The sequence below is a fragment of the Melanostigma gelatinosum genome (assembly GCF_949748355.1).
Source record: "Melanostigma gelatinosum genome assembly, chromosome: 18".
NCBI classification, from domain to species: domain Eukaryota; kingdom Metazoa; phylum Chordata; class Actinopteri; order Perciformes; family Zoarcidae; genus Melanostigma; species Melanostigma gelatinosum.
In genome coordinates this window covers 11,782,512-11,901,228 of record NC_136651.1, presented here as the reverse complement: position 1 = coordinate 11,901,228, position 118,717 = coordinate 11,782,512, and the positions used below count along the sequence as shown (strand labels likewise).

The 118,717-nt window shown below is 42.1% G+C and overlaps 11 protein-coding genes across 12 annotated transcripts; 3 read left to right on the top strand and 8 right to left on the bottom strand.

Annotated features, from left to right (window-relative positions):
* Positions 1-10,399: 10,399 nt before the first annotated feature.
* Positions 10,400-30,898, bottom strand: pnpla7a (patatin-like phospholipase domain containing 7a). The gene is made up of 36 exons (XM_079289070.1): positions 30,811-30,898; positions 30,136-30,193; positions 29,967-30,041; positions 29,222-29,309; positions 28,966-29,048; positions 28,457-28,557; positions 27,555-27,695; positions 27,298-27,457; positions 26,553-26,633; positions 25,989-26,117; positions 25,753-25,833; positions 25,176-25,305; positions 25,004-25,075; positions 24,788-24,864; positions 24,498-24,653; positions 24,281-24,358; positions 23,784-23,989; positions 23,159-23,290; positions 22,872-22,995; positions 21,261-21,374; positions 21,081-21,147; positions 20,852-20,989; positions 20,681-20,744; positions 20,294-20,462; positions 18,504-18,686; positions 18,170-18,288; positions 17,880-18,036; positions 16,719-16,835; positions 16,513-16,582; positions 16,175-16,291; positions 15,864-16,012; positions 15,576-15,728; positions 15,366-15,485; positions 14,380-14,464; positions 13,544-13,659; positions 10,400-12,590 (listed from the first exon to the last, which is right to left on the bottom strand). The coding sequence occupies exons 1-36, from the start codon at positions 30,819-30,821 to the stop codon at positions 12,462-12,464; spliced, it is 4,050 nt and encodes a 1,349-aa protein (XP_079145196.1). The 5' UTR covers positions 30,822-30,898; the 3' UTR covers positions 10,400-12,461.
* A 735-nt stretch (positions 30,899-31,633) lies between these two features.
* Positions 31,634-35,478, bottom strand: clic3 (chloride intracellular channel 3). Its single transcript, XM_079289207.1, has 7 exons — positions 35,379-35,478; positions 35,053-35,163; positions 34,238-34,347; positions 33,189-33,314; positions 32,980-33,086; positions 32,715-32,890; positions 31,634-32,548 (listed from the first exon to the last, which is right to left on the bottom strand). Exons 2-7 carry the CDS (start codon positions 35,113-35,115, stop codon positions 32,387-32,389), a joined length of 744 nt encoding a protein of 247 aa, XP_079145333.1. The 5' UTR covers positions 35,116-35,163; positions 35,379-35,478; the 3' UTR covers positions 31,634-32,386.
* A 4,388-nt stretch (positions 35,479-39,866) lies between these two features.
* Positions 39,867-43,434, top strand: fut7 (fucosyltransferase 7 (alpha (1,3) fucosyltransferase)). Its single transcript, XM_079289282.1, has 3 exons — positions 39,867-39,991; positions 41,209-41,291; positions 41,902-43,434. The coding sequence occupies exons 2-3, from the start codon at positions 41,238-41,240 to the stop codon at positions 42,988-42,990; spliced, it is 1,143 nt and encodes a 380-aa protein (XP_079145408.1). The 5' UTR covers positions 39,867-39,991; positions 41,209-41,237; the 3' UTR covers positions 42,991-43,434.
* Positions 43,435-45,348: 1,914 nt separating this feature from the next.
* On the bottom strand, positions 45,349-47,712 carry pou5f3 (POU domain, class 5, transcription factor 3; the record flags this gene model as incomplete). Its single annotated transcript, XM_079289932.1, has 5 exons — positions 45,349-45,609; positions 45,709-45,873; positions 46,187-46,317; positions 46,707-46,818; positions 46,960-47,712. 5 exons carry the CDS (start codon positions 47,710-47,712, stop codon positions 45,349-45,351), a joined length of 1,422 nt encoding a protein of 473 aa, XP_079146058.1.
* Positions 47,713-52,618: 4,906 nt separating this feature from the next.
* npdc1a (neural proliferation, differentiation and control, 1a) lies at positions 52,619-71,315 on the bottom strand. Its single transcript, XM_079289802.1, has 9 exons — positions 71,006-71,315; positions 62,178-62,327; positions 56,068-56,172; positions 55,638-55,841; positions 55,125-55,191; positions 54,288-54,378; positions 54,041-54,120; positions 53,774-53,873; positions 52,619-53,679 (listed from the first exon to the last, which is right to left on the bottom strand). Exons 1-9 carry the CDS (start codon positions 71,118-71,120, stop codon positions 53,608-53,610), a joined length of 984 nt encoding a protein of 327 aa, XP_079145928.1. The 5' UTR covers positions 71,121-71,315; the 3' UTR covers positions 52,619-53,607.
* A 2,161-nt stretch (positions 71,316-73,476) lies between these two features.
* Positions 73,477-82,620, bottom strand: LOC306791977 (ER degradation-enhancing alpha-mannosidase-like protein 3). Its single transcript, XM_079288918.1, has 20 exons — positions 81,760-82,620; positions 81,571-81,616; positions 80,747-80,847; positions 80,283-80,322; positions 80,021-80,133; positions 79,647-79,800; positions 79,311-79,445; positions 78,992-79,097; positions 78,772-78,869; positions 78,559-78,684; positions 78,366-78,449; positions 77,714-77,797; positions 77,425-77,549; positions 77,171-77,336; positions 76,920-77,077; positions 76,297-76,414; positions 75,856-76,029; positions 75,468-75,633; positions 75,155-75,346; positions 73,477-75,023 (listed from the first exon to the last, which is right to left on the bottom strand). Exons 1-20 carry the CDS (start codon positions 81,891-81,893, stop codon positions 74,764-74,766), a joined length of 2,580 nt encoding a protein of 859 aa, XP_079145044.1. The 5' UTR covers positions 81,894-82,620; the 3' UTR covers positions 73,477-74,763.
* A 1,314-nt stretch (positions 82,621-83,934) lies between these two features.
* LOC306792635 (annexin A3-like) lies at positions 83,935-88,261 on the top strand. The gene is made up of 14 exons (XM_079289888.1): positions 83,935-84,088; positions 84,498-84,530; positions 84,751-84,798; positions 85,043-85,130; positions 85,301-85,395; positions 85,492-85,605; positions 85,894-85,984; positions 86,111-86,190; positions 86,505-86,561; positions 86,671-86,764; positions 86,948-87,043; positions 87,131-87,189; positions 87,561-87,683; positions 87,864-88,261. The coding sequence occupies exons 2-14, from the start codon at positions 84,519-84,521 to the stop codon at positions 87,918-87,920; spliced, it is 1,014 nt and encodes a 337-aa protein (XP_079146014.1). The 5' UTR covers positions 83,935-84,088; positions 84,498-84,518; the 3' UTR covers positions 87,921-88,261.
* On the bottom strand, positions 88,255-97,173 carry rcl1 (RNA terminal phosphate cyclase-like 1). Its single transcript, XM_079289887.1, has 9 exons — positions 96,991-97,173; positions 96,442-96,513; positions 95,991-96,166; positions 95,515-95,589; positions 95,278-95,402; positions 94,740-94,865; positions 94,365-94,521; positions 89,599-89,702; positions 88,255-88,484 (listed from the first exon to the last, which is right to left on the bottom strand). Exons 1-9 carry the CDS (start codon positions 97,118-97,120, stop codon positions 88,331-88,333), a joined length of 1,119 nt encoding a protein of 372 aa, XP_079146013.1. The 5' UTR covers positions 97,121-97,173; the 3' UTR covers positions 88,255-88,330.
* Positions 97,174-97,600: 427 nt separating this feature from the next.
* ak3 (adenylate kinase 3) lies at positions 97,601-104,274 on the top strand. The gene is made up of 5 exons (XM_079290030.1): positions 97,601-97,810; positions 99,436-99,555; positions 99,719-99,891; positions 102,185-102,303; positions 103,059-104,274. The coding sequence occupies exons 1-5, from the start codon at positions 97,663-97,665 to the stop codon at positions 103,168-103,170; spliced, it is 672 nt and encodes a 223-aa protein (XP_079146156.1). The 5' UTR covers positions 97,601-97,662; the 3' UTR covers positions 103,171-104,274.
* A 1,263-nt stretch (positions 104,275-105,537) lies between these two features.
* Positions 105,538-113,509, bottom strand: cdc37l1 (cell division cycle 37-like 1). Of its 2 annotated transcripts, XM_079288851.1 has the most exons (8): positions 113,170-113,509; positions 111,671-111,973; positions 111,355-111,448; positions 111,073-111,188; positions 110,690-110,812; positions 110,390-110,563; positions 105,809-105,835; positions 105,538-105,664 (listed from the first exon to the last, which is right to left on the bottom strand). In XM_079288851.1, exons 1-8 carry the CDS (start codon positions 113,272-113,274, stop codon positions 105,557-105,559), a joined length of 1,050 nt encoding a protein of 349 aa, XP_079144977.1. In that variant the 5' UTR covers positions 113,275-113,509; the 3' UTR covers positions 105,538-105,556. The 2 variants fall into 2 exon arrangements, with proteins under 2 accessions (XP_079144977.1, XP_079144978.1); XM_079288852.1 differs by having other exon boundaries at positions 105,538-109,108.
* Positions 113,510-114,252: 743 nt separating this feature from the next.
* chchd10 (coiled-coil-helix-coiled-coil-helix domain containing 10) lies at positions 114,253-116,257 on the bottom strand. Its single transcript, XM_079289753.1, has 4 exons — positions 116,057-116,257; positions 115,199-115,415; positions 114,789-114,930; positions 114,253-114,478 (listed from the first exon to the last, which is right to left on the bottom strand). Exons 1-4 carry the CDS (start codon positions 116,095-116,097, stop codon positions 114,459-114,461), a joined length of 420 nt encoding a protein of 139 aa, XP_079145879.1. The 5' UTR covers positions 116,098-116,257; the 3' UTR covers positions 114,253-114,458.
* Positions 116,258-118,717: the final 2,460 nt, after the last annotated feature.

Sequence of the window (118,717 nt, the reverse complement as noted above, 5' to 3'; positions counted from 1 at the left end):
TTTTAAAAAAACAAACATGTGCTACATTTGGGTGGATGCCTGGTGAAAGTGAGCATGTTGGCATGTAACAATAGCATTTAGCTCAAACCCCCCTCTGTGCCAAAGTCTCACAGAGCAGCTAGAAATAGTCTTTTTTGTTTTGGTGGCTCACAGGAACTTTCCATAGTGATCAAATCCTGCTCGACTCTATTTCAGCATCATCAAACTTGTACACTCCCAAACACATTTTGCTGTCGCATCTGCTCACCCGACAGAGCAGAGAGGGGCGAGAGGAGATGGATGGCAGCAGTAAAGTGACAGAAAGCGAGGTACAGACATGTGTGCTGGTGAGGAGAGATGTTCATGGGCAGATGATGGATAGTGTAATCCGTGGGCTGGGAGAGAGAAAGTGGGTTGAGTGTTTGTATGCGTGTGTCAGGTTTAACCTGAGGGTAACCACAATAGGGAGATTGACAGGACTCAGGTCTCAGTTCAGATTAACTTCCAGAACTTATCACAAAATCACATTACATCCCATTACTGCAGCTTCAAAAAAACAATTAGAGCGTTCCTAGAAAGGAAGAAAAGTTCATTTAAATCAGTTGAAGTTGTATTTTCACCTTGCAGTTTGCCAAAGCCAAACAATGTTTTTGTCAGGACTTGTCCTTGTAAACACCTACTAAAATACAGTGATGGTTATTCTTCATCTAACCCTCATATTTTGCTCCTCCATACAATATGCATTGAAAATCCAAACAACATATTCTTTTAGGTGCAGTGATTCTCTTCTCACTGTTTCTCCAGAGCCAACTGAGCTTGTGGCAAATATACCAAAGAACACCACATCAATCTCACCCTAACAAGCCTGTGTGAATACAATCACAATGGCACTCACTTTCACTGTAGCTGATAAACGAACCATGTGCACTTCCACAGGCAGGCTGTGCATGGAATAAGCTGCCATACAAGCAGATCCCTATCGAGGGCTGTGACTGTACCGTGCAGCAGAATTTGTACTTTGTGTCAGCGCCACGCTGAACAGCGTAGACGAGCTGCCAGCAGCAGCTGAAATGAGCTGTTTGGTCTGTCGAAATAAGTTATTGGTGGTTATGTTGATGTGGCTTTTGAGAAATTGTTCAATTTTAAATGACATTGTTATTTTAACATAATTTCATAGTCACCAGGCAGAAGAGGTGTGCGGTTGATTTCGAGAGGAATTGCTTGATTTTTGGGCTAAAAGTCACTAAACTGATCTCAAATCGGCGAGCAAAAGACTTGCAATAAGAAACCTGTAGTTTGTTTCATTGTTTTTTTCAGATGGCTCATTTATTGGCTCGTTTAATGATTGATGATTTGCATTTTATTTGGATAGATTCACTGGCAATTGGGGTATCAAATCATTTGGCCTCTTTGGAGCTCCATCACTGATGTTGTTTGATGTTTCTTTGAAGACGTCATACTGTATGAAAGCGGTGATTGACAGTCTTCTTTTATGGCTTACAAAATCTGTAGTTTACATTATGTTTTTCACGCGTCGTAGATCCCCACTTCACCTGCACAGCCCTGTGCAACATCTAATCTATTCTCTAAAGAGGAAAAGCCAAAGAGAGCCACAAGTAGAGAAGACAATTGCAAACTCTGAGTTAAAAATACAGTTGGAGGATTACATTTAATCTCCAAATGGAGTGCAGGTGTGATGCTGGTATCCTCGTGTGGCAACTCCAGACTTACTAGAAGATTTTCTAGCAATGCTGTGATACCAGATCTCAGCAATCTGAGTCAGTAAGTAACTGAAATGTTCTCAGAACTCGAAAAATGATCACCAAAATTACAACAATAAGATTGTACAAAATCCTGTGAAGGTTAAAGTCTGCATAGCTCTCCATGGTGCTGAAACCAGACACTCCAGAAGTGGAAGCCACCCTAACCACTTACGCAAATGACTCCTGTGAATACTAATGTTGACAAAGACCTAGAAAGAGCATTTGGCAGAATCTCCGCAAAAGATGGCTGACCCCAAGGAGAAACGCACAGAATAGATACTTCAAATTAGAGGACAGTAAGTGGGCAGATGGGAAACACAAATTGAATAGACGGAGGTAGAGAGAGCCGGAGGGAAATGAAGCTGACTAAAGAAATAAAATGTTAGACAAAGAGAGACATAGAGTGTAACTGTCCCCGGCAAAGGGGGGGGGGTCTGTGTCTGGTTTGCACATGTGTATACCACCTGTGTTTAAAAAGTGAACTTGCGTCACACAGCGTGCTTACCTTCACGTCCTCGTCACCTCCCCAGAGACATAGGGCAGCCCTCACTATTCATCACCAGTGGACATGAGCTTCATTAGAGGGCGGTTCCTCTGGTGACTCATCTGCCATCGCTCCATGTCGGTTCTCTTCCCTGCTGGACAAAGGTGTCTGGATGGTAATCGTCAACGGGAATCCCCGCGGTCACGTAATCCAATTACTTTAGAATCCGGAATAATGTGCAAGTTGGACCAATACACATATCATGCGAGGCTTCTAAAACTGATTAATTTATTGTTCCGAAAAAAGAGCCATATCATAGAAACTACCATGTATAATATGTACGTACGTATACATCTTGTAGTTACTGTTATTATTATACTACTATCTTAATTTGGGTCTGCTGAACATTAACGTGAAGCTATGGAGTGCAAATATTCAGCGTCCCACTTTACACATTTCCGAACGAGAGGATTTAACACAATTTATTCCATAAATGGTTCAGAAATGTAAATTGACAGAATAATCTCTGCTCTTATTGGTGCTCCCTGCTGGCTTAGCTGCAGCGCAGCATGCCCCTAAATCACGCTATAGAGCCGATTTAAGCAGACACGTTCAGTGTCACTGAGATGTAAGTTGCACAATGTCCTTGAGCAAGACACTTAACCCCTACAAGTGTCTCCTGTAGCTGTGCTTACGGTGTGTGAATGTTGTATGAATGTTAGAGTCCTGATGAGCAGGTGGCACCTTGCATGGTGGCCCCTGCCATCAGTGTATGAATGGGTGTGAATGGGGTGAAGGATGCCATGTAGTGTTAAAGTGCTTTGAGTGGTCGGAAGACTAGAAAAGCGCCGTACAAGTACCGTCCATTTACCATTCCCTCTAATGTACTCAGCCTCGATGTAACTAGAGAAAGAAATGTACAAAAGAAACTATCAAATAAAGTATTTAATCAAAACTGTATATCAGTCAACAGATCTCTTTTAAAATGTTTGGTGTTTCCAAATCTTTGTTCTTGTCCAAACAGAAAAAAAAAAAGTCAACATGTAATTTGTCCACTGCAATGTAAACAGGTGAATTTACGATGTTGTTCAGGGCAATATAACTCTAACAGGTCAGTCCTCCAATCTCATTGCTGGTCCAGTAGAATGCCGTGTGTGTGTGTGTGTGTGGGGGTGTGTGTGTGTGTGTGTGTGTGTGTGTGTGTGTGTGTGTGTGTGTGTGTGTGTGTGTGTGTGTGTGTGTGTGTGTGTGTGTGTGTGTGTGTGTGTGTGTGTGGAAGAAAGGGAAGGCCTTTTCCGTACGTGACACCCATGTCTATCCCCACCTTGTCTCACCTTGGTACTGCAGCACACCTCCCCTCTTCCATTGCTCCTCTTCTCCAGCCTTCCCTCCATACTAAATCGCTCGTAACATCGGCTCCCAGGTGACATATCCCAGGTGACTGTGCTGCTTAATGGATTCCTGCGCTCTCTGGTTGGCTGAGAAGCAGTGGTTTGATACTCTGAGAGGTGAATGAGAGACTGGTTAGAGAGCTGATGGAAGGGGAGAATGTGTAGAATGAGGAGAGATTGATAAGGGAAAGTGGAATAGATGAGAAGAAATGGGAATGAAAGAAAAGTAGAAATAGCTTATGTGTAATGGAGGAAATGGGCACAGGTTGATGTGGCATCTACAGGAGCAGTTAATAAGAGTCAAGGTAGTTTTAAAGAGGGATTGAACTGTGTATAAAGATGCATATGAAGATGGTTATAAGCATTTTTTTTAACTATAAACCATCCATTTTTCATGGTATCAAACCCCATATTTAATATTTGCATGATCAATATTGTGAATCAGTCCTCAAATTGAAAGTTCTGTTTGACATCTGACATTTGAGAGTGAGTCGCCGAAAATCACTGCCTTAATGAGCGAACGAGTTTTTGGGATATCAAACTCCAAAACAAACATGGAGGCTGTGAAAAGGATCATGTGAATTAGTTTCTTTCAGTAAAGAAGTTACTGTTTGGCAGCTAAATCTAAAATCCTTGTCCTTGAGTGCACTGAAAAAAATGGTCACTGTTCAGTGGCAATACCTCAAAACAATAACGGAGCACTTGAAGGGTACTTACAACTTCAGTCGGCTGTAAAAAAAAGGCTATAGGCACACCTCTGCCGAGCTGTGATTATGATGTTCTGGCTGTGTGTTTGCATCATATAAAACTGCAAAACAATCTAAGACACATGAATGTGTTATTTGCAGATCCAGTGGGACTGTTGTAACTCCTGCAGCATTAGCAGGTATTAGAAAGTAAACAAAGTTTAAGGTGATTGCTAAGGAAGTGTCCACTGTGTAAATGTAAGCTTTGCCCAGAGTGAGTACAGCGGTGTTACACTGCAGATGTGTGAGAGGCTGAGGCCAGGGCTGGCTGTCCTCCCAGAGGCTGAATGATGAATTACAGAGGCCTGTTTGACTCTGTTTACTCAGACAAATGCACCCTTGCTTCATTCACTCTTCTCGTGTGTCTGCGAAAGAGAAAAAGACGGACAAACATTAAGGATGTCAAATCGAAGCTCAATGATGTCACCAGACAGTAGCTGATCACAGATGTCCTTCCCACACTCTCAAACACACTGCTCTTTTCATTCTGAGAACTCTGTTTGCACATAACAAGAACCATCAGGATCGTAGGGAGGCTAGCGGTTTACTATGGCTCCAGGGGCATCAATGATGAAGCTGAATGTGAAGCCAAAGTGTTTTTCTGTCCTGTGCGGCAGCTCTCCTCCCTGAACGACGTCAAACAGAGGGAGATATACAGACATGTGTAGTGACAAAGAACAGCTGACAAACCACAAGCAGGATGGAAACGGGCACAAATAAAGACTGATGTATGGATGGAAAAACGGATAAAACACACATAAAAACGCATGTAACATGAATCTATACCCCCTTGGGTATGAATCACTTCTTGTTGACTTCAACTGGATACATTTGTAGTGGATAACTTATTAAGTCAGCTTTCACGGTCAATCCGAGAAGAGCATTTGAGCTCCAACAAGGGAAAGTGTTTATTTAAAAAACGAAAATAGCTGCTAGATGCTAAAAGAAGGTCTCTGACTACCAGTGTACCTCAAATAATGAATGTTGCATCACACTTTCACCAATAATAAAACCAAAACGATGCCACGCTAGCGGAATGGCTCAAGGGGAAGGTAGTTAGTCAGTCAGTTGGTCAATTTTGGTCCAGATTGTACAAAATTTGGAGGGAATCATTTAATAGTTGCACCTAAGTACAGCCTCACATTCAAGGATTCAAGGATCATTTCTTGTCATTTTGCAACACAGGGACCAAAATTCAGTTGTAGCCCATTTGTAATGCAACAGACACATGACAAACAAAACAGAAACAGTCGTACATTCCTGCAGTGCATTATGTTTTATTTGCAGCACAAGGAATGTAAAGAGCAGCAACAAAAACAAAGCTCTGGGCAGAGAATATGGCCGACATCTTCACATTAAAATTGAACATGAGGAAAACATTGTGCATCAACCTCCTCTCGTCCCACCGGAGTCCTGCGCTCTGTCCTGCTGTCCGCCCGTCAAGTGCAGCTTGATCCGGGATGAACGATGGAGCCAGGTCTCTGTGTCGACTCATTAGTCGCCGACCTCCCGCTGCTTTCATCCATCTTATTTTTCTGGGACCGGGCATCAGACAGCCAGCCGTAGGCTGGGCTCTGGAGTAGCCTCAGGTCCTAACTGGGTTAGCTTAGCTTCCGTCACGGTTCTCCTCCCTCTCCTCCCTGGGGCAGTTTGGTGGCCTTTGGTCCGGCAGGTCTGGCTGGTTGGTCGGCTCAAAGTCTGCTGCACGTAATTCACTCCCCGCGCTTCCTTTTCAGATGTTGATGAGTGTATTGTGTCATAGGCCATTAGTGATGAACATGCAGATGCAGCTGGCTTAACATCTTTGTAGTTATTTTGGACAATAAAGATTTTTGAAATACCAAAAGTATTGTTCAGGTGGTGTAGAAATAGTGCTGTTCCACAAGAGATGCCCGATGTGTTGACATAAAACTGAGACAGAATGACACACAGAAAATAAATACTGAGGAACAATCAGGCAACAAATGGTCGGATAGATAAACAGACTGACGGGGCAGACGGTGAGATGAACAAAGGTCACATTGATCTGATTAGAACCTTTTTGCTTCCCAGCTCTCTGCTCTGTCTCGCTGCTGGTCTGGAAAAAGGTAATTTCCTTCTGACTTGGTTTATCACTCACTGTGGCCTAATGCCTCTGAGGGCAGCCCTGCCACAACGCCTCATATCTCTGTGTGTTGGCAAATGTACTGTAGAAAGCGGGCTTTTCCTGCAATGTAAACAGAAATCAGAGAAAGTGATGGCCAGTGAGTGAAATGGAAAGGGGGGGGGGATGCAGGATGACTAAGCTGTGAATGAGATGTGGCTGAATGTGGGGTTTTTGGAGATAGCAGAGAGGGGACACAAAAGGGGAGGAGAGTGAATACATACAGAAATGAAACATGGATGAAGCGGGCTGGTGCTGACAGCCCATCGAGCACAGGATCAAATGGACAGACGGGCAAAGCGCGAGAGACGAAAGTGATAAACGAGCGGTCACCAGAAAGCTGGGTGTGTGCGATATGGGAGACCAAAGTGCTGACAGACTACACACACACACACACACACACACACACACACACACACACACACACACACACACACACTCCTACACTCACACATCACTGTAGTTGAACATCTGCAGGTATGTTAAACTGGCCTGCAGAGCGACATACAGCAGGTAGACTTAATTATGAGCCACAGAGCTCCATTAAAACACAGCAGTGAGCCTCACTGTAACATATAAATATGAATTAAATATGATGAATAATCTTTCTTAAAATCTTAAATGGAGGTCAAATTAATAAAACAATATTTCTGAATTTCTAGAATCATGTAAATCATCATCACCTTAAAACCAAATTAAAAATTTAAAAACAGGAGCTTTGTAGAATCTGAACTTCCATTTGAGCTCCTAAAACATGTCAGAATGATTCTAACATGTGAACATGAAGGTGACAGACGGTGAGATGAGTCACTGTTGCAGCTCAACACAGTTCACTCACTGACACTATTTGATCCAAACTTGAGTTTCATTTATTTTAAGAACGTTAAAATAATAATAATCTGAATAATCTGAAGTCAGCGCTGCTGTTCATGTCCTGCTCACTAAAATGATGACACGGCATGTAGCCACCCAACCAACTTGGCAATAAGGTGTGTGCTTCTGGAAACCTCTGCTTTTCCACCTCTTCAGCTGTCTGCTGACAGTTTTAAATGTCTTTCATTTGTTTAAAACCAACCTCAAATATACGTCTGACCAAACCTAAAGAAGCCTGGTGTAAAACCACTAATGCCATTGCAGTCTGTTATGCTTTGTAGCGGCTCTATCAAGTATGTGGGAGTATTTCTGTTGTGCATATTCAAACACCCATGACCCTGTTTTCTATCTGGGGAGAAGTCTTTCTTTCATAGCAGCTGCAAACCTCTGTGATGTACTTGGGCAGCGAGGTGCTCTCACCTCGTGTTCCCAGTCTTCAGCGTTAGCAGGATATTATTAGCCTGGCAGAGAGCTGAGAGAAGCAGCAGCAGCAGCAGCTCTGCCCAAATCGTATGCCGGATCAACCAGCAGCAGCTGTGACTCCATCTTTGTTGTCATCCTGACCTCCGATGCTGTGTGTCTGTGAGTGTATTACACAGTACGCAGCGCACTCCCACACACAAATCTGTCGCCATATTCTGACTGGGTTTCCTCAGACTCACATACAGACCCACGTAAGCTGCCAGTTGAGGACATGCTTTTATTTTAGCTGGCAACATACTCATATGTGCTTTTTTGTTTTGTTTTCTGTTGTACATCTCCACGGAAATGTTCTTATTTTTGTTCTTATTCTTATTCTTATTTTAAGATATTTAAAAATTCTTATTTTGCACACTGTACTTCTTTGAGGAAGAACTTCTGCTTAAAGCCTAAAATGTAGTGGGATGTTTATTGGAACTAGGTTTGCAAATGATGTTTTTTTTCATGATTGATCTGTAAAAAACAAAAACTGTGAAAAATGCCCAGAGTCCATGGTGCATGCCGTCTTCAAATTGCTTTTTGTCTGACCAACACTTGAAAAAGAAAACTGTAGTTTTTAGTCTGAAATGATATGAACCAGAGGAAATATGCAAATTCTCACATTTCAGAACCAGCAAACTTGCTAATACAAATATCCCAAATGATGAGATAGACACAACAGTCATAGAAGCAGCTCTTTGGCAGGTTACACTACATTTGACATGGAAATTACATTTATTTAAGTGCATGTACAATATTGTTACACTTGAATAAACGACAATCAAATGCAGAGACAGTTCTTTAACAACATGTTAGGGAGTAGTTACATTTACACAGTCTTACAGTTACAACCGGCCCTTTGAGGGAAACCATAATGCTGATGTGGCCCAGAGTGAAAATGAGATTGACACCCCTGCACTAAGACATAGATTAATGGCACATGTTTTCAGCCCGTGAGATCTACTTTATAGACATACAGTATTACGTATGTACCATTGTTGTTTGCAGTTGTAGCCATCAGAAGAATCTGGATCTGTCTCCTTGGATTTGCTCTCTTTGCACTTCGGTAAGAAAAACAGTAAGGTATGTTAAAGTTATTATGCAACCCACTGTAACATACTTTCTGCACCTTTTTATCCACCCCCAGCAGGAATTATTTCCAAAATAGTCTTTAACGTGCAAAGGAAATCTTGTGCTTAAGTTCTTCAATATCTAGTTCTCTTTTAATTTACCTTAAATGACACCTGGTGCTACAATTTTGGAAATCACATCTATGGAGAGCCTTTTCTCTAAGAGGGGAGCATAGGCTGCTGCTGCTGCTGCTGCTTCTGTCCTGGAACAAAGTGTCACATGTTATATGGATGGCAGAGACACACTGAGAGGGAAAGGTTTACACAAGTGGTGTCTGCAGAGCTCTGAACTCAAGGGGTGGAGAAGAGAAGTGACTCCTGATGGTTGCCTTCATCTGTCTCAGCGTGGCGATAACTGACCAGCTGCAGCGGGACACGTTGCAAATCAAATGTATTGCAATTAGTTGATGGAGATCAATAATGTATGCATCATATTTTTGTGTATAAAGTGGTTGGTGGACGTGTGCAAGTAATTGTTTTTATTACTGATTCATCAATTTTTTTTTTGAGTAATTGGTAAATTTATAAACACCTTCATGTAATGAGATTAGCTTCTGTAAGTGGTGCTTATACTTTTTCGCAAGGAGACCTTTCTGTGTGTTGACACTCTATTTTTGTATTCACCCGTCACAGAGGTACTTTCACTACAGCAACAAAAAGTGTGACCCACTTACCTGTTATGTCCCTTTTTGTCCCCGTTTTCCAAAAGCCTGTCTGCAGGGGAAGCAGAATGAGAGGCGAGCAAATAGAGCGGCGCTGTATCTACGGTAAGATGGAAAGAGGCACACAGTATGTGGCTGTGGACCGTTACGTATGCCCTAAGATTAATCAATCTGTCTGTTTGAGGGCAGACACTTCGCCACTCTTTCCCTGCCTCATTTTTCCATAAATGGCTCTCTAAATGTCTGCCTGTCACAGCAATTCAGTCCAGAGTGCGGGGTCATCCATTGGTGGGTGTCAAACAAAGCCTGCCCGTGTGATAGCTCTTGATTTATTCATGATAATCTCTGTTTTCTTTAGCACTCATCCAGTCTGCATCTCTGATTCTGCAAATCCTAGTTACTCATCCGACTGGTTGCATCCATCCATGGATGCACGACGGCACGTGGCTGATATTGTTTTCAACTTCAAGTATAGCTATTGCTGACGTACTATGACTTTTTCTAACATACTCTACTCCTGCCCTATGACATACTATGAATTTGTAGGAGGCACCCAGCAGCACCACTTCCTGATTACATTGTCTTTAAATGATGCAGTATTTGATCCGTTATCTCTGCTAAAACGTGTCATTTATTTGTCAGGGCTCTGCGAGGCATTTTGATGCGATTGAATTTTTTTTTACCATTTTAACATAGTAATTAATAGTTACTCGTTTCTTTTTTACAGCAAAGTACAAGCTTGCCAGGTGGCAAATTGAAAAATGAAAGACAGAATAAAACAAAGTTTATTAGCAACAATTAATTATCAAAAAAGTTATCAAATAACAAGTATAGACAAGATGTCATACAGTACAGGCTTAGTGGTCAACATTCATCACTCAGGGCACGAGTGTTTTTTCCCGTACGGGTCATCTAAGGCTTTGCAACATTAACTTTATGGCACAGTTCCACACACTACATCAGCATTTAATAAAGTAGCGAAGCATTCATTCTGCCAGACATCAATTCATTGTGCTTGGTTTTTGGAAACCACCCAAAAGTACAACAAAACACCAGTGCAAACACCATTACCGTACATCATCAGTCAGCAAACCTCTGCTTTGCTCTCACATTCTGTCTCCAGACTCCATTTAACCAACGCCATATGGGATCCCCATATTGTGTCTCGCAGGGTCTCTCTAGCGTCTACACGTGTAAGACTGTAGCACCAGTATTAGCTGAGATCACAGCTTCATATGGTGAGGCTCACAGGGGGCTAGATCAAGCGGGAAGAAAATTAAATCCAAAATTTGCATCGATATCCTTGTGATTAGAGCGCGACGGATAAATCGGCCGGCTGATATCAACTTGTCGCAGCTATATTTGTATTTCAACACGCGTTGGCCGTTGAGTAACAAGGAATTGCAGTACATTCCCCAATACATCATTTGTCAGCCAGACAACACAGAAACATGATGAAACACAATGAAATTGAAAAACAAGTGTAATTTGATCATAATTCTTTCAGAAACAATATAATGGAATCCTCAAACATGTTTGTTATGCAGTCTTACTAGGGCTCTGGTAATTAAGGAATTAGGGCTGAAACAATTAATAAAACAGAAAAATACTAACCGATTACCAATTAATTCATTAATAAGCCATTTGTTTCCAGTTTCTCAGATGTGAGGCTTTGTTGCCTGGAATTACTTTGAGTAAACTAAATATCTTTGGGTATTTTGTGCAGTTGGTTAGACAAAAACAATTTAAAGAGATCACCTTGGACTCTAAGACATTTTGATACATTTTTCACGATCACACTAATCAATAATGAAAGTAATCCTTAGTTGCAGCCCTAGTTGTGACTAAGGTGAACTCTATAAAATCGGTAAAGTGACATACAGAGAGGCATGTTCAACGAGGCTATAGAACGATTTGTTCGTGTATTTTTGCATTGCGTTGCATTGTCGGAGTGATTGTCCAGCTGGTGTGGCTTGTGCTTAAAATCATCTAGGGCTTCGTTTGTATACATTCTTGGCTTAAATATGAAAATAAGTCGTTTTTCACTTTTTTTGAATATATTAAATATGCATCTGATGATCTTAATGGCAGTTTCATACAATGCAAATCACAGAAAAATAAAATAAACATGTACAAGCCAAATAACGCGTGTTACGACATGTTCCTGTGACGAACTGTCCTGCTGCTGCTGCTGCTGCAAAAAAAGCCCCTGTACATAAACTGTAGTGACGCTTCAGGGGGAGGGGAGGGGGGGGGGGGGTCTCGCTTGCCAGCTGAGCAGGTAACCAGTGCTTTGAAGTGGATTGCAATCATAACTTCCCTCCATGTCCCGGCACACTGGGCGTGACAAAGCTGTGCTGGCAGCCATGGCCACACTGAGGCTGCTTGTTTTTAAATTAGTCTCGTTCGATCACAACAGACTGCTTGGACAAAACAATAAAGGATAGCTTGATTTTTTTCAAGTCTATTGTAACATAATGTAATACTTGCATGCCACTTCATTAGGTACAATCTAATGAAATCCAATACAACTGTTCTTTCATAAAGTGGACTTTTATAATGACAATATTTGTTTTCTTTATAAACACAATTTAATTCACACATTTCCAACAATGTCACCAAAAGAACCGGAGCTTTGTAAAGAGACTGTATGGCAGAGCTGCTGCATTGGACGGGGTTAGACTGTACAGGTGTACCTGTTGAAGTGGCCACCGAGCGCGTTTGTCTTACTTTCCTCTAGTGGCATCTAGTCAGGTAGATCGTTTTTGAGGTGGGGGGCAGGAAGATTAAATTGCGATGACCTGATTGGGCAAAGTTCATGAGACTGGTCTTCACTTAATGGACTGTTTGGGGAGGACTTCCTGGTTTGATGGACTGTCAGAGACGGTGGGAGTCTGGGGATGGCTGCTGGAGAGTGAGGTAATGCGGTGACGACGTCTCCCTTCCAGCAGCTCTTCGTCCTGAGAATCAGAAGTAAAGTCATGCATCAGTGAAGATATGAAGAGCTTGAATTTCATTTCATTAATATTTTACACATTTCATCAAATTCTCAAGAACGAGTGATTAGAAATCCATAATAGATTCCACTGACTGGGTCACTATTATACAACATGGCTACTCTGATACATGGGCCTTGTCCAATGCATCAGCTTAATATTGGTAACGGCATTTGGTTACCTTTGCTTTTTTAAATAAAGTATCATCGGCCTCATTGCTTGAAATTTGTTACATATTCTTTGTGGAGAGTAGAAATAATTAACCTAACTTGAACCTTTGACCATCTCAAATTTGAATCTGTTAATCTTCCCTGATTGTAGAGGTAACACTCTAAACTGTCCAGTTAAAGGCAGCTCTCTAGACCCTTCTTTACTGGCACGGGCCAGACACCTCCAGTTTGGTCTAACCAATTATAATGCCTTATCATTAGGTCTACTCCACCACTGACTACAGCTGTGTTGTCCGTTTAGCAGAGATGCATCTCGTCTGGACTGGAATACTCAATCATTTCTTTTTTTTGTCCGATTTAAAAAAACGTTATTCAAGGCTTAACTGAGTCTAGGCCTAATCTTCTGAGTTTCAACTCAGTCTTTATATTAAGTGGCCTTCCAATTTATTACAGGATATGTTTTATATTATTATTGATCACATTTTGAAGCACGAATTGGCCTGGCAACAGAAGAACCTTTATTCTCCTTTACAATGACCAACAGAACATTTTTGACTTTCCCAAAGTCTAGATTTAACAAAAGGTTTTTGTATCAAAATCATAGTAAAAATGAGTCTTGTAGAAAAAAAAAGAAAGAAAAGTATATGCTAAAATGAATTAGACGTGACTAAAACGCAATAGCTGTAAAGCGCTGGAGTTAACAAGAGAAACCCCATAGTGTCGACCCTTAAAAGCAGTGGTTCACACCGTGTCAGCAGTCTCCTCCCCTTCAGTGTGCTCTCCGTAGCGATTGTATGCCTCCATGTCAGACAGAGCGCTCTCCAGCGCCTCCTCTTCATAGTCGGTGTGGTAGTCCGACTCCTCTGATGAAGGGAAGGAGCGGAAAACGGGAAGCAAAGCGCACATTGTGGGTAAATAAGTTGGAATACGTGGTGTGCAGAAGAGGCGACAATGGCGGAGGGTGCGCAGGTGAATAGTTCAGAAAAGCAAGCATTTGAAATAGAGTTGGAAGTCAAACAGGGCAGCGTCGGGAAAAAAACCAAAACATCATGGTACAGTGTCATAAAAAGGTATACTATGACTTTGTCATACTAAATTATGTCGGAAAAAAGTGTGTATGTACACACTGGCGGGAAGTACACACGACACACATAAGCCCTTTATAATGCCTCCGCTGTGACGTTGCTCCATTCTCTGTTTGTCACCATGCTTCTGCCAACTTAAACATTTTATTTATCATCTGAATTTAGCGATATTGGTTCAGACGAAGCCCTGCTGTCCTGGATCCAGCCTTTGTTAATATTCAGAATCTCAGGTAGATGTAGCGGGAGGAGGGCGTTTGGTGCTGCTTATAGGATCAGAGTGCAGTAGACCCGTTCGCTGCAAGCTTGTCATGCCTTTACAAGCTACAAGACTCTGTTTAATAAGAATCAATGAATCTAAAAACAAAAAGGAGGGAGCACAGGAAAGGCAGACGTGCAGGGGAAACGGTAACAACAAGCGTTATCCCAGACACTGTGTGCACACATTTAAAAAAGTATTATCATGGGTGTGTGTGTGGCTGAGTGTGAGAGTAGTTTTACCATCCACCAGAGCAGGTTTCACGGGCTCGATGCGGGACACAATTTCTGCCAGGTCAGTAAAGGAAGCATTGGGACATGACACCACCTGAAAGACAAACGCATTTATATACATTAAAGTCATACTAAAATAGACTGAGCCAACAAACAGTCAGTCATGCACTGGGTCTCGTTCAATCTGTTGGTAAAAGATAACAGAAATGGCAAATGTAATGATTACATTTTTGCAAGTCGTCTTATTTATACAAGTCAGTTTTCAGCAAGAGTTTCAAAGCTGCATCCATGACTTTAGCTCCATCCCTAACTTCACAATTAAACCTCAAGCAAGAAACTAACAAATGAACCGGACTATTGCCAAAACATCTCAACATCAACCCAGCTTTTTTTTTGGTCTTTATCCTCCTTATGTTGTTCAGGTTGGGGGTAAATATCTCATCAGTCCTAGTTAAGTTGGTCCTTTGTCTTGCTTTGCCATTGCTGTGGGACAAATCTGTTGTACAGGAAATCTGTTCCCCCTGCAGTTTTAATGTTATTACTTTAACAGCAGCGTAGCACGAGGCCTAACATGAGCCCGTTGACGACAGAACACAGCTGAAAATGGCAATATATTGTAGGAATGAGAAAAACACGACAGAAAATATAGTATACCCGTGGTGATGATTATACACATAGATGGACTGCAAATGAGAATACAGATAGGATGTGAATGCTTGCTTTATATTTTCACAGATAACTGCAGAACAGTTACTGAGATAATGTGTTCATGACCCAATCAGTTTGATTGCATTCGAGACAAACTATTTCATTCCAACCTGGTTGTTACATGTTTTTAAATAGCTTTGATTAAACCATGAATTCAAGATATTTTAGTGAGAAATGTCTCCTGTGAGTTACATTCTGTAGCTGCTCTGCATTGCACTGAGCCCAACGGCTCTCTCATCATATGTTCTACAGCATTCCGTCATGTTTTTCCCTCCCTCCATCCTTACATTGTTCTTGCTTCGGGTGTTGTGGAACTCCTCCTGGTGTCGGTCTTTCAACATTTTGTCCACCACTCCACTGCGAATCCACACGTCAAACACAGTCTTTCCGTGCTGGTATCCCACCTCCTACATTACACCAAACGCTCACATTACTTTTTCATCCTGCAAAATTGTGAGAAAAGTACACCGGAATACCTTTTTACGACTCAAACTTACAGCAATCTCATCAAACTTGCCGAACTCCAGTGTTCGGTATCGGTCGATCGGCGGTCTGATGTACTCGCAGTAGTCGCTGCTCTTCACAGACTCCAGCTGCCGAACGCAACACACGTAGGCCAGACGAGTCTGGATCTCAGCCATGCCCAACACCTAAGACCACAAGTGTAGAAATGAACATTTGCACCACTAGAAACCACCAACAAAAACATCCTCATTATTCATAGGACACAAACTTAACCTTGCGCAGTCGGTCGTCTGCATCTTTATTTTTAATCAATCCATTACCTTTACTTTCTCGGCGAGGGGGTTGAAGCGTTTCCATAGCAGCCACCAGCCTGAGAGCGAGTCGCCGTAGTTAGTGAGGTTGGTTTCATCCCGGCTGCCCACGTCAATAGCTATCACCACTTTGGCCCCCATGGAGCGTGCCACGTCAGCTGGGAGAAGGAGGAAACGGAAACAATGGCGGGACAGGAGAAAGAGAGACAGAAATCAATCCTACACGAGTGTTAAAATAGCAACGACATGGTCAAGGCTGTGAGAGGAACAATGCCAAGGGAGGTATGAAGTGAAACTGAAAAAGACTGAGCGTAACACACCGGGCAGGTTGTTGATGTAGCCTCCGTCCATCAGCAGGTGTCCATCTTTGGGGTCGCAGAGAGGAGGCAGATACCCAGACAGAGACATGCTGGCACGAACATACCGCCACAGAGAACCTCAAACAGCAAGAAAGGGCAACTCTTTCAAGTTGTATGCCTATTTAGCACCGTGTAGTGCTTTAATTGAAAGCAACCAACCTGAACTGACACTAATTAAAGGGTCAGTTCACCAACGAGGGCAGAAATCTCACAGGCAGATAAAACGGAGTGTAGCGACTACCGTGACCAGACAATACTCAGTTTTGTCATTTGGCACTTTAAAGAAACACTGTACTTACCATCAGTGTGTACTCTCATGGCAGAGGAAGTGATGTCAGTCGTAATATTGAAATACGGGATCCGAAGGTCCTGCATATCCAAACAGATAAATTGAATAAGTTCACATGATGCATTTGCTCATCCTGCACCATCTCCATCTTAAATCAGCCGACACTGATTCACTGTCATCTCTGTGTCTTCTTCTGTAGTTCTTTTGGGAACTCACCTCAATCTGTTTGCTCTTGAAGACATTGCTAATGCCGGAGTTGAAGGCAGCACCGGAGAACATGGAGGTGATCGGGTACGTCAAATCAAGAACCTTCTTAAACATGGACGTCATTTCCTGCAGGAAAGAAGGAGAAAACAAAAAAGGTAAAATGGCTTCTAGTCGCCACACAACAAGAAGTTTTCTTCATTACAAATGAATCCCTGAAAAATAAAGTTTAATTTGATCTCTAAAAAAAATCTTCTGGATTGTGATTCATTTTGTGTCTGTAGTGCATTAGAAGGTTCTTCTTAGTAATCATGCTTTTCTTCGTAAAACGATAAAGGCGCCAACATTTCAACGGAGACAACTGTCCTGTTCTGACTTTGCTAAGGACAAACTTTTTTTATTACAACAGTGGTTATTTTAGTTTGATACTAAGAAGCAGCCAGCTGCGTCTCGAGAGATGATTCAGAACCAAGGACAGAGCCAGAGGAGGAGGGGCCGGACACACTGTGGGACTGATGCCACATGTTCAGCCTGCAGACTGAGCAGGTGTCTCGAATCAGCCGGCATAGATGGTCACTGGGTCCATGAGCTAAATGTGCAAACCATTCAGGGCTGTGTGTGCAACACCAATCCATTACTTTTAATGGTTAATCGGCACAGTGTGGTTCATTTTATCAAAAGGTAAAACGGAGGTCTAAACTGCATTTAAAAAAAAAAATGCTTTTAGAAACAGTCACCTTCACAAGGACACAAGCAGAGAATTGAAATGACTGGAACAATATTCATCTACAAACAGGAGGAGTCGCTGTTGAACTCGGCTTCTTTTCCACAAAACAGAATATGTCGACTAAACAATCCCACTAAAATCATGTATTTGTCACAATTACTTGGCTTAATTCAAGATGTAATTACAAATAGGTCGTCTCTCCAAGCTCTGCAGTCAGCAGATGCTCAAAGTTCATGTTCAAGACATTTCAACAGGGGAAACAGTCACCTCGACAGTATCCTGTCTAATAAATACCAGGATGAAAGGACACTTGGATTGGTCTTTCGATGATGATAAGTGGGATCAAATTTGAACCGCCTACTTGATATAAAACCAATCACAATATCAACAGCTTTTAACATTTGGGTTTATTACAAGAGCAGTGTCAATGCTGCACTGGCTCTCACCATCGCCCAGTCTTTGGCCCTCATCCTCATGCGGCTGTGGCTCCGGTCCTCGGCGTACAGTGCCCCCATCAGGGCACCGATAGACGTGCCACCAATAAGGTCCACTGGGATGCCGGCCTCGCAGAGAGCTCGCATTATCCCCACCTGGGAACAGCCCCTGAATAGGAGGGTTGAGAGAGACACATAGAAAGACAGAGAAATCTGATCAAAAAGACACAGATATACTGAGCCAGCAGAGAGAACGCTTTATAATTACAATCTGAGGCTCTGACAATTATAAAATCCATTACCTGGCCCCTCCTCCTCCCAGAATGAGAGCAATAGCATTGCCCGTAAGGACTCGAGCCAAGCGTGAGAAGTCTGAGTGACGGTCGGCTGGCTTCTCAAACACACGTTGATACAGCTCCAACTGAAAAACAGGCAAGGAGAGAGGAAGGAGGGAGCTGGTGAGAGGATGGAGAATAACTCAATGGATAAGTAAATATGATGACGTTGAATAGGAAGGAAAAGATCATGAGAAAGAACTAAATCAGAGGTTAAGGTGAAAAAAGCAGCCAGAATGGGACAAACTAATGGGTTTTGATCTGCAGATGAGAAATGAGAGGAAAAACAACTACATCCTACCAGTTTGGGCCGGCGCCTCCTAGAGAAGACCCTTCGGGGACAAGACAGGTGGAGGTGTCTGGAGATCCAGCTTCGCATGTTGAGCCAGTCCACAGTTCCTTTGGGCGGGGGGCCGTCTTCTTTGTGCAGAAGCACCAGCTGCTTCTGGGCACGCACTGCACTTCCTTCCAACATACGCTCCAGCTAGAGGGAAGACGGCAAGCGCAGATGTTTGAGAACATTTTATTCACATCACTTACTTCAGAGGGGCTCCTGCGTAGCGCTTGAACAGAATTTTGAATGCTAGCCCAGAAATAAACTGCAAACTCGTGACTTTAAGTGAGCACAATATCAGCACGCGTACAGGTACGCAATTGCAATTTCATATTTATGTTGGGGAGAAATGTCAGGTGTGTTTTAAGGATCAATTTCAGTAAGTCTCTTATTTTTAAACATACTATATGTGAGGAGCTAGGCTTTCATTTTGGGTGGACGGCAGGAAGGGCAGAACAAAATGAGACTATTTGAGAGGTTTATTTTTTATGTATTGAATTCACATTTTTTTAAGTGCAATGTCCCAGCTGAGGCCATTTTTTAACATCTTAAAGAAATGCTAAATAGTCTCAGAGGACGGTCAGATCGCTTACTCATTCAACAGGCCCACTGCTAAAGATTTAGTGTATGCGCAAGGTGAGAGGATGCGTGTGTGTGTGTGTGTCCTGAAAGATAAAACCCAGAGCTATGACTCATTCTGAGTAAATATTGATTTCTCTTTCCATTTCTCCCACCATCTCCTGTTGAACAGGGACACATTCCTTACTTTTCTCTGTGCCCTTTTTTTAATCTTGGAAGGCAATTTCCACCCCTTAATTACTGTCGCTGGATGGCACTTCCTTCCTCTTTCACAACATCCATCCACCCTTTGCTCATTTCGCCAATGTGACCAATGGTCAGATACAATCCTTTGAAAGCCGGTGAGACTACCAAGTTGCTTAACCCCTGGATATAAGCATAGATCAAGCGCACAATGATCAGCACTCACCCAAATATCAAATCAGAAAGAGAAATCCTGACAAACGCGAGAGAATGTATAGTCTGCTGTAACACAGATCATTAACCCGTCAATGTTTTTAATTCACCTCCAGCGTCATATTTTCAGTTCAAGATGACAAAACCCATCTAGTTTAGTCTGTTTAAGAGTAATTAAAGCATAAGTCTAGTGTTGATTTTAAAGCCAACAAATGCATGAAAAGACCAAAACCAACAATGAACTGATCCGACAAGCAATTCTTGTCTGTGTATCCCCAAGCCTGATGATGCTTCTGTGTCATAGACCTCCACTGTGTTACTAAAACACTTACACTGAACATGGGTATTGTAGTTTATTCAGTCAATCCCTCCCACACACACACACACACACACACACACACACACACACACACACACACACACACACACACAGTGCTGCTGCAGTAAATACTTACTAGTTCACAAAATCCGCCACTGAAAATAGTCTAGGTGTCAAAAAGAAACTATTATTGGATCTGTTCTAAACAGTTGGGAACTGTAGTTTTTACCAATGTTAAAGTAAATTAAATGGAAAAAATGATATCTTTGAGTTTTGTACTATTGATTGGACACAAAAAAGCCATCTGAAGAGGTCGCCTTGGACTTTTGAACCTTGTGACGGCCATTTTCACTATTTCTTTACAACAATCTAATGATCAACCTAGTGTTAAGCAACCCTACACCCATCAAACAAAAACTAAATTCCTGCTTTTGCCACCGATTCTCCTCCCCAAACACCTCACCTCCCCAACGACAGGGTCCTGCTCTCCTAGTCCCACAATAATGATGCAGTCAGCCTGACGAATGCACCGCTGTGTCCACGGGGTCAGCGTGTAGTCCGTCTGGTAAAGAACGATGCGATGGAGGTCTTCTTGTTGGCCCAGCCAGCTGGACAGACGATACTCATGGACACTGAAGAGGATAGGAGTCCATTAATGACAGGTACTGCTGCCTAGCTGGCAGCACACAGTAGATCCATTTTGTGCCAATAAGGCATACTTAAACTGAATTTAATGAGGTAGTCAAGTACATCTAAAAAAAAATAATGAAATAGGCCAATAAGTAGTAGGATGAGTATTTGGGGGTGCTGAACAGAACGCAATATTCAACATTCAAATTTTCAGTCATACCTGTCTAGTGCTGCAGCTCCCAGTCGCTGTTTGATTACATCACTGGTCAGCAGAAGAGTGGGACCTGTATGTGAACAATCACAGCAGTTACAGTCAATGAGTCTGGTCAGTCCATAAGTGGTCCACCACTTTGAGGGTAACATACTGACCCCCCCTCCCTGTATTTCTTACCTATTGCTATGAGTGCATGCTGCAGCTCCAGGGTGAAGGCCGTGAGAGGCACGTCTTCGGATACAGGCAGGACGGTCACAGTGGAGAGGTTGGAGGCCTGGTTCCCTGCATCCCACTTACTGCCCGTAAAACTGCGAGCTGGGGACATACATACATACATACATACTAGTAAACCTGCCCTTCGTCAGTGAGTTGAGAGTAACACAAGTGCACATGTAGCTCCACTAACCTGTCAGAGGACCATTGACCTGCTGGAGGATCTTCTGTCCCAGTAAGTGGATCAACCTGGTGACAACCTGAAAAGCACATTTTTATCATCAGACTGTCAGCTGCATTTTCCTCACCATGTATTTAGCAATGCTTAAACAAAAAAAAAAAAAAATATTTTAACAATTGAGGTACACTCTACCTGTGGGAACTTTCTCTTGATGGAGCTGAGAGCGCCTTCTGGTAACTTGGCCAGCTCAGAGTCTCGTACAGCGTGCACTGTGGTGGCTCTGTTCTGATGGGTCAGGGTCTCCACCTGCACAGACACATCACACGGTTTACTCCGTCAGAACTCAAAAAGCTCCATCGTGAGTAGAAATGAACCTTGATCATTTCATGACATATTGTACTACAAAACAAACACTTTGCAAAATACACTGCGTGTATGTAACTTAAGTTTTTTTAAATCCGTTTTAAGTTTGTATGTTAGTCGATGTTCGTTTCACGAGTTTCAGAGTAAAAATAAAGAAAAAGAGCTATAAATAAGATCTCTCCATCTCATCCAGAGCTGACGTCAACACAGCAGTGCTAAATACGTCTGAGTGTTAGCCATCTTCAGAACAACCTCATTCCCACCGTCGCAGGAGCTGCGAACAGCATCCCTCCTCCAGGTAACAGCAACCGCAGCCTCCATCAACCTCCATCAACCCAGGTATTATTAGAAGCAGCGTGGCAGAGAGCAGCCACACCAGCCAATCGGAAAGTGGGTGGACAAGTGTAACAAAGTGACTTTGCTTTACGTAGTTTATCAAAATGAAAAAACACAAACAGTCCTGGGGTCTCATTTACACACCAGCGTGTAGGATCAACACTAAATGGTTTTTTTGCTTGTGGATGAAGGGATCCCTGAACACACAAGAGTATCTATCGCGCAGCACAACACATCACCGCAGTATTTATACGTTTACAGGAATCAGACAAAATTATTGCGACAATCAGTATTATCCCCCACTGGACACCATTTAAAAAGAGAAGAGTTTGATAGGTGAACTCAAGTTGATTTACTTACTTAAGTTTTTATTTCCTAATTTACACAATCCTTATGTGCAGGTGGTGACGGTTTGCCATGTGAGGTGACTGGAGGAGGCAGTGCGTGAGCTCAGATACTCTCATCGGATAGCAGTTTACAGTGTCTGTGTACAGTATGCTGCATCTGTCCCTATAAACCATGAATAAATAAAGTTGTGTTCACTGCAGCTATTTTACTCAAACACTTTATGAAAATTAAGATAGATTTGGTGATATATGCACAGTGTTAGAAGATTATTGAAAACTACTGCAAACTCTAGTTTAAACGTGTTTGAAGCCCCTAAGAATAGCCATATTGTATATTTCATGATGTATGCTGAATAAATGAATAGTACTGTATGTAAAGTATAACGTACAGTACGGTATGGATAATAAAGATTCAGTATTTTCTTGTTTAAAATCCATTTCAGCTGGCTTGCAGCTAGTGTTCAGTCACTTTTTCTCCCTAAATATTCATGAGATGTACTTGGTTGAGTTTATATTTATTGGCAGTGAGATTAGTCCAACGCTGGTGTTTTTGAGGAACATACGGACAGTGAATATGTTACGAGAGGATTAACTACCGTTAATGACAAACAGTTTTCCTGATGCATATTTAAAATCTGCATGTTTGTAGTCATTACTATTTATGAAGATACTAAAGTGAAAAACAGATATTTTTAGTTTTACAACTACGGTACTAGCCACCATCTCTCTTCCCCCCCCTCACTATCATAGTCCTTACCAATCCAATCAGGTCGCCGCGTCCGTACTCTCCTATGAGCTCCTTCTTTCCATCTTCCTTCATGATTACAGAGCGCAGTCGACCACTCAGCACTATGAAAGTACTGTCCGATTTCTCCCCTTGCCTGAAAAATATACACACAACTTCAAATTCTATGCAAATATTCAAACATGCATGCGAACCAAAACAGTCACTTTTGGAATTGATCTAAAATGTATCGACATCTCTCACATGAACGTGTATCAATGTCCATTTGTCCAAGAGGTACAAGGTTAAGAGCGGAGTACCTGTAGACCGCCCGGCCAGCTTCCACAGCCATCCAGTCGAGAGCAAAGTCTATCTGTCGGACAAAGGGTGACATCCTTCTCACAACCGCGTGAGCAACGTTCAGCACAACATTTGGCTCCACGCGCATTATCCTGAGGAGTAAACAAAAACAGACCATAGTCATTGCTTTTGTAAACATTTTACTTGGGTGTAAGTAAGTTTCTTTTTAAGTCTACACTGCACTACAAAGCTTAAACACATATTTTTGGTCAAAAGTCTGGAATCAGAATCTTTGATGTCTTATCTTACCTTTAAAATATTAATAGAAATGTGACATTACCTTCATATCACATATTTGAATGCATTTTATTCCAGATAAATTCATTGAACTAGCTTTTTATTAAAATTAACAAGAAAGCTGAAGTAGAAAACAAACACATTTTGCCCAACCACACTCCAGTTTATCTAAATGTTTAGGTTTTAGATATAGTCCGATTATCAGAATAAAAATTATAGTTTCACTATTCATACAATGTTATACACTCAAACTTCACTATCTATAGTTACTGCTCTCTGCAAGACTACATATGTTGAGAACACATTTCAGTGTGGATGGGTGTGTGCAGATGTGGCCGTGTGACTCACTCATAGAAGTGGGTTTTTGAAATGGAGAGGAAGCTGCAGTCTCGCTGGGCTCGAACAGTGAATATGAGGGGCTCTCCGGTCAGGACAGCAAGGTGACCGACAAGCTCTCCGGGGTGCGTCACAAACAGACGCGTCTCTTCTTCGCGGTCAATCATCCGCTGGTAGACATGGAGGAGGCCAGAGACGACGAACTGGATGCTCACCTCCTAAAGCACCACGAGGAGAGAAGAGCACAAATCTGACAGTCTGTTCATCAGAAGGACGTGTGCAGCTGAATGGACCAGACTAAAGAGAAAAGATTAAAAACATGTTTAATTCATTTGTGTGGCTCAGATCACAGTTTCACACATTGAAAGAAACAAGGATCTGAAAATGCATCTACACCCCCCATTGGTAAAACAGAGACGAGGGTAAAAATGGAAAAACCCTTAAATTAAATGAATCTTAGGTGTCAGAAAGAAAGATATAACTGCTTTTTAAGTTGTTGTTCTTCTGACCTGGTCTCCCTGACGAGCCACCACAGAACCAGCTTTGACTTGATGGAGGGTCACCCTGCCATCAAGTAGACTGGGGTCCTGCAACAGAAAACAAAGTTTGACCCAAAAATATCAGATTGGACAATATGCATGCAACATTAGTAGCAGCTGTACTCTGACAAAATATGTAACCCTTCAAATATATATCCCAGTTCATTCTCTGTGGTCAACCTCTCACCTGCAGCTGGATGATTCCCAGCAGGTCCTTCTTAGCAGCCTGGAGGATTGTGCAACTCTTACTGAGGTTGATGGCGTCAGAGAGCCCCCCACTGTCTGTGTAGTGAAACACTTCAGAGGGTGTGGGCTGCATTGTCACTGTCTTCTTCAGACTGGACTACAAAGACAGACATAAGAGTGATGAACAAGACAGCAGCAGCATGAGATGCAGTGGCTGCTGGGATATGGTTTTAAAATCCACAGTCAAACTGTGATTCAATGTAAAGAGGAGACATGGCGGGAGAGTCTTACTTTGGGAGCGACGGGACTGGGTGGAGCCTCATCTATGGTGACTCGAGCTCGTTCACAAGCCATGTTCAGGTCATTACCTGCAACTCAGGACAGAGGAGGACGGTTATGATTTTAGGTATGTTGGCATCTGTGTGCGTGTCCTTCCTTTCAGACTGCAGGAAATGAGTGCAGACGTATGCCATTTGGTGACCGCTTATGTCCAAGTTAATGACCCACCTGTGCAGTCGGTGGGCATCGAGGTGGCTCGCAGCTTCCTGTAGCTGTTTGAAGGACTGTCCTTTACACCATCTGCTTATTGTACAGTGCCAGCACAGGATCAGTCTCAATACAACATAAAGCACCTTTTTCAAATGTGTGTTGAGTGTACGTTTCGAATGGTTTGTGTGACCTGTCTCTGTGGAGCTCTCCGTGGCCCCAGTGGGCAACTCGTCCTGGAAGTACAACCGACGAGTCGTCTTCACAGACGTCGCATCTCCCATCACACCGTTTACGTTGGACAAGGGCACCGCCCGACTCTCCTGTCAACAAAACAACGAACAACAGTCCACATTTCAGTTAGTCAGGACTACAGTAACATCTTCAATAACCATGAAAGGGAAAACACCACATTATAATGATACATAAAAAAAATACATTAAACCCTTTTTAAAAACTTCAGGGATTGCCAAAAATGATTTAAGTAGTATTTTGGTTTCATCATCATAAAGTCTGAGGCAAGCCAGGTTTATATGTTACTTGCCTCCCTGTTTTCTGTGGAGGGGTTGAAATCATTGGTTCTCATTTTCACTGGGCTTTATGAAGGCCCACGTTTTGATACTATGCTTAATGTTGTGTGAAATTAACTTGCATGCGTCACAGTGTGTGTATGTGCCCGCCAGTGCTTGTTCAAGTACAAATTCATACACATTGGTGTTTAGGAATTCAATGTGAGCCTCTCTGTGTGTACTAATTAATTTCCCTCCTACCGGATTGAAGAGCTCAGTTGTTAGGCCCAGATAGTCATGCAACGCCAAGAAGGTGACTCTTTGGAGGCGCACCATGATTATCTGTAAAACACACACAAAATCAAACACAGAGGTAAACAGAGCAGAACATAGAACACATCAGATTGTAATTACATTCAAAATTGTATCATGTTTTATTGTATCACAGGAAAAACAAACACCACACACTGAATATTTATTGTTAAACAATCAGTTACCTGAATGACGCGAACAAGAGTCTCTGGATATTTCTTAAACACAGACTTAAAGGCTGATGCAGGTAACCGCAAGATGGTTGCGCGAGTTGCAGCCCGTGCACATACAGTCTTGTATACAGCTGGATAACCCTGGAAAAGGCAGCACACAACAGTAAGAAAAGACAAAGGGGGGCAGTCACTAGAGCCTCATATACATATTTGATTGCAGTGTTGATAGCCACCAAATTAGAACGACCATCATAAAAACCATGAAAAGATGAAAGTTTGAGTAAAGATGTTTCATCTGAATGGAGGAACAAAACGGAGGACGACAACATAGGAAACAGAAACAAAACAGAACATGCCACTAGAGAAAATACCTAAATAAAGTACTTGACACAGGAATATAAGGTGTAGTGGATTAAACTAATTCAGTTGAACAGGAAGTACACAAAGAATTTCCTGTAAACGAGATAAGGATGAGTGGGAAATATGAACAGTGAAGAGGCGACAGAGAACCGAGACACAAATAAATCAGAGGGTGAAAGAAGACAGAAGCAGAGACGTTAGTCTGAAGGAGCTCACAGTGATGATGTCCAGAATACTGAGCAAGCTGTGGACGCTGTCTCCTGGGAGCACGTCCTTCACCACTGGTTCAGTACCATCCTAGAAAAAAATAAAACATACAAGCAGTGACTCACAATGACAAACTTTACTGGGAAGCCACATTTATATTGCCCCTTTCAAACAAATCTGCAGGATTCCAGTGAGATTGGAAGGAGGACCAATAAAAACGACCCACAGTGGGGTGAGATTAAACTATGGAAGGGGGTGCCCCGCCTGACTTGTACATATTGACAGAAGCAAGTAGCAGCAGAAAAAGACATTTAAATACAAACAAAAAGGTGTGGCGGGCTATACTTGTACTTCTTAACTGCATCTAGGTAAATGTTGCATTACTGCCCTCTGGTGTTCATATCGTCTCATGGGTATCGTGAGGGTGGGGAGGAAATTGAAAGAGTCATAACTAAAGTGTAAAGTGCACCCTTGCTTTATACTTCATTAAGACAACATGTCACATGTGTTAATGATCAGAGGCACCATGGTGGATGACCTGTCCCCGTTTTAGCATTATGTATAAAAAAAAAAGAAAAACAGCACGGGATTCAAGAGCTGTGCAGATAAAACTTTTGTATATTAAAAATGGAATAAACATCTGTTGTTCATATGATAGATTTGCAAGGGTACAAAAAAAAAAAAAACACTACAAAACAAAATTAAGTTTTTCTGGAAAGAACACTGCCGAAAACGTAACATGATATCCACATACGTTCTCGTGGATGTAGAGCTCGAGCCGTCCATCCTGAACCACGAAAATGCTGTCGTCATCGTCTCCTGGCCTGAAAAGACTTTCACCCTCCTGCAGTTCGATAAACACCATGTGGCGACACAGCTCGAGGAAAACGGGCTTATCGAAATGGCCCAAGACTCTACAAGTTGCAGAACACACACACACACACATTATGAAAACTGACGGGAGAATGGGAGAGGCTGAAAATCTGTAGGAAAAGTTGTATGTTCTTCAACCTGACATTCTTCAGCATATAGAGGACCTCGGAGGGCATGTTTGAGCTCTGCACATCGAACTCTGTTAGGTCGGCCTCCAGCAGAGAGGGAGGAGGTTCCTTAGGCTGCAGGGTGGGAGGATCTTTACGGATCCTCAGGATTCTGATGACAGGTACAACAACAAAAATACTTAACCTGATCAAGCTGGTATGAAATGGCAATGCTAGCAAAGTAAAATAGCCAGCATTTAGCCGGTGGTTTACTCGCATACAGTTATACCCCCAGTTATTGTTTTGACCCACAGCTTCCAATTCATCATTATCCAAGTCTCACAACAACGCCCACATTTGAAACACTTGCTCCTAGCTAGAGTTGAATCACAAGCCTTAAACCTTCACCAGTAAAACAAGCTAGAAGATATGTCCACATTAGCAACTGACCCAAACATGTTAACAAATGTAACATGATTCAACAGTTCAAAACACGTTGGGAAGAAAACAATGTTATGGAATATCATCCAACCTGCACGTATTACCGTGTGCAGTGACTCGAGGTGTGCTCACAGCGTTTACCAAACATAACAAAAAATACTCTCGTTCATAAACTACCGTCTGAACGTTCTTGTGATCCTGAACATAGCTCAGCTCTTTCAGATGGAAATGTTATCCGTTTCGGGAAGCTCTGAGTTCATTCTCAGCTAAAGGAAAATAGGAGGATATCTAAATAATTTTCCAGGACTAGAGTTACTTTTTCTCTCATTTTCCATGTGTTTTCAATGAGTGGAAAATTGGTCAGGTGTTTTTCAGGATTTCCAGGACGCGTCGGAACCCTGGAATTCCATTAATGAGTTGACTAAACAAGGCTAAAACATGTTTCAAGGTTTCACACACACACAAAATTTAAAATATATAAATGGAGCATACTTGCGAGCTATGCTGAGAACTTTGGTTCTTTTGCGTACGCGCTGCGGTTGCTTCGTTACTGAGGGAGAGTTGGGAGGAGGAGTCGATGACAGCGTCTGGACCTTAGAAAGACAAACACAGAAACATGTTTTTATATTTATATGACACAAGTGGAGACCTAATAAATAAGTCTAGAGTGCTTGAACAAATGTAGGGAGCCAATATTGAGGACCTGGATTAATTACTAAGCTAAATGCATATGGAATTTTCTGTTTCATTGGATCAGAGTGCATTATAAATGATAAGATACTGGAGCTTTAGCAATTATATTGCCAGTGGAGTAAGTTTCATGCAACAAGATAGGAACACTCAAAGGAGAACATTTAGTTCCATGTGGGGAAATGTAGAAATAAGAAATTCACACAGAATTATTTATGCCGTGAATACCTATTTACATGATTTATAACACTGAGATGAGGCTACCCCACATAAATATTAGTGTCCGAGAGACAAATGGAAATAGAGAAAACCTTTCGCATCATCTTTCTTCCATAGAAGAGCAGTTTTTCTCGTTTTCGGAAGCGATACTGAGGTACACCAGGCTGTTTTCCACCTTAAAATCAAAAACACAGATAAATCCATGTTAAGACCACATTCTGTAGAAAACTGTCAAGAAAATGTGGACTTTTCTGATGAGCTTTATCATTAAAAGCAGACAAACATTTCTAAATATGGATGATTGCATTAGAAGAAGTATGAAGTTCAGGAGGCGGTTGGATGACTCACGAGCAAGCTTCAATCTCCTGTAGAGGAAAAGCACCACAATCCCAATCAGGGAGACGGCGACTACAGCTCCAATCAGCACACCTGTGAGCTAGAAGACAGATAAGAGGATTGAAACAACAGTACAGACACATGAGACGGTATTGTAGTGTCCCACAGAATAAGATGTTCCATCTGCTGGTTTAGTAACAGTAGCTGTCAATGTACAAAGCAGGTTTTGAATCTGTAGTGCATTCACACTGGAAAAGAGACTAAATAAAGTATAGCATGTATACCAAAACAGACTAATTGAGTGTACTATTTATGCAAACTTTTGTCCCACAATGGAATTCCAAAAAAGAAACAGGAGGAGCTGCTAACTGATGGAAGAAATAGTAGATAGTGGTGAAACAACACTGACAATAACCTTCCATTGTCATGGTTTGTTAGAACAAATCAGTATAGTATTAAGCTGGAACTAACAGTATACTATTAAAAAGTATGTTTGTATTGTATACTGAAAACAAACACTATGTCATGATAAATACACACATGCTTTATGCAGGAAGTGTTGCCAGATTTGACTGAATAATTTGGAATATTTAAAAGTTGGTGGAAACATTACAAAAAAACAATCCAGATGATCACAACCCACCCAAAACTATTATCAAGTGCCAAATTAAATAAAAAGCATCCCAATCTGGCAGCACTGTGTGCTCTACTTGCTTGTTTAACGCTTATGCTGTCACAGTGAATGGTTATTTCATACCATGGTGGTCTGCATCCTCTCCTCCACAAACTGTTGCAGTCGTGCACTGAGTTCATTTTTGCTGTTCACTAGCAGCTAAAACACAAGATTAGCACATTTTTTTAAATCCCCCAAAACGGTGATTATTGCTCAAAGGTTATGCCAGTTTAAAATAAATTGTGGTGCTTACTGCACTCGCCCTCGCCAATCTGCAGAATTCTCCATCATCCTCTTGTTGGTAGGTCATCCTGTAGTCAGAAACAGGTTTAAAGCAAAGTAACGTTAGGTTTTCACATACAAGGGATTTGCCTTGATGTTTGGTGCAGAACAATAACAATAGTAGAGAAAATAAAAGCAACTAAGTTAATGAAATAGGGAAGAAGCATTGATAAAATAAACCAAACAAATATAGGGTGACATTTGGGTGTGATCGCACATACAATCACGGTGTGAGGAGGTTATCTTTCATGGAAAGATCACAAATTGTTCAAGAGGGAAAAAGGGGAAAGTGTGACACTAAAGCGGAACACGGATGTAAGAAACAGCAGTATGTTCCCCGCCAGTGCACGCTCATCATTTGGCTTCGTATCTTCATTTAAATGACTTCATGACATTATCAGGAAGCTACATGACGGGCTAGTACGGTTAGCCTGGGACAATTGAATTAACGGCTGTTGTTGATTTGGAGTGATTGCAGTCTCAGCTATTGTTTCCATCCTAGCTGTAGCTTGACGTTAGCTAAACAACACTAGCTAGCAGCTGGCTGAGGTAACCCGTCTTGCCAGTGGTTATAAACAACCAAAGTCAACCTCACAGCTAAGCATCATGAAATCATCAGTGGACAGACATCACTAGACTTAGTTACCTTTCGAGCATTTCCGGCGTGCTGCGTTAAGCTGGTAACATTGCCGAACAGACGATGGAGCAAAGTTAGCAGGCAGCTCAAAGTTTTCTGTATGCTGGATGTCACTTGATTAGCCCCGCCCACTTTATATAGTTCCACCAATGGCGTGTTTGATCTCGGCTGTTGTCTTGATGTCGTGTAATGCTCTTGTCCAATCAGTAACGGGCCAGGCACTAGAGGTCTTCTGTCACACTGTATACAAACAATTTCAACAAAAGGAGTAAGGATTGTATTAAATCAAATGGTGGAAAGTAGTTAAGTACATTTACTCAACTACTTTTCTTAAGTACAATCCTGAGGTGTTGTACTTTACTTGAGTTTTTCCATTATATGCTACTTTACTTTATACTTATTTTCTACTACATTTAAGGGGCAAATATAGTGTTTTTTTATCCCACTACAATTATTTAGCAGCTGTAGCTGTTACTTTGTAGATTAAAAGTTTAAAAAGATCAAAGTGTATAATAAATATGATGCATGGTTATACAGTAATATATATTACACAGCAGTATATAAAGTAGTTAAAATTAACATTACCTTGAACAATTTAAATGCTGTTAATTAATGCATCAGTAATATCTGATGAATGTACAATACAGGTTAAATGTAAGATTAAAAGCTTTTATTATTTTATTACTTACTATTATGATATATCATTTATTTTTTTAGCTTCCAGTAAACATACTGTATTACATATTTCTTGACATTTACATATACATTGTTTTCACATTAATGACGTAATTGCAAACTCACCAAATATTCACACAACCAACATGAAACTTTTTCACATAGTCTTTAACATATAACATGTCAAAATATATATTTTTCTCTTCACCCTGTCCTCATTCAGTTAGATTACATTTATGTCAAAGTTAAACACAACTGCGTCACTACTGAGACACATGAAGTCATTTACACGCACAAACCAAATAAACAGGACGACAGACTGTAAACAATGATTAGGGTGACGAAAAAGATTTCAAATTTATGTTCCTTTTTAGTTTAAAAACGTACCATTAAAAGACACTTTAAAAGCAAAGAATAGCTTTGGAATCTGCCTTATCTACAGCCAACATATGATATTTAATCTAAAGCTGCATCTGATTTAATATCTACATGTCATTCATAAATTGCAATCAACATCATGTATTTACTTAGACACAATATATGCATGCACAACAAGACATAACATTAATATTTTCTGGGATTTACAGTGTTTTTGTTCTCATGCTAGGGTTAAATAAGAAATCTACATAAGAACAACCAGGGTATGCAACAGTACATGAATACAAATACAAATTGTAAGCAACTTTGAAGTAGCACTTGGCAAATTGAAACCCAATTGATGAAAACAACAATACTTTATAACGAAAGCAAATTATTGAACATGCCACTGCAAACAATTTTCATCATCCAGACTCTCATTTTGACACAAATAAAACAAATCATGTACAGTTTTCAGACATTTTGTCACCTTTTTCTGTTGTTCCCTGCATTGCCCACAACTCTATTCTTCTTTGTTCTCACTTACACTGCTTTATTTCAGGTAATTTGCCACAGATTGGTAGGGAAAGAGGATCTCGGAGTCCTTTGGGCAGGTGTGAAAAAACTCATCTTGTTTGTAGGCATTATCCAGGTAATGTGTCAGACCTTTCAGCTCTGCAGGGATGCCAAAGTCGCGGTACTTCTTGCACACCACCTGCGGGAAGACGGGCTTGATTGTATTATTTGCAAAAAGACACCAGCAGAACTTAAAGTCCTGGAACAATATGACTTAGAACTAATCTTCATCCATAAAATAATAATTTGTCGATCTCTGTCCCAATGATGGAAAGGAAGTTTTTATGCTGCTAAAATCTGCCCACCTTGACAATGTTGAGTTTGGGAAGCAAGTTGCAGTCTGCCAAGGTGAGGGTGTCACCATCCAGGTAGAGGCGTGAAGACCCAGTGAGATTCGGGTTCTGGTCCAGTTCATGGGGGAGAGGAGTCTCTAGGTACATGTTCAGCTTAACCAGAGTTGACAGAAATTTTTTCTCTAGCCCTGAAAGAGTGGAGAGGTCTCCATCATGTGGTTGTATGTACAGAAATGACTGTACATTTATTTTTGAAATATCCAACTAATGCCCTTACCTTCATTTTTTCCAGGACTAGGATTTTTTATATATCCTGAGAAATTTCGGAAGATGTCGTCACCAGCACCGTTGGACTCTTTGTATCGACAGCACAACTTTGGAAACCTGCCATTGGTGGAATGAATGTGTGTCAGTGCAATACTGAATCGAATATTTAATGTGTTTCAAGAAAAATACTTGACAGAAAACATTCTATAGTCTACTCACTGTGGTGGGGCTAACTTTTCCTCCAGGAACTCCTCAATCTTGTTAATGTCTGTTTTGACGTCATCGTTGTAGAGGAGGAACGGAGGCTGAGAGCCTGGAGCCAGAGCCTTCAGCACATCAGGTGCCCTGCAACAGAACAGCAAACGACAAACAAGTTAAGCTCACCAAAGATCGTCAAATGACAAAAATGACAAAGGAGTACGAAAGGCATAATGACCTCACTTTTATGGGTTGATTTCCTTTACAGTTTCATCTAATTTACTGAAGATACATCTTCCAATTCGATCTTATTGTTCTATTCTTACTCTCTACATACTATTTGTACTATTATTGTTGTTAATATTGTTATTATTATTAGTTGTAGTCGTAGTCCTTTTCATTATTGTTGATCGAACATTAAAACTACGTTTGGAAGAAATATAGCAAGAAAAAATATATGCAACTGAAAAACCAAGCCCAGTGTAGCTAGCAGCTTAAAATGTCGCCAAGAATGTCGCCAAGCCTGCAACACTGTCAGCCAGTCCCTTCAGAATTCCCGCCAAAGCCACTCCCCCACAATTATCATTATAAATGTAAACAAATGCCTGGTTAGTACTTACAGCTGTCAAGCTTGCAGCTTGTTGTAGATTCAGGTGACACAATCAGTGCACGCACATACTAGCAGATTGGCAGACATGCCGTTCAACAGGCTTATTATAGTCCTGCCACGGTACCTGATTTCATTCTCTTTTTTTGTCAGAACATTTGATTTATTACTTGGTGTTGGGGTGTTATATCAACAAACGTTGTTGTATGTCCTATATCAACTCTTTATGTGCAATGACCTTAAAATATAGTGGTTGTGAACAATGAGATGAACACCTAAAGAAATATAATACAATGCAAATGCCATAAATGTTTAGTTTTGTTCAGACTACATTGCAAAGGGAGTTGCTGTTTCTTGTTGTATTTCATCACATTATATTGTGAGTTGTAAATACCTGTCTCAAAAACAAAACCAATACGTTTTACTTCGGGGGGAAAAAAAAGAAAAAAAGATGTGTTCTCACCTCTTCATGTCCACAGTGGTGAGGGTAAAGGTGACCCCTTTCAGCCAAAGAATCATGAAGAGTCTCTGACTGAAAGGACAGTTCCCCACACTCTCGCCATCGACACTGGCCTGACAGACAAACAGACATAACATTATGAACACATGCACTTCTCATTACTTGCAAACACTGACGTTAAAACATCTGTTTTTGAAATAGGACACCAATAAGTTGGTTCCGGCATCAGGGTTGAAATGTATCTGAGCAGATCCTGCACAGGTATTCTTGTCGAGCCTGCTCTGACACTTTAAACAAACCGCTGAGGAATTTTGAAATGGTGAGTTGAGGACGATTTACACCCAGATTAAACAACCCAGTGTTCAGATAGTGTCTCTGCTGTATCGTACATTTCCCAGTACAGCCTGATGTTGTTGAGTCACAGGCATTTGTCGTGGAGACAAATTATTTTTCCAAAGAGCAGGACACAGGTTTCCAAACTGGACAGGCCTCTTTTTAGTTTCTACTGCTCACCAGTATCCACTCTGATACTTTCCAGAAATAACAAGAGATGGATATACTGAGATTAAACACGAAAGCAATTAATGAAAAACATTATTAAAGCAGACACATTTTGACCTAGAAATTATCTTTTTTCATTTGTTTTTGTCTGTAGCTACTAAAGAAGATGTGGGTTAAGATTAAAAAACTACAAATGTAGTTATATATTAATTTGAATAACTGCAAGGTTGCCTAAAGTTTGCTGTTCTAAAAAATATATACATAAATAACAAATAGATGTACTGCACCCCACACATAACAACTATTTTAGGTCTTACCTTAACAAAGAGTTCAATCTTAGGGGCCTCATCCGTATTTGTTTCTCTCTGCTTCGTCGTCATAATGTCCACTTAATCTATTGGATCCACAAAATGGTCTTGTTTCAGTCCCTGTCAATGCAAAAACAAGTCAGTCATTAAAAGAAAAATAAATCTGTGACTTGGAATTTTACATTCCTGTGCAATTAGGACTATTTTGCAAGCTCATTATTTCACACACACACACACACACAAAAACACACACACACACACACACACACGTCACTCTTTCACAGTTTTAATGAAATTGGTGGTAAGATGTGTTACTGAAGCATACATATACTCACAGTCAGCACTGGATCCGAGAACACTGCTTTATCTTTCGTTTTAGTTTTTATTCCAGTATTTCACCTCTCCCTCTCTTCACTCCCTTCCCTTCTGTGCGTGTGTTTCTGTTTTTTGTTTGTCCTTCACCACACCTGTCATGCTCTGAGAAGCAGGCCACACCCCCTCTGGCCTTTCCAGTCAGACCAGCAGATCTGGATGTCTCCTCTCAGCCTGTCAGCCTTCCAGCACATTCTCTGCAAGAAATCTTCCACTCTCAATCTGTGACTGTCTCAGTCAGTCCACTTTGGTCCTTACCTATCTCTGTTTTGCTTTCTGTTACTTTCTCTCAATAAGGCAGTGACAGCCATATCAGTGTTTTTTCCAAAAGACAAATGAGAATAAAGCCATAGAATTTGATTGATTGGGCGATGAAGCCTGGCATGCAGGCATCACTCCAATTCATCCCCAAAGGTGTTGGGTGGGTTGAGCTCTATGCTCTGTGCAGGCCACACAACACCTTGAAAAAACAAATGTTTTAATGGACCTGCAAGGCTCTGTGCCTGCGGGAATTATCATGTCGAAACAGGAATAGGCCTTCCACAAACTGTTAACATAAAATTGGAATCATTTTATATCAAAAATATATATTATAATATATATATATATATATATATATATACCTGCCTTTATCTTTATCAATCGTTACATAGACTATAGAAATAGAGTTATCAATAGTGTTTTTATAGTTTGGTGTCTCTTGCTTGTTCCCCGTCTTCCTCTTAGTTTGAAGTGTTTGTTTTGCCTTCATCCCGCAGCCTACTTTTAGTTGTCGTTCCGCATTCATGACAGGCAGAAACTGCTCTCATGTAGCAGGTATTCATGAGGTTTCAGTGATTGGAGAGAGGAGGCAGAAACACCCCTCAAGCAAGTTTACATGAAGCAAAACAATGTAGCAAGCTGAGAGGAGAGGCAAAGCTCCCATAATAGAAAGAAACAGATTGGTGGAGATATGTCATCACATATATGTCATTAGATAGGCGAGGATGCACCAGAGAGGAAATCATTAGGGCGTGATGGCATTCACCTATGACTCTGTGCTGTGGAATCCACAAATTGGAGGGATAGGTTGTAGACGGTCAATTCAAGTAATTTGCTGTTTAGTACCGGCATGTTAGAGATCTCCCTGAAAAGTATTCTCCTTTACACTTAATCGTCCCCGTTTACACTCGAGAGGAACAAAACAAAATGTCCTGTTGTTGATGCTGCTGCTGTTGAAGCCGACTGATAATCTTTCATAAATAATGAGTGTGATGATACAATGTGTTTTGTTGTACAGTATAAATACAATTATGGAACTTCACTGTTGTTTGAGCAGCTTCAAAGAACTTTAGAGGATATATGAGGACAACAAAAACAGAATAGGCAAAATAAAAGATGTTGAACCTACAAAGAAAAGGCATAGAAAATAATTAAACAATGTACCTATTGGACAAGACAATGAGCTACACCAGTATTTCTTAATCTTTAAGACATATGAGCCTTTAATGCAAAGCTGTGTTTATGTTCCTTGGCCTTGTCATAGGTTGCATATAAGTGTTGTTCCCTCCTCAGATTGTTACATTTGAATGGTTTTTAGAAGCATCAAGAGGGAAACTATCGAGTATTCCATATTAATAGAAAGGTAGAGTGCAGATCTCGTGAGTCTGCAACAACCACTGCTGTATTGTGTGATTGAATAAATACAACTCACAATTGGCTAACTCCCCGTCTAGACAGTAACAGGCTGTAAGGCGTCGTAAAACACACTTCAATCAAAATTCAAAACCAAGTGGCGATGCAGGCGATAAAAAGGAACCACTGGGCTAAAAGGCAGCCTTTATCTTACGAATAACAAATAAAATATGTGAAATAAGTGTCACGATGCAGTGTTTACTGAGCTTCATTGAGAATTTAGTGGATTGCAATGCTCAATTTAAGAATTGCTTCCAGAAGAGAATAAAGGAAACAATCACGCACAGTGGTATTTAACAAGGGTCGCTCAGTTCCATGAATTTGAAGAAACCATCAAGAATAGATTCAAGATGCAACAACACTTGTACAAGAGAAAATACAGGGAAAACATATTTTATGTCTCTGTTGCTCATAACAAGCACAATCCAGATGCTGATCTCTTGAAAATAATTCATTTTTAGATCCCTAAAGGCCAGCCAAGGGTACCTGTAAGAAGTTGCCAACATATGGAACCTAAGAGTTGGAACACCAAGGCAAAGCAACCTTTGCAACAATATTTTGGAAACAATATCCTTATTGCTTCAGTCTACCTGGACAAGGCATTGAATTGGCCCACGCTCGAGTCAGAAGATCGGCCAGCACTTCAGGAGTATGCCCAGTTCATGCACAGAAGATCCGAATGACGTGCTAAATGCATCTCACATGCAAACTTTTGTCTCAAAGCTTCCATTCAGACTGAGAGTAACTTGACGCTCAGTCTGAATTTAGCTCAGACAAGCAAGACCAGACAACATTTCCCACAATGAAATCTGGCTCAGCATATAGGAGTAGCTTTAGAGTTGTGACCAAAGATGAACCAGCACCGAGTCTGACTCCAGTCACAGCAGCAACAACCAAGAAAGTACTGCGAAGATGACCACGTAACATCGGCCTGTGAAGAACTGAACAATGACAGACGTAAGGAGAAGGTTGAACGCTTCAAAGCCAATGGAATATTTTTTGGGTGCGTTAACAAAGGTCGTGTAAGCAAAGACTGTCGAAAGAGCTCATTGAAACATCCCACAATGTTGCACATTGCAAGAACAAAATCAGAAGAAAACGAGGAGGAAGATGCAGACAAAGTTTGACAATTTGAACAGATCCACGGTCATCAAATTTCAGCGGTGAATTTGAATGATCTTGTAAAACAGAGACTTATGTTGAACGGAGAGGACGACCCCTTCAGGTTTGAAAAGCAATGCTGGAAATGTACCGGTAGTTGAAACAGCATTTCCCTTTGGGTAAGCGACAATGGCGCAATTGAAAAAGTTGACAAATCCAAGACTGGAATTGACTTGGCCTATCTTAGCAATTAAAGTTGACAGAATTTTGAATCCAGAACTACAAAACCCACTCATGAAATCAGCACTTCTATCTTGAAATAGTAAAAAAAAAAAAACATGAATAAACTTCAAAGTCCCCGACATTGATTGCTAACCGCATTGGAGTTATCAGAGAGTCAACCAATGTGAGTCAAAGGTGACATATTGGCATCAAAGGTAATCCAGCACACGAAACCATCCGTGGAATGACAGCTGAGGTATTCCTGAAGCACGATGTTTGGATAAGCAGCCGTTCTAAGTTCCTTCTTAAATGTCTTGAGGCTATTGGATCAGTCAGTGACGATCCTGTAATAAAGAGAAAGTCACAGTCAATGTAGTCCAAACAACACCACCGTGTGCGATCAACACACTCAACAGAAACGTGGTTTCTCTGTTTAAAACGGATAAAAGTCAAAGAAAAAGACCAAGCAAAGCAAGAAGAAATGATTGAAAGGGAAAGTTTCCATGTTCCAAAGGAGCAGATACTTTATTTAGTTTCAAAACCCAAGCACATACACAGACTTGGCGCGTGCACATGAACAGTATCCTCCAGCGAAAAAGCGCCCCTGCGAGGGAGACTTCTGCTTTGCATGCACAAATGCAGTCCAACGACTTGCAACTGCTCAACACTTGCTCGCTTGTCAAGTTGACTTTTTCAGACGTTGGAGCCTGTGATGACAGTGGATGATGTGTCAGCTCCATTGATTTGTCTCTTTCATTCAGTCTCCGGCCTGACAGACAGTTGTCCCCTGTTTGTCTCTCTCTGTCGGTCTCTCCCGGCTCCTGGCTTCCTGATTGCTGCCAAGCTGTTTCGCCTGCCCCAAACCACATCAGCCCTGCAGTATAGCAACCCTGGCTTTCCTCCAAGTGCTCAATACATGTTTCCATCAGTTACAGCGGTGGTCTTACATTTCTAACCGATACTGGCTGCCTCAGTATCATCCCCCTTCCTGCTTGCTTCCCCGTGCAACCTCAGCCCTGTCCACCGTGCTCATCTTTTGCATCACCCGAGTGCTTTTCAATAAATCTCTTAAACTTCATCTGTCTCCCAGTTGTGTTGGGTGCTTGGGTCCACCTGTTGCACTCACTCTTAACACCAAATGTATAACTTTAAAGGAATCAAACGAGCACAATCAACACAAAAAGAGCATTCACCCATTCGGTGCCTTTGCCACAATGTATTTTTTGCACTGCCATGTGCATTGTACTGACTGAAAAAACACCACGTGTGATTTGTGTGGTCAATAAACACCACATACATACATTTTATTCTCCACAACGTAGCTACACGGATGACTCACATGGTGTGGGCTCACCCTTGTTTAACCCACATCTTTTTCTGTTCCTCTTTTCCTGTCAGTGCACACGTGTGCAAAAGCCTTCTGATGTGATCCGTCGTTTATTTTAGAGAGTTGCCAAAGAGACTGCGTTTTTTGGTTCGTAAGCGCTTCAAGATCAGCATCATGTTTCTACCAGCAGCGACCAAATCTTGTATCAGTGTTGACTGAGGTTGGTGGACTGACAGCTCATCCGTTGATCAGGTGAGTGGAGGAAGCTCGGGTTCTCTTTGACATGAATCACTCTGGTCAATGTGGTCTGACTTCTAACATGTGCTGTTTTCACATACGTATACTACAGTAGTTCACTGCAGGTGAATGAATACATTCAGCGTGGAAAGTAAATTGATGTGCGCGTTGCAGCTTCTAACGCTGAACAACTGCCAGTGAGGCGAACAGTACCACTGCCATCATTAATCTTTCACCACATCCTGCTCACAGATTGTCTTGAAGTCTCAACTATAGAGGCTAACTCGAACAACACTGATTGTAAGAACAACCCATCGTATCTGAGGGCCCTCGTGTCTTAATCTCTAACCTCTGCTGGCAGATATTTTTATGCTATCTACAAAGACAGTGTGTAAATGAAGCTGTCTTTGTAGACTAATAGGTTCCAGAAACTAACTTTTCTTAATACATGACAAATCGCCCCTCTCTTGATCTTGTTAGTTACATTTTAAGTCTTCAAAGTAAGGGAATAAAACAAACTTTAACTTTGCAGGTTTTTTATGGTATCAGATGGAAATGCTTGATATATCCCTTTTTAACAAATGTCAAATCTACGGGACTAAAAACACAGAGGATTTTTTAAGAGCAACTTGTTGTCGATTCCACAGGTTGAATAATACATTTGTATATAATTATGGACAGAATCTGTGTTCTGATGTTGTTTTTAGATTTCTTTTTCATGCAAATACACAAAAAACACGGTTGTTTTTTTGCTAATATATATATATATATATATATATATATATATATCTTTTTGTTTTGTAATACTCTTAACAGCTATATGTTCTTTGTGTTTCTCAAGTCCTGCGTGAGTCTTCATCTGGTCCTTATCTGCACACTGTTCAGTTAGATGTCCTTTTTCTTGTCTTACATAATGTGTGACTCTTTTAATTCCTGTGATCTTTTGCACAACCCTTATTTCTTAAGATTCCACAGAGGCAACGCACTGTACGGCAGTAAGGCTAGCAACTAGAAGAAGAGAGAAGTTTTTCTGTGACCGAACGATTGCATTTTAAAGTAATAGATGGCATTTCGTCATCATTGCCAATCACTGTTTTGAATTTCATTCTTTCTTTCCTTCGACATTACAGAAAATATTTTCAATGCAACAGCATGAAACGTTTGTACAGAAGTGGTAAATGATTGTGAGATGATGTGAATGAATGGATGCTTTTTCCTTTTTGTCCTTATAGAAAGCTCATACACAGGTTTCTCTTGAGTCATGGTTGAGCAGAAAACCCTCATGGTCTCTACCGGTAATTGGAAGTATCTGATGGTGAGTCCTCATTTCAATCACAACTTTTGTTGGTAAATTAGAGAAAGATCTGATGTCCACACAGACTGGAGCTAAACCTGCATGGTTTGTACAAAAAGGTGTTTTCACCCTTCAGTAACCCGAAGGAAAATGATTTGGTTTCCACTAAATTTGCTTCACACAGTCATGACTGCCACACCCTGACAATCTCCCTTTGAGATGGAAGCCTATTTTTCCTGTGTACGTGTCAGTGCCAGGTCATGCAAGTGTTGAGATACTGTCTGTGGGCCTCCAGTGGTAACCTTTAGTCGATTTTGAATGAAAACCTGATGTAGTATTTGGTTGATTTAAAAAGTCAGCGACGCATTAACTTACTGGCGTGGTTCTTTTTTAGCATATGGAAATAAATGGAAACTGAATGCATGCAACAGTAAGGAAGGTACATCCAAATTTCTAAAACACGGCAGAAAATTTTGCAAAATCATTGAATGTGATGTTATGTGATTTGTAAGAAACTAAACCTGCAAAAATCACTGATATGGTGATTTAACATCTGCTTTAACAAAAGGTAAATTCACAAAACATCATCGCTCCTTTATGATCCTATATTTCTTAATTCCTTTTGTGACAGGGGTGCGTAAGAGGGGTGCGTAAGAGGATTGCACTCAGCTCAATGAAGAAGCGCCTCCTCCTCTCCTTTCTCTGTGTTTTACCACTGTGTCTTTTCAATGGATGGCCGAGAAGATTCCAGGCACTGAAAGCCGTAAATCTGACCACCTTCGATGACGGGAACAGCGGTAGAAACGTCACCATCCTGCTGTGGTACTGGCCCTTCAGAAAGACATACAGCCTGAGGGGTGATGTGTGCTGGGACCTCTATCGCATCCCTCGCTGTAGACTGGTGGACCAGCGCTCCTTGTTCCCCTCAGCTGATGTGGTCGTGTTCCACAACGTAGAGCTGGCACTGGGACAGCAGAAGCTGCCCCTTAACCTCTCACGACCACAGGGCCAGAGGTGGGCCTGGATGTCCCTGGAGGCCCCTGTTTACAATGGAAACTTGTTGCAGTATGCAAATATCTTCAACATGACCATCACCTACAGGAGAGATGCTGATATCCCAATACCCTATGGCGAACTGCTACCAAAGGAGGCTGAAGAACATCTGGTTGAAGAAGTCCCTCTGAATAAGAGCTTCCTGGTCTGTTGGGTGATCAGCAACTTCAGGAGCCATCACAGGAGAAGCGAAGTGTACAAAGAGCTCAAAGCCACAGTTCCTGTAACGGTTTACGGCCGCTGGACAAAGACAGCCCTCCTCTCTAATGCCCTCTTACCTACAATCTCTCGCTGCTACTTCTATTTGGCTATGGAGAACTCGGTCACCAAGGATTATGTCACAGAGAAGCTGTGGAGGAATGCTTTCCAAGGCGGGGCGGTGCCGGTCGTCCTGGGACCACCGTTAGACGACTACAAAGCTGTGGCTCCACCTAATTCTTTCATCCATGTTGATGAGTTTGCATCGGTTCAAGACTTAGGAAAGTATCTACAGGAGCTCGCAGAGGACAAGAAACGCTACAATGAATATTTTACCTGGAAACATCAGTGGAAAGTGAAGCTGTACACAGACTGGAGGCAGAGGCTGTGTAAGATCTGCACACAGTACAACAGTTTACCTCAGGAGAAAGTTTACGCCAACCTAGAGGCCTGGGCCAATAACTCCTGAGCTTGCATGAATGTGGCTCACTTACCACATAGACAAATTAGCATCCTTGAGATTTAGGAAACGTCACCCAAGGACACTGTGGAAACATGTATACGTACATATATGCATACAACTAACATGCTTGAACAACTTCATATTAACAATGGCAAAGTGAATTGAACCATAGTACTGATATCCCTAGCACTATATAACAAACAACCTCTAGGGTTAAAAGAATAGTGTAACAGTTTGGGAGATTTGCTTATTCGCTTTCTTGCCCGAGAGTTAGAGAGATTGATACCATTGAGAGTGGCTATTCCTTTAAATTTAACTCAACACAGCACACTTTGAGGGCACTGATATAAACACAGGCCCATACTGTACCATTCAACAGGCAGGCATTTTACATTTGCACTGTATGTAAAGGTGTATGATTTTATGATGTCCTGTTTATTTCATGTCCATCTTCCCTCGCCAGTAAAAATGATGGTTTGCATAAAATACTTTTCAGTTTCACTGTGGGAAACACCATAGACAAATTGTGATCTCAAAGCTTAACTTCCTCAAAGAAATGTAAAACGGTATTTTCTGTAACTGTGGGTAATGACTTTGAGATGTCTCATTGAGATTAAAGACACGTCAGCACTACTCAGTTCCTCAAACTCCTACTTCATATTGTTTATAAGTTAAGATGGACTTTAAGAGTAGGTTAATTAAACTGCAAGTGCACAAAAGGGTTGGACTTAAGCAAAAACTTTACTGAAGAAAAAACAGTTTAAACAGTTTCTTTAGTACCGGTAAACGCATTTACAGTTGTTTGATTGAAAACATCTGTAGCTAGCGTATTAAATAATTCAATCCATTTGCAATCTGTTGAGAAAATGTGTCACATTAAAAACTGAGTCTAACAGTTGTGATTGCACAGTCACACATTGGTAAATATGTCTAAAATGATTCATGAGGTAAGATTGTTAGAATACTGAAGTAACTGGTTAAAAATAGTTTGTCACTTCGACATCGTCCAAAGTGGGTTTCAGAATACAGAAATAAAAATTGCTTCACTGTTTTGATAACTGAAAGTTTGTTCTTGCTAATACAGTCACAGGCATCTTTAGTCAGTTGAGGTATAGTCAAGATGAGTGAATAAATGACATTTAATGTCTTCATGTCTAAAAATGACAGTCATCCAAGTATTTAAAAAAAAAAAAAAAAAAAAAGAGAAGCTTAAAACAAGATCAGAGAAGAATACTCCACTAAGCACAAACATGTTACAAGTATTGAGTGTTATTCAACATTTCATAAACATAAAAACCCTTCACAATAAAAACAAAGATATTGAAATACAATTTGCCAGCATAATTGATCCGGGTCAGATCAGACCTAATCTCACTACAATTCATTCGAGACAGAGAAAAATATTGATTGTGTGCAAATGGCAGATTAGCAGCTAAAACACGTGTGCGTAACAAGTCATTAATCACCTTCCCTGAGAAATCTCACCACCCCACAAATTATGCTAACAACAATGATGATAATCAACAATCTTAAGGCCAAAATCTGTGTTCAGTATACAAGCGGGGCATTTTCTTGGAAAAAAAAAAAAAAAAAAAAAAAAAAAAAAAAAAAAAAAAAAGAAGTTATAATATTCAACAATACTAAAGCAACGTTGTGCAAAAATTATAGAAAAATGTGAAAATTTGTATTTTCCATTTCAATGAGGCAGATCAGACAAATACTGCAGCTGCTCTATTCGGATGAAACATAGAAAGTATTGCACAAACATTGACCGAACTGTCGATGGAGATTTTGGGTTAAATTCCCTGACATGCGATTCCATTGATAACCGAGATCTTTCCTCGCCTGCACCACAGAAAACCCACCCAGGATTTGGCAATAGTGGAAGAATTACCCTGGCTCTTCAGCCCTGCTCGCATTAACAACCACATTCTCACCCAACAACTGGACCATGAGATTTGGTACAAATCTCAACTTGACATTGTTCTAACCCTGCAATGATTAAAGCCAAGTGAACAACTTACTATGCATTATCCAAGAAAACAAGGCATATTCAGTTTAAATTTCTCTTAGTTTGAAGTCAAAGCAGTTGTTGGGAGTTGCAGGTCATTGTAAGAGGATGCTGCCGGTGGCAGTTCGATAAGTTTTGCCACCGAAACAGGAGCAAGTAACCACTTTCATCCATTTCCCTGCTGTGGTCGGTAGAAGAGCCTCCCCACTTGGAATGTTTCCATCCCACGATCTGCCGATGCGATCGGTCAATCTGGTTACTGGGTTTAGAGGCTCATCTTCAGCTTTAGGCGAGGTTGGACAGAGAGGCGTGGGAAGGCAATCTGTGGTTACGGCCTACTTGAGCACCTGAGTTTATCCAGTCAGGTGACCAACAAGTCCGGGGTGCAGGGCTTGTTTCAGGAGGTCAGGCCGATGAAGCGGGGGCATGTAGAGTGTAGGAGGAGGGCCACCGTGGTAGCTGGAAGTAGGGTAGCCCTGACTGGGAATGGGGGCGGTGACCATGTTCAGCAGGGAAGGACTCTGCTCGTAGTACTGGCCGTCGCACTCCTCGTCTAGTGGCAAGGCCAGGCGCTTTCCTTTCTGTCTTCGGTTGCAGAACCACACACGTACAACCTGCCAGGAACGACATTTGTCTTTTAAAAATGTGACCAATTAGACACATAATTCTTTTTTTAGTTTTTTTAAAGGCAAATGGGATCTCTTTGTACTTACATCTCTCTCCAGACCCAGGTCATCTGAGATGTGTGTGATTTCCTGGGTGTTGGGCTTGGGACACTTGATAAAGTAGGACTCCAGAGCAGAGCGCACTGCTCCCTCCAGACTGGTCCTTCTCTTCCTCTTTCTGGTGTCGACAAATACTCTCTCAATCTTGTACATCTGACGAATAAGAAAAACATTTCCGTCATGCCGTGTTGAGTGCAGCCTTATTTATGAAGATGTGTATTGTATATACTGTCCCGGTGCATGACACATATTGAGGTCATGGGTCAAATAAAGTTTCTTGTGATCACTAAACAGCTTAATTGTGGCCACTAGGTGGCATTTTACACTTCACAAGAGTAGAGGGTCTTGATCCAGGCTTGCCCAGCAGAAAGTTAGCCAGACCTGAAAAGACCCATGATTCCATGGAGCTTGGTGATCATCTGTTGTCTTGTAAACTAGTCGGCAGATGTTAGAGAAGCAGACTTACATCCTGGGGATTGTCAGAGGTCTCTGCCTCATTCAGCCATCTCTGAAGAAGGGGCTTCAGCTTGCACATGTTCTTAAAGCTTAGCTGCAGAGCCTCAAAGCGGCAAATGGTTGTCTGGCTGAACATCTTACCTACAAGCACATGCAAGCATCAAAATATGACATATCACAATAAAAGCCCAAACAATGATGTGACATTAATCTACGGCTGACTCTTAATCTGTTTCAGGAATTTGTTTTCTTGTATACCAGATCAGTTGCTACTTTCATTGGTGATGTTGGTCCGAACTGATCTGATCTACACACCAAACTAGAAATCCAAAAGGTGTCCACCTGGACTTCCATACAATGAGTAGCTCACAGGTGGACCATGAAGATCTGGATGTCAGCAATGAAATGACAATTTCTCAACTTTGCATTGTCTGATTTTAACCCTTTGTTATTTAAAATCACCTGGGTTTAACAACTCTTAAAAAAAAAAAAATTACAAACTAGTATCTCCATATGGTAAATAAACTCACCATACAAGTTACCCAGGGCAAGGCCCACATCAGCTTGAGTGAAACCCAAGGTAATGCGTTTGTGTTTCAGCTCTTTGGCGAACTGCTCCAGTTCTTCTGTGGAAAGATTCTCCTGAACAGGAACAATCAAAAACATTACGATGGAAAATGTGAGGCACATTTGTAGCCTAGGTGGCATTTAGTTATTTACGTGAGATTGAAGTAGCATTGGTAATCACAATCATTGGAGCACTGATTCAATGGCGGTCCTTACCTCCTCCGAGTCGCTGCACCCGCCGCTGGAGGAACCGCTGCTCCGCGTGGAGGAGGCCGGGTTCTGCGTCTGGGGCCCGGCGGCAGTCTGGCTGGTGTTCACGCCAAAAAACGCGTTCCCTGGAAGACCGTTGCTTGGAGGAGATGGGGACATCGATGGTGACGATGCAGAGGATGTTGAGGGATTTTGATTACTGCTGCTGGGTGGTGTAATGTGGGTGATCCCAGGCCAGAAGGACGGGCTCCAGGACGGAGAGTAGAAGACTCCATGGGACATGGCGGCAGGCGCTGTTGGGTACTGTTGAAGCTTTATCTCCGTTGAGTAGTCATTGCTGGTGTCCTTCTCAGTCTTTATCTCGGGCAGTTTGATTTGCTCCCGGGTCTCAGCCATGGAGGGACTCAGGTTTGTCGGCTGGGTAGCTGCCGCTACGCCGGGTACCTGGCCGGTGTAATCGGGCGCAGCGAATGGATACCAGTGCTTGGGTTGCCCAAACTCTCCAGCCTGAAGATCGGATCCCCTGTAATCACTGGTGACGGGTGGGAAAGAAAAAAAGGTCTGCGCGGATGCTGGTGTGATGCCACCATAAGCGGCTTTGTTGTAGAAGAGGCCGTGGTCTGGCAGGACGCCGTGGGGAAGCTGGAATGACGCAGGGCTGCCCGAACTCTCATGACCCAAAACATGGTTGCAAGGGTTGCTCCGGCTGAAGTCATACGGCCTGATTTGGCACTCCGGACTCTGCGATCTTTCAGACATCTTCCAAAATGCGTGAGAACCGGTCAACAAGCGTGCGTCCGAAATCAAACGTTAAAGTTTGCGGTGACTAATCCTAAACCTGCTCATCCGTTTCACTTTTACGCACACACCAAAGAGGGATGAGAGAAGGTCTCCAAAAATAACCCAGCACCTCACTGCGAAAAGTCAGTTTTTTGGGTGGGTGGGATATTATGCTAAAATCTAGACTTCAGCAGTTGCCGTTTTGGTGCAACGTAACCACCAACACGCCTACGACCTACTCCATGAAGTTCTGACTTTAACGCCAATCACCGCACCTTCAAGCTCAATCGTTCCTCTCTGGGCCCCGGCTCCACAAGTTTTGCTAATCACACAGCTGCGGGTATTGGAGATCGCCGTATCTCTTCACCCATTGGCTGGCGAAGACAATTGCGCACAGCTGATGGTGAATTTGTGAATGACCTTGATTCTTCCCAAAGTAGTGGGCGTGTTTTCACATCGCCAACACTTTAAGCTATTTTGCTGCAGACCAACTATGCCTTTTGCCTTTTAAGTGATTTTCTTATCTTAACCATTATACAGAAACATATCAATAATTCAACAGTGTTGAGTCAACTTTGAAAAAAATCCAAACATATTTCCATTGCTAAATAGGCACGGGTCGCTGCTCCTGTAAATACATGTTGTAACACTATAACGTGCTCACCTCATGCATTAATTATAATGCTCGGTTTGTTTAAGTTATTCCTCTTTAAGGACATGGCTTTGATATTAAAATCCCTGGCATTTAGACCTGACTTTATTTTAATCACGAACATCTCAACTAAATGAAATAAAGTGGCATTGTAATCTGTGATGAAGAGAAATTAACTTAATGATTTACTTTGAAACGATCAGATATGAGACAAACTAATTCATGTTTTAGAGAATGTTTGGGGAGCTCATGAGCAACACATAAGGAAGAAAAAAAAGTGCTGGAATGCTAGTGTGTTTGGAAAGGATGCGATGAACTGCATGATGGGCCACACTACGCCTTTGTGTGATTTTTAAAAGAAGTTAAAAAGCTATGTCTCAAAACTGCTCTGTCAAGATGAATACTTTGAATGCAGTAGCTATGTGAGGATGCCGGCACAAGCTGTAAAACGTACACTGTACACGGAGGTACACTGAGAAATAGTGGTTACTTTTGATTCCGCATTTCTTTCCAAACTATGAATGGAAAAAAACTGAGACTTAAATTATAAAACCACCAACAGCATTCAGGTGACCTTCTCCTATTCACCCTTGATCGATGGTCGTTCAAAAGCCTGGATGGCCGGAGCACTGGTGCAGATGCGCTCCCCCAGCGCGAGTCGTTGGCTGCAGATTGCGGCAGGAAGACACACTGCGGGGAGGGAGGGGGGGTGCCATTGTACGACCTGGCCCCGGGGCACCCCGTGGATTTCAGATCCCGAGTTGCGATGGTCGACCATTAGCTCCTTTTCAGATTGGAACAATAAGTCTCAACCCTTTGATTCAACAAGATTCCGCCCCACACCCACACCCACCTCCTCCCCCCTCCCGTGCTCTGAAACAAACACCAGGCTGAAGTTTCACCCTGGTCTGCAGGTCCGAAGTCCATTGAGGCCATATACATTGACTTTCTGTCTGATATGGCCTAAAGGTCCAAAACGGGTCTGAGGACCAAGGTGCTGTGTGCAGATGACGAATGAGTATCAGATTCATCCATTTTGAAGCTTGTAGAACAATGTGATTTGTTTTTAAATGCATTGGCCCCTTAACATGAAGTGATACCTGACTGGTGAGACATGTGATAAACAACGATGCTATTTTCTTTCAGATTGTGCTGTTTTAATTACCAACAAGAGGAGGTCTAGATGCATTATTTCACAATAAATTGTGAATTGAAATAACACCAGAAAAATATGATAGTCTCGTCTCAAAGTACAGCTGAAATATATTGTTGCGTTACACCTCAAATGTATCTCTCTTGTTCCCAGCTTGCAAACTTTCTAAGTTTGACAAATGAACTCACACTATAACCAGGCGGTCAGCACCGTCTCTGCCCTCACAGATACAAAGTTACGTATCTCCAGGACTCGGCGACCTGAGGGGGAATAGCTTAAAAGACATCAAACCCCAACTATACAAGCATTGTTCTGGGCCATGGACTTGGGGGAATAATTGTCATGCAAAAGACAGACAGCAAGAGAGATAGCAGACATCAGCCAGGGCTCCAGAGAGAAAGGGACAGCAGAGCACAGCTCTCAGGGTGTCCAAAAGAGGGGGGGAGGGTGGGGGGTTAGTGTTGAATAGCTCAGTACAGTGAGGAGGAGATGTGTGAGTATCTGGGTATTTAGTTGACCCACCCCCCCCAGATGTCTCAGATCTTGTCTTTAGTTCTTTTTAAGTGGCCTCTTCAAGACACCTAGGAGATCTGCTGGCAGGGCAAGTCTGGTCAAACAGAGAAAGGGAGAAAGTTTCAGATAAAAGAAAGCCTGCAGATGCAGCAGCAGTGTGAATGTGTTGCACACCTCGACCAGTCACACCACTGGAGACGAAAAACTACCTCTACCTTGAGCAATGTAACCAAACCAACTCCAAAGAATCAGACCGTCTATTGCTCCTTAAAATAATCTATCTTCATTTCTCCTTCTTCCCACCTTCACGATAAACTGTGTGCATTTAAAGGAAAGCAATACTGCTTTTGTGTGTGTGTGTGTGTGTGTGTGTGTGTGTGTGTGTGTGTGTGTGATAACAGACTCAGAGGTGCTGCTGTCATGTGATTGACTGTTGGTCCAGCAGTAAAGAACTGATCTCTGAGCTGGTTACAGCTTTTTGTGGAAATGTTGCTGTGTTCACAGCTTTCTATTTTATGGTTGACACACGTCTTTCATTTTAGGTCGTATGGTTTTTCTCACGTCAACACATCTAAAAATGACACATCGATCGAGCTAAACTTGTCATCTCAAGACGTGACTGATGTGTGACTTCCATTTCGGGGCTGATGTGCTTACTAGATAAGCACTTCTGAGAAGTTCTGTTTTTAGAAATGCTGTAAACACTGGTGTCTTCTTTTAAGATTGCTAGATTGAAGGTCTAAATGTCTTCCTGAATAATGACCCTGCGAACCAGACAACTCACATGTAATTGAATTGCTTTATTGCTGATTTAATAAAGTAATAACCCTGGAATGCAAATACTGCCCGTCCTGTAGAGCAGCTCAAACGTCTCCCTCAAACAAGTCTGATGGCTTTTTGATTTTCTTCGTCCCTGCCTTTGATGGCCCACCGTCACAGACCCTCCGCCCACCCAGGTTTTTATCCGAGGGCCAATGGCTGCCTTCTTTCCACTGTCCTGCAGGCACAAAGGGCTTTTAACGGCCCTTGGCATGTGGCTCAATGGGGACAGGAGACTGACCCATCCCCTCCTCAACACACACACACACACACACACAACCACATACACAAAACCCACGTGGAGGTACATGCATGATTTCTCTTTGCCCCTACCCCCAACAAACACACACACAGAGACACACACTGGGTGTAGTCCGTTTGTGAGCCGACGGTAAAACAGGATCACCACAAACAGGGAGTCAGGCACAGCTCGAGGCCGTGAGGCAACACCAAACGTGTCACACTGCGAGCTGAAACGTGTGTGTGATGGCAGAGTTCATCTGAACAGGAAATGCTTATGACTTGCTGACTCAGAAAGGCTAAATGTATATTTCAATGCATCTGACGCCCCTTTTTTTGTAAACATGTTTTTACAGAATTGCTGACTAAAGTGGTCTAGGGGTTTGTAATATTATGTTTCATTGCTTCAAGAATCCTCTCAATGGCAAAAAATAAATAGGTGAATGAAGAGGAATTTGTTTTCTGTGGGTGTTTTTATGAGACAGTGGATCTTTCAGATCATTTCAAAAGAGGTCCTATAGTTTGCACGGTCCGCATTTTATCTTGAGTGTTTGATGCAGTGTGGGACTCACAATGGCCTGGTCTTGGTGTTGGTTCTGTCCCAACGCCTCAAAGTGTTGGCCTTGTCTCGGTGTTGATATACTGTCTTCGTGACCTGGTCTCGGTTTAGGTGGTCTTGACTACAACACTGCCGACACCATCACATACTGTTATGGATCAGCTTCTTATACACTCTTCATTGAAGCTATATGAAGTTTACACTGACAGCCTTCATGTTTTTAAGGCAGTAATATTTCATCAAGTGAATTAAAAAATGTCCTGTGCATCATTTTAGACCCAAAGTTCAATCTGAAATATTCGGTATCTTTGGAAACATGTTGTATGTATGTTTGGCTGCACAGAATTAGTTTGTATTGAACATCCGTCAAGACGATAACACAGATGACATCATCTCACACACACCAGAGAATGTGATCACAGTTGCCAACATTCTTTGCATTACATTTCAACCTTTGTTGCATCTCTTTCCCTCATTGCCTATTGTTCTTGCAACTATCACAAAAAGGCATTTGCATTTTTTATATCTATATATATATATATATATATAGAGATCTCTCTCTCTCTCTCTCTCTCGCTCTCTCTCTCTCTCTCTCTCTCTCTCTCTCTCTCTCTCTCTCTCTCTCTCTCTCTCTCTCTCTCTCTCTCTCTCTCTCTATATATATAGAGAGAGAGAGAGAGAGAGAGAGAGAGAGAGAGAGAGAGAGATATATATATATATATATATATATATATATATATATATATATATATATATATATATATATATATAGAGAGAGAGAGAGAGAGAGAGAGAGAGAGAGAGAGAGAGAGAGAGAGAGAGAGAGATATATATATATATATATATATATATATATATATATATATATATATATATCTATATCTATCATTGAGTGCATACCAAGCACGAAAGGGAAAGGAAAAGTAATTTCCACATGTGGTAAAAACTTTAATTCCAATCCTTGGTCTGCATGTACAAATATCTATAAAAAGTGAACACATTCACTCTTTGTATGTACATTTTGCAGCAAGAAGTTAACTTGGGCCCGACAAGAAGACTGAGAGGAAAGAGGGACAAGACAAGACAGTGATATTTACCACCTACACATCCATCAGTTTGGTCCCGTCACTAAAGTTTCATTCAAGTGCTCATGAGTCCCTTTGACTGTACGTTCCTCCTCCAGCAACAAGATGCATACATACAGGAGGCAGAATAGTTCAGCAAAGCTTTGCCATTATTCAAACACAGCAAGTCAAACCATGCAAACAGACATCATCAAGTACCGGTACTTCATTTTCATGTATATATTTATATTTTATAATCTTAAAATATTTATGTGCAGCTTATATGACAAGGAATAAAATCGCCAACACCAACAGCAACAACCTTGTGTGGTGTTAGGGAGTTTTTACAGAGGTATCGCAGAGATCTGATCTGTCAGGAATGTGGTTTAGACACTATCTATGCATGACAAAGCAAAGAGAGGGCACCTGTTTCTCAGCTTATGTATGTGTGTGCGTGTGTCAGTGTGTTGTACGCGTCTGCTATTGGGTCACATTCTTTGGACACAGCTGCAGAAATGAAGGAAAGTAACAACGGTGGAGGAAACAAATGTTAACTCAGAGAAACAAACACCGATGGGGATATGTCTGGGAGGACTCTGATAACGTTATGTTAAAAGACAGGAACGCTCAAAATCAGTGACGGACATAAACTAACGAGGAACACAACGTACATTTGTAGTAATAAAAGCCGTACTGGTGGCAGATATAGTAAAGGAGGGGCAACAAGAAAACAATCATTTTTTTATTCACCTCTGCCAGGCTCCTCCAGTTCTATATCTATATGCATGCAATGTGAGATCAAGTGGTTTCCTCCAGAGAAGTGGCTTGTATACCTGTATGTAAATATCTGTGTGTGTGTGTGAAGTGTTCAGAATTAATTGATATTCCCCTGATAATTTAAAGTTGAGTCATCAAACAGCGGGTTCTTCACTTCCATCTCTCCAGTCTGTGAAAGAGGGAAGGAAATGGATTTTCAGTCATCATCAGAACGGATTTGTTGGTGTGTGTGTGTGGGTGTGTGTGTGTGTGTGTGTTCCCACCGGTGCAAGTCCGGGGCACTCGTATACTGTGAAGTCTCCGCCCACTTCCTCCTCATCTGATGTGACCTCGGAGTCAAGGACTTTCTGCTCCGGTTTGTTACTGAAGAAGGAAATAAAAAGACAAGTGGAGTTAAGGCAAAGAGGTGACACAGTCAGAGGAAGTGGTTGAACACTAACTCTGCATTAAGACACGAGAGATAAGAAAAAGAAGAAAAAAAGGGAGGGAGTGGCACAGAGTGTGTCGGGAATAAAAACACTAAAACGTACTTTCCCATTGAGAGCATCTGCTGTTTTTGATGTTGGTAGTGATACATTTGAGCGCTTTGAGCCAGAGTCGTATCCCCAATCTGAGGACACAACAGAGGAAGGAAGTGTGGATGACACCTTTGCAAACACATCTTCTGTGCACAGGGCACAACCACATCTTGTGGTTATTATAGAAAAATAAGTGAGAAATGGAAGCAAAGCGTGCTCTAACAATAGCAGTTAGCTGAAGGAAACGCTGTGCGCTTACAGAGGGAACGTCGGTTGTGGTTGTGGGTGCGCCTGCCCCTCTGAAAGCAGGGTAGTCCACCTTCTGAGCCAGACGCGAGTCTTTCTGCAACCTGTGGGGGACAGCGTGAATCTGAGTTTCCTGCGATGCTGATGGCTGTTAAATACACCCTTTCAGCTCAGCTCACAGATCATGTGATACGTGAACAGCAAGTCGGCCTTTAACGGCGATCAACAGGTGTAAATGATCAAACAACCAACATGAAGTGAAATTGACTGAGAAATCCATTCATTTAGTTTTATCAAGAGTTTTTCTTCCTCTTTCTGTGTAGTCATACTAAATCAACCAGCAGAGCTCAAGGAGATACTTTGTTCTTCATGACTTTTAGCTGAACTTGCCAGAAAACACACTGATAGTTGAATTCATCTGTTAATGGCTTGCGTTGAAGGCTGACCCCTCCATAAAATGTTGTGGAATTGATGTTGTTGTGTTTTGCTGCAATTGAACGATGTGATACATACTTCAATTTAAATATCATGATGCCAGCTTCAATTTATTTTCTCTCAATGTTCATTTTTCAGATATTTATGAGTTTAAATTATGCACAATTGTGTATATTATAAATTCTCTCCACCTAATTACAAAAATTACAAAAATAAAGTGCATTTGTTTTCTGTCATTTTTATTAATCTATAAGTATGAACATTTGACGTCATACGGATTATTACGCAATTAAGTCTCAAACCCAGATTGGTCTTTCTAGTGCATTTAATTTGGTTTAGAGAAATTCCTCGACAACAAAAAGATGAAATCAAGCGTTCTCTTCCGTCACTTGTGAATTCAGGTGTTCAGACTTACTTGATGTAACAGATGGTTGCCAGGACCACTGCCACAGCGCCCCCCACCACACACAGCACGATCACGACTGCAGGTTGGTACAAAAGAAAGAGGAAAACAAAGGGGAGCCGATCATGTTAAGGAGTAAACAAAGAGTGATTGAGCGGCAGTCAGATGACTTCCCTGCTGAGACGTCTTTTTTTGATGGGTGATAAATAGAATCATATCTTCGCCCATTTGCTCATCATGGGTTGTTATGATCATCTTGGGTAAGATGATCAACACACTGGGATGAATAGAATCAAATGTTCAGTTGGGACAAATGAAGAACAGAAGTGATATAATCTTGCTGGTAAACATTCAGACAGCACATTGCTTAACAAGAAATGAAATGACAAGATGACGCAAATCTTAACAACATGTAATTTGTATCATTGTCTGGTAGCAGCACTGTATTCTACACCATCAGGCTTTCACTGCCTGGGTGCAGTAAAAGCCTTCTGGTCTGTGTTGAGGACATAAGATCATACTCACTGACGATAATGTTGTCATTTTTGGATGTTGGCACATGACGCACTCGGCCCCCAACTCCAGTGTCCGTGGGCTGGGCGGTTGATGCGTTGGGAGGGGCAGTGACTGCAGCGGTGGCGTTGAGGTTCTCGGTGAAGAGACGGTCCTGGATTGTCTGTTTGAGTCTGGAGGCATCTGTCCTGCTTTTAACAACGTCTGCTTTGGCCACTGCAGAGAGTAAGGAAGACACAAACAGAGACAGAGTCATAATCAAAGGCTCACATGAGGGGAAATCACAATATCTAATGGAGGTGAATGACAACTAAAGGACGTGTGGGGATAATGTGAAATCCTGAATCACCTAAAAACTCTATAAACTAGAAGAACTTAAAGTAAATCTCACACATCCAAACTCAAAACTGTTTTTTTTTTTAACTGCATTCAAGGCTCTTACCAGCATGTTGCTTTGGTGGTGTGATCTCTGTCACTTCCTGTTTTTCAATGACGGCGTGAAGGTAATCGATCTCTTCATCCGGGTCAGGGTAGAATGGCACTTTACCTACAGACAAGGTTTAAAGTTACACTGATGAACTTCAACATGAATTAACTCGAGTACAAGTACAAGCTAAAATCAAATAAGAAAGGCAAAAGGATATCCGGATTGCATGCAATGTTGTACCACTCACAGTGACACAAAGGGCTTCTTATTGTAAACAAAGCACCTTCATTCATACACATAACATACAAATCGGTTACTAACTGACAGTCACTCCATATGCATCATAAGCACACATGTTACAATGACCGAGGTTCCCATATTAACTAATATTTAGCCATAATATTCAATTAATAACGTCAAAATCTTCCAACAGAGGAGTGTACTTAAATTATTTCCACTATCTTATTCAGTTTTTAAATCAGCTGATTTATTTTTTTCTTCGATGAATCATTTGGTCGATAAAAATCTGCTAAAAATAAGATCCAAAATGATTAATCTAAACTGGGAAACTGGACCAAGGTCATATTTGGCTTGAGTTATCAAAATAATTGCACTAATTAACTAATCAGCTCTAATTTTCTTAATTGTTGTCCCTACTCGTGTCCCATGACCTTGAGGCTGGGCTTTTCTGTCTGAAAAAACATATTTTCGCAGCTTGGCCACTTTCATGACCAACTATTGAGTGTAGTAAAGGGAGAGACTGGGAGCACATGCATGCGGTTCAGCCGCATATCGACGTGTTTTTCCAGGGTCTTGGCTCTGAAGTGATGAACAGGGAGTGTGCCCATGTGTGTTGTTTGTTTGTGGACTGATAAAAAAAGGACACAATACTAAACTGTTGTTAACAGCCCTTGAGGCCAGACAGTGAGCCACATTCCTGCAGTACTGCCGAGGTGTCCAGGGCGACCAGGGCCGATAGAGTGTGTGTGTGTGTGTGTGTGTGTGTGTGTGTGTGTGTGTGGCCGGGGGAGGAAGCACCGCAGGGGGGCCGGAGCAATCAGCCAAACTTTGGCTTCACTGGGTTCTCAGTTGCTACATTCACAATAGATCTCATAGCTCACTGCTAATGGCGGTGATCAAAGGGCTGTTTCCCTTTATAAAAGTTACCCTGCAATATATCAAATTATAGGTACTTGCACGCAAAGCAGGAGAGGCAGCAAGTCATGTGAAAAGGAAAGAAAAAAAAATCGCAAAAAGCTGAAGTTGCTTGCTGAAGTTGATGACTCAATTCAGCATCATTTGCCAATAAAAGGTTTATTTTGATGAATGTAGAAACCAGTGCAGATAAATCAATGATCAGTGCAGATACATCGATCCAAACAAATGTGTTACGGCACATTTTTACACCACCTACATTACATTAATGATTACATAGTCACTTTCGCTCCAGAAGGCCGGCCATCTGGCCGAGCTAATATGTATGATATGACATGCCGGCACTTTCACTGCCTGCTTTGTCATTTTCTTACCCCCCTCCACTAATGGCCATTTAGTGCACTCCGTGGCAGGTGTCTGTGGAGGCGGGATGCGCCATCTGTACTTTGCAGGTGGTTGAGAGCTCCAACTCTGCCCGTGTGCTCACCAGGAGCATGTCGTAGTTACAGGATTCTAAATTTTAAACGTTTTTTTTTATTTTTTAAATGAGATGTTTATCGCATGTTTCTTAAGTGTGGATTTATTTGAAATCAGCAGGGAGATGGTAAAAAATGGGTGAGCAGTCATTTTTAAAAAAGGCGGTGATTTTCTGTATGCGTGTGGTTTGTCACACACTGACTAAGCACGCACACCTCTCCTTGTGTAAGAGAGTTTTGTCACCGGCTTGATAATGACCCATAACCTCTTGAGAGGCACCCAGGGGGCAGTTGGGTACAACAAACAAACAATAAACAGCTCAACAGGGATTGAGGATCACACACATCTGTGCTTTTCTATTTCCCCTTTTAAAAAGCATTCACCTTTCTTCCTCCCCCAAACCCCACGCATGAACACACACTCTCCCTTCCTGCCCCATCGTCCTCGTTTAGAAACTCGAAATCAGACAGATTTCACAGATCTCGCCACTTTTTGTTTGGCAAATTGTACCGTGATCTACACACATTCGATTTTGTCGACTAAACGTCAAGTTAATTTCATCGACAGATCTTTAAGACTGAGTTTCTCCACAAAGACTCACAATAAAGCAACATTTTAATTCCTAGAAGTAGAAGGACAAGTTGTACGAGATCACAGTGCCTCCCCTTCACAGTGAGCATGTCCTCAGCCCTGTCGAAGGATTATTGATTTATACTCAGTGTGTGCTGCTGCCCTCTAGTGGGAGATTGAATATGTGACGTACATAGAAGGAAGAGAGACAGCCAGAGGGACTTCAGCTCTGACTGATTGCTCATTCTCAAATTCTCTGAAACCAGAATCTTGACCGACTCCACAGCTTACAAAATACAAAACGGGGACGCCCTCTTTCAGAACTTTCTAATTCCTGTGTTCTTTCTACGGTGTTTGGAGGAAAGGCCGAATAAGAGAAAACAGATCAACAAGATCACAGTTGAAACAGCAACTCGTATCTACTGCACTTTGTTAGTGAGCCTGTTTTGAATGAGGGAGTAAGTGATAAGTTAGTGCAGAGGCGCTCCCTCCCACCTGCTATAAAAAGTCAGATGACTGCAGGAAATCTCCTACAATGTTCTCACCTTCAGTAAACAGTCACGCCCGTCTTTCACGTCATTAAAAAAAATACCCTTTTTATTTTTTTTGTCAGAACTTCCGTTGCCACTGTATCTGCTCGTAAACATGCCACAGCCGCTTAGTTTCTGCAATACTTTCAAAATCAAGAGACAATGTTGAAAATATGAAATAAACTTGTTTTTTAAAGAAAGTATTTTGTTATTCAAGTAATCTGGAAAAAAATATATATTTTCAAAGAATTTATTTTGTTTTTGAAAGTAATCTAAAAAACAAACATAATATTAAAGAGAAAATAAGTACACGGTATTTCATATATTTTTTTAAATGTAGTTTCAAATTGTACTTACAAAAGGCACATTGTCTTCTAAAAACAAAAATGACCATGAAAAATGCAACAGTTAACAGCCATTTATTGCAGCGGAAGAAGCAGAATCCCCTTCCTCGTCTATGACCACATGAGCCGGTCTTAGCTGTTGTAGCTGCGGTTATTTCTCCTGCTGAAAGGTTGTGGAACTGCAGTTGTGGAACTGGTGGCTGCTGTCTACTCAAACAGGAGAGAAGTGTTTCCCACAGGGTTTTTTTGAGACGATGTCGGGTGGACCTCCGATCCTGTGGCAGGGCACCCTCTGGCTGAACATTACACCATGCAGCTACAAAGTGGGACTGTTTACAATTGTAAAGAAGTCACGCTGAAGCTATTTCACAGATTAAGCGTGCCAAGTGGAAAGGCATTATGTATAGAAATGCTGGCATCAACATCCATGAATCTACTCGCAACTCACTCAGTCCCTCAAAATGTCAAAATGTTTATTCAATTGTTAATAAGCTAAAACTGTCGTTTGGCTCTTGATCAGTTTATTCATCTAACTTCACGTCACTAAAGTAAACTGCTGCAGGATATCTGTTTATGTTTTGTGTAGCTGAGTGCCTAAAGCGGTGGTTTGAATGGCATTGTCTTTACAGTTTGTCAATTGCTGTCTATTGTATATTATATAAAGGAAAGACATACAAACATGCGTGCACAAAAACAGGCCGTAAAACCCCGGGCTCCATGGAGACAGCCCTGCCTTCAGCACATACGCAATTTAACTGCACGTAAAGAAGCATACAATTCACGTACTTTGTGCGGCTGCTGAACAAAGGACATGGCTTCGAGGTGTACTGTGTGTTTACCAATGGCAGCGCACGCCTGCATGTCAAATACAAACTGGTCCTACTTTCAATAAAAAGTGCTGCCGGCGCCTCCCCCAACCTTGTTCATCCACTATGCTCGTTCATCCTCTTTGTGTTCATTTACAAAAGTGTAGTGGACAAAAAAAATGTCAACCAAGACCCGACCATCTGATATTAGCTCTGTTAAAGCAGCCATCAGAGGCAGTGTAGATGCCACAGTGGAGCGGTGTGGGGAACAGCACCCTGTAGCTATAGCAGCGTCACACAAAACAGCTTCTACAGCCAGAGAAGGAAGAGCAAGAGAGTGACGAGGTAGAATCCTGGGTGCTGTCAAACACGGATAACATGCCGATAGTTCCTGCCCTCTTCTACATACACTAAATGATGGATTCCTTTCTGGCCCACATACAAATCTACTTCTCTCAAAGCATGTTAATTTAAGAAAAAGTGCTTTGTGATATTACCGTGATTATTCTACAGAACAGTAGAAACTCATTCAAATTCAACCTGGCTGCAAGGCCAGTGAGTCAGCTTGATGGCGATGACAAGACGTGTGAAGTCGAAAGAACAAATGGTTCGATCTTCTGATGCAGAGGTTTAGTCACGAGCGTATATGTGCGGGAGTGAGACAAATAGAAGAAGAAGAGAGAATGAACTGACTACTACTACTATGAGGGTGCAGGAAACCCGTGCGTCAGAACAGTTTTGATGATGTGTATTTTTCCTGCTTTAGCAAATGCACAAACATTTTAGATAATCAGCTGTTTCTTCCTGAAAACGCAGCCATTACATTTCCTCTGAAGTGACAACAGAGCGACTTGTAAATGGTTGTTTGCAGCGTGTAAATGCTGCCAAACAACCAAGGCAGCAGCTGGACGATGCAGATTCTATCGGGTTTTGACGCATCGCTGACAAACCAAATAAACCTAAATGTTGTATATTCAGGACAGTGAAATGATAGTGATTTCATCTGCTCATTTCAACATTTTAATCCTGCAGAGCACACACACACACAGACATGAACAGTCAGTCAGTCAGTCAGACACCCCTGCTGCGTCTGAAACACACACACACACACACACACACGCATCGCCCCCGCATCGGCTTTAATCACTTAGATGACATTCCCCCTCACTATCTCTCTCTCTCTCTCTTGCCCCTCATCTCAATCACTGAATCTCATTTCGTAACGAAAGAGCCAAGCTGCGAAAAAAAAAAGTCTGATTTCCATGGCATGACATCGCACTGCTGGCACACACGCCGACAGACAGGCAAATTAGAGAAGAGATACATGAGGTACGGGAGAGGAGAAGGAAAGCACAGACGGCGCAATAAGGCAAGAGGGGAAAAAGAGGTGGAGCGGAAGAGAGAAGCGGGCAACAGGATACTGAGGTCAACTGGAAATAAAAGAGGCAGTGACAAAGAATGAATGTGCAGTGAGGATGTAAAGGAAAGCAGAGAACGAATGGCAGCGAGTCAGTCAGTGCATTTACATGCACGCTTGCTGTGTTTCTGTCATTTCAAACTGAAGCATGTCTTCGTAGAATTGAGGTTGCAATTCATCAGTATTAATCAATCTTCTATTTACTCTTGTCAAGCTTAATCTTTCCTGTGTTTTCATTCAGAAAACACACGAGTCATGAAGAGTCATAAATATATTGTCTCCATTAACTGCTTTTGTCTATAAAAGGCGACGTCTTTCCATTCCTTGTTTCGTCCGACCGAAAGCCCAAAATCCAAAGATACTCAATTTACAGTATTAGAAGTAAAGCATGAAATCCTCACATGCTGGAACCACCAGACAATATTTCACATTTTTGCTTGAAAATGAACTGAAAATAGTAGCTGGCATTTCAGCTCTAATTGACTGTGAAAACTAACTGCCTGCACAGTAAATTCATAGATATTAGGATTGAAATATCATTATAGAATTTCCAAATGTCAACCTGCAGGGTACCAGACATCCTTTTCACTCTCATGTAAAATAACCGTATCTTACCATAGCAAGTTATTCATGCGCATATAAATACACTGAATGAGTTCGTCGGTCAGTGGGTTGAGGAAACCGACCTCCCCTGAAGTAGTGAACGCGTCTGAAAAGATTCGGGTTCAGCTCAAATGTGATCAAACGAAAACGAGCTTGTGTGAATGCAAACCTACATGAAGTGTGTTTGTGTGTGTGTGAAATCTGTATGCAGTGTACTTCATACCATGCGGAGGGTGCCTCTTCTTCACCGTGCAGCGACCTTCGTCGTTCTCCTCCAACGGGGAGAGGCAGTGGCCACATCGGGAGGAGCCAGGCCTGCAGAAGTGGCGTCCCTCTCTAGCACAGTCTAGATGGTGAGGGCACTTACTGCCAGCTGGGGCAGGGAGGGAGAGAACACAACAGTTTCATCAGCATCTCAACAGATCGGCCCGCAATCACGGTTAGATAATTAGACTATTTCGATATATAGGCGCAAACACACGCAGGAAGGAAGGAGTGGGTCGCAGGTCCACAGCAGGTGTGTTTGGTAGCAGAGGGCAGGAGGAGCACTTGAGTGCAGAGCGGATAATGAGCCCCGGCAGAGCTGCACAGGAGGACGGCTAAAAGGTGAACAGCACAGTTATAGCGACATAACAGACAGAAGGTGCGATATGGAGGAGAGATGAGCCCGGTGTCTTTGGGGGGATAATGGGTCTCAATAGGTCAGGGTTGTTCAAGTCGAGAGCTGACAGAAAGAAAAAGGGGGGTGAGCTTGGTGAGTGTATTTAAATGATCTACTGAAGAGGGCAAACAGGTCTACTGTATAGTTCACTTCGATGTGGCTTTAATAAATCTCGACTCACTGAGGTGATATGAGATACAATATTGCATCTTCGGAGACTTGTCTTTTGTATTTGTGTAGACATATGTAAATGTGGATGCATCCTTTCATCGATACTTGTGCGGATTAACTACATATGTCGGACTGCCCGAGGCAGACTGTCGGGCCGCGTTGCAATAAAAATGAGGTTTATGCTCCGGTGCTCGGAAACACTACCGCTTTGGTCTACGGGGAACCGGCGAAATCAGAGTTCCTCGTAGTAGCTTTATGCCGCACTGAAAAGGGAACGTTACAACGTTATGAAAGGATTCACCCATTCAATTTGTGTTCACGATACCGGTTGCTAAAGACGGATACAAACATCTGTTTTGAACTTCTTTCATCAAATCCCAAACATCAATCTTAAAACCATATGAACTAAAAGCTAAAGAAAATAAATAACTATTCGCTAAAATGAGCAAATCCACGACACTAAAACAACATCACACATTTGGATGACAAACACCACAGACGGCAGACCCCCCCCCCCCCCCCCCCCAACATACACATTACACACACATTTCGACTAGTCTACACATCGCAACAACATCAGGGAGCTGGACAGCTGGACGCACACACACACACACACACACACGTCCACATCTTCTCACGGTCTGCCTCAGGGAGTGAGCGCTGGAGTGACGCATGTGTAATCTGAGAAGCTTTGTTTTCTGTTTGTGTCAAAGACACAGAAGGAGCAGGAGGATCGGGGATGTTTGTGTAACATCTGTATAGCTGAGGGGCCGATGGTTTTATCCACTGCCATTAAACTAACCTGCAGGTATACAGACAACTCCCACAGCGTCTTTGGTCGTTGTTTAACGTCTCGTCCCCCCCCCCCCACAGCTTGGCAACAACTCTGTCACTTCTGTGTTTAATTGCGGCCTCACCTGCTCTCTTATGCCACGTTGCTCCACATCCTTGCGAGTGTGACGTGCTCATGCGCCGAGCCTCACTCTGCGAACTCTTTTCTCTCCTCTTCCTCCCCCAGTTGTCGTGGCTCCTTACGTGTCCTCCTTTTAATTTCCCTCCAGGTATCTATTCCACGTGTTCTTATTGATTGCCGTCGAGCCCCATGACCTTATAGAAGACATTAATGTCACTGGAAACAGATCTTGGACACGTGCCTGTGCAAGACTTAGTCTCACTCAGTCAAAACATGACTGAATGTGTTCTTTCTCCTTCTGGAAGCGACTGTAGTCTCCTACCTGGCAACTTACGTTCTTACGCTCGATCACAAACATCACTGCAGACTCTGCTTCCTTCTAAAGACGCTGTCCACCAACTTGTTGTTTTTAAAACGAAGACAATGTTCCAGATCACTCCGGATTTGTCGTGTTGAATTCTGCACGGCTGTGATTAGTTTAACACTGCCCAATTAGTTGGCGGAAGCAAGGACATTGGTAAATTGTCTCAGTTCTTAACTCTCAACTATCTTCTGAAACATGCTGCCCAGGCATCACGTCTCTCTCTCCCGCTTCTCCTCCGCAACCCCCTCGAGTCCTGTGGCCAGATTATTCCCCCGGCCATTCTCTTTGATCCGACTGCCTGAGGACCAGGTGCAGATGGCAGCACTCGTGTGAGAGATCAAACCACCCATTCCCGTGTAAAACTCCTTGAGCTCTCTTCATTGTGAGGATGAGACCATTCAGAATGGATTCGTCAAATACGTGACTGTGCGTTTGTATGTTTGCATGTTATCAGGGTTGTAAAATCACAGGCCAACTCACAGTGTTTCATACTTTTGGACAAAAGATACAAATAAGGCTTTAATCTCAGACTTTTTCTTTTTAACGTGCGCACAACAATATGTTCACATGTGCTGTCATTCAGATGTCTGCCGGCCAGTGATGGGAACAGCTCTAGAATGAAGGTGTCTGCAGTGACGCGAGACACAAGAAGCACAACTCAGTGTCACAGGAGAGCGTACTGAGATATTGTTGCAATTAAGTAGCAATAACGCATCGCAAGAGACTGTATCTCAGTAGAAAGCCGAATCATTCGGTGTATTTGTCCTGACTCCACATATCATCATGCACAGAATAGACTATTTGTAAATCCTGGCACGTAAATGAGTCCCTGGTGTCTAAGAGAAAAAAAAAGGCATTAAATCCCTGTTATGAAAGCGAGAAAGCAATGGCCTCTATATTTCAGAAATCGGCCGTCTTTATTATCATGGAGCTAGCATCTCAGCACCTCCAGCCAGCACTTCATCGGTTATTCATCACGTTGGATGTTAATATGGTGCAGTCACATGAATGCAGATAATTATTCTCCTCACACACACACACATACACGCACAAGCAGCCATATATACACAAACACACACCCAGTCACAAACAGACTCTGTGCGTGCCTCATCGTGACTGTGTGAGGCGTGGAACGGTGAGAAAAAAAAAGTGTGACAATCCATCGTAAACTGCCTTCAGTACCGTTCACCAACAGTTGCATGAAAATGATAATATGACTTCGGTGCACCATAGCAAAGGGTTACACCAAATGTCTTTTTTCATCAGACAAAAATAGATGTTATTGTAGTTTTATGAATGCAAATCATGCTAGACCGTCCCGTTAATAGCCTAGTAAGTGAAAAGTTGTTTTTTAAACACTATATGCCAACAAATATGGATTGAAGCACAATACAAATTTGGACTTTACCAAATGCAGCCACCACTGAAATCTAATAATTCTACTAATTGTAAATTATTAATAAAAATAGTGTCGCCAAACTTTAGATGCAACTGTCCAGAGATATTGTGTTTACACAGAATAAATACTAGACATGCAAAATGGCCAGATTATGAATGATGCTTCAAAGCTTCAAACAACAAATATATAATGGAACTTTTTCTAAACACAGATGAACCTATGAAGATGCTCATAATGATAATTACATGTCAAAGCAGCTCAAATCTGTGCCAGCATAACAAAGGAGTCACACGTGAATGTCAAGTCGCCACAGGAGGGTGGACTTGCACCGACGTGCCTCCCACACGGTGCCGCCGCTAACTAGAAAGCTCAATCAAGGAGGAAGATGAATAAGAAATCGAGAGACGGACGGGGAGACGGAGATGGAACAGACAGGGAGATGGAACAGACAGGGAGATGGAACAGACACGTTCCTGTGGTACATCGAGTCGTTCGGTATCGGCGAACACGGTGGAGGTGTGGAAAAAAACATCACGTAACTCAGGGACACAGAAAGCAGCCCTTGGAACGAAAGAAAAATGACTTTCTTAACCATCTGCTGCTTCTGCTGCTGTTGCCAGGCTGTTGAGCTCAGCAGCAGCTCTGCCAGAGAGAGCTGAGAGGTAAACAGAGGCATTGTCACAGCCTGGTGAACACCCACACACACACACAGACACACACTTTCATGTCACCATTAACTTGTGCTCCTTCGAGCTGTTCCACAGCTACTATATAATAGAATGTCACCCAAATCTGTAATTGTGTGTGTGTGTGAGTGTGTGTGTGTACGCGAGGGAGATTTAGAGGAGAAGTAGGAAATGGGTAGGCCACACACTCCCATTGTGTGCCTTTCCTGACCCTCTGATAGCAGACAGGAAGTAAGACAAACACTCCAAATCAAGTGGAAACATTGAAGAGCTCTTCACTTGGTATATTACCACACTGTTTATTTCCACATGGATAACGTGTGCGTGTGTGTGTGTGTGTGCTCATGTGCAACCATGCTCCTGTTTATCCAACAGGCCTCACTCCAAAAATGACAACGGCGAACAAATGCCAAGCAGCCTGTTTCTAGTTGATTGTTTTAATAGGCATCAGCTGGGACAAGTGCTGCTATATGCTGCGAGTCAGGATTAGGCAATATGACGATATGCTGTGTAAGCCATAACCAGTCAGATATTTTGCCGTACTGATTATACAGTGGTAGCGATCCTTTGTGACCGCTGGCCAAACGTCAGCTACTCCATCCAAGGGCACAAATATGGGATTTGTTGGACAGAAATGCAGTTATATACGGTTTTGAATATTTTCGATAACAAACTTAATTTACAGTCTTTTATGATGAAGTGACAGATTTTTTAAGGATCCATTTTAATAGTTTTAAAAATGGATTAGCATAAAAACGAACTGTTCTGTGTATTCATCTTATCTAAAAACAGGTTCTCAATTGATTACACAGAAAAGTTTCAATATCGTATTAAAGACAATATGATATTGTCACGTAAAATACCATACACCTCCATAACATATTTTATATATAAAACAAATATGGATATAGTGTAGTTGAGTAGAGGGCAATATACACAATATATCCACTCCAATACAACCCAATAATCTCAATTAAATAACAATTTTTAGATCAGTAACTGTAATAAAGAGGGCAAATAATGGGGCAGACAGAACGACGAAACAAATGTGTGATCAGGATTTAAGCACATATAAAACTGCTAGAAATAGAAATAACAGTTGAGCATATGGAAAGAAAATGTATTTTCCTTGCTCAGCTAAATAAACAGCATATTATAACAAAAATTAGCACATTTCATACAGTTCCTTGTTCCGTGGCCTACATCAGATGACTAACTGCGTGGAAACTGTCTGCCTTATCAGTTTCAGTTACCAGTGTAGTGTAGGTGTTGAGTTCCCACCATAATCTGATTCAGTCACTCCTACACGTAACGTTTTTTTGCCACACTTCGTAGAAAATGGGGGGGGGTGACGTAGCACCTGTTCAACACACAAGACACAGATCATAATGCTGAGGAAGGAAGTAGTGGTGGTTACGTGACTTTAAGGTGAAAAAAAGTCAAAGAATTTCGTCACCAAAAGAACTCAAGGTGCAGCGAGTCTTTGTTTCCCCCTCTCACGTGGCGCCGTCGTGTCTCTCCTGCGTTATCTCGCTCATCGTTTTTCTTTTCTGTTGCAGCAGCTTCTGTCATGTCGCACAATGCCGATTTGAAATCATTACACAGAGCGGATAATTACTGTGTCATTATCGTCACAGTGGGGCAGAGCAGCACACACAACAACGGTTGAAGGGAATTGTACAACGGCAGCAAGTATGCGTGTGTGTGTATGTAAAAGCTTGTCTTTTTTGTTATTTTACCTTTTTCATGGTTGCCATGTTTGTTCGCCTCTGGATGGTCCAGTTGTTAGAATAGTCTGTGTTATGTAATACTGCGTATGCAATAACTGGATTAACCAATGCAAACGAAAACCCCCAAATTGACTGGGCTGATTTGGCTCACAATTACCTTTAACTTAGTTTTTCAACAGCAAACCTGTTGTATTGTTTCACCCGGTGTCACGTTATCAAAATAACTTGCTGCGATATCTAGGACAGAGAGATTTCTGGGTATGATGTATTTTTGGGGTGCCTCTGACTGCCATTCTTGGTAAGGATGTGGCTACACACACATGCAAAGCTGCACATGCAAAACCGCTGACATAGATAAATTGTCTCTTTTCTGATTAAACCAAAAAAAAAAAAAATCAAATCAATTTTGATCGGAGGATTGGTTTGGAAAAAAAAGACAACTGCCTGTATACGACAACTAAATGAGAATAGTGCGTCTCATTCCGGCTGAACTGTGCCGTCTCTGGCTGAGATCAGATGTCTGCGAGCGCTCTGTAAGTTGATTAATTGTGGCCCTCTCATTTCCTGGAGAGGTCTGGTAGCCGTGCGGTCTCAAGTGAAGGTCGGGTGGAGATAGAAAAACAGAAAGCAACACAGAGCAGTGGTTTAAAAAGGAGCCACAGCAAAGCCTTTCAGACCTCCAAGGACCACAATGGGGAAGATCAATAACATCTTTCCTGACTGTTGCAATTTCAGTATGACGGTTACCACCATATAATTGGGTGGTCTTTCATCCTTTCTCTCACTGAAGAATGCTGGTGATGTCTAATCCCCTCAAAGACCACACACAAGCTACAAAACAGATCCATTTGAAAAGCAGACGAAGCACTTGTTAGCTTTAAACTGCATTTTCTAAATGACTTCCTGGCAGCATGGACTTCAATATCAATCTAAGGCAGATTTAGTGATTTGCCATCAAAACCTTTTAGATGTGGTGTTATTATCGTTGGCAAATCTGACAAATAACAATGCCATGTAACCATTAACTAGTCTTTTAATCGCATACTAACATAGATACACTAAATCTGCAGTGACGATACAAATGCTTAAGCATATAAACCCTCATCTGCGCTCTTTATGCCGCATGCAGTTTGCTTTTCATAGCTCTCAATCCCATCTACAACGTCCGCAGATGACTAATTATGCTGCAGGGCAACAAAAAAAAAGGTGATTGAAAAACACTGCAGCTAGCGTGTGTGTGTGTGTGTGACACTGAAGATATTACTCGTTAAAGATTAATCCTGGTGGAAGGAAAGGCCGGAGGCAGTGGGTCTCTGAATAACCATCGCACCAGCTCACTGTGGGTTCGGTGAATGACAAACCTGGCATTTAAACGTGGCAGCACAACAATGGCCCGGGTGAATTTGAATATTGAGAACTGATGTTGATACAGGGAAATGCTAAAAATTAGAGCAGCAAGAACCTTCATATATATATATATTCGTGAAAAAGTTGATTATTCTGCTGCTAATTCGACAGCAAGCATACAAGACGTTTATGTGATCAAATGGGTTTATGGAGATTTTGGACAACTTCAATACCATGAACCAAGTGTTCCGAGAAAGCTTTCTGGCATATTTACACATGATGAAGTGTCGACGTTTGCTGAATCAACCGACCTGATTACGATGCATTTCATGCTGTTGTCACACTCCAGCGAAGTCACCCTGAAACCTGAGTCACTATTAAAACTGAGTGTGCTTTTTGTGGTTCTGCAGATGCCTCCAATACGATATCAACGATAAATAAAGTACTATTTCCTTAAAAAAGTGCCCGTGGAGTAGATATGACGCCATCTTTCCCCCCCTCACAGATTTGTTTTTCAGCACTGGGGATGGGAAATGATGATATTCGGATTGATGAATGTGGATGAAAATCATAAAAGCACTTCACAAACTTACTCTACAGAAGAAGAAAAAAAAACACTGAAACTGTGACATCCTCTCCGTCGTGCACCAGCAAAATTAAGCTTCACACCCTCGTGATATCACGCACAGCCTCCGGTGAAGCCGGAATGAACCACAACGACTGCGTGGATGGGTTTATGTTTTGGTTGGAAAAATATATCAAAGTCTATATATTCACACAGGTCTGTGTCCAGGTCCAGGCAGTACATATTCAGTGTGAGTGTGTGTGTGTGTGTGTGTGTGTGTGTGTGTGTGTGTGTGTGTGTGTGTGTGTGTGTCCTCAGATAAAGGCTAAAGATTACAGGAACCCAGCTGTTGGTTCTCCCATGGTTTCTGTGCTCAGAAGCAGATTATCTCCCCAGCAATCATCACGGTGTAGAGACCCATTACACGCTCACACAAACGGGCACAAAGACTGCACTCAAATATGTTTACAATACCTAAAAGACTGTTTCCAGATTAACCAGTTACTCAATTGAGAAAGTATTACCTGACTGTCATGCATGCTACAAACAGTTGCTTGGCGTTCACATTTTCCAAATGTGGAGCAAATTATTTGTTTTTTTTGTGGCTGCTGCTCAGATGAAGTAAGCAGTAAGTTATTGTTTTCTTTAAATTACACTCAGGTAGAGGTAATATATACTGGTTAATCAGCTTATCAAAGCAATACTCAATCAAACAATAAACAATACAAAAAAAGCAGCTCTAGATCACAGTATAAGAATACTCTTATGGCTATTTCCACATGGATGTCCTATTGAATTGGATTGACTAATGTACATCCGGGATACATCAGTGTAATAATAACAAAAAACGAATCTGTGAGCACACAAGGAAATGCATTGAGTATCTAACAAGGAAGGGAATTTGTATTGTTTTCACCGTTATCCGTTCTTTGTGCTCTTGTGTTACACTGTACACCTACCTGTCTAACCTGTCCAAAACGTCCATCTAAACTTAAACTTTATCAAAAATGACAACGATTAAAATAAAGGGAAAAAAACACGTGTCTCCCTAAAAACGTTACGCAGTGAATTAAAAAAAAAAAAAAAAAAAAGCCTCTTGTCTTGCTGTTTGTCACAAGCTCATCAGTCAAAGACGCCCCAGTGACGGGGATTCATTAGACAGATGAGTTACACTAATTGCTGCGTCTGGTGCTGGCTGTGTTGTTGTGTATTTACCTGCAGGGCTCGCGCGGACAGCGGCGACACAGTGGAGGACCACGGCGAGTAGCAGCAGCAGCGAGGCCCGGCGCAGGCGTCCGTTCTGCGGGCTGGAGAGCAGCAGCAGCAGCATCCTTGGTGGTGTCTTCTCGGCGTCGGAGAACCGCAGACGGGTACGGAGTTTGTTGTCATTCCCCCATCACTTCTGTCTTGTGTTTTGTATTTTCTGTGGGCTTTTTTTTTTTTTTGTATCTTTAGCGCAAAGTAGGCTGCACATACAACACAGCGGTAAACGTAGCTGGCCAAAGTCTGTGACACACTGCGCACTGTAATCCGTGGCAGTGCTAAAGATAGCGGAGCTTCAGCAGGCAGGGTGGGAGGTAGGAGGCAGGGGCGGGGGTGTGCTCGTATGTGCGTGGGTTTGACATGCTGCCTTCATTGTCTCCTCGTAAAATCAGATTTATCACTTAACAGACAGCAGAATTGTGTTTTCCAGATTATTATCATCATTATATTGTTATGCGGACGGTCAGAGACTGAAAATCCATTAACAACCTGTTCAAATGTATTCATATTTCTACTCAAGTAAAACATGACAATTAAACGTCTAACGGAGCAAAAGACGGAATAGTAAAGTGTGTAATCACTGATAATAAAATAATGATTATTGATTTTGAACTTCAGTTTTTTGACATACACCTTTAAATCATTTTTTTATGCCTTTACCATAAGATCCACCTCATGCTTCTGCAAATTCTTACAATCGAGATGTCAGTTTTTCACAGCACCTGAAGGCAGCAGTGTACTGAGAGATTACATAGATGAGAGGAGGTACGTGAGACGTGATGACGTGTAAACCGGTTCATTGGTTAAAATAACAACATATTATTATGTGTTTGGTTACATGGTTGACACACCGCTAGAGATGTGCTGATAAAAATGGATGCTGTTATTTACATGCTGTTGAGCTCACACTTTATCAACCAAGTATGTATTTATGTCTATCAATTCATTCATCATTAAACAACACAGATTGGCTAATAATAGCCTGATGGCGATAGTGGTTGAGGGAGAAAGCTGATTATCAAGTAGTTTGTTTGTCAATTTAACAGGATGTAGCAGGTGCAGTAAAATTATGCTACAAGACATATTTTATGAATGTATACACAAATAAAAAAAAGATATCCTGTAAAATATATTTCCATTACTGTCCATTGGCCTTATTATTTTTTTTCCAAACAATCCAAATGTTGAATGCCAGCTGGTGACAGTTTGTGTACTTAGTGCTGAAAGACCAAACAAAAAAAAGGCCGAAATTCATTGACCAGGGCAGAAACAAAAACCTCTAGATGGCCACCATCACTTGACAGCAGCTGTTTCTGTCAGTTATCAGATATAAACTACCACTGGTAGAATAAATCAATGTATCAACACTGAATAGTAATAGTATAAATGTTTGTAAAGTATACTACCGGGGAACTTCAGAAATGTTTGCGTGTGATTTCATGACATAACATGTGTGAATCATTTGCTCTTATCAGCTCACCGTGGTCGTTATCAATGACGTCATTTCGTATGATTGTGCTCTGAAGCAGCTGTTTCTATCCGGCACAAAAGGTTTCGGGGTCTGTCTCATCTTCTGCTGACATTACAAAAGAGAAGAAAAAAATGCACAGTGGCATTTGGTTTTTTGAACACACGATACATCCTCATGTTTCCTCTCGGACTGCTTCACAGGAAACACATAGTGATGCTAAAATAGCTTCATGTAACATGAAGAGACTAAACTACAAAGAAGATCTTTCCTACCAAAGTAACATCCAGTGATGGAGTAGAACATTTTACAGTCAAATTACAACTTCACTGCTGAAGTTCCAGATGTTTAAGATTAGATTACTTCAATAGAACAAAATATTATATTCCACAGCTGTTGAAAATGCAGTCATTTCAATCTACAATGCAGGAAAAACAGGCAAAAGATTTGACAATTGATTTCAAATTTATTGACATGACTGCCTCGGCTCAGTCGGAAAATAAATACAGAGAAGATGTGAAACGGAAACTGGAGTCACGTCATGCTTCTTTTTTGGCACTTGACTTTCAGCCACTGATCAACAGAAATCTTAAGAGAACAGCTGAAACTCCAATAGCATGAAAAATGATTTTAAAACGTCTGCGGTGCTTTTCTCTGTGTGAACTGTAACACACACACAGTCCTGAGGTATACGGGTCGGCAAAAACCTCACACAGGCTAAACAAAAAAGTAATGTTGGATTAAGACGTGAAATTAACTCAGCAGCATCAAAAACATACTCTGGCATGAAAAGTGTTTTTCCCCCACACAAACATAAACTCACATTTAATGTACCACACACAAACAAAATCATGCACCACATTATTAGAGAGAATGAGCTGATAAGAGTTCTGCATATTATTGAACCGTTACATAAAGTGAGTCCTCATAATATACGATTTGTGTAGAGAGTAGAAACAATGTACAGGATTCAATAGGCCTTTCTGGTTTGACTGTTTTAGATGATGGCAATCTAAATGTATGACTCACTAACTATTAGTTTTTTTTGGTTTTCAAACTGTCCTTGTAGAGTTGTCCATATGGGCTAAAACAAACGTTGCATCGGTGCACAATGTATATTGGACGATAAATGACTTATTGCAACACACAAACAAATGGCGTAGACGATCATCATACCCGTGTTTCAAAGTGCAAAGCAGTCTGGGACCGCAGACCAGCCTGTGACGCTGCCTCTGGAACTAAACATACAGGCTTACATAAAGACTTCAGTTGCAAGAAAACCAGCTTTGGTCATTATTTTTTGCAATGCTTTACGATGGAATGATGAATTACAATTCAAATACTACAAAGTTATTGATAGGCTGGAAAACAGCCTGAAAAACCCAAACTTCATTTCTTAAAATGCATGGTGGCTGATCCTCCGGACTTTTTATTCCTTGCATGATGACTCTGTAAGAAAAGTAGGGTTTCATCAGAGAGCAATGTTGCACTCACATACTCACTAGAAAAAAAATAAATGCACATTTCATCAAATGAGTCAACCAGGCAAACTGCATTCACTCTTGAAATTCCCTGAAGATATTTACTAGTACAAAAGAAAACAAACTTCCCAAATTGGCCCCAGCTCATCTCCTTCATCTTCTATCGTTATGTTATTGAGAGGCTACGGTGGCTAACCCCACCTACTGGCCAGGTGATATTCCACTCCCCACCACTGAATACTGAACAGTCGCCGTTGGAAGTGAAACGGTGCACTCCACTTTAAAAACAAACTGCATTGCATAAAAACCTAGCTGAGTACATGTTTGCTTTATCTATGTTTTCCTCTAAGGTGAGCTCATCTTAAATTCTAGTCAGTGATCTATGTCCTTATCATCAAGGACACTTCGTATGTGCCGAGCAACACTACAGGCTGGGGTGTGAGCAGAACCAGCCCGACCATCTTAACCTACAGCTTCTGGCCTCTAACTACCTAATTTAGTCTCATGACGTCCCTCATCTCAGCAGTTTCAGTAAAAGCTCCACTTTGATTCTTTGTCAAACAAATGCAGTACCATCTTTAGGGTTAGAAGTCAAGACAGGATGTGAATGTGGCCTTCACACTGCTTTCCTCTCCATCGGTTGTAAACATGGGTCAGCTAGGGCTCCGTGTAGGCAGTGAGGAGCTCTGAGGCGCACGCCATTCAGAAACTGATGAGAAATCAGTGTTAGGAAACTCGACTGCTTACGGGATCAGCAGTGGTCAAGGTTTTGCGTCTGGTCTACTGTTAAAGTTTGCGGTTTGAGAGGAATCGGCTGAACACGGTTCAGTTCTGTCGTTCTCCGCTGCCTTTGAGCAGAACTGCTGCTGTCGTCCTCTCGGCTCTTCTTCTTCCTTTAGAAACACCTCCTGTTTTTCCAAGACAAACTCCAGGGTGGGCCCTCTGGTCGATCCGTCCTCCAGCTCCCCCTCCTCTGCCAGACGGAATTTGATATTCATACCGACATGTTTTTCTGTCTTATCTGGACAATGGGGAGGAGGAACAAGAACAGAGAGAGGAATTACAATTTGATCAAAGAGGCCTTCTCATGGGATTTGTTGACAATAACAAAAATACAGAATATCGCCAGCCTTCTCCTGTAATCCTCCTCACCATGGCCCAGCTGCCTCTCCTTGGGCAGCAGCAGCACATCCACATTGTGATGTTCCTCCAGAGCTGCTGTGAGCACGGCGCCCTCGCGGCTGAACAGGAAGACCAAAGGCAGGGTGATGTCTTCAGTGGAGTCGCCATCTCCAACCATCTGGAAGAGGGGAGTGTCCTCGCTATTACTTCCCTCGCCGTGGTCTGAGGAAGGGAATAAGGGAGTGATTTGAACGATTAAAGTTCCATGAGGTCATGAGTCATTCTAACCTATGCGTATTGAGCTTTGAGGTGGAGTTTCAGCTCCTCTGGTACTCCTCCTCACCTATAAAGATGACTCCTATGGCCCCAGCTTCCTGTAGCCAACGGGCCTTTACAGCAAACATGCAGTCACCGCGCAGTGCCAGAGCGATGTGCCCTTTAAGCTGCACTGCACTATCTATTGGCTCACATGCCGTGTAGGGAGAGGCCTTCACTATGCTGCCCTTCACCTGCGGCACAAGAGTTTGAGTGTGTTATTACAAGTGCAGGTAAAACAAAACGGGTAGCATGGATCAGAAGAGATCTGTAATGTACTTGTAGGAGTCAATGCTTTGGCATTGGTTTGTTAATGTCCATCATTTCGCTTTAACATCACCAAACACCTGTTTCTTATAAGAGCTACAGGACTTGTTGACACAGTGTGCTGCATTATGGTCACATTGGAAGCTCACCCCGTGCTCCTGCTTGGTGAGGTCCATCCCAAACTTGGCAGGTCCCGCTGTGAAGACTGTCCTACCCAGAAACGGGGGGGATATGAGCTGGACAACGTGGGGCAACACTTCCTCCTCCTCCGTGGTGTGGCTCACCTCTGCCACAAGTTTCACCCGGTACACTCCTTTATGCTCCTAAAAGGGATTCATATTTAGAAACTCTATCATTTAAATTCAATATTTTCCCATGATGCCAAGTGACATGTTTGAGTTAAGAGTTAAGGGACGTTCTGTGACAATGTTATGCTATAACCAGTTACATTTCTATCATGGTTTGTCAGGGAATCTGGTATAGTTTAGTAACATTTCAGGCATTTTTTACAGCCATGCGTGTATTCATTACCTTGACCCTAGACAGGCAGAACTTAATGTCATGAGGTGAGTACAAAGTAACTAGAATACCTTCAGACTTCCCGTTTGTCCTGCAAACACCTCATTGAGCGGGGTGAGAGAAATACCCATGCTTCTCAAGAACTCTACTGGCTCCATCCCGTTATCATGGAGCGGTAGTTCAATTTCCCTGTGAAGCACAAACACACCCAAGTTAAAACTCAATCAAGGCAAACTCAAACTGGAGATCCCCGAGAGACCATCTTCAAACCTGACCTTCACTGTGGTCTCTACTACACAGCTGTAAAGTTCTGTGACTGCATCTTTGCTCGGCTGTGACGTAATTTGCGGTGGCTAAATCTGTCCACAGACAAATAGAATCACCTCGTAAAGTATTTTAAATTTCCTCTGTGGTAGTTGCTGCCATAGCAGGTGTCCAGGACCACGTTTTACCCCGATGACTCACAAAGTGAAAACAATAGAGTGGTGTAGTCTCATTTACCACTTGTTAGCAACCGCCTTTTTCAAGACATGTAAAAGCTCCAAAATTCACAAGAGAGTTATTTGCTGACATATTTTTTATATTGTAGAAAACCCATTCAAAAAACCCATCGACTTTGAGATGAGGGAACCGGAAGTGCAACTCATTTCAGGGCTTTAAAACATGCAGCACTCTATAGCTGTAATCAACACACCTGACAGGTAAGGGGTGGAAGGGTCGTCCCACTCCAGTGAGGTACTTGTAGCTGTCCCGTATGGTTTTGGCAAACGAGGGGTTGTTGGGAAACAACGTCTCCATGCTGGGGCAGGAGTGTGTGAACAGATCTTCTTCGTTAGAAAGGGGAACACTCTCCTGAAGCACAGAGACAACAACACGTTTAGCTCATACGGTAAAATGTCAACCTGCTCATACTACCTGTGTCTGTGATAAAGGGAGAGCTCTCACCGTATTGTTGCCTTGACAGGGCGTTTGGGTGGTGGAGAGAGACACGGGGAGGAGGTGAGCCTCCGTGGTGAAGATGTAGTCGTCAATATCGATGGGCAGCTGACTCTTATCCGTAAACAGCAGGTACAGGTATTTAAACATCTCAGCCAGAAAGAATGAGTCCATCCTACACACAGAAAACAAAATACGTTATCACACATTCAGAACAGATGTTTTGACATTGTAAACATGTGCGTGTGATGGCATTCGTGCACCTGTCTTCATGCCTCCCGGTGCGGACATCTTGCACAGCAGCAAACCCGCAAGGCACCCTGGCGTAGGCGTTGAGCTTTTCCACGATGGACTGTCCCACTCTGAGGTAGTACGGGTCGCCAGTGGCCTGCGGAAATCAAAATATAATCTCGACCAAACACCGAATAAAATTGCTTTGTGTGGAGTAGTTTCGTTAATTTGCCTACTAATAACAGACCTGGCTTTTCTAATTATTAGTTATTAGTTTATTATACAGTTTAAATAGAGTATGTATTTGTGTATCTATGTCACCTTGTAGAGGTAGTAGGTGCTTTCCGCAAACTCTGGTCTCAGTAGGTGTTGGCCCCAATGAACTCTAAACTCCGTAGTGAACGCCTGCAGGAGGTTAAGCAAAGAAAGCAAAAGACATGAGTGACACTGGCTTCTTAGACGTTTTGTTTTTTTACATTAATGAACAGATTTCATGAACAATGGGACAAAGAGAATTAGCCACGATATATACATCATAGCATCGTTTCATACATCTTAAACCGTGATGTTTTGCTACAGCTGCTGCACACCTATTCATTGACACATTTCCCATCACCTTTAGTATGAACATGTCATACTGTAACATGTCATTCTGGGTGATATGACGATATAAATAACTTCAGTGATAGAAACTATTCATACTGAGGTTGTTATCCCTTCAATACTACTGCTTCTATGAGGTTATTACAGCCAGTGTTGTAATGACAAAGACTTGCTTAATGGAAAAACTGAATTTTCAAGATGTTTGCATCGTCATGATGCCGTATCTTTATTTGTCCTATTCAATACAATGGATCTAATAGATGTGCAGTAGCAGAAATTTCGCCAAATGAGCGTTATATTTGCTATACCTTGCCTACATATTCCTACTATATATGTCCTTAAATAAACAGAAACAGCAACGGTTATTTACCTCTGGAAGGAACTTGTGCTGTTTGGTGACTTGATAAAGCATTTCATGAGTCTCAATAGCTGGTTTCAGGTCTCCTCTCAACACCTGCATGAACAATAAATGTCACTCGACTCCAGAGACAACGTGTGCAACAATGACTACGCCTTCGACGATGTTTGATGGTAGTAAATGTGATTAATCGAGGATCCCTGACCTGTAAGCCGGGGAAGAATGCCAGGAGAGAGTCCATCCAGCTGCGCACGCTCACAGTGGGGTTGTGCATGTGTACATTAAGCAGCAGGGGAGGCTGACTGATGTACTTCATAATGGCACTGTAGTGCTGTTCAAGACAAACACGAAACATATATTAGCAAAAGCAGCTTGCATATAGATTTCTATGCGGGCGTGCAGTGATTGGAGGACTTACAATGTTGAACCTTTCCAGAAAAACATTGTCTCCTAGAAGAATGTAGGCCTTCATCAGATACTCATAGTACGAGTCGATACCAGCACCAACTCCACTGTCTGCAGACGCAGAAGTGAGAACATTCGTAGAGTATGGCTCGTGTAAACAGCTGTGGAATATGCATGTACTGTACATGTAATTATGGATTATCAGTGTTCTATGTGTGTTTTAATCTCCTCACCTCTCCGGACCCATTCTTCACTATGGATATTGATGACGGTCCCCACCAAGTCACTTCCCCTCTGTCTCCTCTGCCAGAGGACATCCAGAGCCTTCCTGGCATGTTCCTATAAAACAATAACAAGTATTATATCTGTAAGATGTTTCTGGGAAACCAGTTGCATCATTCTTTCAGGACTTCATCAGTTGTAACCAGCTATGATTTCTGAGAAAATGACTGTACTCTACTGTTACAGCTCAGTAATTTCACAATAAGGCTGTATTGCAAAGCGATAACGAAATAAATGAGTCATCTCTAGAGGGGAGTAGAGAGATAATACCTCAAAAACAGAATCTCCTGACAGTCTGCTGAGGGCAGCAAACTCCAGGATCATTGTTCCAGCACATGCTGTGCAGGTGTCCGATTCTGTGCCTGTGCGTGAAAGTGGGTTTAGGACTCCGTACCGCAGATTCACCTGGAAAACAAACAAAAAAAGAAACATTCATCTTGTCTACTTTAGGTTCTTCAAATAAACTCAGCTCAAATTATTTCTAGTTATTTCCTATATTTAAGCTGGGCCATCCTTGATAGGATTTGTCATGAGGCTGTCTGTTCCTTCTGCGTGTTGTAGATCTAAAATAAGCCCTGTGGTATTTCACAATGAAATAAGAAATACCTTAGGGTAGGGAAGGCCACTTGTGGTGTTGAAGGCAGGCAGTAATCGATGGCCCAGCTCTTTGGCCATGTGCAGGAGCTCGTCACGATACCACTGCATCCTCTCCCCACGCTGCCGGAGCAGGTCGGCCATCACGTGGGCTCCCAAAAGCCCTCTGGGGAGAATTCAATGAAGGAAGGAAAGAAAGACAAAATTAAACAGAAAGGTCGAGGTGGAAAGGTTGAACTACTTAGCACTAGTATTGTGAGGATATGAAATAATTCTACATTCAGAAGAATTTTTTATTTAAATGATTAAAGATGAATCTATTAAAATCAGCATTAAAGTTTGAATACACAGTGCTAAAGTAAATAAATCACAGACATGTTTCATACCCTAGAACTCTGATGTTGGTCTCAAACACGGACACCACCACATCGTTGTCAAGGCGTACATCTGTGATGGTCTTCTTCACTGCGTCCTCAAACTCATCGAGCTTGTTTAATACCTGCTCACACACACACAGACACACACACACAGGGACAAATTAATCTACTGTCAAAAACGGTGAAAAACCTAAAAAAAAAAAAAAAAAAAAGTGACAAAAGAAAAGCTGATCAAACTATTTTTATTTTGGTAAACAGAGGAAGAACTCACCACCAGCGTATCAAGGGTGTCAATCAGTGTGAGGGAAAACCTGGTGAAAAGATGGACGACACGTTACGATGATGTCCCACTTCACCACTGATCCAGTTTCATATTCATGAACCACAGACTGTTAAATCTGTTGCATTTGCAGTAAAATGACATTATGCAACATGCATGGTGCATAAATGGATGTATTGTACTGCAAGTCTGTGACTTATTGCCTTCTTGTAAGTTAAATGGAGTTAATTTTGCATCAAATTCATGTATTCCTATAAAACTGGGGCATCTACTCCATGTTGAATTAAATATGTTTGGAGCAGAACAGTATTACGTGAGAAAACTGAATCCTTGTCATCTTTGAAAATACAAAAATACATTTTAAAAAGAGATGACATTACATACATATCACATTGTGTATTAAATCTACATTCACTTGCATATTTGTTTGTTTGAGGAAATTTAACAGAACTTACTTCCCCAAGGAGTCATCTATGTCCCCTCTGTTGGGCTCCTGGCCGCGGACTCTCCCCCTGCAGCTGAGAGGCATGAGCTCGTCTGCTGGGTAGGCATATTTCTGCAACGCAAACAACAGTTACTGTCTCCAAGCTTCATTTAGCAGTCGACAGAAAAGGTGTCATTATGGAAAAATGGAGGCTTGAACATTCTTTAGGAGGGAAAAGAAACGCAACACAACCGCTGGATCACGAGTGGAACCGGTTTCTACCGATTCCAGCTATTCCACGATTAACATTGAAGGTCAATTTGAATTTGATACCCCAGACTTAAATCGGATTCCAATTAGATGGCCTGAATAAATTATGGAGCTGAGGTCTGAAAACAAATTTCACAGATCCTTATCAAAAACATTTGTTTCTGTTATGCATTCATGTTAACAGCAATATTGGCCATTTCAGATGCAGCTTACATTTAAAACTCTTGAGCCACTGAATGAGTCGAGCTACCCATGACCCCAATCACATCTTGCTGTTCACTCTCATTGCTTTGCTTTCCGAGAGGAACATCCAGACTCCTGGAAGGGATCCCATCACTTACAAGAGCTGAATCAATATTATTAAGACCACCATGAATATCACATAACGTTCTGCTGGCATCTGTTGCACCAGTCTGACACTGCAGCTGCAACTTAGTCCTGCATGTTCGCTTTCTGCACAACCCCACTAAATCAAACCCAATGTGTTGTTTTTGTGTTACTAGGGTGTTGACTTCTTCAGCTTTTCATAACTTCCCTCTTACAATTACATTTGTTTTAAATTGACATAAAAGGTGAACACCTTACCATGTAACTGCCGTAGGCATGGTCAAACATTTCAATGATCTGGTCACTGCAACAAAAAAGAAAATATATAAATGTAAAAGTGAATATGGCAAAAACACTGTAAACGTTTTACGATATTGTAAATACTAGCCACTCAATCACAATTACATCTAACAGAGTTACATGTGTCTGTCTCTAGATATCTTTCACCTGACAACAGTCCTCTCCTCTGGTGTCATGCTCTGGCTCTCCTGACATTCCGCCCAGCCAAGAAGACTGGTGATCAGTAAGGTCTTCAGCAACATCCCAGTGCCAGAGGTGTGGACCAGATACATACTCCTCATGTAGTCTTGTTTTAGTTTAAGCTTTAATATGGACAAACAAACTCCTGTCCTTTGTCCCACACAGAGTCAACCAGACCAGCAGACACAGCTGTCCTTCAAAGCCCCGATCATCCTCATCCAGGTATGAGTCGGCTGCTGAGTTGTGGCATTATAGCTTCCTCCCAGCCCCATGTCCATATGTCCGCTGCAGTTGTTCCGTAGCTGATCCCGTATTGTTACAACCACCATATGCCCACAGTGCACTTCAGCTGACCGTGTAAACAATAGATGCAGCTAGCTACAGCTGAACCTCGGTAAACAATAACTGTTGACGCTTTCCTGATAACAAAAACAAGACTGACCACCAAACACTGGCTAACTAGAGAAAAGCCCAAACAGGGCTAAAGCACGCATCTTGTTCAATCAAGAAAAGTAAAAAAAAATATTAAGAAAAATATTCAGGTAGCTGCAAAATTGAAAGACAGTGTAGCTAATGCTTGCTAGCCATAACAGTGCTAGCTAACGTTGACAAGTTGCTAGTTCGCCGTCAGCGATGCTAGTTAGTTAGCAAAACAGCTAACGCTAAATACACAAATAAAGCAAGAAATATTTTGGCTACAAATAAATGGTTGACTTGACCTTTAAGTTGACTGTCATACAGTTAAATGGTCAATGACACGTCATCAAGTATCACTACTGCCATACAGTAACCTGACGTCGAGTACGGAGCGAGCTGTCAAAGAACGGACAGGCTGTTTAGCTACCCGGCTGAGCCATGACATGGGAACTAGATGCCCTCAGTTTAATATTTAAGGAACGCTAATGTTCAAACGTAGGCTAAAGTGAACTCTCCCCTTCAGCAAGTGACACTCTTCAGGTGGTTAACTATAATACTATAGAATGTTTGTATTTGGTTTAGGGTTGTAGTTGGACGAGTATTGTACGTCGGTTTATTGTCAAGGCAGAAAGGAAGATCCCCTGGCAGGCTTTATTTAGGGAACACTATCCAATATAACTTACGTGACTGAGACATGTGTCACAAAGTAGGTGGAGTCAAGGGGGGTGTATTTTGTGTAAATGAACTTACTGGTAGTGTATTCTTACTGGTGTGCCTCAGTGATGGAGAGAGGGATAACGTATTTATTCTATCTTATACAATAGACATGTAGACATGTGAATGACCATGTTATATTTCACCAAATGTTTACATTCATGAACACCATTCTGTATTTTCAACACGAACCCAATGAACTTGAAAATACGTCCATACCAGTTGAAATGTCTCTCGGCACAAATCCAAATCATACATCTTCATGATTTATCTGACAACCGATTCACGCCCCTACATCTGTAGTCGCTACAATTTGCCACAAGATGTCGCAACGGTACCCCTCTCCTCACAGTGTGGCACTCTCACTCCTCCTATGTGCATTCATTTGTTTGCACAATGTTTAATCTGGTTAACAATCTTTTGATAACATCATGTCTCCAGTGTAGGATGCTGTGGTGAGCTGACACCACTCTTATCTCGGCTACACACACTTCTATTTTTTTTCCTACCTATGAATTTTGCTTAAGCTAAATAATCCCTCAATTAGTAAATGAATGTGCATGATTACCAAATAGTCTATAATTTGCTATTATTTACATTTAAATACGTTTGAGATGTAAGGGCTGGTTTGATTACGCTGAATAAACTGTAATGACAGGCCTGTAGATCAACATGCAGTTACTGCGGTGATGACGTCAAAGAGATAAGGTCGATTAATAACAAAAAGTCCCCTGTTTGTCTTCCTTCCTCCTTCTCTGTGACTCATGTCCTTGCCGCAGCCCTGAAAGCAAACATGTACCAACTTTGTACCCACAGTAGTTTCTTATGGAGCTTGTTGGATCACTCCTGGAATCGAATGGCTTCTGGAGATAGTCTTCAGCAGATGATGCCACTGTTTCTTTCGTGATTGTTACGCAAAGGAGTCGGGTTACAGAGCGCAGGCACCGTTTCTCAACGACTTCCTGAGTCTGTGAACGATAAATAGCAGGGCAGGATAGTTACAGTGTATCAGTGAGGAGGAGTTTATGAATTATACGACCCCATGATTCAACTGCCTCCGGCTCATACTGGGCGTTGCCTTTTGAACTTATGTAAAAGGTGTGGCGATTTCTGGACACAGTGAAATTCCTCCTCTGACATCAATCCTGTTCCTTTATTACTAAAGGTAAGATGGAGAAATACCCTTTTCTGTGTGGACGCACACGTATTTATTCTCTGTCTGTGTTCCGTGTTTGTTATTTGAATGCGTTGCTCATCGAGCAAATGGTATTTTAGACCGCAGCGGTCGACATCACAATGTTAAGGTTTTCATTTTCTGCAGTTCTTAGTCACGTACACGTGTCCACGCGACTATGAAGGCTTGATCAACGTTAAACTGTCACGTTCACGAATTTAAAAAGGATTCATACTAAGACATTTAGAAGAATAGTTTAGCGGATTTTGTTTACTTTACCCGAAGTGAAAGTCAGGGGATGAAGTGGAAGAGAGTGAATCAGAAGCAGAACTCTAGTGCTGAAAACATATCCCAATACAGCGATAAGATGCTGATACTGTGTGCTTTTTCATCTCCCTAGTTGAAGACTTCCACCACAACAATGTCTGTTTGGGTGAGTAGTTGGATGTAAATTCGATTGTAGGCCTTAAACAGAAAAATGCAAATGTATTCCTCCTGGCCTTTTTGCCAGGTGCATGAATTGCTCGTGTTATTTCTTACTGGTTTGGGATTTGTTTTTCTTTGCAACCAAAAAAAACCTGAATAAAATATTTAAGTATAAAAAACCCGAAAAATGCAGTGGATAATGAAAGCATATTTGTTGACTTGTATAGGATGACTTGGACCTGCTCTTGGACTCCCCCTCCTCACTGACTGTGACAGTAAGTTAAACACACTCTTACCCTTTAGTTCCCAAGATGATGATTGTGATGATCATTATTATTACATGAGATGCAATTGCTTGAATGGATAGTGACAAATCCTTTAGGAAAGCTTAGAATATAAAATATAGAACGGCAAACAATAGATACACCTGTATACAGCGGTGTTTTATTGTTTTACATTCATAGACATGCTTACGTGGTTGTAATGTGTGAGCCTGTGATTGCTTCTGTGTTTCTTCAGTCCAACACAAGAGGAACTGTGAAGGACAAGGCAAACTTCAAAGTGGAAGCAGATGTGTCTGCAATAAGGAAAGCCATCGAGGGCATTGGTAAGTTAATGAGTGACCGTTATCAGTCCTCTACTATATTAGACCAACATGTAAAGCACCTGAATCATATTTTACTAAATGTGCACATCTATCTGCTGGTGGAACACATTTATGTAAATGTTTGTGTGAGGTTGTAAACCCATGAACTCTTTCATGTCTCTTCTCTTCAGGCACGACAGAGAAGACGCTGATTGAGGTGTTGACCCAGAGAAGTAATGCTCAGCGTCAGCTTATTGCTAAGGCCTATGAGAAAGCCACAGGACGGGTATATGAATAGACTTTATAATAATAATAATAATAATTCTTGAGTGTTGTGACACGAGACATAGAAAAATGTGTGGTACAATTCTTCCTCCATCAGAAATTAGTAGCCGACCTGAAGGGCGACACCCAGGGAGACTTTGAGGATGTGCTGGTCGCTTTGGTAACCCCTCCTGCCGTCTACGACTGTCAGGAAGTCATCAAAGCCATCAAGGTGAGACTTTGTCCGATTGACTTCAAGATGACATGAGCCTGCTTCAAAACAGAGCACGTATTGGCCTGCTGCCGCGTCAGTGTTCAAAGAAACAAAACAGAACGGTTTCAAAGGGAGCGAAGACACCAGTACTACAACTTTCATTTGTTTCAACAGACTTAATTTGCTTCTGATTTGTTTGGATTCATAAAATGTTCCTCTGGGGTGTAAGAACCACTGAAATGCAGTTGCATTTTTCTCTATTATGATTCACTTGTGCAGATAACATTTTGTGTGATTCGCATACAGGGAGCAGGGACCACCGAGAGTACGCTGACAGAAATCTTTGCCTCGAGATCCAACAGGCAGATCAAGGCCTTGTCTGAAGCATACCTGGCAGGTTAGTGTCTTCAACTGTAACTTCACAGATCAGACAGCAACTCGGATTATTGTGAAACAGTTGGCAGATGTTCGTGATGTGTCTCGGTTGTTGTGAAATCGTCTGTATTGTGCCGTTTCATTCAAGAAACTGGAAAAGCGATGATTCAGGATCTGCAGTCGGAGGTAGCTGGAGATTATGGCAAAGCTCTGCTCATCTTGGCTGAGGTACCGTACGTTAAAACAGTGAACGCATTCTCAATGAATCAGACCTAAAGCTTTCAATTCATTCTAGCTGGACAGGCGTGAACATTTCTATCCTATCTCAAAAAAATATAATCGAAAAAAAGTCTGAATTGTAGAGAAAAATCAAATGTATTTTCTACAAGAACTGTAAATCTTTGAACAGTTTGTCGTCTCAAAGTGTGACAAATATATTAAAAATGCTCCTCAAAAAAGGATCATTATTCAAATGACCAATGCCAAATGTAACAGATTACTTCTACGTATTACAAACTATGTTCTTCCGGTCGTCCTCACAGGGGAAGAGAGATGAGAGCACCAATGTGGACACTGCCAAAGCCAAAGCAGATGCTAAGGTATATTTAATAGTTGTAAATAAATTAGGCATGATGCACTTTGTCTTAACCAGCGACCGTTATAGTCTGAAGCTGTATGTATTTTCATACTCCCTCTTATTCCACCCAGGCCATGTACAACGCCGGGGAGAAGAAGTGGGGAACCGACGAGGGGAAGTTTATTGACATCTTGTGCCACAGGAGTATTCCCCAGCTTCGACAGAGTGGGTTCACCTCTCACATGTTTGTTCTGTGGATGCTAATGCAATAAAACAGACAAGTCTGCAGCCATGCTAGCGGCTCTGTGAGGTTGCACAATGGTGGTTTGATAAAATATAAAATAAATCTATGTTAGCCTACATCTGATCTTCAACAGTTACATTGAAATCTGTGTTGTGTTTCGGCAGCTCTGGTGGAGTACAAGACTATTAGTAAGAAGACTCTGCAGGAGAGCATTGAGGGCGAGATGTCTGGGAACCTGGAGGAGCTACTGGTGGCTGTTGGTGAGAATAATGCATCATATTGTCTGCTTATTTCTGACCCTCACATTGAATCGCAGTCAATTTAAAATGTAACTTATTTTTTTCTAGTGAAGTGTGTGAAGAGCGTTCCCTTATACCTGGCTGAGAGGCTTTTCAAGAGCATGAAGGTAAACCGTCCAATAATACGTCCATCTGTATCATAAGGGCCCTTTAAACCCCAGAGCAGTGGCTCCCAAAACAAAACCCACATTCTTTGGTTGCATCCTGATCTTTTTAGCCACAGCATACATTTGTATTTGTCTCCATTGGTGTGGAAAGGAATGTTAAGCCAGTGTTTTATTGCGGCCTCTTTCACTAAACGTGCACCGCTGGTTGAACAGAGTCGACAGACTCTAAAGCAGACGGCCAAAAACATGCGACACCACAGACATAGAAGCAGCAGTTACTGCAGGATAATGTATATAAACACATGAGTGTTTCATTTACCAAAGTCCAATTTGTGCCTTTGCTTTTCCCCCCAAATCTTCCTTTTGTCCAGGGTGCGGGGACCACAGAGTCCACTCTGACCAGGATAATAGTCGGTCGCTCAGAGATAGACCTGCTGGACATCAGAGCGGAGTATAAGAAGCTGTTTGGCGGCTCCCTCTACTCCCAGTTAGAGGTCAGTGCACACGCCCACAGAGATGAAATTACACATGCACCGCGACCGAAATGTGCAACTAAGTTTAAACGTTACGGTATCTCGTTTTGAGATGCTGGACAATGCTTTTGTTGGATTGTTATCAGAAGATACATGTTCTTAACCTTCCTGTATTTTCCCCCTGTCTTTATGTTTGCGTAGTCTGAAGTATCGAGCAGTTATGGAAACACCCTCAAGAATCTATGCGGCCAAGACTAACTGCTACCAACTCCAGTGATGAGAAACATGTGGCGTGAAGTGCAGACGGGAAGAACCGCAGCAAAAGGAGGATAGCAGCATACCGATACTTTTGACCTGAATTCAGCTGGAACTAACCATCGAGAAACGCTTTTGAATGTGGAATTCCAGCAATGTTCAGCCAGACAGTGCAGTGCGATGATTAACACAGATTTAATAAGTGCAGACATGAATGCTGTTGAATGTCTTTTTGAATTTATAAATTAGTTTGTATTCTATGTGACTGATTCCCGTCAACTCCACATTTCATGCATATTGTAACACAAATAACGTCATAACTTTCACATTAAAAAAAATAAAAATACTGTGTTCTACTATTTGATGTTAGTGAAACAAGAGCTACAAGACATGTTTATATAAAAATACTTGTTTTATTTCAGGGTTTTGTTTATGTTGCTATAACCGACTCCTACACAGGTCATCAGGACCTTGTCCCCGCCTTTCCTTTCGTCTTCTGAAGGCTTCTGAAGCTCGATCTTGAACATGATCTGGAAGAAATCTCTAACGTGTCTGAGGAACTCGATCCTGGAGAGACAGTGGGGGGGCGAGAGGGGGAAGAAAGTCAAAACTGGGAGATAAAATTTCAGTTTCATTTTCATGGAGGAGAGGCGTTGAGATATCGTCCAACTGTCAATATTACACAACTGTGTACACAACAGTGTACTGGGTCTACTCCGTGCTGTGGGCTTCATATGACGTAGGTGAATGTCAAAGGGCAGCAGTCGTTATCTCTCACGGACATGGACGTCTAAAGTGTAACAGATTAATCGGAACAAAAACAATGCAAACCTGATTTCATTGGTCTTCAGAAAAATCAGCGTTAGCCGAGTAATGAGGAGTGCATTGTGATGGCACTGCCAATCTTCAATTATCATAGTACTGTACTTGAGACAGACACAGCACCGGTACCATGATAACTGAAAATGGACAGTTCATTGTTCTCTCCACATTCCTGAGGATTAAGGTGTCTGAAATCAACTTTTTATTCAGCTGCTATATAAATAATAAATATATAAATTCATCACACATTCAACAAGCACACACACTGATGAACTGATGAACCCTGTGAATGCACAGCTGGCCAAGTCCCATGATAATGCAAGCATGCAAAAGCAATGTGCGAAAAAAAGAATGATCCGAAGTCCATTCATTTAACTGAGGCTGTTATTTTTCCGCCTGTTGCATATTTAAAAAATAAAATTAAAAAATCCTCCATTTCTTTCTTTATCACGAACAAATTCTGGTGCATGAACTTGCATTTGCTCCCTCTGTTCTCTTACCTTTGTACAAACAGACTTTCTGAGTCATCTTGTGTATGTAAACTGCAGAGCCCAGTGTGTGTTTGCAGCAAGAAACAACAACTTTTGGGAGCATGGGTCATTCAGTTTAGGTGCAAGTTCGTTCAAACTTCCAGCACACCCAGGTATTTTTCAGGGAAAATCCGTAAAAGCAAACAATGAGGCAATGAAAGGGTGTGTTTATCGTTTGTCCAGCATTTCATGCTCTACAGCGGGATGAGAACTTTGGAATACTGTCACTTGCCAAGATTGGACAAGTAGAAGAATAACAAAGTGCATCTGTGTAGTAACTTATAAATAAGCCGAGGCTGTGCGTCTATTATTGAGTGATGGGGACTTACGTGTACGGGGAGAGGGGTCCGAGCACAACCTTAGAGACGTCCTGTTGGCCAAGGGTCATCAGGAGCAGCGCCAGGCTTTGATTGGATGAATCCACGCAGCCACCCTAAATACAGAGAGAGAGAGGGGGGGGGATGCGTTTCAGCAACAAAAACACAGAATGACGTCATGGAGGCGGAGATGTTTAAAAAATGTTTTAAAAAAAAGGACACGGCAACCCCTGCACAGGTCCAACACTGATAGCCATCTACACTTGCATAACATAGTTAGAGGTGTTTGTAGGCCAGATGTTTTTCAGGTTTTTCTATCTTAAAAACAAAAAACAAATGTACTTAATGACAGTGAACTGGACATATTAATTGTAATCTCTCTACAAAATGTTTCTCTCTTCTTTTTCTTTAATAATGCTGCATTGTCCTGCCCCCTCTGTCCTTCTAGTCTGTTGACTTCTTCGACATCGGAGACACAGGATCCACTCTCTGTATCCAAGTGATCACATGTCGTCGTGATTACTTGATAGCAGCTGTGTGAAGAGGACTACGAGAGACCAGACACACCCAGGAGCATTCTGTGATGCTGTCAGCTTATAGTCAGCTAAACAAAATCAGTTTCTTGTAGTGTGCATTCATTCTAAGTACGCATGTGGCCCAGTATTATGGCATCGTGACAGCATGATTCAATTAGATAATCATATCACCGAAGGCATGGCGAAACTATGGTGACATTGTTGTCATCATCTTTACTGCCAACGAGGCAGAGATGCAACCGTACGAAGACCTACACCTCCCTCACAAAGTATTTCCACCATTTTACTCCACAAACAAGCCTTGAAAGTACGATGATAGGTTTTCCCATAATCTTCCAACTTCTAACATATTTCTACGTCCCAGACATTTTATCAATCACAATTTTCCTCCAGTAAAAACTCAACGGTGTTCATTAAGCACAAGAGACATTATCAAATATACGGTGTGGAAAATGTTAGAGAAGTGTCACTGTCGTTGGATAAAACCACTAAAGTGGAGAACACATCTAGTTGACTATTGTAAAAGTGCCTGATCAGCCTTTATGTGCTGTTGTTCTGGGCTACAGAAGTTCAAACTTAGATTTTCCCTGAAAAGTTTCTGGTTTCCCAGTTTTTGCTCAGCATATCTCTTTCAATAAGCAGACTTTTTTTCAGTAAAAAAAGAAAAAAAGAAAAGAGAAATAAAATATCTGAACATAATCTCTGACAGCTAGATTCAGGCCCTATATGCACAGTTGAAATCTCCCAAGAGGCCACGAGGCCCTCACGGAACCTGAATCCTTCGAGCAACTGGCAACCCCCTTTCAAACAAACAGGAAAAACGAGGGTCCCGACAAATTTAAAGAATTATTAAAATCATGTAATAAACTTAACCTGTAAAATACAATAATATCAAACTGAGTCAACAGGGTGAAATAAAAAATAATGAGGGAGATACCAATGTTTTTAGTCATATTTGAAACCGTTCTCACATTCGTAGAAAAACAACATCCTGAGAAATAATGAGAACAATAAACTATACGATATAAATATACTTGGATTACATGAGAAAACTCTCAACAAGCATACACACAGAGCCACGTTGGTCAACTCTTAAAGATCATTCGATATCAAAAACTCAACAAAATTGGAACCACTTACATGAGCTCCTGTCCTGTGTTGATGTTTCTTCCAAAAACAAAATGTCCATCATGTAGCTTTGGTTTACTACAAGAAGGCGCTACTGATTAACCATTAAACAAACAAGACGCACGGTGCAGAGCGCACATGCCCTTTAATGGGAGTCCAGCTAATTTCCTTTCTGGGTTTTTCCAAAAATTAACTATTTCAGCACAAGAGTCCCATTTTTACTCTGGTGTCATCCTGTCTCAGCTCGAGCAATCACGCTGTTAAAATCAGCAGTTATTCAAATGCTGTTCAGTCTCTGAAGTGGTGAACAAGCCTGTTCTATCAGCAGCTGTTTTTCAGCCCACCGACCTCTGCGGCTGCTAAAGAGAACCGTTAGCTCCGCGCTCTGAGGAGCCTGTTTCAGGGTTAATCTGCCCTGACCAGCTAACTGGACCCACGTGGCTCCTATGAGAGGAAGACACATGAGGAGGCAAACTGCAGTCACACAATCTCTGGATCTAATTGTACAAATTCTGATGAGGTGGCTTCTTTTTCCTGACTATGTGAAATTATTTTAGCCTGTACATGTTTTTACTCGCGGCCAAGTTAGTTCGTTAACAGCTACTACTTATTACGCTATACTTATTCTGAGGCCTCAAACATAACCGGAAATGCACAGACATACCTGACTTAAATTCATAATGGCATTTTACTCAACTTTCATGCTACTTTTTATTTTATAATAAAAATGTTCACGTGTGGGTGATCGTCAACTGGCAGCTGGCCTCTTCTGGCTGAGCAAAACATTGTGAAAATGTGGCATGAAACATAAGTGTCATTGGGAACAATAGAGCAGACGTTGCAAGTCCTGACAGGATGAGGAACCTCTTCTAAGTCCAGACCAACTTTTCCAACATAGAGACATATCTATGATGGCTTTATTAAACAGGCGTAAGCGTGACCAAAACATTGGATTTGAATTGAAATGCTATTTTGTTTTTTTTATTCTTCTGCCCATAAACTGTCTCTCAGTTGAACTCCAGACCGGGGTCATTACCGGAGAATGCGGGCAAACAAAGGCAGCGAGTGTCCATAGTGCATGCTCGGACTCGAATGAGTCCCGACTGTCTGCGCCAGGTATTCCCCAAGAATTTAGATTTGTCCAGCTGCTGTGTGCAGGGCAGTGAAGACCCGACAGCATCCTCCAGTGATAATGGCGATGTTCCGACAAAAAGTTTACACGAGTGAGTTAAACTTAAGCAAAGAATCATAATAGTGAAATCTTTATGGTGGACAATCCTGAAGTACAAGAGGCAACAGATAACGTTTCACTGTGAAATCTATTTACATCCCTTTAAAAGCATAATAAATGAGCATTGGATGTAATCTGTATATCTGACTTGTCGGAGAGGAGTACGGACAGGTAACCATTATGCCGGCTTCAACTACGCAAATAAAACAGGACAGGCGAAATGGCAGTTGCTTTGTAGATCAGTTCGGTGAAGAAAGAGCTGGCAGTTGCCTGAAACACCATGTACAATAATGTAGCAACGCCTTATGTTTGCAACTGAAGCCGTTCGTGGGGCCTAAGACTGCGATTGCGTCGGTCTTAAAGGGATAGTTGGTCTGTTTTGAAGTGAGGTTGTATGAGTAACTTATCCATAGTTCATTACCTACAGTAGAGGACGGTCTGCATGCCCCCAGATTGGAGAGGGCAGCTGCAAAACTTATTTCATCCACCGGAAAAAAATATTTAGCCGTTTAAGTGCACGCTGTATTGATTTCACGGTCCACAGTAGTGCTACTTCAAAAAACAAACAAAACTATCCCTTTAACCTAGGGCTGGGCGATATGGCCTAAAAAAAAAATCTCCGATTTTTTTTACAAAAAATCCGATTCACGATTTAAATCGATTTTTTTCCCCCAAAATTTTTTGCAGATGACAGAAGCTGTTGAAAACAATTTTTTCTTTTATTTTGTGATGATTTTCCCAAGTAGGTTGATAAAAATAAAGTGCAAACAAAACCTGAACATTGTAGAAAGGTGCCTGTAGTATACAAAAAGTATTTGGTCACTCTTTTGTTTGCCTGAATCATTTAAATATAAAATTAAATTAAACATAACATTAAATGGCATTAAATAGTAGCCTTCCATTGTAAACAACTGTGCAAATGTAACTTTTTACAGTAAGCTTTTCTAACTGAATACACTGATACAAACACAGCATGAAATAAAATGTATATGACCCTTTAACATTCACATTTTCAAAAGTGCAACATCTGATCTAACATCAACATAACATATTTTGCACAGTAAATAAGTGCATGTAAACAAAATCAAGTGCATTCACAACATAACCAACAGTATTAAACAGTAGTGCATGTTTTTTCTAAATATTTTTTGCCAGGAAGACAAGCCTGTCTACTACCTCTGGCTTCAGGCATGCACGGTGGCATGTAACAATGCCCCCCCCCACACACTGAAAAGCCTCTCAGAGGGGGCACTTGTAGCTGGCACAGAGAGGTATTTCTTTGCTAAAGTACTTAGCCTTGGAAAGTTAAGTTGGTGACGCTTCCACCAGTCAAGTGGATCGGTGTCTGGGTCAACCTGCTGGACCACAGGTCAGTTGTTGCGGAGTAGAATGACATCCCCTCCAGCTCCGCAGAGATCCTTTGGCGTGTACTATTGTACAGCCGAGGCAAGGCAACGTCAGAAAAATGTTTACGGCTTGGTAGCACGTACCTGGGGTCCAAAGCTTTGAGACGGTGAATAAACCCCGGCTTTTCCACGGTGTATATGGGCACCATATCTTTTGCGATATACATCGCGACTGCATCCGTGATGGCTTTCCACCGGGCACTCTTCTTCTCATGCGGAGTACAGTTGGCTGGCGGCCAGCAGTGAAGCTGCTGGCCGCCATTGTTTTAGTTTGTAAACAATGCGCGCGCACTCTACTACGGGAAAAAGGGGTGGGGGCGATTTTCTCGATTTTCAATAAAACACATCGCCTTAAAGCACACATTCGAATTAATCGATTAAATCGATTTATCGCCCAGCCCTACTTTAACCCCCCAAACGCACGAAGCATGATGAGTGTGTGTGGAAAGTACTGTGTGGCTTTTTTTCGGTACTTACCCGATGCACCTCCTCCAGAAGCAGTTTGGCACAGTCCTTGCCGAGGTCCTCTGGTAGCGTGGGGTCTCCCTGCCCCTGCGGCATCGACGACATCTCAGCACTGAGGAAGGAGCCATTCAGCGTCTCCGCTACCAGGGTCAGACCGAAACCTGGAGACCTGCAGTCACCCAACAAGAGTTACGCTGTGTCCGTCTCTGAATATGCTGGGTTAATTGACACATTGATAATAAATGCACAAAGAGTGTGGTACCAGTGTGGTTTGTCAGTATGAATTTTACACAATGATTGTCTGAATAAAGTGAGTACAGCTTCTAAACAGCGAGCAGAATTTATTTTTTGGCCCTTTTTGTTTTACATCAACGTGGAGATACTCACTTGCCGGAGTTTGCTCCTTTCATGTGGTCGGTGTAGATGTAGATGTCTGGGATGAACTGGTTGAGGACGCTCCTGGCTGAGTCCACTATCCTGTTGGCCATCTGAGGAGAAACTCGAACTGAATAGCTGGGTTCAGAACGTCAAGGACCTTTGAAAACTCTTACGACATAGTGAGTTCAACCTAAAGCTGACAGGAGCACGAACCTGAGAAACAACAAAGTTTAGTTTCTGACATTCATGAAGTGAGAGATACCAGAGAGATATGTCAACTAGTCAAATGCCACTTATTCAGCAACTCAAAAGTGAGGATTTGCTTTGAGAATATCTTTATCAAAACATCTGAAGCTATCACATTTGGCTTAAGGATATTACGAGTGTGAAAATTGTCATTTTTCACAATTTCCTTGTTTCTAAAACAACATGAATAATCAGAAGATTAGACAACAAAATACAACGGGACTAAAAAGGCTTGTTTGCGTCACATCAATTACGTTTACAGGTGAAAAAAAGGCCATGACAGTGACCCTGCGAAGGATACGCCACTCCTCTGATCCTCTTAATCTTTCCTGGGTCGGTCAGCTGCACCGGCCTGATGGTCCTGCTGACGGGACATGAGAACATTACCTCTCCTCCCCCACCAGGCGCCATACCCCTCTTCACCACCTGAGGGAGCAGCAACAGAAGGAGAGTGAGACACGAGACGGATCGACTGAAGTTGCGTTTAAATGTATAACATGACACCGTGCTTATCAACAGACCACCATTGTGTCCTCACCTTGAGCTCAAAGCCCTCTCCATCAATGCCAAACTTCTTCATCAGAGGGAGGGCTGTGGACTTCAGCATGTCGACCTGCAGGAGACAGAGCGTTAATATCCTTGAAACACGCGTCTACGTCTTCACCGGTACATCGTAGAGATGCACCGTTTCCCATCACAGCAGCAATCATTTTTTCCGTGCCATCACCTCTCTCCAGAATCCCCAAAGCTTCTTCTTTCTGCCGTCTGTTTTGTTGACTTCATACACTTTCAAATAATGCATTGCATGAAAGGATGTGTGCTCTAGGGGGCAGTGTTCATTTGGGAGAGACCCATAAATTGTTCAAAGAAGTCGACAGGTTTCTTTGCAGAAGCATGCTTCAGCCCCACCCGGTGCTCATGCACTATTTGAGTCAAAATCAAATCAGAAGGTGCAAAATGAAACAGTAAAAATGAAGTCAGAAGGTAATGAGTTGCATGCATGCGTGTCCTCACCGTCGGGTCCGTGGGGTCGTTGGTGACGCCCCTCAGCGTGGCCTTCAGGGGGGTCTTCATGAATGGAGCCAGCATGAGCAGGGCCTCAAGGTAGTAGCCAACGGCGCGCTGCATGTTGCAGTCGTGTTCTACGGCGCCGCCTAACAACAAGCCGGGCTGGTAGAATAGCACAGTACCTAGTGAGGACGGACACACAGGGCCAGAGAGTGAGTCCATAACGCAGGGGGTGGTACCTTACAGTCTTGTGGTAATGAAGCTGAACATTACTACACCTAACGCCTCATGCAAAGAGTAAAGATGAGATGTAAAATCACTATGAGAGAACAAAAATACTGGAAACAATATAGAACTTCTGCTGAAATTCTGTTCATTTGTCTGCTGGTGTTGATCAATCCTGAAATCTCAACAATCTTCTGGCAGTAAACAGTATTGTCCTCATGATAAGGATCACCTGTTTGATTAATCTCTATTTTGGAGCCATTGGTCACTTTGTCTAGCAGTCTTACGAAGCTGGCCTCAAAATCTGGAAAAGACAAGCAGAAAGGTATGGAGTTAGTCAAACCAAACGTCTTCCAACAGCTGGATCTGAGGATTAAAGGCATGTTTTCTTCAATTAAAGCAAAGTCTAACACAACTTTGAAATATCAACAAGTTAGTTCGAACAAACGAATGCGTTATTTTTATACTTTTGCATACAGTATTAAAAACATATGGATGTAAACATGTGGGTACTTCTGAGGATCCTCACTCACACATGCTAAAATGAGTCTCTTAATAATGAGAAACACAGCTCTGCACGCACGTGCTCAATGCTCTTAGCGAGCAAAACAACGACATAACTTTGTACAGTGAGGTAAGATATGATTTATCTCACATTTACACTACTGTCCATTCGTTTCCCCACTTATGACGCCCAGTAATAAAACACACTCCCAACTGCGTAACAGCTAGCTCGTTAGCTGCCGAGCTAACTGCGACGCCACATGAAGATGCAACTCACCTCGGAGCCCCGGGTTGTCATCTTTAGACCGTATGTTTTTGATTTTAACATGCTTCCCGCTGAGTGTGGCTAAAACTAGCCGTTGTCTGAAGAAATTGCAGCCATCGTATGCGAGCCCCTGGCTTGCCATGTTATTGTTTCTGCCTGGCGTAAGTGGAAATCCACGTGTGTTTGTGCAGGAAGAAGTTGGTGGGAGGCGAGTATACGGAAGCGCAGGAGGGACAAAAACGCGGTTATTAAAGGTTCATCGCTGCTTTGGCCACTAGATGGCGCCAGTTAACCATTCATACAAAACACGGTGGGAGCCGCGTGACGATAGCTTTACGTCTTAAAGGCACAAGACGTGATAAAAATGTAAACAAATGGGTTACCACCATAATTTGCAAGGACTATCTCGAACATCTTTTTTTTAAATACAGACTGTATGCAAAACTGATTGTTTTCTGAACTATTGAAGTGTTATTCTGATCAGTAACGTCTCCAAACAGGCATTTAATCTCTTTAAAATGTCCTCTCTTTTGTTTAGAGGCTGAATAGAAAGTCGCGCCCACTTTCGGTTGCGCACTCGGGAAAAGTCGTCTCCGTTCCAGTCTCTGCAGACCATCCAGAGAGGTTTCATGGGAAGGATAAGGCTGTTCTCCATTCTCAGTTTGAACAAATACTCGTCCAGAGATGGTTCTTCAACGGATTTTTCGCGCTGTCATCATGGGACCTCCGGGGTCGGGGAAGGGAACCGTGTCTGCTCGCATAGCCAAAACTTTTGGACTGAAACACATTTCTAGTGGGGACATTTTGAGATCCAACATTGAAGCCCAAACCGGTAAGATAGTGTCCTATCTCAAACATATACCAGTGCCGATGTGATTTTAAACACAATGCTGCAACTTCAGATTAACAAAAATGCATTTCAGAAATGTTAATCAACGTCATTGTCTTCTGGATACACTGTACAATTTACACAATTTATGAGCATGCTCAAAACAAAACACATGCAGATTATAACACAAACAAGACATACATGTAACTTAGTGTGCAAGATAAACGAACTGACGTTTATTCCCCAGTCTGCTGTGAGAAGAGCACTGATCATTTTCCAGTTAGATTTTTTGTCTTGCTGTGACTTTGAATCGGAGTATCTGTATCCTCGTTATCCGAGGTCGAACTGACTTGCAGGGTGTTGTTTCATGTGTATACTGGAAACACTTCACCTGGTCGACACTGCTCCTCAATATCACCTTGGATGAAGATACAGAGAGGCGTAGAGATAAGGAAGGTTGCACCTTTGCACCTTGAGAGGAGGGATTTACAGATGAAGAGGTTTGGTTTTACAGCTGAGGATCGAAGCAGCAAGCCCAGGTTAAAGTGGGGTTTGGAGTCCCTGCTTTTCTTCCCTCATCACGTCCTGTTATTCTGTCCTGCACATGCAGGCATTTGCAAGCTCCTCCGTTGGTATCGTATCAGCCGAGCAGCTCCACTGGTGCAGTTGGCAGTCAAAGCAGTTCTCCTTATTGACTTCCCCCGCTCAAATCTTTCAAAACAGTCCTTGGAACTGAACCAGTGATCTTCCACTTCCCGAGGGCGCCTGACTAACCTTCCTCACAACATTAGAAATGTCTGTTCGGGTGTGTGCACTGCAAAGGACCACTGTCACAATGTTATCAGTAGCACAGTCCTCCTTACTTTGCCAGCATTTGCCTTGATGACCTGGTAGCCGTGCAACAATGCCTTTGCTTTCTAAACACCGAGTATACAGGCCCAGAGCATACCGGTGGGCCATCTTCATTTATCACAGTTGCTGGACACACAAAGGAAACAGCAACACATTCAGTCGTCTGTGTTTGTCACATACACAACTCAGAATAAGTCATTACTGTCACTGTTTGTTAAATTCTAGTTATTTGCTGCATTTGTGGTGTGTTTTCCCCTTTGCTCTTTATTATGGTTACATCACAGCAGTGTATCAGCACATTCTGGTCATTTCTTCAGCTGGACTTATCCCTTAATCTCTATTATCCTGTTAACATTTCCATTAAGTAGCAGAAAAAATGTTTGCTTGTGCAGCTTGATTGCATTACGATTATAGTTAGATATTCAAACCCAAGATGCCCAAACTGTTTTGTGCACCATTTTATACATATTTCTGTCATCCAGCATGACATATTATATGTTTGTCATTTTTTTCCCGATGTAAACTACAGTTCTGTGGCGTTAAACTGAGGGGCCCACTGCAAACACTGCCAGGGTTGAAGCAGCTAAGTTCATACCAACCTTTTTATTTTCTGGAGGAATTTAATTTCAGTAAATGCTTTCGGCAAGAGGTAGAGTTATTATTCAATACTGTGGTGTAAGTATAGCATTGCTGTGAGAAAAAAGACAAAGAGTTATGTAATGGACAGCATCTCCTCTCTCTATCTCTGGTTTCCTGTGTGTGTGTGTGTGTGTCAGAGCTCGGTCTGTTGATGAAGTCCTGTATTGATCAGGGTCAGCTGGTACCCGATGACGTCATGTCTCGTCTCATCCTGAGTGACCTGAGAGCGATGGACCAGAGCAGCTGGCTGATTGACGGTAGGCTCGCTCATATCTGCTGGGAAACGATTGATAATACAACTGTGTTATTGTATTGTTCGTCATAGATCTTTCATTGATCTTTTAAAGTCCAATTTTCGGTGTAGTTATCCATCACATCCTTCTAACCTTTGCCTTGCTTCGCCGTGTCCATCTCTGCCAGGTTTCCCTCGCACAGTATCCCAGTCGGAAGCTCTGGACGACGCCTACAGTGTGGACACAGTCATCAACCTCAACGTACCTTTCCAGACCATCAAACAGAGGCTCTCCTCCCGCTGGACTCACCTTCTCAGCGGCAGAGTCTACAACGTAGATTTCAACCCCCCTAAAGTCCCTGTAAATACATCTTCTCACCTTTTACTTCTTTAACTATCCTAATGTCAGTACAGAAGCTGCACAGTCAGTAGCAATGCTGTTGGATCTCAGCGTTCTGACTGTTCTGTGAAGATGTCTCTCAGGCAAAACAATGTTATTGAAGTTATTCTGATCACCATCATTTTTGTACATGTTTCATCCAGTTTCCATGACTACAAACAGAGCTCTCGGATGTAGCCAATTACTTTATGCAAACTACGGTATCTGACATTACCAAGTTCTTTTTTTAATTTTTTACAGACTTTGTCCTTTTACATATTGTTTTCACAGCTTCCCAGCATTCATTTTTACATAACGTGGTTGATAAAGTACCTGTTTCTGTGTAACGGCTGGATGATTCACAGCCGACGTGCTTGTGGTCACGTGTTCTCGCTGTGGCAGTGATCTTGCAGCACGTTCCTGCTAGATTTCCTGCACAGTCTGGAGGAGTTACGCATTCACAGTTAATCATTGGCTTCAGTCTACTCCTCGCAGTCCTGTTTGAGAGAGAACAAGGCGACCGAAGCAGACGTAAAAAGAAGTGGAATGAAGGTCAAGGGTTTAAAGAATACCAGTATTTCTTCTGGGTCTTTAAGCAGCTTTCACCTGTCCTTAAAACACACTTAGAGGTAATTTCATCAGGTACGTCTTGTTCCAGAGATGTGACTTAAGCTCTCAGAAAAACTTAAATAGTTTGACGCATGAATACACCTTGAAGTGCTCCTCGGGGCCTGAGCGTGCTCTCTGAGTAAACAGAAGAACAGAGGACACTGTCTCTGCATGTTTCATAACGTCATATCATATAAGATCTGCTGAAATATACACGAGGGTAGACTGATACTATGACGGGATGCAGATATTGTTGGGATATTTGCACACTTTCCTTCTAGTCTTATACCCTTATATAAATGATATAGAAGACAGAAATCCACTTTGCTGTGAGCTAAGAGTGATTTAGATAATGATGGGTTGATTCCATTGATCTGCTTCGGGTTCAGGGTCCTGGTTCTGTGCACGCTGGCTCACTGTCATGACTCACTGGGACACTTGAATTGAGCAGAGCCGTCGTTAATGTAGTGTGCGACGCCTGTGCTTTCCCTGCTATGACAAGGGAAGATGTCTGCTGTGTTGGGAACGTAAAGGAGCGTGTTTGGGTTATCAGCATTTATGAAACTGAATTCTTGACATCAATAGAATTATTAATGTAAGTAACAATTATTAATGATTATTAATAACAACGGGGCACCACCCTGCGAACAGGGACCAATAACCAAACGATAAAACTAAGTCTCATAATTAGTAGTCACTCATAATGTCAATAGTCTGCGTATGACTATACATTCAGTGACAGTGACGGTTTTAAGTTCGAGCACAGGCTACTACATACAGTCTTATCAAATACATATGCACAAGTAATCACAGACGACTGCTCCTTAAAGTATAACAGAGTTTATTAAATCAAAATAATAAATGATCAGATCAATTAATATTGCAACCAACAAACACTATCATACAATTGTATATGCCTAATACCTAAAGAAAAGAATAAAATGGGTGAGGGTGTATATCAGTGTCAGTATCAGCATATGAGTCGAGTGACTCGGGTGACTTCAGGAACCATAGTTTTTTTGGGGGGGGGAAATTCACCCTAGTGTGAAATTCCTTCCGAGGAGGTTTGCGCTCATCAAACTACAAATCAGGATGAAACCTTTGCTTGAAAAAGTGAAGGCCTGATTCTCTTTGTCCACAGCACATGTTGAAGCCATATGGTCAGACCCCAACAGCTGTGGAACAGGCCCGTGGCTTTGGTCAGCATGTGGCCATGGAAGATATGGTGTGGTCACGTGTCCTGCTACCGTTTCTGTTTGAGATCATTATCTCATGACCATCTGCTATTCTGGCCTATGTTTGTCACCATGTATTCCATGGAAACATAGAGAAGACATCTCACACAGGGTTGAAACGTCGTTAACACAGCAACCCGATACATGTCTTTTTACATGATTCAGCTCTGCTATTATCAGCCTTGTGTCTCCTTTTGGTCGACTGGTTTGAAAGCAAAGACAACATGTATGTGCCTTGAGCGGTGTTTACATTCTCGTCCCTGGGCTGTGTCTGTGTTTGGGCTGGAGGAATCAAACGCTGGTGGACGAGTACAGAGTACGAGTTACGGTGCCTCGAGCATTTCTTAAGCAACTCTGGCTCAGCAGGTTTCTCACATTCTTTCTGTCAATTAAACATGTATGTTATATATTTCCTCTTGTGTTTTCTTCAGGGTTTCGATGATGTGACGGGGGAGCCTCTGGCCCAGAGGGACGATGACACACCAGAGACGGTCACGCGGAGACTGAAGGCCTATCAAACCCAGACCGAGCCTGTCCTAGAGTACTACAGGTACAGACAAATCAAAATATACCGCCGCCTACTTTTGTCTGTGTTGATTACATTCAGACATTGCTTGTGACGGTAACCTATTTTGCAGCCCTAGACACGGAACTTAAAGAGGAGAAATGAGCAGATTTTTGACTGTATTACAGCGTAATATCTCACTGAAGTGTACTCCTCTTAATGCCTGAAGTAAAAGTCAAGCAAATGCCACTAAACCTTGTCCTCCCTACACAGTCCTCAGTTACTTGCATGAAGGAATAATTGCTGAAGAAGCAGGTTCCAAGAGGACAAGCCAATCAGCGCAAACACCCGTTTTCGTCCAATTAAATTAATATACAAACATTGATTTTAATATATTTTTCTATCATTAAGGTTTACCAGAATCAATAACCCAAGCAGCACTATCATTTCAATTTTTGGACTAATTAGGCAGGAAAACATATTACTCCGTGTTCCCTCAAACCACAGGGATGTGCTTAGCTTGTGTCCCACTTATTTTTACCACAACGTCTGTGAGGCCGTTCATCATTCGAAGAAGTATACGGGCAAGTAGCCCACAGACTGGGAATAGAAATGAATGTTCACTCGACGGGAGGGAAAAACTACTTTGATTGCCGTTTATTTGCTGAACAAAATATCTGAAGGGTCGTGTTCACAGTTCTCTGCACATTATAAACCATTAATAGATCACTTTTCTAGTTGCTGTGTGATATTGGAATAGGAGTTCACAGAGTAAAATCTCATTTTCTTTGCCCTTCCAGGAGTAAAGGCGTACTAGAGATCTTCTCCGGGACAGAAACCAACAAGATCTGGCCGCAGGTCGAGGCTTTCCTCCACAGAAAACTCTCCCCCGTCAAACAGAAGGCTGCATAGAAAGCCTGAACAGACTGGGGGCGAGAAGGGTTCACGTTTGCTGGCAGACACCACTCCGTCCAATCGGCTGCCACTTTCTGTGAAACAAGAGGGAGAGCCATCGGTGTAATAATATATTCAGAATGTTCAGAAGGAGGGCCAAGCTCATGTCAGGAAGTGAAAGTAAGATTGGGAAACTCTCAGAAGGTGTGCAAGCGATCATTTAAATGTGAATTGTTCATTTAAAATATGGTCTCTTTATTAATCAATGTGCCTTAAAGCCAGGAGACTTCACTGAATCAACTATCAAGGTGTTTAACAGTCGAATATCAAGGTGTATTTCACAAGAAATGTTTGATTTTTAGGTTTAGTAATCGCAACAATGATTTATTTTCCCAGTTGATGGCAATGATAGAACGGGCCCAAGCAATTCGACATTTTCAGCTGAATAAGAGACGTTCCTGCTTTTGCCCTGAGGAATCCTCTGTAAGCGATATTAAATGGGCTTTTTGCCCCAGCATCACAAATGTGTGCATAACGTGGGACCGTTTCTTGTGCAGTGTGTAATTACTAAAGGGAATCGAGTCGTGTTATACAACTGATGTAGGTTTCCTTTTTGCACTCGAGGGCTTTCTGCTGCCTTTGAAAGGTAACAGGTAGCTCAGTCAATGTAGTTTGTAGATACCTTTCATGAATATGGACCACAGATTGAATAATGTCTAAACCACACTCATTATATTGAATATGTTTTAATCAAACCATCGTTGTGCAACAGTTTCTTTCAACCACCTTAAGTCTTAATTGCGTTGCCTCTGAAATACACTGTTTCCATTTCAACCAGGCGCTCCTTGCTCTGACAGTCTATAAACGTAGACTGATATTTTCCATTTAATGTGACTTGACAACTGAAAACTTGTTTTTTAAAAATGTATTCACTAAAAACATTTAAAGCACAGTTTGCAGAGGGCTTTCTTATTGTTCGACGATATCACAGCAAACAAAGTTGATCTGCAGTTCTGTGTCTTTGCACTCGAGTCTTAAGAATGTGTCACCGTCATTTGAAGCCGCAGAAATGCTTACTTGCCTTTTTAAATGTACTGTAGAATGTTTCCCGAATTGTACATTACACTGAATTGTCTATCTTAAACACTTGAATACAACATTTAAAAGCACAACTGTGTCATGAGTATTTATTATAAGTTACTTCCTGTTCTCTCCAGGTGGCCATGGTGGAAGTGCAGCTGGACAACAGCTATCCTTACCCACCGGCTCTCCTGATTGCCTTCAGTGCCTGCACCACTGTGCTCGTGGCCGTCCACCTGTTCGCTCTGATGGTCAGCACCTGCATTTTGCCCAACATAGAGGCTGTCAGCAATGTCCACAACCTCAACTCCGTGCATGAGTCTCCACACGAGCGAATGCACCGACACATTGAACTAGCGTGGGCTTTTTCTACAGTTATTGGTACGTGTTTGATCGACTAAACTCACAAATCTGCCATCAATGCATGGCTCAACATTTGGAAAGTCTTATTTACAATAGTTGCTTGATTTATCTATTTTATAATGGCAGAGATATCTGAATAACGTGAGATCCTGTCTGTTGCCTGCTGGATTTATTTACCCGTTTGTCAGTGATCACTGCATTTGTTAACATAACCAAATTGCCTTGTGTTTTGTAAACCACAAGTATTTAACTAATTCGTCCGTGTTCATAGTGTACACGATTTCTTGTACTGTCCACTGATTGTTTTTGTAATACTTTCTTTGTGTAGACGGCTTCAACGGCTGCTAAAACTGCAGTATTATTCATATAGTGTATTTGTTGACATCTGTAGCACAGACTGTTGAAATAAACACCTTTTGTACCAAGTGGCATTCAATGTTTTAGAATTTCACAAATAATTTGGATGTACTATTTGAAATCATTGGATCTATTCTGTTATCGATGTAATTTACTTTCTATTATTGACACAGGCCAAAGTAAGTCATACATAGAAAAGTGCAAAGATACACAGTTTATCACCCTGAGGCTGGATTGATTCATTTTGAGCACTCCACTTGTCTCACATATCCTGAGTTAGCTTGTTGTTTTCAGCATGCTCAATAATTTATAAAACTGATCAATCTGAGTCAACAGTCTGTATACAGTAATATTTGATCAGACCTTGCAAGACAAATTAATTGGATCTGTCATTTGGATTTTCCACGTATACTAGTATTGAATTGAATCCTCTGTGTTGGTAGTATTGATTATTGATTATTTAATATGTTTCATTATATCACCATTGTTTTCAACTCATTGAATAAATGGTTTTGGTTTGCCCTACAAACAAGAACAAACTATTTGGTTGTAAATATTTTTGACAAAACGAGCTGAATACCATCATGCTGTTTATTTTCTTTTTTTATTCTTTCCCTGTGAGTGTGTCATGGAGTGGAAAGTTGCTGTTGATCCTCTCAAGGTATGCTGACTTGGCGTCACTTAAAACCAACTGCATGTCCACCAGTTGTAGCTTGAAAAAAAAAAAAAAAAGATATGTTCATATTTGAATCCACCATAATGCATTGTACAGTGCTTTGTCAAATCAAAGGATTATTTGATTGTGCCACATAAGTGGTTACAGACCGCTGCCAAAGTATCCGCAGTGAAAATGTACCTGAGGAATCGGACACTGCCCCGGGGCCTGTAAACAGATGTGTTAAAATGGGAGGAGTTCACCTTGAAGGACTTATAGATGACAACATTTCAGGCTGTTGTCTACAGTAATTACTGCAGGTCTACAAAGAACTGTAGCAGCATCAAGACACAAACATTTAGCACTTGTTTTATATTTGAGTCATTATCAAGAGAAGACAAATCTTACAGTATGTCTACTGTGGATGAGAAGTGTGTCATTTTCCTAAAACTCAAAGCTTAGCGACTGAAATTCCTACTTTAAGTCTCTCGATCTTCACTCACAACCTTTGTGATAATCTTTAAATAATTTAGGACGCTCAGACACCGTAGTACAACAGCCTTAAGCCATACAATTAGTTTGCATAGTGGATTAGTCACTTTGGACAAAAAATAAATAAAAAAAGTACATTTCAAACCAAAACTGCACATTGCTTTAGCGTCACTGCTTACAATACCAACATGTGTACAGTATTTATGGTACTGCCCGACACCAGCACTGTGCAGACGTAAAGCTGTGACATAATGAGTAGTGAAACGACAGGCTCACTGCATCACACAGCAGCTTTAAGTCATCCACACATGCATTGTACTTTAATGCATCATATGGTATATTCAACTCCCCCGTCCGCAGTAAAAAAAAAAATCATACTGCTCAAGCAGATTTTCACACTCATTTTGGCTGTCTTTGTTAAAATAAAGAAGACTATTAACAAGGGGACAGTTAATTGGAAGCCTGATAATTCTGGCAAAAGCTCCCTTCAACACTTTGATTAAAAAAAAAGTCAGCAAACAATAGCATACAAAAAGTAAAACTAAATGTCTACAATTGAAAACACAAGCTCATCTAAAGCCCGCTTTAAATTCTGGACGACAGGGAACACAACAACAAAAACGTGGTTCAATCTAAGCACGGTACAGGAGGAAGAATTACAAAGTCAGGTGCTTTAAATACTCCCATCTCGACCTCGGCAGAGAAATATAAAGTGCAGGACACATTCAGATGCAGAGAGTTCCTTTCTGCATACAAACATACATCAAGGATTTCTTCGTGGAGGGCTCGGCCCTTTTATTCCCCTTCCCTCCATAGCGGCGCCTTTCAGGTGTAGATCCCATGATCCTGAACTTTCCTCAACACAACACTGACTTCTGTCTGCACAGAGCACGAACTGGCGGCTGTGATTCGGTTTCAGGTGCTGGGTTACTGTAGATGGAAAGCTGGTAAAGCAAATGAACGCTAGTTTTACTGAACCAGAGGGAAATAAGCCACACAGAGCCCATGCAGGCCAAGTAAACGCTTTCATTTCCATCACCTGTGTGCCACAAGCTGAAACGTGAGGCTTTGATCGTGTGAATGCCTGAAAAATAACTCACAGGAGGATAAATCAGCTGATGAATAACAAACAAAAACAAAGCAAACGTAGTGCCCTCTTTACAACTTTCATTGCCATGCCTCTTGCACCCACATAACATTATCGATATGGATAATTCACAACCACGCTCAACACCAACATTGTCTCGAGGTTGACTTTGTCCCTCTGAAACGCCTCTTTGCTTTATCACGTATTAAAAGCTGAGCTGTTATATTGTCTCGCATGCCCTCATGTCTTCAGCTCATTATTTGTCTCTGCTGTATGCCAATAAGCAACCGACTTGTTGTGAAAGGCTGAATTATTTCTGTCACAGAGAACAATGTGAGCAGACGCAGCCAAGTGAACCATTAGTGTCACCTTCTGTTGGCAAGAAATAGATTTCATGTCATTTCATGAGCTTTGTGTGTATTGGGTGAATTTGTGTTTTGTCTGGATAAATTCTGAATGACAAAGATGTTAATGCCAGATGTAAAAGGAGGTCGTTTGATGACTCGGCACTTTAACTCGGAATACTTTCGTTCAGAATACCTCAACCACTAAAACCACTGTTGTGCAGTCTGTCAGGAGCTCCTGGAGTTTATAACATGCTCTGAACTGAATTCTGCAAAGTGTTCAAAGAGAAACAATCAACTCTTCAAGCCACATTTGCACCAAAAGCTACATTTTAGAAGCGTCCCTGCTGTCTGCTGAATTGACCGACTAGCCACCCACACATTTTGCATGATGTAACCTCTCCTCATGGCGCGCCTGAGAGACCTGTGGGTTGTGTGCCACTCAATGCATGCGTATCAGTTGTGAGTCAGAGAGCTGTAAGGGGAGAATCTGACCCAAAACTCCTAAATTAACCTTTTTTCCCCCCAAGATTGCAATTCATTTTGAGCCCGACAAGTGAAATGCTGAAGAAAACACAAATCTAATTCACCGCAACTGGAACTGTATTTGTACAAATTCAGACATTACGCCATTTAACGCAGACAAACTGGTCTTTGCTTATTAGCATACAGCTAGCTTATTTACGAAACCAATGCAAAAAATAATACAAAATATGTGAGGCCGTGTATGTCTTTACCAAATATAAAAAGGTATCGCAACGGACGAGTCTGAAGCTCTCCGGTGAAGAGATGTTTCTTTCATTCCAGACATGACATCATCGCTTTCTTTTCCCCCCTCGTGATTGAAATCATATTAATCAACAGATCACACCTGCTGAATGAACACCGTCGTCCTATTATGCAGTAGTTACTGTATACCGGCACATGGTCGGTTACTTTAAAGACATGTTGCCTTGATAAATGTCAGGAACAGTTTAGCAGACCCTCTAGTCTATGAAACGTTCTGAACCCAAACAGCACACAAAGCCACTGATCGGTCAGTTGTGCTTCTCACGATTCATTTTAAGCAGCTAAAGACGTCCACTGACCTGCGTCAGCTATTAGATTTGGTACCTAACTGCCCAAAGACTTTATTGGTGTAGTATTCTTTGTGTTGCATCCAAGTCTCTGTTTCAGGAGAAATAGAAAATGAACCAGCTTGAAGGACTCCATCTGTAAAAGCAGGGTTGTGGCACAGCACGTCCGCTCAGCTGTCCAGAGACACTGCAGTGACCGACAACACGGAGGAATGTTTCGTCGTCAGCAAACATTATTGCCTGCAGTTTAAAAAGCCTGACCGTGTCTCATTTCAGGCCGCTCAGCCTGGTCTGCTGCGTAAAGAGGGCTTAAAACTCAAGTGGTTCCTAAATGGGAAGGCGATGGAGATGGAGGGAAAAGCCGGACGGGCCGATCGTACGGTCACTAGGTGGTCTCCATCATGAGTATATCGTCCGTTTCTGTCGCGTCATCCTTTGTCCACCTCCCTGTGCTTGTCCACAGTCCGGCCTCTAAACAAAGCTTCATAGGATACTCTGCCACCTAGTGGGGGGGGGGGGGGGGGGAGAGGAAGACAGGAGGGTCCAAAGACGATCAAAACAAACATTCATAGGAGAGGAATGTCGTGCACAAGTATAAATCAAATGTAAGTTTGCAATTAAGCTGCAGAGAGACTCTGGGGGATTAACCTACTGTTGCCTAGTTAGAGGATTATGATGGTTATGTAACTGCACTCTGCCTCTTCAACATTTAATGCCCTAATCTGAGCTGGAACTAGAATCTGATCCGGAATTCACGTGTTTTCCATTGCAGGGATTCTTTACTATGACTAAAACAAACCTGGGAGGACTCAAACATCTACTTTTCTTTGTAAAGAAAAGCTTTTCATGCGTGTATTCTCCTCTACGTCACTCCTCAGAGACTGAGTTTAAACTCAGACGAAAGCTACGAGAAGAAAAACAACAAAAATATATAAAAGCAGGACCGAGAGAGCCAAGCTTCGCTTTCAACGGGCCGGATCACATCCCTGGGCAGCCATCTTTCCTTTGTGGGAGAAGGACAGGATGTTTTTTTCCCCCCCATTTCTCTGAGTAGATATTTGGCAGCTAGTCAAGATTTAGGGCCAACAGAGGGGAGGAGGCCTCATTCTCTCTCGACGACAAAAGGCTTTCAAACTGCAAAGATCAAGTTTAGCAGAAGAGCATGTGGAGTCTTTCATGTCTGTCCATACAGACAGTTTAAAAAAAAAAAAGGTCCAGAGAGTGAACATTTGCCCACATTGTGTCACATATAACTCCTCTTGCCCTTGAAAATGGTGGAGCAGGTAAAAGCTCCACTGAATGATGCAGAATAATGATGAGTGGGGATTTTCTGTGATACCCGAGCGTCTGACACCATGATTAATGGGAGGAGACAACGACTGATGGGAGAGGCGGGGACATTATCTGTTGTTTGGATTTGGAAGAGTACAGGCAAATATCCATGCATAAGGAACAGTAAATTCATCTTTTTGACCATGTAATAAATGAGGGAAGACAACAAAAAGGCTGTTTGGTGTCACTGATAACACCAGCAGCATGGACTCAAGGTCCTGGTACGCAGGTATAATCAACTTTTGGCAGCTGCTGTGTATTTACTTTCTGTGAAACAAATGATTTGCATGCTTTGTGACAAATAAAACACGAGTGCTGACACTTTAAAATGCAGCACCCGACTACAGATGACCCGTACGTGTACTAACATACCACAGCTCAATGGTGCCACCCGACAGCTGTGTGGAGTAACTGCACCCGCCTGTGAAAAAAGGAGATAAGGAGCACTTACTGGAGGTAAAGAGTCCAAGGCTTCTTTGGGGTCCAGCTTGCAGTTTGTGCCAGTTTTCTGTTGTTCGACATTGTTGGTTGCATCGTCTCCAGACTTGTCTGTGTATTCTTTCACTCGGTGTTTGAAGGCCTCAAGCTCGGTGTGGAAGACTTCTAAGTAGACGTCTTGTCCTTCCTACAAAGCAACCAAGGGAACGATTTGAAGGAAAACTGCCTCTGCATACATCAGAATGAGCGCCACAGATAGATACACGGGGAGGTGCAGTACAGTCACAGTGTTAATTAGATGCTTTTGTCCTACTTTGGCTTTGTGGAAGAACTGTCTGAAGCAGCCTCGAGGATCCTGCTGAGAGTTCGAGGCCATCTCCAGGATGAACTGCATGACTACAGCTTGGTGCGCCACCTGCTCCATCAGCGCTTGTTTCTACAGGACAATACACAATTTTAAAGTCATGTTTTAAACCACTTGTTCTATGTAATTAATGAATTCTAACACCCAGCATCTATGCAGTATGTGCCGTTGTATATGGTGACTTTTCAGCTCCTTTATCAGTGTGTTATTTGTGGCAAAGTTTCAGAAGCAAACGACTCAAACTGTCAAGATTTCTACAGAGAGGTTAGCACTCACAGCACAATGTTAACTTCATATTGTGTGAATACAGCCTGATCATTTCGGTAACGTACCCCTTCTTGCTGTAGTCTCATGCACCACAGGATTAAGTAGTTGGCGGTTTCATCACATATGAGCTGAGGCATGTCTGCGAGGAACCGCTGACTGTCGTCCCATCTCCGCAACATACCTGACAAACGGATCAAAAGCACATCGGTTCATGTTTTCTGAAGACATACGGACCTGTGACACGGACTCTTCTGCACGACTCACGACCTGCTAAATGACAAACATACTAGACCTAACCTTTCTTTACCATTAGTCTGAGGGCTGGACCACTCTGATAAGAAACATACCAAAATGCCTGAGCTCTTGGTCATACTTTTGGAGAAACGTCTTGCATTTGTCCTGATCCATTTCTACAGGTTGATTTGGGACATTGATGATACTCTGGAAGAGAGAGAAGACATTGATTAACTGTTGATAAAGTTATTGAATTGTTAGTAAACAGTAGGTACACAAAGTCAAGTAATAACAAGAAAATATTAAGACTACACCGTAATATATTTGCTCTTTTGAAATCTTTCAATCGTGACTTATGTAGGGATTCCAGTAATGATTTCGTTTTTCCTGTCAGCTTTATGATGCATAAACAGCTCACCGCTTGCTTACCTTATCAAAAACGTCCCAACTTCTGACAGCGCCGAGCACAGGACTGTAGCGGCTGGGTTCCTGACATCCCAGCATGCTCTCCTTGCGGCGCCACTCCTCCTCGGTGTGCGTGAGCTCGGTGGGGCACGCCAGAGTCCGAGCACGTTCCTGCTCCAGGGACTCGGAGCTGTGGACGCCCAGAGAGCCCAGCTGATCCTGGGCCTCTGCCAGTCTCCAGCTGGAGACGATGGAAGCCTTCACACAGCGGTGCTGGCTCAGGCAAAGCGACGCCATGGCGCAATCGCAAAGGTGCGACGACGGCGACTGGTGTGAGGTAAAAGGAAAAAGGATGGAAGCGATTAGGATTATGAGAGAAAGGTATTATACCGTCAGGGACACAAGTCAACTCAACGGTTCGTAACATACACAATGTGTCTTGTACAAATTAGAGCAGGTATCTATTGGTCTGTGGTCTGCCTACCAGTGTTTGGTACACCTCACAAATTAGCTAAGCTAAGATTTTCTCATGTCCCAGATGGTAAAAGCAATTCGGTGTTTAATTCTAGATTGATGGAAAGTAAGCATTGACCCGTCTGAGGACATGAGGACGCGCTCCTCTGCAAAGGAGACAGAGGGTCTAAGCTTCAACAATAGAATAACGTGTGTGCAGCTACAAGAAAAGTAATTTTTTAAAAAGACACTTTTACAGGCTCAGCGTGTGCAAGAATTCTGTGATGGTGAACTTTATATTCAACAAGCAATAGCACCCAAGGAGAGGTCACTTTAACAACATCCTGCAAAGGCCTTAACTTGGTGTTTTAATCTCCATCCTCCTTCTTCCTGAATACATTTTGTTCCATAGAAAGAGTTGCTCAGCTACAAACTGGGTGTTCATTCTGAATCACACACACACAACAATGTAAGCCATTTGACTTTTAACCACAACCATGCTGTATTTATTTAGTACAGGGTGGGGCGAGAGGGCTAAAAATAAAAAGGCTTGTATCCATTTTATTCATGGCTACCAAAACAGCCAAATGCCTTTTCTAGTCAACGACAGACACCACACACAGCTGTCAGTTAGTGTCTGAGTATATCAAGGACCTGAGGGGGGGGGATGGGGGAGACAGTGAAAGTGAGCTGCTGCTTGATGTCTTGTTGTGGCCTCGAACCAGCTCACCAGAGATGACACAGCAAGTGATCCGTTCTCTTTATAACCACGCATTCATAGCGTGATTGCGCAAGTCTGGGTTCCCACGAGGTCAGAATTCACTCCAACATAAAGCCTGGACACTGGTGTTGTGCACCATGGGAGTTATTGGCTACGTGTGACAATTTAGCTAGCTCGCTGATAAGACAGTGGCCCATACGTTGCTTACTGCCAAGCAATAGAGGTTGGCACGAACTCACTTCACTGATCCCCAAACAGGGTTAGCTAGTTAGCATGCTTTTAATACCGTTAAGTTACCTCTGCTATGCCAAGTAGCATAACAACCGGACCGCTAGCATGAGCCGATTACCTGCTGGTGAGGATGAACACCACTGAGTCCCTTGTCTGCTGAAGCTGGGTCGCGGCTCGAGTCTTCATCGCGGTAGACTGGAGCTCCGTTACCCAGCCACTCCATCGCTACTACGCAAACTAGCTAACTGGCTAGCTCCACTGTGGGCTTCAGCTAGCTACTGCTAGCTGTGCTGGAGGAAGCTCAATGCTGCTGCCTGAGGTCAGAGTTATGTACGATTTAAAATACCAGTCTGAAAAGGCAGCAGAGCCGAGCCTGCTGGGGAATGTGGTGCACCGAGTTTAGGTTCTGTTCGTAGCATTGCTAGCTACACAAACAGCAGTCCCTGGCTGCTCCAAGGTAACCAGCTGCGTCTTTTAATAAGAGGCGTCTGTGTGTGACACGCAGAGCACGTGGTAAACAACTTTGACCACGTGACATTAACTCATTTATTTCAGCATTAAAGCCGTTCATTACTCGGTTTTGCTGTTGTTGTTTTACATCAACTCTAAAATTAATTTTACTTTTGTGATGTATCTATATCTGTTATTGGTGTGTTTACACAGCACTACCCTTTCCCAAATCCACAATAAGTATATTTGGATTTATCTTATTTGAGTTTTAACAGCGTTTCATAGGAGGTCTAACATCACTGTGTAGGTTAACACTTGTATATTTTTCTGTGAATGCATTTTTGCTCATTATTTGTCCATGCAAAGTCCTAAAAAAAATCATGAATCATGTCCTCGCCATATATAAAGGTCCTCACTGGCCCATGGCCCACCGGTGCGCCTCAGACCGCCATCTAGAGGGGCGCGGAGGTACTGCCAATTTGCCAAATGGTTAGATTGATGGAATTAAAACGTCTTTTAACAAATGATGTGGGAGACAACCCTGCGCCAATAAAAGCTCCAAAGCAAGGTTTGGATATATGACCCTGGTTACATTATATTTGATTCATAATGGCAGGCTGTGATGGTTGAGGGTACGCAGAATATTTATTATATATGTATCATTACAGCTGACCTGACAGAGACTTGGAACAAAAAACGATTGGAAAATAAGCAAATGAAAAAACAAAAATAAAGACAACCCACACTGTCAGAATGTGCAAGTAGATAGCAGCTATTTATTAAGAGTTGAATCACTGTACATGCCAAAAACATTTCACACATTACACTGTCATCCATCAACAAAAACCAACATGCTCACCGCCTGAGGTACACGTTCACATTTTTGTGTTATGTGGTCATGTCTACAGTATGTTTCATTTTTGAAGTATGCCCGTCACGACCGCTGATGACCATCATTCACACCAGTGATGTCACACCTACAGTAAAACAGAAAGAGGTCAACATGATACACACTAAAATCATGTCAAAATCACGTCAAAATCACAGGAGCTGCTGTAGCACCCTATGAGAACTCGCTCAAGAAAAAATCTCAACTGTAGAAGTGTAAAAACTGTAAACGTTCCTGATCATGTGATATGCCAGGATAACCAAATGTAGTTACACGAAGCTTAGATGAGGAATTACATACAAATTTTAAAAAGCTGCCTCATCTTAAGACAATTCTTGAAAAGGTGCACGTGGCTTGCTTTATCATGTGGCTCTCGCCATCATTCACGACGGACTCACCGCGGGAGAACTTGCACTGTTTGAGCGCCTCATTGAAGCCCTCACATAGACTCAGGTCTGACTGGTTGGTGGCACAGTCGAGGAACTGTTTGACCTCAAAGTGACATGGGCCTGGCTGGGCTGGAGCAGACCGGGGGGGCTCCTGGATTTGTACAAGCAAGGAAAGAAACACATCACACATTGTGTCAGAACGGCAGAGCTGCTAGAAAGTCAGAAATGGGCTCAGTGGTTGAGTGGTCATGTGCTTCGCTCTGTGGTCCGATATTCAGTAACTTGGTAAATCATGCGTTTGTCCCAAGTATCTCAAAAATAAACAGTTCAACCTCCAAGGCCCTGACACACCTGGAGTCCAGCTATAGGTTCAGTTATCCAGCCATCCCAATCCTGTATGATTATACTCCACCTCTTACCTGGTATGTGGGCTTGGCTGGCTCTGTGCTGCTGCTTCCACCACTTGATCCTGTCAAGGCGCCGACAAGGACGTGGCCCACAGCCGAGCCTACTGCCACCCCAGCAGCTGTGGTAGCCATCTGGGCCATGAGGCCCGGCCCCTGGGACTGAGCTGGAGCCGGGGCCAGCGCAGCGGGAGGTGGATGAGCGGGGGCCGGGGCATGGGATACAGCTGGGCTACAAACGTTGCAAACAAACACTCAATTTATTTTGCATTAGGGAACATTCCTTATTCTGTGGCATACCACCGCCGTTTCTGTCCATTCAGCTGTATCAGTATCAGGATCAATGCTGATGATTGATAGTTGGAAAATGTGCATGGCAAGAGATGATGATAGTCTACATTTTCTGTATTTTGATGCTTTGGCAACATTGTTTTTGAAACTTTCATGCCATTAAATCCACATTGAATTGACTTATGCTTAAAGTTGTCATCAGCGGAGTGTAATCAAGCAGGTATGATGGCCTTCAAACAAAAACTTCCGATTGTCAACTCATTCACACGTATTTGTTATAATTATTTTATTTACTTCTATCAGTGTTGCTCTATTAGTTACCAAACTAACTTCACTATTCTTCTGTGTTGGGGAGTTGCAAGTTACATTTCTGTTACACTCAACACCCAAACCAAGAAAAACTTGTCTCTGCATCGAAGTCAACTCTGAGTGTGTTCAGTTAACTGCTGTCAAAAGGCCAAAACTAAATACATCAGCAATAAACTGTCTGAATTTTCGTCATTATGTCATCTACAACGAGGTCATCTGTAATATATCTCAACACCTCAGAATAAGTCCCTTTTAAAATGACTGTAAATGTACCTGGCTGGAGCTGAGTGGTGGCTGCGGCTTCCTCTGGCCATCTCTGAGGCAACTTAAGGTCTGAGGTGTTGATGACCGGGACAGAAGAACAGGATCGCTCTGTCCTTGCTTCTACAACGTGCTTTTATAACGGACTGCAAGTCGCCGCCAGCTGACAGCAGCAGTTCACGCACGAGCCGCTGACCTTGTGCGGCTTGCGCAAGGGTTTTGGCGCTACCGGCTGCGTCCACAAGTGTCGCAAGACTTAAACACGCAATCCCAAAATACCTTCGCTTCCGCTGTGGGTTGAGCATTGCAACTGTCGTGGGCACACCTCCATCTGTCGGACCGGAGTGCACGCGCGTCACCACCACAGCCACCATGTGGTGCAGCTGCGGCCTGGAGCACCTCCAGAGCACCTCGCCCTCCGTGGCCCTCGGTAAGGGGGGGGATCCACCCATTATGAATGCAATCTGGCATCTTATTGTCTTCATCGGAAATGTATTCATAATATAATATAATTCATAATTTCCTTATTTCCTTACTTAGAAAACAAGTTATTCAATGCATTAAAGACAGCAATAGGGGAATGTAACTGAGCACATTTACTCAAGTACTGTACTTAAGTAGGCTACAATTTTGAAGTACTTGAGTATTTCAGAATCAGCTTTATTGGCCATGTATGCGTACGCATACATGGCATTTGGCTCCGGTTTCCACTCCTCTCTCAATGTACAAACACAAATTTACAATAAACAAGAAAATATATATAAAGAATAAAAAAGGGCAGCAAAAAAGTAGAACAGATGTAGGTATAAACATTTAACAGCTATGTACAATATAACTATCAATATATATATCCCAAAAGGTGTATATATATATATATATATGTATATATGTGTGTATACACGCATGTGAACGTAAACCTACAAACAATAATAGCAATGGAATTGAGGTGATAGTGCAAGTGGTGGTAATAGTGCAAACAGAGGTCGTGCAGTACGACTTATTAATTGTTCATCAGAGTGAAGGCCAGCGGAAAGAAGCTGTTCCTGTGTCTGGAGGTTTTGGCGTACAGTACAGTGTAGGGCAGTGTTGGGGTCTCCTCCTGAAGTCCACTGTCATCTCCATTTCTATTTTACACTACTTTCTGCATCCCAGAAGCATACATTGTACTAACTCCATTACATTTATCTGACAACTTCAGTCACTTTACAGATTCTGATTATTCATAGAAAATATAAATAAACGAATAAATTAGCTCAATCTTTACTGCAACAGTGATGAACATGTTAATACATCAACAATTATAATCCAGTAATATTTATTATTTTGCATAATGAGTACTTTTACTTCTGGTACTTTAAGTAAATGTTATTTCGAATACTTGTGTACTTTTACATGAGTAATATTTTGAATTCATATTTGACACTAGTAAAACTGGAAAATTAGCCAGGAGGGGGCGATATTGCTCCATTTACAGATGATACTTGTAGTTCACACAATCTCAATCGAATAGGCCTGCAACACACACATTTATAAAGTAAGGGAAACAAACAGTACAACAGCACCATCCTCATTCCTGTGCCATGAGCTCTTCTACTTCCAATTTAACTCTCTCCTCGCTGCTTATGTTTTTTTATTTGTTTTTACAGAAAATGAGTCATTCAGTGCAACAAAAAACAACAACCAAATAACAGATATGCTCTCTCTCTCTCTCTCTGGAAGGAGCCGGTCTTCCTGCTCTGAGTTCCCAGAGTTCCCGGCTGCTGGCAGCAGAATGCTGGGAATATCCGGAGAGGAAAGGGAAGTGACATCACAGCGGTGACCTTCCGTACCAGGCCATATCACCTGGCACTGGCTGGAGGAGAGCTACCAAAAACACACACGCACACACACACACACACACACACAACCATACACACACCAATAGCCAGAAATACATAGTTCTCTCTTTCTCAGCACACACACATTCACTGAGAAACCGTATTGACACACTTCAGTTTGTTCTTCAGGAGAAGAGAAAGAGCGAGAGAGGAAAAATTCCCATGAAGACAGAGGGGAAGTGACAAGTGCAGACTTAGAACTGAGCTAACCACATGTTTTAAAATTCCGACCACGCTCCAGATGGTTCCTCACATCAGCTCTGTCTGTCTTTCTACTTATTTGCCAGCTTCTACTGGATGACCATCTGAATTGATCAGTGCTCCTTAAGTTATATTCAGCCAGCCCCACAGTGTGTGGTGCTGTGCACACCTGCTCACTCAAAGTGTTTAAATAAGATACAGAAAGACAACTTCTGATGAACTTGGATCAGTGTGTTACTTCAACAGCCCTTTAACTGTTACATCTGATCACGGGCCAAACAGATAGCTTATGAAATGAATGAACGAGTGGGCATTTTTCTTTCTGGACGAATGTTTTGGACCAAGTACATTTACTTGTCAAGGCACAGTTTGTCACATTTCAGGGTTGCAAGCAGTTCCACCAAAAGTGACTTTCCCCTCTAAACGTCTCCATTTAAATAAACGTTTGAGGTAAAGTCATCCCTCATTTCACAATAAAAGCAAAGACCATACAAAAATGAATACACGTTTTTGTGGCAGACGTTTTTTCTGCTTGTCTGACTCTTTAATCCTCAATCTTGTTTCCAGGAACATTCACGGTGCAGGCTGTCCAACC

Bases quoted from the DNA above. Each gene is read 5' to 3' on its own strand.
- pnpla7a (XM_079289070.1), bottom strand. The intron at 28,558-28,965 runs GTTTTCTCTATT...TGTCTTTCTAAG, and splicing joins GAAGAAAGATGATGCGAAAG to GTCCAGACGCTGTCATCGAC. The intron at 24,654-24,787 runs GTAAGACTCTCC...CTGTCTTTGTAG, and splicing joins CCAGTCCCGTCGCTCCCAAA to TCCAGTCTGAAGAAGACAGT.
- clic3 (XM_079289207.1), bottom strand. From the start codon at position 35,115: ATGACGACGAAGCAGAGAGAAACAAATACGGATGAGGCCCCTAAGATT. The intron at 33,087-33,188 runs GTGAGTAGACTA...CACCAATGGCAG, and splicing joins GAAAAGTTAGCCCCACCACA to GTTTCCAAAGTTGTGCTGTC. The intron at 32,549-32,714 runs GTGGGCAGATTT...GTCTTCCCGCAG, and splicing joins CCAAACTCAACATTGTCAAG to GTGGTGTGCAAGAAGTACCG.
- fut7 (XM_079289282.1), top strand. From the start codon at position 41,238: ATGGTTGAGCAGAAAACCCTCATGGTCTCTACCGGTAATTGGAAGTAT. The intron at 41,292-41,901 runs GTGAGTCCTCAT...CTTTTGTGACAG, and splicing joins GTAATTGGAAGTATCTGATG to GGGTGCGTAAGAGGGGTGCG.
- npdc1a (XM_079289802.1), bottom strand. From the start codon at position 71,120: ATGCTGCTGCTGCTGCTCTCCAGCCCGCAGAACGGACGCCTGCGCCGG. The intron at 56,173-62,177 runs GTATGAAGTACA...CCTTGTCTGTAG, and splicing joins GAAGAGGCACCCTCCGCATG to GTAAAGTGCCATTCTACCCT. The intron at 53,874-54,040 runs GTACGTTTTAGT...TTCCTTCTTCAG, and splicing joins CAGATGCTCTCAATGGGAAA to TAACAAACCGGAGCAGAAAG.
- LOC306791977 (XM_079288918.1), bottom strand. From the start codon at position 81,893: ATGAGGAGTATGTATCTGGTCCACACCTCTGGCACTGGGATGTTGCTG. The intron at 78,685-78,771 runs GTAAGTCCTCCA...TGTCTTGAACAG, and splicing joins TTCTGGAAAGGTTCAACATT to CACTACAGTGCCATTATGAA. The intron at 77,078-77,170 runs GTGAGAGCTCTC...TCTGTGCTTCAG, and splicing joins CCTGTCAAGGCAACAATACG to GAGAGTGTTCCCCTTTCTAA.
- LOC306792635 (XM_079289888.1), top strand. The intron at 85,396-85,491 runs GTATATGAATAG...TTCCTCCATCAG, and splicing joins ATGAGAAAGCCACAGGACGG to AAATTAGTAGCCGACCTGAA. The intron at 85,985-86,110 runs GTTAGTGTCTTC...GTTTCATTCAAG, and splicing joins GTCTGAAGCATACCTGGCAG to AAACTGGAAAAGCGATGATT.
- rcl1 (XM_079289887.1), bottom strand. From the start codon at position 97,120: ATGGCAAGCCAGGGGCTCGCATACGATGGCTGCAATTTCTTCAGACAA. The intron at 96,514-96,990 runs GTGAGTTGCATC...TGTCTTTTCCAG, and splicing joins TGACAACCCGGGGCTCCGAG to ATTTTGAGGCCAGCTTCGTA. The intron at 94,866-95,277 runs GTATCCTTCGCA...TTCTGAACCCAG, and splicing joins AAGAGGATCAGAGGAGTGGC to CTATTCAGTTCGAGTTTCTC.
- ak3 (XM_079290030.1), top strand. From the start codon at position 97,663: ATGGTTCTTCAACGGATTTTTCGCGCTGTCATCATGGGACCTCCGGGG. The intron at 97,811-99,435 runs GTAAGATAGTGT...TGTGTGTGTCAG, and splicing joins CAACATTGAAGCCCAAACCG to AGCTCGGTCTGTTGATGAAG. The intron at 102,304-103,058 runs GTACAGACAAAT...TTGCCCTTCCAG, and splicing joins CCTGTCCTAGAGTACTACAG to GAGTAAAGGCGTACTAGAGA.
- cdc37l1 (XM_079288851.1), bottom strand. From the start codon at position 113,274: ATGGAGTGGCTGGGTAACGGAGCTCCAGTCTACCGCGATGAAGACTCG. The intron at 105,836-110,389 runs GTAAGTGCTCCT...ATCTGTTTACAG, and splicing joins CCTTGGACTCTTTACCTCCA to GCCCCGGGGCAGTGTCCGAT. The intron at 105,665-105,808 runs GTACATTTTCAC...TTTTTTTTCAAG, and splicing joins GGCAGTGTCCGATTCCTCAG to CTACAACTGGTGGACATGCA.
- chchd10 (XM_079289753.1), bottom strand. From the start codon at position 116,097: ATGGCCAGAGGAAGCCGCAGCCACCACTCAGCTCCAGCCAG. The intron at 115,416-116,056 runs GTACATTTACAG...CAACGTTTGTAG, and splicing joins CACCACTCAGCTCCAGCCAG to CCCAGCTGTATCCCATGCCC. The intron at 114,479-114,788 runs GTGAGTCCGTCG...GTTTTACTGTAG, and splicing joins ACAGTGCAAGTTCTCCCGCG to GTGTGACATCACTGGTGTGA.